We start from the raw sequence: 144,179 nt of genomic DNA, 5'->3' as shown, positions 1-144,179 counted from the left end.
GAAAACCATCAACTGGTATGAATCGCACCGAATAATGTACCTGGACTGCGTAGAGGAGTGGGTCACCACAATATATATAATAAGAAAACCATCAACTTGTATGATTCGCACCAATAATGTACCTGGACTGCGTAGAGGAGTGGGTCACCACAATATAAATTAAAAACCCTGAACTTGTATGATTCGCTCCAATAATGTACCTGTACTGCGTAGAGGAGTGGGTCACCACAATATAAATTAAAAACCCTGTACTTGTATGATTCGCACCAATAACGTACCTGGACTGCGTAGAGGAGTGGGTCACCACAATATATATAATAAGAAAACCATCAACTGGTATGAATCTCACCGAATAATGTACCTGGACTGCGTAGAGGAGTGGGTCACCACAATATTATTAAAAAACCCTACATAGGTCTGAATTCCACCCAAAAAGTTTATGGACTGCGTAGTGTAGTGTTCCCCACAATATTATTTAAAATTTTTGCAGCAACAGTCAACGTTGTTTAATATCTGATACACCTCTATCTGGACTGCATAGTGGAGTGGCCCCGGTACCCAATTTGGTACCGGGGCCACAATACCTCCTCCAAACATGGTACAGACCATTCGTCATTGAGATCCGATCAAGTATGTTAAAGACAGACAGGGTCGAAGTGTTATTGGTTGACTTTGTAAACCAAAAAACTGTCCCTGTTGCACATAGTCGTGCAATGAAGACTGACTTTTTCATTTAAAGGCACCATCTTTCAAGTGTAGTGTTTGTAAGTCATATTATACTTTTGGTAAAATTGGTTTATTTTGTTCCTCTTTATGGTAACTACTAATAGAATTAAAGTATTAAATAGAAGCGGCAGTTCCTCTTTATGGGAATTAGTAATAGAATTAAAGTATTAAATAGAATTAAAGTATTAAATAGAGTGGTATAGAGTGGTAGTGTGGTATAGAGTGGTCCCCACAATATAATAATAAAACCCTCAACTGGTCTGAATTCCACCAAACAAGTATCTGGACTGCGTAGTGGGGTGGCCCCGGTACCCAATTTGATACCGGGGCCACAATAAAATAAATACACCCTCAACTGGTCTGAATTCCACCAAACAAGTATCTGGACTGCGTAGTGGGGTGGCCCCGGTACCCAATTTGATACCGGGGCCACAAAACCTCCTCCAATTTTGTAGTGTTTATAACATCTTAACACTACACTAATTCTAGCACATCAAAACCTCTTGTTTTAAATAATGACAGGGCATTTAACTTTTGATTTAATTTATTGAATTTGTTGGCATTTTCTTTTACTTTTTGAACATGGCAAACGACTGTTGAATGGTCACATAATGCCAAAAAAAAGTTGCAAGATGGAATTGTCCTTGGGCCCTCCCACCCACCCTTATGTTGTTGAAATAGGACATGCACACTTTAACAAACCAATCATTTCAGCGACAGGGCCTACCAAACAACTGTGGCTGAAATGATTGGTTTGTTTGGGCCCCCACACCAATAAAACAATTCATCTCTCCCTGTACAAACTAAACAGGCTCTACTGAGGAAAGATGTCGTCCTCATCCTCAACCTCTGATTCCTCTCCCCCTACAGTGTGTACTTCCTCCTCCTCACACATTATCAATTTGTCCCCGCTGGACTCCACAACCACAGTCCCTCTGTACTGTCTGGAGGGCAGTGCTGTACTTCATTGAGTAATTGATTATTCATTTTTATAAACATCATTTTTTCAACGTTGTGAGGAAGCAACCTCCTTCGCCGCTCACTGACCAGGTTCCCCGTGCACTAAAAACTCTTTCCGAGTACACACTGGAGGGGGGACAACTCAGTTAAAAAATAGAGCCAGTTTGTACAGGGGCTTCCAAACTGCCTTTTGGAGTTCTAGCACGTCACTACCTCTAGTTAATTTAGATTGCAAGGCTTGTAAATATAAATACTTTGAAGATAAAAAAAAGCAGGCTGCACAGACTGTGGAGCTAGAAAGTGAAATTAAATGGGCCACGTTACTTTGGTGGCTATCTATGCCCCCCCCCCCCCCCGCCCTACACTTGTAGTTGAATATAAATAAAGCAGCCTGCATAGACTGTAGAACTAGAAATTCAAATATACAAAGAAATGGACAAAGGCAGTTTGGTATCTGTCTGCATCAGATCCCCTCTCCACTAGGAGTAAAACAGAAAACTTTTCAGCCGTTATATAATCTAGAATATAAATAGAAATTGAGAAAGGCAATTTGGTATCTGTCTGCATCATAATCATCAACATCCTCCTCAGCGCCAGCTACATCAATATCCTCCTCCCAGTGTACAACATTCACACCTTCATTAGCCAAATCTGTAACTGGACTATGGGTGATCCTTCCAGCATATGCAGAGGGCGTGCTGCAAATGCTGGATGGAGTCACCTCTTCCCGTACAGTGATGGGAAGGTCAGGGTTCACAACCAACAACACCCTTTGACTCGCCTTGGGGATTTGTGATGTCATCTGTTTAGAAGGCAGAGTTCTTTGCTGTTTTGTTGTTGTTGCTGACAGCATAACTCTCTTAAATTTTTTGCAGGGGGGGGGAGGAGGACTTAGATTCTTGGGTGAAGCTGGACCACTAGTCATGAACACGGGCCAGGGCCTAAGCCGTTCCTTGTCACTACGTGTCGTAAATGGCATATTGCCAACTTTACGTTTCTCCTCAGATGATTTTAAGTTTCTCTTTTTGCTATTTTTGGAGAACTTGGGCTTTTTGGATTTTACATGCCCTGTACTAGGAGATTGGGCATCAGGCTTGCCAGACGACGTTGATGGCATTTCATCATCTATGTCATGACTAGTGGCAGCAGCTTCAGCATTAGGAGGAAGTGGGTCTTGATCTTTGCCTACTTTATCCTCCAAATTTTGGTTTTCCATTATATGTAGCACAAGAGAGCGTACCCCTAAGCCACACACACTCGGCAAAGCCTTTAAAAATTATATGCGGCACAGGAGAGTAGCACTGGACTTATACTGCTGAATCAGTGAACTTTGTAATAGCAGTACCACTGGACTTATACACTGCTGAATCAGTGAACTTTGTAATAGCAGTACCACTGGACTTATACACTGCTGAATCAGGGAACTGTGTAATAGCAGTACCACTGGACTTATACACTGCTGAATCAGTGAACTTTGTAATAGCAGTACCACTGGACTTATACACTGCTGAATCAGGGAACTGTGTAATAGCAGTACCACTGGACTTATACACTGCTGAATCAGTGAACTTTGTAATAGCCGTACCACTGAACTTATACACTGCTGAATCAGTGAACTTTGTAATAGCAGTACCACTGGACTTTTACTGCTGAATGTGTGAACTTGGTAATATTGCAGTACCAATGGGCTTATATACTGCTGGATTGGCTTTGCAAATTTGGTTATAATTTTTTTTTTTTATTATTTTTTTATTATTATTTTTTTTTATAACTTTTTTTTTTAAAAAACTTGGGAATAATGGGGAAATAACTATGCCCTTAGAAGCACAGAGCACAGGACACAGCACCACTGGACTGAACAGGACACAGCACAGGACCCAGCAGCACTACTGAACTCAGCAGGACAGAGCACAGGACACAGCACCACTGGACTGATACCGCAGAATGTGTGAACTTTGTAATATTGCAGAACCACTGGACTTTTACTGCTGAATGTGTGAACTTGGTAATATTGCAGTACCAATGGGCTTATACTGCAGGATTGGTTGTACAAATTTTGTTGTAATTAAAAAAAAATGTAATTAGTTTTTTGTATTTTTTTTAAATAACTTTTTTTTATTTTTTGAAACACTTTGGAATATTGGGTAAATAACTATGCCCTTAGAAGCACAGAGCACAGGACACAGCACCACTGGACTGAACAGGACACAGCACAGGACCCAGCAGCACCACTGACCTCAGAAGGACAGAGCACAGGACACAGCACCACTGGACTGAGCACAGCACAGCACAGCACAGCACAGCACAGCACAGAACTTAACTGAACAGCACAGAATTTAACTGAACAGCACGAGATATAGCAGGACAGAGGACCACCTAACACACCCTCCCTCTACCCTGATCAATGCCCGAGTGAAGATGGCCGCGACTAGCGGGGAATTTATAGGATCCGAGTATCGCGAGATCCGACAACGGGATTATGAGTCAGAGCCTCAGTTTCAGATTTGAATTTGGCGCCAATACCCGGATCTGTCTCGGATCCGACTCGGATCGGCAACGTTCGGGTGGGCTCGGATTTCATAAATCCGAGTGCGCTCATCTCTAGTTGATTACATCAACAAAAACGAGAATTAAACATGATGATTGTTTAAAATTGTAGCAAATGGAAGGTAACACGTGCCAGAGCAGCGAATGCACAGCAGAAGTAAGTGTGGCGAAAAGTGCGCGCACAGCGGAAATGAGCGTACCGGAAGTGAGCGCTCCGGAAATGTGCTTTGCAAAGCGTGGAGAACTGAGCGCAAGCATGCCCCAGACAAATTCGGTTGGGGCAGAAAGTACAGCCAATACCAAAAATGTAAAAACTGTAACTCGTAACTTGTATGTTGTTTTAAGTAATGTTAAAAGTAATGTTTCAGGACAAAGAAAAGGAACGATCCCACCAGCAGGGGCAGCGGCTGAAAATGGTGAGAATAATGTAAAGGTTAACACAGGGGGAGACATCCATTGTACTGCAGCAGCAATTCCAGCAACTAGTTCAGAACATAGTGATTTGGTAGACTTACATTCTGTCTGCACAACAGCAGTTCCCAATGGGAAAGCGGACAGAGATGGTGACGTTCCCTTAAAACATGTAGCAAAGCATGATCCATGGACTAGGTCTGAAATATTTTCAATTTTGTCTGATTTCCCTGATCCTAGGAAAGATTTGACCAAATGTCAGAAGTTTATTAGATATTATGGTAATGTGTACGAGCCAACTAATAACGATTGGCGAGTATTATTGAGAGCATGTCTTACTCTCAATACTGACATACAAAAGTTCATTAAGGATTGTATGTTGGAGGAGGATAAATCCTTAACCGAGGATGATAATCAGGACAATATTAGATGTATAATCACACAGTTGGCCATATATTTTCCAGTGATAGTGGAATGGAAAAAGATTTTTTACCATCAAACAAAAAGATAGTGAGATTACAACTGACTATTTCATCAGGGCTATAGCAGCCATGACTATGTACACAGGGATACCAGATATAAGGGAGAATCCACATCATAGGGAGGTAGTTGTTGCAGTACTAATGGACGTTCTCCGGGAGGATCTAAGGACCTGGATACAAACCTCGTTTCCTAATTGGAGAGGTCTCACGGTAAATGCAATTAAAGAACATGCCGTAGAACATGATAAAAAAATATGTAGAAAGGAGAAAGCGCAGAGTAATAGGCTAAGGATGGTGGGTATCCAGGCTTTAGAAAGATTCCATTTAGAACCTCAGAATTATAAAAACCACTATAAGGGACGAAAGAAACAGAAAACTTTGAATTGTTTTAATTGCCTTGAGAAGGGACATGTGAGGAAAGATTGCAAACAAGATCTGAGAGCGAAAGCTAGGAAATTAGCATCAGGCAAGGCAAATGGTAATCTGTGGTAAGTATTAGTTTGCAGGTTTAGAAAGAAACTGTTTTAAAAGTAATAGTTTGTTGATTTTGCTTGCTTGTTTTATGTCGTCATGTTTGCTTTTCTAATCGCTGGCCGATGGTAAAGAATGGAAATGTTTGTTTCGTTTGCTGTTAGAAACACAATACGATCGCTTGGGCAATGCTTATTTGAAAACGATACAATTACTTTAATAGTTGGCATTTCTCAAGGCTCCGTTCTTGGCCCCCTGCTTTTCTACCTCTACACCTCTTCCCTAGATGTCCTCATCCACTCGTTTGGCCTCCAATACCCCCTCTATGCTGATGATACCCAAATCTATCTTTCATCGCCTGACCATCCCTTCTGTCTCGTGTCTCCTGTTGTTGCTCGGCCATCTCATCTTGGATGTCCCAATGCTTCCTTAAACTCAATATTTCCAACAAAGAGCTTATCGTCTTCCCCCCTTCCAGGACTTTCCCACCTTACCCCCTCTCTATTTCTGTTAATAACACTACCCTCATTTCTGTCCCTCAAGTCTGATGCCTCGGGATCATCCTTGATTCCTCCCTCTCCTTCAAGCCTCACATTCTGTTCCTCTCTAAATCCTGCTAATTCCACCTTCGGAATATATCCAAGATACGCCCCTTTCTCACCATGGAAGCTACGAAAACCCTTGTTCATTCGCTTGTAATCTCTCGCCTTACTCCTGTAACCTCCTTCTCTGTGCCTACCTGATTCTCACCTTGACCATCTTAAGTCTATCCTTAATGCTGCTGCCAGCCTCATTTTTCACTCCCGCCGCTCTATCTCTGCTGTCTCCCTCCAACAGTCACTACATTGGCTCCCCAAGGCATACAGAATTAAATTTAAACTCCTCACCCTCACCTTTAAAGCTCTTAATCAATTCTCCCCCCCTACATCTCCAATCTCATCTCTACCTACGCTCCTAGCCGTCCCCTCCACTCTGCCTGTGACCGCCGCCTCACTGCTTCACTGATCACCTCTTCTCACTCCCGTCTCTAGGACTTTGCCTGGGCTACTCCTCAGCTGTGGAACGATCTCCCACGTTCTATCAGGTTAGCATCTTCTCTCAAATGCTTCAGGCGTGTCCTTAAGACTCATTTCTTTATTCAAGTCTATCAGTCCTCCTCCTAACTCCCTTGTCCTGGCTCTGTGTATATATTTTTGTTTATTCTTTGTTCTTTCTGTATCATGTTGTGTCATGGCTCAATGTTTTCTGTATGTCATGTACGACGATGCTGACCCTTTGTGGCGCCTTATAAATTAAAGATAATAATAATAATACCATAAGTTATTTATAAGTGATCCAGTCACAGATGGACATTATGTCTGATAAATAGATGTCCCTAAATATTAGATACCTTCAACGTATAATGTAACCATGAAGACATGGTTGTCATCTCTGTAGATGAAACAAATGACTTCAGCTTGGGTGAAAGGCCTTTTCTGTGGGCCAGGCTGGTGCAATTCTGATTCAACCCTGTGTTGATTTAACTGATACAGTTCCTGTATGCTTTCCCTAAATGTCAAATACTAGTTAATTATACCTATGAAATCCCTTCAACCTGAAACACGACTAAGTAGGAGTGCCCATATTCTTTTTTGCTAATGTATGACTGGTCTTGATATTACCAATAGGAAGACTCCAAAACCATATTGATAGGTTAATTGGCTGCTGACAACATTAACTATGGGCAGTATGGTGGCGCAGTGGTTAGCACTTCTGCCTTACAGCACTGGGGTCATGAGTTCAATTCCCGACCATGGCCTTATCTGTAAGTAGTTTGTATGTTCTCCCCATGTTTGCATGGGTTTCCTCCGGGTGCTCCGGTTTCCTCCCACACCCCAAAAACATACTGGTAGGTTAATTGGCTACTAACAAAATTGACCCTAGTCTGTTTGTGTGTGTTAGGGAATTTAGACTGTAAGCCCCAATGGGGCAGGGACTGATGTGAGTGAGTTCTCTGTACAGCGCTGCAGAATCATCACCATTTATATAAATAAATGGTGATGATGATGATTATAGTGTGTGTGTTAGGGAATAGAGACTGCTAGCTACAATGGGACATGGACTGATGTGAATGACAGGTATACTATGTACAGCACTGCGCAAATGGTGGCACTATATAAATAAATGATGATGATCATTCCTACAGACATCTTTGCCAGATAAATCTGTATTTCCCATACATTGTACAGGTATTATTAAAAATGTATATTATTTATTTATATATAATTTAATAAATGATGATGGAATTATGAAAAACTCTATTGAATAGGTAAAATCCTTGACCTGTCTAAACACACTCCCAGCTGCCGTGACTTTGGGGTGTTTGTTATATGAGGTTGCACATGATTCCAGCCCGCAGTCTCTCTCCTCCTATCACTCAGGTTATAGACCTACTGAATCGCCCTCAAACAGCGCTCACACCCCCAGACACTTCAGGTTTGCCTATTGAATACGGGCAATAGGACCCCAATATACTGTCCCACACTGGCACACAGGCTTCTAGCTATCCACAGACTAGCAAGACCCCCACCAGCAAGTACAGGGTTAACTCTTCACAATTCCAGACTTTTACATAAATGTAAATGCAAGTATACACTAAGTTTGTTATTTAAATGTATCAACAAATCACACACTGGGTTATCTTGGTTGAGCTATTTCTTCTAACAGGCTAATGGATTCATTAAAGTATCAAGGATGCAACATATTAAATTATAGATTTAATATACAAAAGTTCAGGGCATTCAGATATAAAGAAAAATAATTAATGAACAACTGATATAAAACATACACAAACAAAACAGTTTAAAATAAAAGGGGTTACATTTAGATTAGCACTTACATGAATTGCATTCTGGCCAAGGGAATGTGGCTTGGAAGTTGAACAGCTTATCATTGTGAATTGATTTCCCAAAAAGTCTGACACCTGCCCCTTCCCAACACATGTCTTTTAAGCAAACTCAAATGGGATGGTTTTCACAGGGGCAGGGTAAATGCTAACAGGGGGGCAGGGATGTTCCCTAGGAGTCACTATAGCTTGCCCACAAATATTCCCAAAGTCTTGAACTTTCGGTAATTCTTCACAGACATAACTCCCCCTTTCAATAAACTGGTCATAATCTCCCGCACATTTAAATACCAAACATGATGGAATCATGACAATGTGACATACCTTTTCCAAAGATATGTGATTGTTCCCGGATACCGCCAGCACCTGTCATTCACAACCCTGGTGTGATTTCTGCTCCTCAGTATGGAGTTCCACACAGATTTCCCAAAATATGAAATTTGAAGACAGCTTCTTTGAAGTTCACATTTCTATATACTTGTATAGGCTTTCCTTGGCTGCAAGATTCTCACCTAGGCATATGGCTCTCTCTCTCTAATTCACACCTAATGGTTCTATGGTGTTTAAGATACCTATTGAAAAGAAGTAAATTAGGATGGGGAATACAGGATCAAACACAATGGATGTGATCTGCATAATTTAAGCAGGTTTCCTCACAAAAAGGTTTGCTCAACCTTATTACCTCCTACTGGGCTATTTGTTTCCTTTTTAAAAACATTTGGTCAAACATTTATCCGAATTGAAAATCAGGTTCACTCCTATGTATCAATGCAATATTTTATTTGGGCCCTGACATTCAATGTTGTATTGCACCATATCAGATGAAAATACAACATTGTTAAAATCAATTTGTATTCCTTTACAACTTTTAGTTAATAAAACCAGCAAAATAATAGTGTAACGTGACAGGCAATAGATACACAACAGTGATGATTAAAAATCACTGAATAAACTGATATTTTCAGTATGTTATTACTGTTCTTATTATTAATTGAGGTGTAGATTCAGTTAATCATTTCTTTACCGAAACTCACTCATATGTATGGTATCGGTATACTCCTTAGTGATATCCCTTTAACATATGGGATGGAAAAGAGACTTAATATATCTGTAAGATACCATTATGACTGGAGCAGTGTTTCCAGGCCTTGATTATCCAGTAGGCTGACTAGGCTGCAGCCTAGGGCGCAAGGCTTTTGGAAAGGGGTAATGGAAACATTTTTGGGTGTGCAAAATTGTGACAGAAAGAGGCATAGATAGAAATTAATTTTAAAATATAAAGAAAATAGTTGTTCTCCAAAGTAAAGAAAACATAAAAAGAAAAATGTAGTAAGGTTTTAATTTTGACGTAATCCCATGGTAAAGGATAAGCGAGTAGGAGAGACACAGATTGTGACAGGCGTAAGCATGACAACCCCCTTCTCCTTCACATCTTCACCCTCAGTAGTGCACATTCATGTCTCTGTTCTGTTATAGAGTTCTGATTTTAATGAAAACGAAAGGAGTGACTAAGTTTGCCATGAGCCTTTTAAAAAGCCAAGTGGAGGGGAGTTTCAAAAACACATGGATGTAAATATTTATGTGCCGGTTGATGAACAGGTTCCATTTTACCTACTATGTATTAAACTGGTGTGGAAGTTGAGGGGGCTCTACAAGTACTTTAGCCTAGAGCGGCCTGAACCCTTAATCAAGCTCTGAGTGTTTAGCTCTAATATACTATTTTCTCTTCTAATGTCTCGGCATTCTAAAGTCTTTAGCCTTCTCCTTATTTTTATGTACAGTTTCTCCATCTAAAGGAAATAATTCTGAGAAGGATAATGATATACTATAGAAATGCTTGTGCTACATGAGTGATACTTGGGGGCACATAGTGGATTTGTAGGGCAGCCTTTATACTAAATGGCAGGTATAATAAAGTCTATTGTTGTGTTATACTTAACACTAAATAGTTATTAGCGTATTATTTGCGTCACTGTAGATTGGGCAAGACGCTATGAAATTGAATTATTGTTTAACTGTGCATATATTCATCTATGCAGCACAAATCTCTGGCAGGCAAATAGGCGATGCAGTAGAAATTTATAGCCAGACACTGAGTAAACCCTTACCTTTCAGGATTTTGTAATAGCCACAAATAGTAGCCCCCCCATTTAAGAAGCTAAGGAGGAAGCTTTGGCAAATTTGCTAGCATCTGGAGTCTACTGCCATAGTAATCGAATAAGTGTCACACAACAAAACATAGTCCCCAAAATACCACTGCTTAAGGAGCATTACTTACAAATGCAATGTCAGAGATAGACAACTTTGGTCACAGAACATTATGGCTTATGGGCCTAACAAAATCCTTTTTTCACAGAAATGAATCTACACTGGTGACATAAAGCCAACCTAGCAAATAAAACAGGTCAACAATTATCATAGTCAAGTGCTTTTTAAGATGCCTGCTCAGATGTCTGCCCAGAGTGGTTGCTACTATATACTTCCATGTGCATAGCAGCCAGTTTCCTGATTACAAGCTAGGATAGCACAATGTTCAAAACCTGTAGGTGTACTGAATCACTGTACAAAATATAGATTTTGATGGTAGCTGAATGTAAATGAATTACAACATAGACATATGAAAAGCATTACTAATAGAAATAATAGAAAATAATAATGAAATAAGTTATGAAATAAATGACAGACCAGTTACTTAGACTATAATATATAATACTATAACTGGAGACCACTGTTTCAGGACATTTTTTTTGTCCTATTTCTGCCAGAACTGGACATGACCAGTATTGGAGTAATTATGTATTTTTCAGGTGTCAGAGTCTATTCATTCAAAGCAACAAAAATGCATTTTATTGCAGATCACATGTGGAACAAAAATAGCACTGGTATCTCTGTGGCTATTTCCCCATGCCACCTCAGCACTAGCAAGAGTCCCACCTATTTTCCCCAGTGTATATAATGGATGGTGTGGTATTGGATAGACAGACAAGAGAATGTGGGGAGGCAATTACTAAATGTGTATTCACTAACAATGGCTAGGGCAACCGATTCTACTAATAAACCCAGGGATAGTCACTTAGGAAAAGATGGCAAGCTTTCAGTCTTTGTTTAGCAAATATGCACAATTCTAAAAAGTGATGCTAAAAGATTGTGCAGCTTTGTATATAGAAGTAGTTGCATTTTTTTTTGATTATCAGTATATATAAAATATATGTACAATTCTATAAGTCAAACTGCAGTTCACAATTTTCTTGATTCTAGTGCTGTGGTCTGATATGTTGTAGCTATAGTTGGCTATCTGATCACACATGATCCCAACCCATTTCCATGGTAACCTACACAGCTCCAAGAGGAAAACGTATTATAATTAACACTAAGAAGTAATGTCATACAATGCAATTTCTAATGCCACAAAGATACAGTATATGTTATAGATATGAAAATGGAAGTGGTTTGGACAGTATTTGTCACTCTTCATATAGCAGTATCAGGAAGGCAGCACATTTAGTTAACTCCAAAGCATACTATTAGGTTAATTTACCTTAGTGTGTGTGTGTGTGTGTGTATGTTAGGGAATTCAGACTGTAAGCTCCAATGAGGGGAAAAAAGGAAGAATGCGCAAATGATAGCTAAATATATAAATGATGATAATTTAATGACAAAGCTAAATTGCTATATTAAAACAATTATACATTAGTATATATATATATATATAAATCACAATAAAACAACAAATTCCTAAGCCACATATGGAATACATATATAGTGTTGCAGTAGTCATCAGCTCAAAAATCGCATCCTTGATGTCATATCAAACAAAAAGTTTGTAACTTATTATAGTATAAATAACTCATTCAATATAATCAATTTTGTAGGACAAAGATGTAAAGATAATCAGCGGACAATAAATGCTCCTCAAGAGTAGAAAGTCTGAAAGTCTTTTCTAACTGAAGAGAACTTATATGTTCACCAACACATTAGAAAATATAAGCCTCATATAGTATTAGCTATAGATGATTGATCAGGACCATCTGCAAATGTATCAGAGAAATCTATGGAAGAAGAGGACTGGTCTTCAGATAGTGAAGAGGGAGAAAGGAAGGGCAGATATCTTTTAATTTAGATATAGTTGAATTATATACTGAAACAGATTAATAAAGTGATGGGGATTCAAGATTTACCAGCCAAGGCCACATTATAGGATGCCTTCTTTTAAGAGAGTCACCTCAAACACAGAGTGTCTTTTGTACATAATGTTATTAAAGGTCTTAATTGAGAAGAAAGGATTGAAAAAATGCACTCCTTTTCAGATAGTGAGGTGGCTAAAAGGAATTTTATTCTGAAATCGGATGCAGTGGCAGCTGATCTCAGCAAGAACTACCATGCTACTAGAGCATGGAATCCCCTTAAAAACTGCCTGGATAGGAAGATGGAAAAGTGCTTAATAGACTATATTTCTCTGCAGGAACTGCAGTTAAATCTGAAGTAGCAGCTGCCTCTGTTGCATGAGCTCTTAGGATTTGGATGGCAGCTTTGTATAAAGATAATCAGGACAAGATTAACAAAGAATTTTTATTAAGAAGTGTTATGAATCCCAGTGCATTCACGAAGAGCAACAGTAGTGTAAGGCAAAGTGTCTTTATTCAGATAAATATATTAACAAAGATAGCTCATATCCACGGATAACAGGTTCCAAAAGAGACTGTATAGTAAAATGGCAGGAACAAGTATAGGAAGTTTTGCCCCAGTCCAGAAGGCACAAGGCTGTCCAGGAAAGCAGACAGAGTCCAGGGATAAAGCAGTGATCAGGCAAACAAATCCAAATAGCCAGGCAGAGATCAAACAAATTAGTGAGGTCCAGAAGTCTGTCCAAAAGGTCAGGGCAACAGGCAAAACAGCGTGGTCCAAGGTACAGGCAAATGATTCGGGGTCTCAGGCAAGCAGGCAAGGTCCAAGGTACAGGCAGGGATCATACACAGAAGTTCAGTCCAGCAGGTATATATCAAATAGCACAGGAGCAGGTTAGCAGCAGCCAGGGACAAACTAATGAATTGCACAGAGCACAGCTAGAGGCAGGTACTAAAAGCAGTGCAACAGGTGCAGTTCTAATCATGCATAATGCAAGGAGATTAACTCCTTCAGGCACGTAGAAGAGTTCAGTAACAGAACAGCAGCACCTCTGGTGGTATGAGGCACTGCTGCTAGGTACAAACAACAGACAGAGTTGTAACATAGCCCCCATTTTAAGGAGCGGATTCCAGACGCTCCATACAAGCTCCCTTCAGGTATTCCTCCTCTACTTTTTCTTTTTATGGGATCTTCCTGAAGATCCAATTGGGCTCTTCTCCAAAGGAGTACAGAGAAGACCCAATTACTCAAAAACAAAAGAATTGGTAAGTTCGTCCACTAAGTCTCTTGTATCTTCAACGAATTCACTCTCAGAGCCTGAGTCCCAGCCAAGGGTCGGGATAGGACCTTTTATTCTATTAGAAGATGGCTTTATGCCCAAAAAGCCAGTCACCAAGGTTGGTGTTTGTTGTGACTGAAGTGGCAAAGCAAGGTTTTTCCCGTTCTTTCTAACCTTCTCCCTAGGTGACCTAGACTGTCTGATGGGACACATTCATAGAGGTTTTATGGACAAGTGCAGGAACTGACGCACAGGCTGGAATGGGCACAGAAAAATCGTGATCAGATGACTTGACTATGGATGGAGTGTACTTCTGACAAACAGCATTAACAAAGTCCATGGTATTATGAATAATGGGGTCATCGGAATTTAGTAATTAGAAGGCCCAAGTTTGTGGCTCCCCTCTAAAACACATAATGATTGAACCCACTTGGTTAAATTGGTCATCAAAATAATCTGGACATTCTTGAAACTGTTTCATGGAAAGTTTGAGTACTGTAACAAACTGTTTGATGTCTCCATCAAAAAAGACTGGAGGATGATCTGATAACTCAGAAGAGGCTTTTGGGCATTCAGGCTCAATAGCAGTCTCTGTAGAGTACCCAGCTTGTGCAGCAGTCTCTGAAGAGTCCTCAACTGAAACGGCAGAGCAGGAGTCCCCGACTTGGGACGGCAGAGCAGGAGTCCCCGACTGGGACGGCAAGTTGGGCACACTTGACGGGAAGCCCGGACTGGGCACAGCACACTGACTGGATAGCACTGTGAGATGCCTCAGAGCAGACAGCACTGTGAGATGCCTCAGAGCAGACAGCACTGTGAGATGCCTCAGAGCAGACAGCACCAAGTGGTAACTCAGGCTGAACCGCATGGACAGGCAACTCGGGCTGAACCGCATGGACAAACACAACTCGGGCTGAACCGCATGGACAGGCAACTCGGGCTGAACCGCATGGACAGGCAACTCGGGCTGAACCACATGGACAGGCAACTCGGGCTGAACCGCATGGACAGGCAACTCGGGCTGAACCGCATGGACAGGCAACTCGGGAGGGGACTGGAGGGACAGAGCCCTCTCTGGAACGGGCTGGAGGGACAGGGCCCTCTCTGGAACGGGCTGGAGGGACAGGGCCCTCTCTGGAACGGGCTGGAGGGACAGGGCCCTCTCTGGAACGGGCTGGAGGGACAGGGCCCTCTCTGGAACGGGCTGGAGGGACAGGGCCCTCTCTAGAACGGGCTGGAGGGACAGGGCCCTCTCTGGAACGGGCTGGAGGGGCAGCGCCCTCTCTGGAACGGGCTGGAGGGGCAGCGCCCTCTCTGGAGCAGACTGTTTGGGCAGTGCCCTCTCTGGAGCAGACTGTTTGGGCAGCGCCCCCTCTGGAGCAGACTGTAAGGGCAGCTCCCCCTCTGGAGAAGACTATAAGGGCAGCGCCCCCTCTGGAGCAGACTGTAAGGGCAGCGCCCCCTCTGGAGAAGACTGTAAGGGCAGCGCCCCCTCTGGAGCTGAAGACCCGGGAGTAGAGGCAGCGGCTGAAGACCCGGGAGTAGAGGCAGCGGCTGAAGACCCGGGAGTAGAGGCAGCGGCTGAAGACCCGGGAGTAGAGGCAGCGGCTGAAGACCCGGGAGTAGAGGCAGCGGCTGAAGACCTGGGAGTAGCAGCGGCTGAAGACCCGGGAGTAGCAGCGGCTGAAGACTCGGGAGTAGAGGCAGCAGACTCAGGACCGGACACAGCGGACTCTGGACCGCACACAGCGGCAGGAGACTCAGTGCTGGTGGTAGCTGGAACTGGCACCGCAGGACAGGCGGCAACTGGAACTGGCACCGCAGGACACGTAGCAACTGGAACTGGCACCGCAGGACAGGCGGCAACTGGAACTGGCAGATTAGGCTGAAGTAAAGCAACAGGAGGTGACGTGCAGAACAATCCAGGGTCTGGAGAGGAGCACACTGAAGGCTGCTCCATAGGATGTTGTGGTCTGCGGAGCGGACAGCTTTGTAAGAAATGTTCGCCACTGGCCCTGTAGAGGCATAGTTTACCAATCCTTCTGCGCCATCGTTCCTCCTCAGTGAGAGGGGGACGCAGGTAGCTTGGTCGTTTAGAATCCTTAATGGTAGGGACCGCTGGCATTACCATAGATGCAGCTCCAATGTCAGAAAAAGTTCTGGGAGGATTCTCTGCGGTCTGCATGCTTTCATTAAAGGAATTTGTTGCTTTAAAATCAGAACTAGTGTTGAAACCACTTATCACAGCAGCAGGAAGAGTTTTAAGCAGTTCTTGGAGTAAAGTGGATAGTTGTATGATTTGGCAACGGAGCTGAACAATGTCCATTTGCAGCATTTGTAATTGTGGATTTACAGACATGTCTAATAGCCAAACACAGAGTTCAATGCAAACACACAAGGAATTCCAGGACTAAGGCAGAGGGCGTGCAATCAGCAAGCCCAGATTGTATGGCAGTTCATCATGTTATGAAACCCAGTGCATTCACGAAGAGCAACAGTAGTGTAAGGCAAAGTGTCTTTATTCAGGTAAATATATTAACAAAGATAACTCATATCCACGGATAACAGGTTCCAAAAGAGACTGTATAGTAAAATGGCAGGAACAAGTATAAGAAGTTTTACCCCAGTCCAGAAAGCCCAAGGCTGTCCAGGAAAGCAGACAGAGTCCAGGAATAAAGCAGTGATCAGACAAACAAATCCAAATAGCCAGGCAGAGATCAAACAAATTAGTGAGGTCCAGAAGTCTGTCCAAAAGGTCAGGGCAACAGGCAAAATAGCATGGTCCAAGGTACAGGCAAATGATTTGGGTCTCAGGCAAGCAGGCAAGGTCCAAGGTACAGGCAGGGGTCATACACAGAAGTTCAGTCAAGCAGGTATATATCAAATAGCACAGGAGCAGGTTAGCAGCAGCCAGGAACAAACGGATGAACTGCACAGAGCACAGCTAGAGGCAGGTACTTAAAGCAGTGCAACAGGTGCAGTTCTAATCATGCATAATGCAAGGAGATTAACTCCTTCAGGCACGTAGAAGAGTTCAGTAACAGAACAGCAGCACCTCTGGTGGTATGAGGCACTGCTGCTAGGTACAAACAACAGACAGAGTTGTAACAAGAAGTATGGAAAATGTGTAGAAGGGTATTGATGTTCTATGTGAAGCTTCTCTAGAAAGATTAGTGTCGGCGTACACATCCACGTCATGCTGTGTTGCCGGGCTATTCATTCATTGCATTCACTACCACTCAGTTTGCAAAACAATCATGAATAAGAATATATCAGGCTGCTGATGATTTGCGGTGAAGATGTCGCGATGAGTCTTATTGGGGTTACCAGCATTGGGAATAAGAGTACCACCGCAGCAGTTGGCCACCCAGAGAAAAAGTTTATCTTCGATGGGGGTGGTCCAGTTCTGGTATTATTTCATACAGTGTTTATTTAATTCTTTTAGCTTCTTCACGGGTAGGTCACTCATTGTTGATGGTTGCCATGCCACAAGCCGCAAGTGAAGGCACCAAGAACAGATTAATACTGGCAACCAGCCAAGGATTGCTGAATAAGAAGCAGAGTTCTGGGTGAGTGCAATACTCATGCACTAATGAATATTAAGTGGTTTTGAGCCTGATAGAAGATTTTGTAGATCAAGAGATGAAGTTCTGCAGGTATGAGCCTGTCTCAATCGGAATCCATGGCACCATGTGGGAAACTATGTATAGCATAGTTAATGTAGGTTTTATATGCATTAGCAAAATGACCCTTCAGGGTGTGCCTACAATATATTATGTTAATGGGGAGTGCATTGCCACCAGGGAAGGTAAGGGGGTATGATGCTCGATATGAAAGGAGTTTGGAGAGAGAGCCACATCAGTGAGAATTTTGGATCAGGGTGTGGAATAATAGAGATAGATCTGTTCTGAGCTCTGTAAAAGAATCAATTGATGTGTCACAAGCAGAGAGAACAAGGTAGTGGTGCTGGCTGTTACGACTTTTGTATGTGGCTGCAGTACCTCAATTCCACCAGAGGTACTGCTGTTTTGCCCCTGAACTCTATACCTGGCCTGTAGGAGTTATCTCCTTACCTCATTATTACTGCACCTGTCTCACAGCTTTATGTACCTCCCTCAATCTGTGTTCTGTGCAGTTCATTGTTTATAACTGGCTGCTGCTTGTTTGCTGTTTATCCCTGTTCCAGATTTGCTTTGCTGTTGTCTAATCTCCTGTTGTGACCTCTGCCTGTCTACTGGACTCTGCTTGAACTCTTGTTGCCCTGACCTCTGCCTGGTCACTGGACTCAGCTAGTCTGTCTGCTTCCCTGGACTGCCTCGTGCCTCTGGCAATCTGAAATCCTGATCCCTGCCTCCTTAGTCTGGAGCCTCGTGCCTCCTGGCAATTGGGTAACTCAAAATACATCTTCCTGCATTTAAACTGTATTTGTCATTGCGTGGAACCTGTTGCTTCTGTGGACTATTCCTGCCATTCATCACACCTGTTCATATTTGTGTTTTGGAGCATACCTGTTTATTCTGATACCTGAAATCTGCATATTGCACGACCTGAATCCCTGTTCACATATTTTGCCTAAATAAAGATACTTGGTTTCTACACTTCTGTTGCCGCTTCCTGAATTTACTAGGAATCATAACATGATGAACTGCCAATACAATCTGCAAATGGACATTATTCAGCTCTGTTACCAAATCATACAGTTATCTACTTTACTTCAAGAACTGCTTAAAACCTTTCCCACTTCTGTGTTGAGCAGTTACAATGCAAATAATGATTCTAGAGCAACAAATTCAAATTGTTCTAAAGAAAGAATGCAGACCGCAGAAAATCCTCCCGGAACTTTTTCTGATTACAAGGACATTAATAATGCTGCCTCTTTGGTAGTGCTGGTAGTCTCTAGCATCAGGGATTCTAAACGCGCAAGCTATCTGCATCCCCATCTGATAGAGGAGGAGCGATGGGGCAGAAGGATTGGCAACTATGAGTCTACTGCACCAATAATGAACATTACTTACAAGACTGTCCATTTGGCAGACCACGACATCCTATAGAACAGCCTTCAGTGTGCTCCTCCCCAGACCCTGGATTTTTCTGCACTTCACCTCCTGTTGCTATATTACAACCTGATCTATTCTCTGGGATGGGGCCTAATCTGCCAGTTCTGACTGCCTATTCTGCGGTGCCAGTCCGAGTTGCCGCCTGTCCTGCAGTGCCAGCCCCAGTTGCCGAGTTGCCACACAGTACGGTTCAGCCTGAGTTGCCTTCTGGCCTTGTCCACTCAGAGGCTCCTCACAGTGCCGTCCGCTGAGAAGCTCCTCACTGTGCCGTCCGCTGAGAGCTCCTCACTGCGCCGTCCCAGTCAGGGACTTCTGCTCTGCCATCCCAGTCGGGGACTCTCCAGAGACTGCTGCCCAAGTTGGGGATTTCCCAGAATCTGCTGTTCAGCCAGAGCACCCAGAGGCCACTTCTGAATATTCAGACCCTCCTCCAGTCTACTTTGATGGAGACCTCAACTTTCTTTAGTCCTTCAACTCTGTATAAAACAATTTGAAGAATCTCCAGTATATTCCTCTGACCAATTTAACCAAGTGGGTACCATTATCATGAGTTTCAGAGGGGAGTCACAGACTTGGGCCTTCTCACTTCTTGATTCTGATGATCCCATTACCCACGACACCATGGACTTTGCGAATGCAATCTGCCAGAAATATTGTCCATCTACAGTCAAGTCATCTGATCACGGTTTCTCTGTGCCAGTTTCTGCACTTGTCCAAAAGTCCTCGATGAATGTGTCTTCCATCAGGCAGTCTCTGTCACCTGCAGAGAAAGATAACCAAGAGATCAAGGAGGAAGAAACCCTCGCTATTAAACTTCAGTCACAACAAACCTCAACCTTGGTGGCTGGCTTTATGGGCATATCACTATCTTGCGATGAAATAAAAGGCCCTATCCCGACCCTAGGATGGGACCCAGACTCTGAGAGTAAATTTATTTTGATTCTAGAGACTTAGTGGACGAATTGGCCAATTCTTCTGTTGCTCTTCAAGAATTGGGTCTTCTCTGTACTCTGTTGGAGAAGGAGATCCTGCAAAAAGAAAAATCGGAAGAAGAGTGAGTGCAGCTTGTGAAGAGCATCTGGCATCTGCTCCTTAAATGGGGGAGGGGGGTATGTTAGGACTCTGCCCATATTTTGTGCGACTGCAATAACTCAATTCCACCGGAGGTGCTGCTGTTTTGCCCCTGAACTTTATACCTGGCCTATAGGAGTTAATCTCACCTGATTAGTACTGCACCTGTCTCACAACTTCATGTACCTGCCTCAATCTGTGCAGTTCATTGTTTATACCTGGCTGCTGCTTGTTTCCTGTTTATCCCTGTTCCAGTTTTGCTTTGCTGCTGTCTAATCTCCTGTGGACCTCTGCCTGGCTACTGGATTCTGGTTGAACTCTTGTTGTCCTGACCTCTGCTTGGTCACTATACTCAGCTAATCTGTCTGCTTCCCTGGACTGACTCACGCCTCTGGCAATCTGGAATCCTGATCACTGCCTCCTTAGACTGGAGCCTTGTGCCTCCTGGCAATTGGGTAACTTAATATACTTGTTCCTGCATTTTAACTGTATTTGTCATTGCTTGGAACCTGTTGTTTATGTGGACTATTCCTGCCATTCATCACACCTGTTCATATTTGTGCACTGGAGTATACCTGTTTATTCTGATACCTGAAATCTGAATATTCCGCTACCTGAATCCTTGTTCGCCGTTTTTTGCCTAAATAAAGATACTTGGTTTCTATACTTCTGTTGCCGCTTCCTGAATTCGCTAGGAATCACTGGCATGGAGAGATAAAAACTAGAAAAATTCCAGAGATTGTGGTAGAGATCCAGAGAAAGATAAAACAAAGGATGAAGGTAGAATCAATATACACTAAATAGACAAGTATCCGGGTGATGCAGTGAAAAAATATGAATGAGTTGGAATTCTGGGTTGCAGGAGTGCGCTAATGGGAAGATGTAGGTAAATAAATGCTGCACTAAGCTATACTGCAAGAGTGAGAGAAGTCAAGTGGAGAGAGACAGTTCTGAATGCGATTGTCAGTTCTGGAGACAAGTGAACTTGTGTGTGCACCAGTAGATCTGATAATGGGGGGGTTACTACAGATGTTATTTGTACTAATAAGGCTAGGTACACACAGAAGAAATTTCCGGCCGACTTGTTATCTACGATGATTGTTCCTGAGACTGAAGGTCCGATCACGATTTATACACACTAGACAGATTTACCTTCAGATCTGTGCTCTTCATCTGGTCCTGTAGTCGTTTAGAGAAGAACAGTACAATAGTCACTCATTCACTCATTCCTGTCACACTGATTAAAACCGCCTTGTTATAGCTATCCACATGTCCTTACGAATTTTGTTTGCTTCTGTGACTCCGAAACGAAATATTCCGTCTCAGAACAAACAAAAAAACGATTCCATTTACAGCACTCTCTACATTTAGTCACCAGGACATGTTCGTTGCTGGCATCGGCTGAAATGATCATGACTCTGTAAACTCTATGGAGATCATGATCATGAGCGCACACACACTACATGATTGGCAGGTGATTGCAACAAGATTATTAAACAGTATGACCAACCAAATGAAACGACAAACGGCACTTTGGAACTATTGTCGTTCGTGTGAGTATACACACTAACACGATTTGTGGCTGAGCGGTTGTTTATAGGGTGATTGGTCTGATAATCAGCTGAAAAACCTCCAGTGTGTACCTAGCCTACGTCTGTGAACAATGCATATTGTGATGTGATTGAAGTTTTAAAGATATGATATTGTCACATACAGTCCATTCATTTCACCTGTGGTTTCTGTTCATTATATCACCTGCTGCAGTTTTTAAACCTACACGTGCAGTAACACCTGTTTGCTGACATAAGCCACAGGATTCTGTGGAGGGGAATACTGAGCTATAGCCAAACTATAGTAAACACATTCTAATTAGAGAGTTAAAGCAGCTTTGCTTTTGTGCATCTTACCAAGTTCATTTGAAACCTCATTATTTACAAGGGGTGTGCGGTGCAGGCTGTATTTGCATGCATGTGTGGGAATTTGGTAGGAAAGATTTAACAGCATTGTGTTCTCTGTTTAATATACTGAATCAACCACCTGCTGTGCAAGGTGCCACTGTTAGGAGCATTAAGACTGTCAAACAATGCAGGCTCAGTCATGTATGGAGATTTAATGCGTCACACACAGTAGACAATAAATGTGCCCAGGTATTGGCCAGTTTCAAAGCCATCATTGTCATGTAAATAAATATGAATAGGACACTTTAAAGTGAAATGTAGAAAAGGCTTACAGCAATTCACATTTGTAAACTTGCCTTCCCTCTCAGCCTAACTAAATAGAGCAATGAATTGATGCAAAGGGGTTAAAGGCTGTTTTATGCCAACCTAATGAGTGAGCTCAGCTGTGTCCATTTACTTTATGCAGTGGAAGACATGATGTCATCCGGTTCTTTAATCTGAGCCATCAAGGGCTTTTATTCCTCTTTAATTTCCTGTGGCCAGCAAAAACCTTGTTGGACAGTGGTCTGACTGAGCTTTCAGTGCAGTGGGCACCATTCCCTGGGTGTTTCAACAAAGATAGGCAAATGTTAGTGTAGCATCTGAACCACTGCCTGTGAAGCAATACATATTGCCAATGTTCCGTTACTATGGGTTAAGTAACGTCTCAGGGTAGTTTGTGTTTGTGGTAAGTCATGTACTTACAAAAGTATATGCTTTTAGGGGCTATTTGGTTACTTAAATATATTACCCTTACAAGATATGCAATTCAAAAGTTGCACTTATTATTAAATAAATTGGAACAGTGATTTCACCACATATGAGGACACTTATCTGTACAGTTTTTGTGGAAAGTGGAGTAAAAATATACAGTAGCTTATTTAGAAGTAACCTTATGTTTGTAAGATTATTTGAGCAGAACTGTCTTAACGGTCTGCTTCTTGTCACTATGTTATTTGTTTGAATCATGATCCCTTCAATTCCCACTGCTTAGTATATTGGCACTTTATTAAATAAACGGCAATATGTAACAAGTTTCATTTCTCCACATACCTGTATTCATCATCATGAGTGGCTCAAAACCAACAATATGTCACAATGGTAGACATTTCCCACTTGAATGTTCTTGTAGCTTAAACTTCCCGCATAAGGGATTTCAGAGTTTATTTAAGCGACAATGCACACTCCAGCACAGCATTATAATATACAGTGTACGTGTGTGTATAAAATATATATATATATATATATATATATATATATATATATATATGGTACTTAATTATGTACATCTGCAAATTAATGCACATATCTAATCAGCTAATTATGTGGCAGCAACTCAATGCTTAACTATGCACACATGATGATCAAGAGGTTCAGATGCAGCCAAAACTTATTTATCACATGGTGTTGCAAATATACAGAATTCCAGAGTACCAAGCTTTAAATTAATTATTGGTTTCTACAGTTTACAGTACATGTGTACAATCACTGTGAATCACGCAATTAATCCAAAATCACAGGAAGTAGGCACAAATTAATTAGAAGCGTTATTTTCAAGCAGGGAATGGGGGAGGGCACAGAAAGACCTGCTCTGAGGAACTTATCTTGGGCTTGGCGTCCAACAATTGCAATGGTCAGTTGGTCAGGTATTTCTTATTGATCAAATAGGTTTGTATAATAGCGGTCCCTGTGGAATGAGTATTGCATTGTTTTAAAATAAAAGTCACCTAATATATACAAAGGACATGCAATTTGCGTTTAAGCCTCAAGTCTCTCCATAAATATTACATAATATGTTAAGTGGGCATTAGACAAAACCTTACTAATTTTGTAGTTATTTGTGTAGAATAACATGCAAGGTATAACAAGTATACAATTTTTTTTTACCTTAGGCACTCCCTTTGGAATACATTGTAGTTATTTCAGGTGGCATATGGTCTATGCAGATGTTTTACTAAATATCTATAAAATTGGTAAAAACAAGACCAGTAAAAAGAATATATCTTCATTTTTGGGACGGAGTGCGTTATTCAAAAGGATCGATATTTTAAACAATGTTTATTAATAATCAATAGTATTCAAGTAATCTGCTAAACTACAAACATACTTAATATATAACTGTACAAATTCCTATATTAGAAATAGTGGGACAACTACCAGTAGTTGGTGAGCGTTCCTGGTTTCAAATACTGGCCCACCTTACCTGGGTGGGCAAGTGACAAGTGCACTAATGTATTGGTTTGTACACGTCCTTCTGTAACTTACTAAATACACAGCCGCATCTTTCTTGCTAGACCTCTGCTAGAATTCATCAAAATTGTACAAGTAACTGACATACGATTGACCAATGTTTTTTTAATTGGGGATTGTTGTTTATTTTTATTTGGCCTAAGATATGCTGCAGCTCGGCCATGTACCCTAATAAATCTATCGAGCTTTGCCTAGATCATATAATGACTTTGGTCAAACATCAATTCTTGCCAAAGAGATAAAGTATTCAGTAAAAGTTAAAGGAAGGTATATTTACTAAATATTGTGGGAGGACATGATTTGAGGTTATATGAGGTGGAAAACCTCACAAGGTATAATATACAGATTACCTAAAAAAATAATTTGGGAAAATGAATAATATTGTAAAATGTGTATTTGCTTTTCCAGGAACTCAAGACACAGCAAAATAGTAAATATTTTAAAAATAAGAACAGATCAAGACAATTTAGAGTTAAAAGTTTTATTCATTCAACATCTCACATTACAAATATTTAAAAATTATATGCATACTGGTATAAATAGTCATTTGCAAACTATTTAATAACATTAATTTTTCACTAGCACTTCAACAAATGAACTCTTTAAAAAAGGAACTTGTGTTATATAACTTAATTAGAGTAGAACATACAAAAATATGAACTTAAACGTGAAAATGACTTTAATAAAAAAATGAATTACCTTTATTTAAAATGCTATAATAAATACTACAACCTCCCCATACACAGTAAAAACTATGTGTAAATTCAGCCAAGTGGTACAATTAACTGACATACTTAAATAACTTTTTTTCCTTCTGATAAATGAGCAATACACTGGAAAAGAAGATAACATTAGGGATTAGTAAAAATTAGACACCCACTTGTTAATTATTTCACTTTCAAAAAAATATAACAAAAAGAATCTGATGAAAATTATAAAAACTAATTATGCTTTCAAATTTAAAAATATAAAAAATAAAACAGTTGAATACAATATTGTCCCAATTCTTACAATGTTATCAATCACAGTAGCTTTAAACTCTGAAATATCTGGAGAGGCGCGATTCTCAGAAAGCTTCAAGCTCCCCCAGGACACCAGAAGTTAAAAGAAGGTAACAAAATAACGCCAGTGACCAAAACCTCTTATATTCCATTTTTTTTAAAAAATAATCTCAGTTTTACATTAGTAGAAAGATTGATTTCTGATTCTTTTCTTTAGAAACACCAGCAAGAAAGAGGATTACTAGAACAGTAGAAAACGACATCTTTAAATGCCTGCAATTAAAAACAATGAAGAATTACACTGCAAAGATCTTTCAAAAGTCAGAAATAAGTATTGCACATAACAACTTGAAGTTCAACTCGCCACAAATCATTATCACATTCAAGTTTTAAATCACCTTTTTAACAGAAGGCTAAACTCTTCAAAACTATTTAAAAAAATAAAATAAATTAAAACAAAACAAAACAAAAAAAATAGGGTGAGATCATCAAGTCTTTCCAACAGCATTTATTATAAAATGCCAGTCATTCACTGCAAACGGTTTAACTTGCATTATGCCGAGGTCTGTGTATGGAGAAGTATATACTAGGCCAAAGCATTGGGCAGTGAGGGTTTTCATCACATTAACACAATTAGTAACGTGGTTTTGTTTTACAGTGCAGAAAATAACCACGTTAACACCCCAGGTTGTGATGCTTTAACTGCTTTTCAGCTGAAGGTACCAGCACTGCACTCACTGCTAATGAAGGCTCATTCAGAAGAAAGCAGGTTACAGAAAACCAAAAACTCTTGGCATGTGAAGACGAGGACTTAGGCTATATATCACATGCTTACTCCCAGCTAATAAAACGGAGGTGCCAACTATGGGCTGGAAAGGCGATCAATTATCTACTAGCATACATTATACTAAAGCCATGAATTCATACAATGGCAACTCTGAGTGCAGAGTGACTTCATGGTTCTTTATGTTCTGTAAATTAAAGTGTTACCAAGTCATCTGTAAACACGCTTTTCACACAATAACAACAAGTGAATATTAGTAGAATAACAATATTTGTCCTTATATTAGTCATGCATACTAACATTACACATCTGGAACCAGAAGGTATGGTTTTACTTCTTGAATTTTTTTCCACTTAAAATTAATTTTGTTTTCCAAAACTGCAGACATTTCTGCATTATAAACATCTAACATTAATTTTGTTAATATGTAAAATGGATAAACATTCACCAAAAAAATCTGCAATTATATATATATATATTTATTTTTTTCAATTCTTTAAAAAATGAAAAATATGAAGAAGCAGAATACATTTTCAGTTGTTACTTTACTTTTAAATTTCTATGCTACATTTTTTTTTTTTTTTCATTTTTCCAAGGGACTAAAGACGAGATTAATTTGTCAAGTTCATGCGGTTTCTATTTTTCACCTTTCAAAATTAGATCTAATATTTTTAAATGAAGTAGACACCAAATGTTTGGTGTGGGCTAGAATATTTATAGCCACATGCTTTTGTATCTCTGCAGGTTCTGAAGTAGCATTACCAGTGCACAACATCCATCATTCAAAATGTATGCAGAGCACTGAAATGTATAAAAAGCAGAATATAAGAAAATAAAAATTTATTAAAATTATTTATCTTAAAAAATGAAGTTATATGAAGATCTCTCCGTAATAAAAGTACAAAAAGCTACTCTTTGCAATATGAAAAATTGAGGTATTGCATAAAGAGATATCCCGCCAGTGAAAAGTGGGCCTAAATGCTCACTGCTGGAAACATAAGATATATAAAATTAGTGCATAACAAGTGTACAATATGTGCATGACAAAAATAAGTTAAGCTACAAAAACACTGTACCGAAAGTCAGCAGGTCATGTACAAAAGAGAAATAAAAAGAAAATATTCTTCAAAGCTAGCTTCCAAACAGTGGTCTATTTCTAGAGTTAACCTTTTCTCTGCTGTTGTTGGGGCTACAGCCATTTCCATTCAGTCTCACATTAGTTTACATCTTGGATGCAAATAAGTCTGCAATGCCGGATTTTGCTGTGCAAACTCTTCGCAGTGAAAAGGTTAAATCATTGCCACTGTTTACTGGTAGGAATGGCACTCTAGCACACCCCAAGCTACCTAACCTCAGTTTTAACAGATAAAAGGATTTAAATAAATGGTTTGGAGTTCTGAAAATCCATTAACTAGATGTACACAAGAGCACCCACTATAGAAATTATATTTTTCATTGCAGTACAGGGATTGATTTTACAAGCAGCTCCCTTACCTAGATTTCTTTAACCATCAGCAAATGTCTCTCTGTTGGTATTGATGCACATTAAAATACAAAAAACATGTGTGTTTAGTAATGTTAATGCTGAGGGGAAGGGAGGGACATTTTTTTTCCTGAAGGTCAAATACCCCAATGCTCTACTTTAAACTGGCTCTGATTGTGGAAGGTGACAAAGAAATACGATTATAACAGAGGTGCTTTTCAAGAGTTAAGCAGCAGCACTGAAGCAAGTCTTTGGTTTTCATAACCTATGATGGTGAAATAGCATTGTTAGAAGCAATGCACTTTAATCCATAAAAAGCGTTAACCAATTATGTCTGCAGTGTTTTATATAAACTGGTCAATCATTGGAGCCAGCACCTGCCTCTATATGCATACAGCTAGAATTAACTGTAAGCCTTTTGCAGTCATATTACTAGCTCCCATGACAATTTGAAATCTGCAAGTCATTGCCTTCAAAGCAGCTACTGCAAGAAAAAAAACAAAAACAAAAAAAAAACACATCACAAGAACCTATGCCAAACACTAATAAGTTACTTTGACAGCAAAAAAATGGCATATGTGCCTTGAGTATGCCCTTCAAACTCTGACTATTATGTTCACAAGTATAGCATGTAAAGTTAACCACTCTCCAACACATGGTAGGGGTGGGCATTTTGTAGAATGAACAAATATTTTTGAAGCACTAGGGCTCAAGCCTCAGTAATATTGCCATTTCCTAGTGAATTTAATGGCTCAACTCACAAAATGACTGCTTCTACAGTTTCCAGGTGACACTAAGCACTACTATATCATCTAAGTTTGCTTCCTCAAATTTTGTGTGCAGGTCCTAGTTTTCATTTACTTACATCACCCACCTATTTATCCAAATAACCACACATCTGTGCGATAGGTAGCAGCAAAATCATGTGCATTACATTCACAACATTGCAAAATTGATAAAATGGGTAATTCTGCTTAAATATGTAGGACAGCAATACAATTTGAAAAACAAAATATTAAACCTCAAATTCACTAACTGTATTTTTGTATTTTTATTAACTCGAATTCACTTGAAGACTGTTATACCCTGGGGCTGTCAAAGCTATATGTTGGCTTAGTTACTTGGCTCTTAAGGGGTTAAGGCATCAAAAGATTATTCAGTGGTATAAGCAGCTTAAAGTCTTCAGTGCCAAAAGGGCTTGAAACCTAGGCACTGAAACTTTCATAGTCAAACTCTGTCCAACCTGGTTTAGCATGTAAAGTGTTTAATATTTTAGAACAATTATGATATTCTATAATTCTACCATTTGCTGCTCACCTGCAATAAGCATAGTAGTGAAGAGATTTTAAAGCAACAATAAGAAATATTGCATTGAGTTCCAACCATCATGTGCAAAGCAGTTATGGACATTTTGCCAGATAACAGTACAGTACTATATTATTCTCCAAGCTTCCTGTTTACCCGAATGATACTCCGCAAGATAAGATTTCACTGCACTACGTATAGCCTAGTAGACAAGCAGACAATGCAGGTGTATAAAGTGACTTTATGCTAAGGGAAGCCCTTCTTTAGCCCTTTGCCTGCCAAAGGGCCCTAATACATCAGTATGATTTCATTTGGTAACTGGCATGTGCTGCTACTCTACTCTTAGACAGCAAAGGGGTTACATATGCAAAGAATGGGCTCCTCTGTTACAGTCCAGAATTCTAGACTGACTCACTACAAATGTCTATTTCCACACGTGAGGTATCGTTCAAGTGTTCGGTGTCAAAATGGAGAACAGAAGCTGGCACCTGATATAGGCTTAAGTAAATTAGGACTATAGATATATATTAGGCATCAAAAAATAAAAATCTATACATTTGTTCTTTCGGAGCAGAAATACCTGCCTTCTGTAATTTAACTTTATTTGAGCTTTGGTAGGAGGTTTTTTTTTTTTTGTTTGCTTTTTTTTTGTGGGGGGGGGGGGGGGGGTATAAGGGTTAAATGATATTGAGTATTCACTTTTTTTAATGTCACTGAAAAAAATAAATAAATAAGTGCACTCCCCTCAGTAGTAACTTCACTCAACATTTACATTCTTAAAGAGCTTAAATGCAAATAGCTCACTGTTAAAATACTTCAGAGCTCTAATGACATTTAGCCAGTTCTGTGGTTGTCTACAAAGAAAAAAATAAGCATATATATAGGTAAATATTAGAGGCATCAGCCATTGTTTTAACTTTCTAAAATGGTTAATTTACAACGCTGCACTAACTGTACTCATGCTGTGTGAGAGTGTGTGTGTGTATTTGTCGTGTGTGTGTGTGTGTGTGTGTGTGTGTGTGTGTGTGAGAGAGAGAGGGGGGGGGGGGGGTTTGCAATAGGGAATAGCTAACTTCTACTAAAGGTAAAAAATAAAATAAAAAATAATCCCCAATAAATAGGAAATAAAAAATCTCCCCTAGTAAAAAATAAGCTGTGTCAAACAGACCAATAGTGTTATTGTGGTTGCATGGTTACAGACAGTATTCTTCTGTTACTTTTCATTTAACAATAATTTAATAAAAAAAAATACTCTGGTTTCTTGCTTAGTTTTGTCATTTTAAGCTCTTCTTTGAGTCAAAATAAAAAAACATACATTAATAATAATAATAATAATAATATTAATTAAAATTGTTGCAGTCTCCCTGCTCCCTTGGTTTTCAATGAGGACAGCATGAAACTTGCATGCATCAGTGTGATATTGTTATGAACAAAAAAGGCGTTCCAATACAGTTCTCAATAACACAAGACTTTACAAAATACCTATGGTGTAGGTCATTCTTTCGTTATACTATTGTTAAAATACAGACTACAACAAGAGGACATGCTTTCCTAACGATGGTAGGAGGGAGGGAGGTTAAGAGAACAGAAGAGTGCACTTATTTGGATCCTTGGGAAGGAAGTTAAGCAAAGGGGAGCTCAATTCCAACGGAATGAAATATGCCTTGGGCGATCTCCTCCCTCCTTCACCAGCGGTTTGTGGAACTCCCGGCCAGCACGTGAGTGGATAGCAGCCCAGCAATATTCACAGTAATACTGCAGACAGGTAACGTTAGCACAGAAGAACGGAGCGAACTTGCCACTGCAGCGAGCTCCTTGACACTCATCGCACAGCTGGTCATCCAAGACATATGGCTTCACTTCCACCTGTTTGCACAAAATTAGAGAGCAATTAAAAGCGTAGCAACAGGGAATAAGGTATTTGTGTAATCATTTTATTCATGCTTAGTATTTATAATGCACTATTAAATTTGCAATTGCACCAGTAACAGATACTGGCACATGGCGTAGGGTTAAATATATTTGAACTAAACATAAAAAGAAACCACTTAAGATTGCAATTAATATCCAAGATCATCACACTAGGGAGCACAGAGACAGAGAGAGACAGAGATTTTGTACATTTTTTTTTTTTTTATTTCATTGTATTTTTGCATCTGAAAGCGAGAAACAGAATATTAAAACACACCGATAGTAATTGGAAATCTATTACAAAAATCAATGCAGGATAGAGCAGGTGGAGCATGTCCTGCACTTCAGCAGTCTTCAAGTCAGAATCACAGATGGTACCTCTGCAGCCTTTATGCTCTATAATCTATGTGCTTTCTTAATTATACAACTACTGTGAGACAATCTGCAGCACTTGCATCTTATGGCTCTTTAATCACTGAATGGGCTTCATAAATAGTAGAATGTGACGCAGTGTACTATGGATATGATATGGTTAAATAACCCTCATCCAGTATGCACACTGTGTACAACACGTACAACCACTCACCCGCTTATCAATTTCTCCATGCTGCAGTTGAACGAAGCGGGCGCTGATAGCAGCTATGTAACTCTGTTGATTGGAAAAGGCAACTCGCCCAGCTCCTTTCGGGTATTTTAGCTCAGGATCTGTGTCTATGCCAGCATAGCATACTCCTCCATATAGGCGGTCCATTATCATCGCTAACTCCACTGTAAAAAGTAAACACAAAATGCAGAAAACCCTGAATATATTTTATTTAATAATATACATAAATTGCCTAAAAGCTGAATTCATTACAAGGTCAATTTTCTTCTGCAGTAGTTATTGTAGAACAGCAATTAACAATTCAATAAAACTTGACAAAAATTATGGCTTGTGCATGTGGGACAACCAAACAGATTACGTGGAAGATCGTAATCCAGAAGATGGGATTGAAGGTGAAGTCTGTGCAATGTAATTGTATGATTACAGTAGTAAGGGGCCGATTCAATTCTGCCACGAATAACGTGGCGCTATCAGTATTACTGTTATTATGTTTAAAACTGCGCATAATTACCCTTAATATGGTAATTTCAACAATGGATTTTTACTCGCGCCTCCCAGGTTAAAATTACCGTATTAACGGTAATACTGTTAACGCCGCGTTATTCGCAGAATTGAATCGGCCCCTAACAATTCTATAACTTAACTACAAATGCACTGCAAATGTCACTCATGTCAGATAAAAAAATGTGGTATGTAAAATGTCCATTAATTTTTTGACTCAAAATCTGATTAAAAATGATTGAATTTAAAATGCTAGGATGAGTACATGCGTCTCTGAACTGTATACGGTATAGAAATGAAACCACTCGTGAAAATAAATAAAATATATATGTTTGAACAGCTTTAGACGTGAAACACTATCCAAATATGACACTATCCCCTCTCTAACTGACACAATTGCTACAGGGGTCTGGTGCCTGGGACCCTCGCTATTAGTGACAGATTCACAACGCGGGTGATTCAGTAATGGTCATATTGTCCTGCTGCAGGAGATGGAGTCTCAGTGCTCTTAACATATCTCACTATGTCCTTGTCTCCATAATGCTGACTGAGCTCTTTTTTAAAAAGTAAAAGGCCAGTGGCAAATTAAAACTACTACTATATCCCATACTTGCCAACTCTCCCGGAATGTCCGGGAGACTCCCGCATTTTGCGAGAGTCTCCCGGACTCCCGGGCGAGTGTGGCAATCTCCCGAATTCTGCCCACTTCACTAGGAAGTGCCCACTTCCTAGTGAAGTGGGCAGAATTAGATCCCAAACGCCGCGATTCCCGATGAATCGCGGCGTTTAGCCCCGCCCCCCGCTGTCAAATGACGCAATTTGCGTCATGACGTCACAGGGGGCGGGGCCGAAATGACGCGATTTTGGCCGCCCCGCCCCCTCACGCCCCCCTCCACTGGCTGGCTCCCGGAAGAGAGCTGAAGAAAGTAGGTAAGTATGCTATATCCTCTGTGGGTCACTTATTGATATACATTGCAATACTCATACATCAAATAATAGCAGTAAAAAGGTGCAAAGTTCACTGAAATATGTAACCAAAACCTCACTATCTCTTGCAAAAGTAAGCATGAATCAGAAAGATCTAGGGTAACACCGATGCCTTGGCCCAGTGCTACTGTCCAAAACATCCCTATAATAGGGAAAGATGTTGAACATAGGGGGGAAAAAAACCTTCCCAGAAATACATCTCCATTTAGTAAGTTCTTGAAACTGTTACATATATATCTCTTCATGTGAAATACTGGCCACATTTCGTAGATGATAAAACATTTTGTTACTTTGGGGAGCACCTGGCGATTCACCCATTGCATTCTAAGGGCAGTTTAACAATAAACTGCATAGCTTTGGCATCTACATTTACCAGTTTGGAGTGTAACCCTCTTTAAAGTTCCATAAAGCACATTAAAGCCTTCTGTCACAAGGTCCCATTGTTTTAAGAAATTAAATGGATCGATTTCCACTTTAAATTAATCATGGAACGTCAGAAATAAAATACTCTAATAAAATATTTAAAATGTGAAGTTCAATGCACGGCTATATATTTTCTCATCTGCGTTGTCTTTGTGACCCAGATGATTTATTGAAGCGCACATACAACCAGGATCCTGCATCTTTCTCTCCTCTCAGTGCGCAGTAAAGTTTCCCGTTCAAGAAACTGCTTAAATCAAAATAACAGGCTGAAAGTAAAGTATAAGTGACTAAATAGCTTTTTCTATGTGAAAAAATAAATCTATTTACATTAAACAATTATGTTCCACAGAAAAGTTAAAGCACTTGTACAACAAAAACATACCAGCCCGCAGAGGCCGTGGGACACCACCAACAAAAATAGTTTTCCGAGGATCAAGAGGCTGTGAGCCATCCATCACAAAGTCACTGTCACTGAGGTTCCAGGGCCGGATCTGAACCTGTGGAACAACATATTAAAGCTCCATAAATTGATAATTGAAGTCATTTTTGTAGCTGTAGTGAAAAAGGTTAAAAGTATTTACACACAAAAAGGCTATGATTTTCTGAACACCAAGAACCTAAAGTTTTACATGAACACAGATTTTCTACGTAAATTTTAACACTCTTCCCACTAGAAATCTTAAGTATGAATAATGTCTTCTACTCAGGTATATTTGAGTAAATTAAAATGTAGTCACATTTAATGCCTATGGCTAGACACATGCATTTGAATATTTATGTTCCTATAAAGTGATGACTAGTGTACTGTCCAGGTAGGACAAGATGTGACTTTAAGCCCTATAGTAGGGATTGCAAAACAAGAACAAAACAAGATTGTGCTCTGCTTGAATTTGGTGCCAGGTGAGCAGTTCAATCCTTGCAGTTACATGATTAATTCATCAGCAGCAGCTATTTATAGAATGTCACTAATTCTACAGCGCTGTATAGAGAACTCACATCAGTCCCTGCCCCATTGGACCTTAGTCTAAATTCTGTAACATACACATACAGAGACAGACTAAGGTCAATTTAATAGCAGTCAATTAAGCTACTAGTATGTTTTTGGACTAATTGTTAGCAACCAGTGAGGAAGAGCCTTAATTGAAAAGTACACCTCTCTCCATGCATTGAGTTTCCTGTGCCGTTGTGGTGGAAGGCCTATACACAAACACAAAATTAATTTTCACATGTAGTTGCTGGGAATCATTTTCTCCACCCAAGTACTATACAGTTTTTCAGGGCACATAGTGCTTGCTTTCCTCTCAGAAGATACTGCATGGTTAAAGCAGAGAAACAGAAGGAAGACTGCTTCAGACAGAGTTTACGGAATACTGTTGCCACATCTCATTGCCTGATTCCTGTACATTTGCTACAGGGGTGAAGTGCTGAATAGGTGGTGTATTACAAGGTGGCCTGGATATGTTTAATCATCCCAGCTTTATTATGTGGTGGAATTATTAGTCTTGAACTGTCAGCATCAATGGACCCCGATTGTGGGCTATTTATCTGGATCTTTTTTAGAGACTACATGTGTCATGGCAATTTTCAGGTGACAATAGACTTATCAGAATTATACATCTATCGTTGCAATATGGTGGACTGTATCTATCAATGGCATGTGCACACATGGAATTGAGAGCAAAAGTAGTTCATATCTACTGAATAAAATATTAGATAGAGAGATTCTATAACTTAGAGTTAACGTAATAAGCTTGTATTTAAAAGATTTAATATTGAATTATCTATGCAATAGTTTTCTTCATTGGTTCCATATAGTTGGGAACTTGGAAAGTAGCTTGTAACATTATTTTAAAACTGTGAATTGTTTTTTTTTTTTATTGTAGCTACATTTGGTGCCTGAATTTTTTCAGGGATGTTTTCTCTTCTGATGCTTCTATTACCATATTTCTTTTGGTGGCATATTGAAATACATACATTTTTTTCCTTTATGGGAGTCCAATACTGTCCTTAAATACTTTCATACAATTAGTTCAAGATATTTTTTTTCCTCCCATATATTTTCCCCCAATTTTTAATAGGATGTGTTTACAGTGAATACATAAACTTGCATGTCTATTCTCCAACAGTAGAGGGTCTTGTGCGGAAATCTACATGAATCTAATAAGAGACTTTCCCTCCTATGGTACAACATGGGGGTCATCATCATCAACATTTATTTATATAGCGCCAGCAGATTCTGTAGCGCTTTACAATTGGGAACAAACAGTAAAAAAACAATACTGGGTAATACATACATACAGAGAGATAAGAGGGCCCTGCTTGCAAGCTTAGAATCTATGGGACAATAGTTTGATACACAAGGTAAGCGCTACATCATACTGAATATTCGTCCAGCTAGAATGCAAAGGTTACAAAGTATTTAGTGGGCTGTATGATCAGTCACACAACTATGTTGCTCAGAGGGATGTTGTCTTGCGTTAGCTGTGTAGAGGGTGGTAATAGGGTAACCAAGGAAGATTAAGAAGGTGGTAGAGGAATATTATAAGCCTTTCTAAAGAGTTGGGTTTTAAGAGAACGCTTGAAGGTTTGAAGACTAGAGGAAAGTCTTACTGTGCAAGGAAGGGAATTCCATAAAATGGGTGCAGCCCGAAAAAAGTCCTGTAACCAGGAATGGGAGGAGGTGATGAGTGGAAGAGAGATGCAGATCTTGAGCAAGAACAGAGGTGTTGTGTTGGGAGATATTTTGAGACAAGTGAGGAGATGTATGTAGGTGCAATTTTGTTGATGACCTTGTATGCGAGTAGATGAATTTTATATTTGATTTGTTGAAAAACAGGCAACCAATGTAGAGAATGACAGATTGACTAAGCAGACTAAAAACAATTTGCAAGGAAAATCAATCTAGCCGCTGCGTGAAAAATAGATTGTAGGGGCTGGAGTCTGATTTTGAATAGACCAGTAAGGAAGGAATTTTAGTCGATTCGGGAGATGAGTGCATGAATTAAAGTTTTTGCAGTGTCTTACGTGAAAATATGTATGTATTCTGGAAATGTTATATTTAGATGTATGCAGCATGATGTTAATATAGAGTTGATGTGGGGAACAAAGGATAGTTGCGAGTCAAGGATTACACCTAGGCAGCGAGCTTGCAGGGTGGGATTTATGGTTATGTTGTCAACAGAAATAGAAATGTCAGGCAGGAAGCTTCTATTGTTGGGTGGAAATATTATTAATTCTGCTTTTGAAAGAATGAGTTTGAGTTGGCGAGAGGACATCCCAGATGAAATGGCAGTAAGACAGTCAGTAACGCAAGACAACACAGATGAGAGATCAGGAGAGGATAGATAAATTTGTCTATCATCCACATAGAGATAGTGAAATCCAAAGAAGCTTATTAGTTTTTCAAGAGAAGCAGTGTAGATAGAGAATAGCAGAGGACCTAGGACTGAGACTTGTGGTACTCCAAATGATAAAGGAAGCGGACGGAGGTTATTCCATAGAAATTAACACTGAAACAGCGATTAGATAGGTAGGATGAGAACCAGGATAGGACAATGTCTTGAAGACCTAGGGATTGTAGCATCTGTATGAGGAGAGAGTGGTCGATAGTGTTGAATGCAGCAGAGAGATCCAGGAGAATTAGAAGAGAGCAATCACCTTTAGTTTTAGCTGTGATCAGATCATGACAACCTTGATCAGTGCAGTCTGTGGACTGTTGAGAGCGAAAGCCTGATTGAAGAGTATCCAATAGGTTGTTTGCAGAAAGAAAACGTGTGAGGCGAGTGTAGGCAATTCTCTCAAGAAGTTTGGAAGGGCAGGGGAGCTGAGAGATGGGGCAGTAATTTGACAGAGAGTTTGGGTCAGAATTTAGTTTTTTTTTTAAAATAGGAGCAATCACTGCGTGCTTAAATAGTGATGGAAAGATACCAGTAGAGAGAAATAAATTACAGATTTTAGTTCGAAGAATGAGCACACGAGACAAGGACCTACCAATCTGTGAGGGTATGTCAGCAATAGAACAGGAGGTAGAGTAGAAGAATAAGAAGCGAGTATAAACTTCTTCATTTGTGGGATCAAATGAAAATAGAGTGTCAGAGGATGCTGGGAAGGAACTGAGCCGATTGCTAGTCAAGGAGATTATATTATTTCAATTCGGATCTTATCAATCTTGTCTTCGAAATAGGAAGCAAGATCCTGGGTACTGATGGTAGTTGGAGGGTTTGGGGTGGGAGGATTGAGAAGAAATTTAAATGTGTTATAAAGGCATTTGGGGTTAGAAGCCTAAACATAGATGAGAGATTGGAAGTATGCTTGTTTAGCAGTGTCCAGAGCATTTCGATAGCAGTGGTAGATAGCAGTATATGCACTGAAATCATTAGAGGTACAAGATTTACGCCAATGACGTTCAACTTTACGAGAAAGTTTTTGAAGATTTCGTGTTACTTTCGTGTGCCATGGTTGACAACGACATGAAAGGAAATAAAGAAAATTAATTTAGCAAACACTGGTATTCAGAAGGAAAATAGCAACAAAAGCGGGAATTAAAAGAATTATCTAGTTCTAATGTACTGTGCAATCAAAAGTAGCAGAGTAAAGATTCAGCACATGTAGATTATTTCTAGAGGTCTTCAATTGTAGTTCAATGTTTGTTCAACTGTCTTGTTTAACTGTATTTTCTAAACACTTTGTGAGAAAAACACTTAGGGCTAGATTTACTAAGCTGCGGGTTTGAAAAAGTGGGGATGTTGCCTATAGCAACCAATCAGATTCTAGCTGTCATTTTGTAGAAGGTACTAAATAAATGACAGCTAGAATCTGATTGGTTGCTATAGGCAACATCCCCACTTTTTCAAACCCGCCGCTCAGTAAATCTAGCCCTTAGTGTAGAAAACACACGTCAACCCCCATATACGATGTCTCCCCCAGGGTCACTACATGATCAGGAAATAGACCTCTGCATCATGTACACAGCACGTGGATTTAACTGCTAGGAATTCAATTACATGGCAGATGTAGTGAACCAAGGGTTGTCAGTGATAGCCATCCAGGTTTGCACTAGATCTATAACCAGATCTTATTAGAACCAAAATCTATATACTGTGATTGGTGAGCGGTAAAACCGGTTGCATTTAACTGCGCTATCGTGCTTTGCATGTAGCTCACCATTGGATAACAAAAAAAAAATCCAATTTAAAGTACTATTTTATAGGGTTAATAATACATGAAATGCATGTAGAGTGCCTAATAATCTGGTCCACAATACAATCAGGACTAGGAAAGTAACAAGGAGGCATGTGCTGGAGGAAAGCGTTGGTGGATTTTGCAGGACGGAATAGACTGCAACCCCAATGGCTAGCTTACATGTTCCAAACATTTTGGTAGACAAAGATGGGAAGCAAATTCAATTTCCTATGTTGTTCTTTAGAACACGGCCCGTGCATTATTACCATTACTACGGTAAGTTATACGTGAATTTTTGCTCTGGGCTCACAGAGCTGTGAGAAAAAAAAAGTTAAAGAAATTATCGTAGTAACGGTAACAATTTGTAGCAATTATCGTAGTCAACTCCGTTCGTTGTTCTAAAGAACGCAGGGAATTGAATCTGCCCCTAAGAGTTAACTTTGAACAACATGCTGGCATTACCATAAAGCGAAACACAATGACCGGTCATTCTCAGCGGTTATTGTGACGGTCTTATTTTTCTGTGTGTTGAGTAAAGCATTTTTGGAAATGAGAAATGTATTAATCTACAAAAAGTAGCACCATTACACAAAATTTTACTGCGCCTCTCTTTAAAACAAAGACTTTAGTCATTTGCTTAATTTTAATGGTAAACAATCACAGCACCTTCTGATTTAGATATGAACATATGGCATTGTATGCTACTGAAATTCAAATACAACAGAAACAGCCATTTTCACCACCTGCAGACAAAAGATAAAGGTCTAATGCTTTTCATATATATTACACAGCAGGTATTACTGCTAATAAGCTTATCACAACCAGAGCAGATTTTAAAAGCTGGCCTCATTCTAAAGCGGAGGAGCTTGTGAAGTGCACTTGAAGTTGTCAAGCAGAGTACAAGACAGGGCGTTCCAATGGGTTAAAGCTTTCAAGTTGTTATGTAAACACTGGAGGTGCTTCAATGAAGATTTCTTTTGTAAGCTTAGCCATTTAGGTGGTACTAGTACTTTAACTGACCATGCACAAATATCTACAAAGAGAAATTACAACATCTTATATAAAGATACTCACAGGCTTGTCTTTAATGGTAGGGCTTGACACACACAGGTAGAGCTTACTATCCTCTTCAATGCAAGCATCAATCAAAGCCTGCACAGAACTTTCGTCTTGGAATAGCAAGAATGCATATCCTGGATTCAAAATAAGAATATAGTTTAAAATCCAAGACAAGCTTAAATAATGGTCATAAAAAGGACTGAAGTTGAACCTTAAGATTAAATGAAAACCACCATCATCACAATAGTGTATTTAGGTATACATAGTGGCCTAGCCTATACTAGGTTTGTATCCCTTCCCTCTACACTGTACAAGTAAAATGTTCAAGGACAAAACAGTGTTTGTAATAAATTGCAAACCCACAGCACTGCAGTTATAGTATAACATAATTTGTGTTACCAGATTGCTGGAGACATTTTGCTCCATCTCCCCCAATTCTATAATTCTGTTTAACAGATTATGAAAGTATATATTAACAGCCTTTCGCAGCTGTGACGGATTCTTATACTGGATTTGTTATAGTAACGAAGATACCGTAGCGGGAAAGATCAGATGCAGTAAGTTTAATAAAAAACTATTGTAGGATTGAAGGAGAGGGTTTTCTCTTCTAATCAGCAACCAGCTATAAGGAAATAGTATTGGAAAGGAAGGGGATAAAATCATATCTGAAGTTAAAAATACAAATATTTTTATATTATTTCCCCAATCAAAAGGTTTTATGCAGGTAATAAAAATATTGGACACAAGGGTGGATATTGGTTTGTGTTGTATTTTAAACAGTAGATATTGTTCGGCTCCCAAATTGTACAAAGAGGGTAAAATTCCATTAATCTTGAACAGCATGGTACCTTATCAATAACACTACCCTACATGCAAAATATAACATTACCTACATCAAATTCATATAAATGCAGACATTCTATTTGAATTTGGTCATCAACTGTACAAAATGTAGTTCGCTATTACTGGTTATTTTACCAGTATTTAATGTCATCAATCAATCTTAATGTCATCAATCTGGTAACAATAGGGCATTTTAAAAGTCAATCTAAGATTAATATGATATTGATAGGTAGACTTGTCATCAATTTTTCCATGATGGATGAGGAGCAGAGTATAATATATATAAGCCTAGCAGCGTGTGTTAGTGTGTGTGTGGAAAAAACTATTTTCTCAGAAAGGGCTCATCCAATTGATCTGAAATTTGGTATACTGACATTTTTTGACAAAAAAAATTATAATCGTGAAGTCCGTTAACTTCCATCATCCCCCCTTCCCCCTGTGGGAGGGGTAGTAAAGGCTAAATTTACGAGTTGAGGGCTCAAACTCTTGACCGTGTGGGTATTTATTTACCAGAGCCTGTGTTTGGTCATGGACAATTGTATGTCGCATTTTCACGAGTACGGAGAAGCAGTGATGTGAAAGTGCAGGTTATGAATACTGCCCTTCAAGGAAGACTGATTGAGCACAGCGATAAGATGTTTAGCAGAAATGTTGTGTAGCGAGAGGTTTTAGAACAGTAAGACGATGGAGATTAAGGATGTGACGATGAGGATGAAGGATGAGGTGATGGAGAAGAATGACAAGGTGGTGACGTGTGGACAAAACAAAGTTAAAAAAAGGGGGCTTACGTTCGGAAGTAACGCTCTTCCCCTGAGGAGGCCTGGCCTAGCCCCAAATGCATGACAAGAACCTTTTTAACACCTTAAGTAGCTTGATTTGACTAGAATGCATGAGTATCATGTACGGGTTACCTTGTATGTAATATATGCTTTATACAATGAATACATCACATATAAATCAACATTTATTCAAATAATAGGACATCACCATTGTGTATTATGTAAATTACAATACCTTTGGGAGGAAAATAAGATTTGCTTTCTGCTTTGTGTGGCCAATCCACAATCAAAGGACCAAACCGACGAAAACTAGCAGTGATTTCATCTGAAATAATAACAGAAAATAGCAGACACATTAGTTAGTAAAATAACCTAGTAATATATTGTTTTCTGTCTAGCTTAATGTAAACATGTAAAATACCTATGGATGAAAAGAACCCCAGTATAGTGAAAATAGACACATCATGACTATTTTTAACGGCTGTGGCTCCTGAGATTAATCCAAACAGCACATATTCCCTGGCTTCTTAGTCTTATTTTAAGGACTTCTATATGCTACATAAATCTCATTATTACTTTTAGCAATGAAAACATTTAAATACTCACCAATATGACTATAAAGAACATGCAGAACCAAAATTAAATCTGCTACATACATACATACATACACACACACACACACACACAGTATATCAGAAAAAATTACCAGGTCTATATGCTAGGTAATTCCTATTTATTAGACACCAATCCCCAGAGTGTGAAAAGCAGCCCTGGTCTATGTCTAAGCACGGATTAAACAGCTTTAAATTAGTCTTAATAGCAAACTATTAAAAGCAATACAGAAGTACTGGCTGAGGAGAGGCAGAATGTGTCTCCTTGTCTCAGTATCCAAAAATGGCCGCCATCCATGCCAGAAAGCTGAGAAGGAGGGGGAGGAAGTTCCGCCTGCAGTCCAACTCCTAATATGGCTGCCACCATGAATCGCTGATCAGCGCATCTATTGTATGGCTGTCGGGTCTCTATGCACCATCGCAGGAATAAATGTGCCCAGGCTGCGTGTGCTGCTAGCGAACTACTCGCCTCTTAATGAGTGTGACCCCGCTGATCGTTTTCTACGGGGAGGGGGGGCATGCCGGCAGGTCTGTCGTGTCGGGGAAGGCTGATACAGCTTCACTCCTGCCAGACTAGCAACACATGAATGTGGCCGTCCTTGCACTACGGTGCCTCTAAATAAATGCTGCCTCTATGGCAGGCTTACATTAAGTCCCTCTGTTGCTCGTTAATCTAGGGGAAGGACAGGCAGCCAGCAATGGTGCGAGGAGTGAGTGAGCTCACGCTGCTGCTCCCTCCTCCGCAGGGACCCAGAGTGAAGGAAGCTGACAGGCTATTCAGTCCTCTGGGTTTGGAGATGGATCCCCGCCCTGCACCTGTAAAGGAAAGTAAAATAAAAACATGAGATTCTAAAACTAATTAAAGTATAGGCAGGAGCCTATACCTACGTAACCTATCTCCTAGGCACTTAGAAAAAAACTGAGGTATCTGCAGGAGAGGAAAGGCATAGTAGGGGAGGAGTGTGTACCTACTATACCCAAATGTCTCGCAGTGACAGGAAAGAGAAACTGGATTTTTTTTTGTGTGTGTGGGGGGGGGGGGGGGGGGGAGTATTCTGTATCTTTAAAATATATGCATTCATTCCATGATTATTTATAAATATATAAAATGCAAACGTAAACTAAATGTTCACCTAGCAAATACAGTTGTTTTGGTCTGGCCATCTATGTAATCTTGCTAGAAAAGCTTTCCAGTGTTGTGTCAGATGCTTGTGAGGTTCCAATACAGTCTGTCAGTGATATGTGGAAGTGCTATTTAGTGAATGCATGTAGAAATACTCAGGCGTGAAAACACACTAATGATATGGTTAGTGATACAGTACTTCATATGTAAAAGATTTGAGAATTTATTGGATGAAATCAGAGCATTTACAGGCATATTACATTTTTAACCTATACCAATTTGAAACTGTACCTTTTGATGAGCCATCTGACAAATAGCCACTCCATATCCATTACGTTCACAAACTCAACCATTTTCTTTAGTTATTTTTGCTGTCAGCAACGGTATGTGTGCATAAGTATCTATATAAATGCAGTGCATCCCTAATCCTAGGGACCTCCAACAATGACCATTGACAGCGTAAATATTAGGCTTTTTTTAATCTAACCACATTCATATAAATAAAAAATAAAAAAAAGAGGGAAAACGTACCTGTTTAAATTATTGCTTTGTTTTAAAAAAACAAAATAGAAAAGGGATAATTTACAAACTTTCACAATTGTGTGGAAACCCACTAAGTGAGGTCAAACAATGTATTTTTTGTATATGTCAATCCAGGGCAAAGAACTCAGACAACTTCAGTAGTTCCTCTACCAGATTCTATCAACTGTTACAAATAAAAAAAGTAGTTGCAACTTATATTTACTTATAATATTTCCACACCACCCACCTTAAAATCAATAAAAAACTGTAAACCTGTTTAGTACCAAAACTAATAAATAGAAGTAGGTCATAAAACTACAACAAAATAACAGATTTAAAGGAATTAATTTTCCTTTACTGTAGTAAGCCCTTGATCTGGCCAAAGTCAAGCAAGTGAAGGTAAGGGAAAATTGTGACAGTCAAGCTCCAATATAGAAAAGGAAAATTGTACAAAATTTTTTTTCCTGTATCGGCACATAGTGGTGGTCACCCATGGTATCTTCATAAACCGTTCAATAATAAAGATGGAAGATGATTGCCCATGCAGAAGAAAGAGTAGCAGGTAAAATTAATTGTGACATGAATGAACTTGCATGGAATAAAAGCCATAAGCTTTCTCAATACATGCGTATTTGCCATCGATATTAATCCTTCAGAAACCATTAAGCCTTTATTTTCCCATTGAGATGAACCAGGAAGGAACCCGATCTCTTGAAACCATGAGCATGTCGAAGTCATATAATTGTATGAACAAAAGTATATTGGTTAATATTGTTTTACCGTGCAATCGCGATCAGTATGCCACGCTACACGTGGCATGTCGCGATCACGCAGTAAAATACGCACGCACACTCTCACCATTCTTATTTAGTTATTAATATAATTCATATTTATATTAGTTCTATTCCACAGTTATTTATGAGCAGATAGTATTTCGTTTATTAGTTTATATATTATGATTATATGTACACTTTAGTGTTATTTGTGGTTCAGGTTACGGGAACTGTGTCATGTTTAGTGTCATTTTAATCCCCTATTCATCAGCAGTTGTCCGGTTTTTTCGCCGAAGAGATCGCACATTGCATACTCTAGTTAGTGATGTTAGGGAATAAATACTTAGGGGCATATTCAATTCCGATCCGATCCGCAGTAACGCGCGTTACCGCGGAAAATGCGTAGTACTGCCGGTAATACGGTACCGTATTACCGGCAGTACTACGCATTTTCCGCGGTAACGCGCGTTACTGCGGATCGGATCGGAATTGAATATGCCCCTAAGTATTTATTCCCTAACATCACTAACTAGAGTATGCAATGTGCGATCTCTTCGGCGAAAAAAACCGGACAACTGCTGATGAATAGGGGATTAAAATGACACTAAACATGACACAGTTCCCGTAACCTGAACCACAAATAACACTAAAGTGTACATATAATCATAATATATAAACTAATAATAAACTAAATACTATCTGCTCATAAATAACTGTGGAATAGAACAAAAATCCACGTTATTGCGGTACCGCGGATTAGGTTCGAGGCCGTTCCGGCGCGATCCCGCGGAACGGGATCGGAATTGAATATGCCCCTATAAGTGATACTGACTATAAAATGCTAATAGACTAGTTGAAAACTGGAAACTTGGTGGAAAAAAAGTCGGAGCACAACCCCTGGAGAGATGACCCCCACCTTTGGATATTTTGGTTTGAACTGGCCTATGACCTGCAGCACCTTCCTGATACCTGGACCAATAGAAGCAAGCCACACCATCTGCATTGTTTTCACTGTAACACTGAGTGTATATAATACAGCTCTAACTGGTACCAAGGCAGTCATTCTCTGACCACAGTATTCTGGAGTGAAGTACTGTTCGCTGATACCAGTGGGAGCACAGCTAGCGCAAGTGAGCGCAGCGGTATGTATGCATCTTTTGGTATTGGCTGTACTGTATTATAATTATGTATTGAACTGCTAAATATTGCATCTGCTAAAATAAATTACTTTCTGCTCTGGAAACACAAATCGCTTATGCAATGCTTATTTGAAAACGATAGCATTACTTTAATAAGCATTTTCCATGAGCATTTTCACTAGAGCTACTTGTAATAAATCCATCAAAAGAACTTAAAAAAAAATATAAGATGAGTGGGGTATATTCCTGTGCAATTCAGTTATGCAAAGATCTCTTCTATAATTTATTTTGCTTTGAACTCGGCATCAATGAAATTCTAGGTAATAATGTCTGGTAATTAGTATCTAGTACCAACCAATGCTGGGTTGTGCAAACCAAGACTTTAGTCTGTACCCTACTTGGGGGCTTTTGGGCATTGTGTATATAACGGAAACTTGTTATTGTCTTCTCTAGCACTTCTCTAGAGGAAAGGATTTCTCTTGCTGACTTAACCTATGTCATCTTCTGACAAGATAACTCATCATATCTTTTAGGATGAAAACTGCCATTTCCTCAGTAAAAAACACATAAGGTTACAAGTTTTTAAATAAAAACTATCCAACTTGGCCCAAATATAGCTCACCCTGAAAGAGTAACTGACAAAAGGTTGGTTTTGTTATGTGTCATCGTTGTGTCATCAGCAAGCAAATGTTTAGGCCACAGACTTCCACTGCAGACAGGGGCACCAATTTAGTGACAATCTTAAACCCTTCATGGCAGCCTTATAATTTAGACCCTCAGTAAAATCATCTTGGTCAATAATATATGTTGCAGAGAGCTGATTCCACATCACATCTCCAAAAAAGTATTCAATCTAGCAAGCAACAGGGTAGGAATTGCAGGACAACATGCTTTTCTAGACACTATATAAGTTCTATGAAGCACAACAGTTAGTCTCCTTACAGTTGGAAAGTGCCTCCTTTATCAGCAGGTAATATCTTTCTTTCAACACGTATAATCAATGCATCTATCTTTCTAAGATTAGCACAGTGTTTTAATAGCTCCTCTTTCAAGGATTGCAAGCTATCCATTCCATTGGTTTAAAACAAATTGAGTAGGCAGTTGTCAGAATGGTAGCTGGTAAGACAGTTGTAGACACACAATACAAGTATTTTTGAGGTAAAGCGGATAAGAGATGGAGTGGAACAAGGAAGTAGGATCAAGATTGGGTTTTTCAAAAATGGGTGAGACAAGAGCATATTTGATGAGGAGACATTACCAGTGGAGAGGGATAAGTTGAAGAGATGGGCAAGGTGGAAGAAGGCGATGGAGGAGAGGAATCTAGGGAGCTGCGAGGGGATGGGATCCAGGGGGCAGGTTGAGAGGTAAGAGAACAAAAGAAGAGAATGGACTTCTTAGCCCGTGGTAGAGAAGAAGGAGCACATAGGATAGTGGCTGGAGGGCAGGGGTGGCAGAAGAGTGGTGAGAGGAGGAGATTTAGTCTCTGATGGAATCAATTTTGGAGGTGAAAAAGAAGTCAAATTCAGTGACAATGAGGGACAAGGGGAGGTGTGGGATGGCAGAGCAGGGACCTGAAAGTGGCAAAGAGTTGACGGAGTTTGGAAGACAGAGGAATTGAGAGACTTGAAGAACAATTGCTTGACTGAGGGCGCAGCTGTTTGAGGAGCGGATGAACTTGAATTGAAGGAAGTCTGCCAGGGGTGTGAAATTTCCTCCAGGAGCATTCAGTAGTGTGTGAGCATTTTTGAAAGAATCTGGTAAGTTTCAAGTGCCATAGCTGCGGTTTGGAGTGTTGGAGGCAAATAGAGGTGGTGGGGCCAGCAGACTTGAGGGCTAGAAGTGAGGGTGGTGGTTGTAGTGGGAGGCAACCTGGTTGGGACAGGCCAGGGTGGTTATAGGGGAGAGAGGAGAGTTTCAAGTGAGAAGAAGACAGCATGGTCAAGGGTATCAAGATTACGCCTAGTAAGGAAGGGTTAGGGAGAGGCAAAGGAAATGAGGAGTGTGTGAAGGAGAGAAATGGTGGTCAGAAAGTGGTAATGGAAAGTTGGAAAGTCAGAAAGAGCACAGACATGGGAGAAGACTAGTTCAGGGGAGTGACCAAGACAGTGGGCGGATGAGAATATCCACTGCGATGGTTAAAAGGAGGAAGAAAGAAAGGACAAGAAGTTTGATGGATGCCAGGTCAGAGGGGTTATCAATGGGAATGTTAAAGTCACCCTGGATGATGTAGGGGAGGTCTGAAGAGAGGTAGTGGGGGATCCAGTTACTTGGGTGTTTAATCTCAATCTCTGTGGATAAGGTGGATAAATCCAAACAATCCTGACAATTGAACTTTGAGGTAAAGTGCAAATTTTTCAGAGAACATGCATTTATTTCTTCTTTGGGACCTGTTAATATCTACGTTGTCAAGTGGACGATCTCTTGGAAGTTCCGACAACACAGCCAATGTGTTACAAATGTTATAATACAAATGCACTGTTCGGAGATCATTAAGAGTTGGACACCAATTTATTTTTGTGTAAGATATGATTTTCTGTACTGCATATGCAGTAGTGATAATTAGAGACACCCAAACAAGGATATTTTTTCGTTCAGGCTCTGTATGGTCCTGGTCATGTGTATTTATTCAAAGCTTATGCACCCATTTTAGTTACTCTCTAACAAGATACTTTGATTGTCACATGCAGTTAAACAAAACATAAGTGAATGACGATTTCAAAATTAATGGAGACAAGAAAAAGATTTCAGGAAATTCATGCTAATATAGATATAAGAATTTTAAACATGTAACCAGCCTGCCATGTAAACGTCACAAAATAGAACAAGTGGCTCAACTCCTAGAATCCAGATAAACATATTATCTGTGTGTTTTCTCAACATTTTTACTGCCTTCACATTAAATCATTAAACAGTTTGTTTTCATGTAAACCATTGTTCCAGAACCCATTAACAAGAAAATAGGTGCTGTAATCTATAGCAAACTAGCAGATTATTTCATTTTCTGAATCCAGTTTAAGGTGTACATTTCTCCTTTCTATTGGTTCCAATGACAATTTGCTTTTTCCACCCGTGGTGGGTACCACCAGCATATTTTGGATGCTGCCTACTTTGTTCACTTCTGTTCACTGTAAGTGAATGCAAGAGGGTAAATGGATTGTCCTCCATTGAAACACCCGAATACAGATGCAAGTGCTGGTTACATCCCTCATGTAAAATGTGATCCTGACCGACATGTGGGGTCACTGGCATTTTCTTCATGCCAGTGGGTAACCACCCTAAGGCTTGTAACTTGGTAATGGTATAGCAATATGACACTTCTAAATTTGCAAACATAGTCAGAAGAAAATGATCCATACTCCAAACGGGAAATTAGAAAATGCATTGACCACCCGTTACCCGTTTTTCCTTCTCCCCATTTGAAGTATGGGTTAAGCTTCAAATGCAGTCTGCAAATACACTCTCATCCATTTCTGCAGAATGTAAATGTTATTGCCATAATAATATATCAAATCTCAAAAGTGACATTAAGATTAATTGTAATAGCCTGGTTAAACAACAAAAATTGAAGGCTGTTTTAAACAGGCTTCTTTGTCCTGTGGTCTTCTTTGCCAGCTTGTCTGCTTTCTCTCTCTCTCTCTCTCTCTCTCAAGATATGTGAATGCCATTAAACCAAGCAAATTGGATTTTAAAATCGCTAGATACATTAATGAAGCCTTTTCTTGCTATTTCGTCTAACCTGCTAATCAAGTAATACATATGTAGTCTTTGGTAACACACACAAAAGACATTCTAACGTATGCGTTTCCAAGGAGGTGGTGGGTGTGATGTTAGTTTTGCTTCACCATGGGGAAAAAAATAGATTTGAAAAGAAGCCGCTCTATACATAATCAACCTAACAATCACTGAATAGTGTTTAATTGCCAACCCTGTACAACAGACGCAGCAAAAAAAACAAAAACAAAAAAAAAAAACACCGGAATAATTTTTGTAATCATGTTATTAGAAACTTGCAACACCAAACATTTAAGGCTAGTCATCGTATATGAAAAAGTGTGTGTATATAAAATACTACTGTATGTGTGTTATATTGTGGGTTAATTATCAAAATAGCAAGTTATAATAATCACATAGCATGCTATCACATTATGTGAAAACACACAAAGTTTTGTTATTAATAAACATTTTCCTGCTTGTCATGGGAGAAGGAAAAGAAATGCATTAGATCTGCACAAGTGGGGAAAGTATGAAAAATAGTGTGCAATTATTTGGAAAATTTAAGACAACTGGTGCAAAAGACAAATATGGCATTGCCGTGGCAACTAGATTCTAAATGTAATAAAAGAAAGCACCTTACAAAGAAAATAATCCATATGAAATTAAATGGGAGTACAGTTGGCCTGTTTTATTTTAGAATGTAGATCTAATGAATATGTTCATGAAAGTGAACCCCAACAGCTTCTATTATTGTAAATGTATAAAAACAGCTATTTCCAAAATACACTTAGTATTTACACTCCTAACGTTGGGGGCGCTCACCTTCATCTATATCAGGGGGCAGACCACCCACAAACACTTTTCGGGAATATCGCTCCACTCGTTCACCATTCTGATGTGGAAAGCAGTGAGGAGATCCCAAACCGCTGTGCAGGGTTTGATCGCTTCGACCATCATCCAAGAAACCATCTTCCATTGGAAATAGAGAGGATTGGCCTAGAAAAAGGAAGTAAAAAGGATATTTAACATTAAGGTAAGAAAATAAGTATGCAGCTAAAATAGCACATACATGGACTTAAAATGCAACAGAAAAAGATAAAAACCATTTAAGTTTGAGAGACAAACTCAGATTCTACATTTAATCAGGCTGGGGCTCCAGAGCAAAGAGTAGAAGCAGAATATTCTGACACTCATAAAATATCCCGGAGTAGTGATGCTTGAGCATCATGCCATTTCATGGGATTGAGGGCTGAGGAACACAATGTATTGGTAAAATTTAGGGATAGAGGGACAGGGGTAGGAGTGGGAAAGTATGTAGTGCTTTCTAAAAAGTAATGAATATGCCCATCTATGTGAAAATTTATTTTAACTTCGTATTTCACATAAACCACCATGCCTCTCTGCAATTGATAAGATACATCATGCTAATTGCTCTGGGGGTTTAAAAACCAGTACTCATAGGTTGGGTCCAGATTGTACATGTTGCACATACAGTATTGTAAATGTGTAAATATAGAATAACTTTAAATATGAAAAGGTAAGAATTAAATACATTCTCTAATCAATTACCAAACACCACAACCCTCTATTTGGCAGCTAATTGGCCAAAAAGTTTTAAAAAAAAAAAAAGCCAGCAAGAAAAGGGGACAAATAGAGTCCCTAGTGTCTATGCTCTTTAGGTCTGTTAATTTCTATGTTGAATGCAACGTCTATATACACGGTCTACATTTTAAGATAGGCTTGCTCTCCTTGCTAAGCAGAATAAAATTCAGGAGTGATTAAACTTCTACATATATAGACTAGGAGTCGGCGCTTAAAAAAACTCATCTTGCACCCAAAATCAGTTACCTATAATGGCTCATCAACACTGATCAGCCACAACATTAAACCCACCTAATATTGTGTAGGTCCCTCTTGTACCACCAAAACAGCTCTGACCTGCTGAGGCATGGACTCTACAAGACCTCTGAAGATGTCCTGTGGTATCTGGCACCAAAATTATAGCAGATGATCCTTTAAGTTGCAAAGTGGAGCCTCCATAGCTCAGACTTGTTTCTCCAGCACATCACACAGATGCTCAATTGCATTGAGATCTGGGGAATTTGGAAGGTAAATCAACACCATGAAGTCTTTATCATGTTCCTCAAACCAATCCTGAACAATTTCTGCAGTGTGGCAGGGCGCATTATCCTGCTGAAAGAGGCCACTGCCATCAGGGAATACCATTGCAGTGAAGGAGTGTACTTGGTCTGCAACAATATTTAGGTATGTGGTATGTGTCAAAAGAATTACATGAATGCCAAGACCCAAGGTTTCCCTACAGAACATTGGCCAGAGCATCACACTGCCTCCACCGGCTTGCCGTCTTCCCATAGTGCATCCTGGTGTCATCCACATGATGTTAAAAAAACAAAAAACGTGATTCATCAGACCAGGTCACCTACTTTCATTGTTTCATGGTCCAGTTCTGGAGCTCAAATGCCCATTGTAGGCACTTTTTATGGTGAACAGGGGTCAGCATGGGCACTCTGACTGGTCTGCAGGTTGCACAGCAAGCTGCAATGCACTGTGTGTTCTGCAACTTTCTATCATAGCCAGCACTAATTTTTCAGCAATTTGTGCTACTGTTGGGTTGGACCAGACAGACTAGCCTTCACTCCACACGTGCATCAATGAGCCTTGGGCATTGATTACTACCAATTAATCAAGCAAAACATATAAGAGGTCTAAGAGGAAGTGATGGACAATATTTTGAGATATACCAAGGGGTGATTGTGTTGGGGAGTTTGCAGCTGAGGAAGAGGAAGAGGAAGTAGTAGTAGTAGTAGTAGTAGTAGTACTACTACTAGCGGTGGTTTAGCGTTCATTAGGAAAAATCAGCCAGAAAAAATTCATTATGGACACCCACTGACTCAGATTTTCTTGAAACTTGCTACACTTGATACTACCACATATCTATATTGATGTAATGAATAATTCATTTCTGTGTTGCGTACACAAATGCTACGTCATGCTCCAAATCATCACACAAGACACAAACTTATGATGAACAGGTCATCAGACTGCGGAACATGAGCGTAGATTAAAGCTGGGCGCAGTGTAAAACTATTGTTCGTTCAAGGATACCCTTGAACTTCCTCCTGAATCAAGTAAGAACAGTTTTCACAAAAGTCCAGGAGAACAATAGCTGTATCAAGTTCAAGGTTGGCCTTCATTTATTTTAGAAAGTTTGATTGTGCCTTAGCAGTAAATGAATGAGGGACAAATTTTTCTATTTTCCCCGATCAAAGATTCTAAATATTCATCAATTGTTGCAGTGCATCTCACCATCTCTGTTCTGTCAGTAGATTTTGAGAATGCCGACAGCTACTATTGTTTCAGAAATTACAGAAAAGCAATCAAGAGAGGCAAGTGGGCCTTATAGGGGTAAATTTTATGAGGAAATTAATGGTGGTGTTTAAAGTTTCAAAAGGGAAACACCTGGTGTGCAAATTATAACTAATTATTTTTTGTTTTTAAAAGAGAAAATTTTAATTAAACATTAAAAACTCATAAAGGCAATCAAAATCCCGTTATTTTTCTAAAAAGGGACGTTAACTACTCTGCCCTTAGGTTGATAACGCTTATTGAACACAAGAAAAATAAATAAATATATATAAAAATTTGATCTTTGTGAAATTGCATCTTCACTAAAATAAAAATATAATTGTGCAGAAGCACTCAGAAAATAATTCTCTGTATAACTGATTGTTCCACACAAAACCCAATCCTGCATGTAAAATACTGTGTGGCATATAGGACGGAGTTGAGTTTGCAAGAATTCAGAGAAAGTCATACTTTGCAGAAATCTCAGCTTGGATAGATATAGCAGGTAACTTGCTTAATACTAACACAGACATTATCAGAGTCTTATGCAAATAGGACTATACTAATGGGATCAGAGGGCAAATATTTACAAACCATAGGATCAAACTTAGTTTAAGGTTTAAAAAAAATAGAAGGGACAAAAAGAAAGCTATATTACATGCATTAATAAAAGAATACATGCTGGGAATGGAGAAAGACACCAGAATGATATACTGCTCAGAAAATCACAGTTCAAAATGAGTGATAAAATCAAGTGATATGAGAAAATTAAGAAAAACAACCAACTCTAGGGAAACAGGCAGAGAAAAAAAAAAGTATATTTATATAACATTATGGTCCGGAAGAGGTTTTATTAATAAAAGAGTGAATTGTATTCATTAAACAACAACATTGTGGAAAAGTTACAGTAAACTTGAAAAGGAATCAAAATTAGAGACTGGCTCAGGTTAGCTGGCTGTAATTATCCTTTTCAAATCAAGAATATATGTACATAAGTCTCTGATCTTCAGTCTCATGTGTGTTCTTATACACGAGACCGATCTTCTGGCAGCTCCACAGAGCAGCATATTATGGACCTTGACATGATCAGGTTGCCAATCACTGCTGTGGAAGTTCACAGTGCAACTATTGGGGTGTGAGATATTCATCATTAATTTATTTTGCTGGGAAATGGTTGGGCTATTTATTTGATAATGAGGAATTTAATTTAATACATTTATGGTGAGGTGATAGGAATATTAATTTAATGCTGGAATGATGTGGGGACTCCTAATTGAATGTGGGGCTTAGTTTAAAGAGGAGGGCTATTTGCTAAATAATTCGCATTCCTGTTTAACAAAGATAGAAACAAGTCTAAAAGTACTGCACTCCTGCCACCACACTTCATAATTCCAACAATGACTTATAGATAAGACCATAGATTTTAAGCGAGCAAGGCCTTCTTTGTCTGTCTTACCAAGTATTGTTGTATTACAGCGTTTGTCCCCAATTGTAAAGCGTTAGGTAATTTGCTAGCGCACATATATATATATATATATATATATATACACACACACACACACACACACACACACAATGATAATTTGCTACTACTCTTCTATTGTCCTTAACCAGCAGAAGACCTGTAATAAAATGGAAGGAAACAGAACAAGAGATCGCAACTAGTATGGTATATTATACTCCTATCTTAAGTACTTTGTAAAGTTGAAAAAAAGATGTTCATCTGTAATAAAATATCTTAGACGGTTACTTCTTCTCCTTTGCTGCAGAACAGAACACAGTCACATAAACCCCACAAATTATTTAATGTTTGGGAGGAAATAATATTTATATCTAAAAAATAAGCCTATTACCGACGGGGCAGGTTGGGGAAAAAATAGGTCTATTTATTTAATAGGAATGCTATTAATTTAAGGTCAGGACTGGATAGGGAAAATAGATCTATTTTTAAAATGTGAATGCCATTAAATTATTGTTGGGGCTGGTTAGAGGGAGGCCTAGAGTCATTGCTAGGCATTCCATATCTCATATCCTTTTCCTCCCAAACAGGATCCCAACATTCCAGGTTCCAGACAAGCAGCTACTGAGCTAAAGACACCAGCAGCAACAAGTAGTGAAAGCTGCGAGAACAGTAGGAGAGAGCAGGACAGTCTGGATGGGTACATTGAGAATCAGATAATGGTGGTATGTGGACGGCAGTTAGAGTAAACTGTACAATGGCTCAGATCTTTGCCCAAGCTCTGAAATTTTCATATTCTCACAAATGAAAAGCATTGGATATTTCTGAATACATCACAGTAGCGCAGAGGATCGACTTCACACCTATAACAGGACTGTTATAGGGTCTACTGAGCTACCATCTCTGCTCAGCTACTGGAGCCTCTGATCTCAACTGTTTTAATATCTGAACTGTTCAGCTGCTCACTGAGCTCAATTGTGATTGCTGCTGCCATCTCTGTTTGGCTGCAGGACCCTTTGCACCCAATGGTCTGTATCTTAGACCTCCTAGTGTTAGAGCTGCAGAAACCACCTACACTATTAACGCCAGTCAGGGGGCAGTTAAGTATCCTTCACTTCCTCCATTGCCCTGCACAATATGGATCAATTGTTCCTATACACTCTCTTGTTACCTAGCCAATACACATTCATCCACATCTCTCAATCATGCACCTATTCAACTTATCAGATTCTTTCTCCTATTCACTTTCACAATACTTCTCTCCAAACTCCTCTCTCTATCATCTTATTACCCCCCTCCCACCCCTATTTATTGTTTCCCCTTTACTACTTCCCTCCTTGCTACTCCGAACCTACCAGCCTACATAAACACAAATATGCCTCATTACTCACACTAATGCACCTTCCAACCATCCCAATCTCCACTCAGCCACACTTGCTCTTCTTGTTTCAGCTGTGCCCTCTTACACAAAGTGTAAGCTCTCTAATGAACAGGTCCGCCATACCCTGTGTTTTCATATCTGTATTTATTTTGTTTTACCTTGTATGTTCCTGTTTCGTATATGTGCCATTTTACCTACTGTATGGCGCTGCAGAGCACTGTGGCTCCTTACAAATCTACAACAACAGTCCTGATACAGTTCCTACTTTGGTAGACTGTCCCACTCAGTTGGGGCAGTTGTGCAGTGTGAAGCAGGACATACCTCCCATCTCGTGAAGGGGAGCTCTAAAAACACACTACTGCAAACAGCATTGCCTGTGTACTTGTAGGGGATGGAAAGAGTTAGAATAGTACTGTTTAAAATGATAGTTACACCTTTTGTATACTGGCCATGTCCACTAGGGTGGTGAGAAACCCCACCACCAGAAGCCCTGTGTTTGTCCCGAGTGCCACTTAATAGAACCACCATGTGCACTTTATGAGAGATGGCTCTTAGTGCACCACTACTCTGCTGGATTACTGCTCACAAATAAGGAGCTATATGCACACTAAAGTCACCGTCTTGTGTTGGGAAAGGTCTGTCACACACCACACTGTCACTCAAATCAAGTTTATCAACTAGCTAACAGCCTTCTGCATTCAGTAAGATGTGAAGGGCTTTGTCCTGTGTTATTAACAGGATATATTTACTCTTTTTAAGTGAGGATTGTTCTAATTATTTTCTACATATACTCAAAAGAACTTATAAAGCACACATTTGCTTATAAAGAACCTAATTTATCTGTATATTTCCATTGAAGTTCAAATATCCTTAGAAAATATGTATGTAGGCAATAAGAGTGTTGTACTATGCTGTCTTTGCCCGACATGTCAGATTAGTTCTACTTATGGGTGCATCATGATATAATTAGTAATAACAATTTACAAACAATTGTACGTCTGTCAATAGATATAAAAAAAAAAAAAAAAAAAAAAAAGGATGTCCAGTGTCCATGGGAAACATATCACCCACTTTACAGCTATCTTAAATATATTCAGCATATTTTTGATATTACTAGCAGCTTGTGTTAGAAACTATATGCAGCAGTTTAACCCCTTCAGTGTTAAGGGTGAGTAAATTTCAGAGTACACATATACTACTAAAGTGCTATAGATAAGCCCCACTCATCCTTGGCACACAATGTTAAAATAATAAAAACAATCATGCTTACCAGTCCCCTTAAAAGAGTGTGGCCTGTGGTAGTGACAGCACTTTATTACATCACCATGTTGGCACTCAGCCACTGCACTACAGAAAGAGCCTGTAGCCCTGAGAAGTTATTGTTTGGCGATCACCAGAAAAACCACCCTACAGTGCAGAAAGCATTAAGAGGTTATAACGTCCAGGTTTCTAACATATTGGCTCAAAAAACGCAGGGGTCCTTTCATGCAAAAGTGTGACAGGGAGCGGTATAGACTGAAGTTCATTAAATACCCTGGCCGTAATGCTTTCTCTGGATGCAGAGAAGGCCTTTGACTGAATTACCTGGAAACTCTTCGGAAAATTCAGATTTTTTGCAACTTTTTCATGGTATCGAGGCTTTATATTCTAATCCCTCTGCTAGGGTTTCGTTGATAGAGTGCTCCCTTCCCCGATGTCGATCACCAACAGCACTTGTCAGGGATGCCCTCTTTCCCCTCCCCTGATCTTTGCCCTTGTGATCGAGCCCCTGACGGCTAAAATTCACTCCTCCCCGGATATCGAAGGTGTCACAGTTGGCTCTAACAAATATAAAACTTAATTTATTCGCAGGTGACATCCTCCTTACACCAACTTCCACACCACATTTCATTACCAAACCTGTTTGCTACCCTCACTATTTACAGTTCCATCTCTGGTTACAATATATACCTCTCTAAGACTGAATAACTCACTCTCCATGTGCCACCCCCAACTTAAAAGCAGGTTTAACTACTCCTGGCGACAGTCCAAATTAAAATATTTAGGCGTTTTTATTACTTCCAGTTATGACTTTATATGCAGAAAACTTTCCCACTATAAATCAAAACAATTAAGATGGATCTGCTCAGGTGGCAAAAACTAATCATCTCCTGGCTGGGTAGGATAGACTTTCCCAATGCAGGTGCCTAGGTCCACCTTAATCCAACTACAATGCTGGTTCTCTCAGTTCGTGTGGAAGCATAGACCTCCATGTCACTAGTTTTTCCACTCTGTGAAGGGCGACGTATAGAGGTGGCAGGGTCTCTCCAAACATCCGTTTGTATTATATTGCTACCCACTTGAGCCAAGCTGGGGCGTGGTTTACAAAAAGCCAGGGTCCTCGGTGGATTGATCTGGAGTCCTCCTGCTGCAGCACCCCGTCCTTGAGTTCAACATTAGGGGTATCCATGGGCAACAGGTCTCTCTTATTGAGATCTCACCCAGTTGTCTTCTTCACCTGTCACATATGGGACTACTGCAAGATCCACTTTGAGACCACCTTGACCATTTCCCTATACAGCTTCTCTGAAACAATCCCTCCCTTACCCCGTTATGCAATGCCTCTTTCAATTTAAGGTACAGCAGGAGAAGGATATCAAGGCTGTGAGGGATGTTTTGGACGAGGACCAATGCATTTCATTGATGCTGCGGAGAAATTTGACTTCCCTACTATTAGCCCATTCGCTTACCTCCAGGTGAGACACTATCTCGACTTCCTTCCTAAGCTAGATATCGAGTCCTCACACTCCCCTGGAGTCTCTATGTGTACAATCTACTTTGCAGAGAGGAACGATCTCTATTTTATATAATATTCTCACCTCCACCAAGCAACCCGACACCCTCATCCATGAACTCGTCTAATGGAAGGCTGACCTGGGCAGACCGCCAGATAAGGATACTTGGGCGACAATTAAAAAGAGGGTCTCTAAGACTTCCATATCATCCCTGGTCAAGGAAAATGCCTATAAAATGTATTACCGCTGGTACATGGTTCCTACCCGGCTGAAAAAAATCTACGGGTTCACTTCAACTTGTGTTGGAGGTGCTGTGGGGAACAGAGTTCGTTCCTCCACATCAGGTGGTCTTGCCCAGGGATAGCTCCCTTCTGGGGTGACGTGGCCACTTAGTGATTAGTGATGTCACCACCGTAAATGTCTCTTAGGTGCCCATGGTCTTTTCTCCTTGGTTCCCCTATTGAGGTCCTGGACAAATACTCAGAGAAACTGGCTGTTCAGATTCTCCTTTGCAGCCAGATGTCTGGTTGCGAAACATTGGAAATCTATAGTCCCCCCTTCTATAAAGCAGTTTCTTAATAAAATTGTCCATGGAAAGAATTTCAGCATATCTCAAAAAGACGACTCATTAATTATCCCAAATTTGGGGATACTAGTTCATTTACAAGTCTCACTGGCCCCAACCTACAACACGACCCAAATCAGATATCAGCTCTCTTTCTGTGAACTGTGCTGTCTAAGTTGAACGCCGCATATTGCTCCACTTTGTTTGTCCTCCGGTCGCCGAGAGTCCCGGGCTTGGTCTCAACCCCCCCTTTTTTTCCCCTCATTCCCCTCTTACCTTTCTTTCTTTCTCACTACCATATACAATGTCACACTCTTTCACATCTATAAGGCATTTCACTGGCACACTGTTCAATAATCCTTCTACCTATTTACAATGTGTAAACGCCCCACCTGGGTTGGTTCTTGATTTTCCGGTTTAATATTTATGATGTGGACAGCATGATTGCTCAGTGGTTAGCACTTCTGTCTCACAGCACTGGGGTCATGACTTCAATTCCCGACCATGGCCTTATCTGTGTGAAGATTGTATGTTCTCCCCGTGATTGCGTGGGTTTCCTACGGGTGCTCCAGTTTCCTCCCACACTCCAAAAACATACTGGTAGGTTAATTGGCTGCTATCAAATTGACCCTAGTCTGTGTGTGTATGTTAGGGAATTTAGACTGTAAGCTCCAATGGGGTAGGGACTGATGTGAGTGAGGTCTCTGTACAGCGCTGCGGAATTAGTGGCGCTATATAAAAAAATGGTGATGATGATGATGATGTAACTTATCAATGCCCTCTTGGTACAATATCAGATATCCGTTTATTGTGTGACAAAAATTTACAAATAAAACATGAAAGATTAAATGTAGTAAGGTTTTTCTGTAGACTTATTTCTATGGTGAAGGCTGAAAACAATGAGTTATCCTCGGGATAAATGAGGAGGAAAGACAAGGGCAGCAATAGGCACAGATGCAACAGCCTCCTCCACATTTACGCATTCACCCTCAGTAGCACTCTCATGTCTTTGCTTCCCTACGCTGTTTTAATTTTCATAAACACTGTAACAAAGATAGTCATTACCCATTTAAAAGGCCTACTGAAACAGAGTTTTGAACGCATGCACATGGAAACATTGGTGATATGTGGGGGGAGTGAAGGAAGCTTGATTTTTAAATAAAGGACGTTTGTTTTTTTACTTTAGCCTGCAGTGGAAAGCAAGAAGGAGTTACAAGTATATTAGCCAAAAAAGGCTTGACCCCTTAATCAAGGTCTCTCCATACTATTTCTATACATTTTATGCTTTTCATTCAAGGCAGTGCAAAAGAGTAAAAAAGTAAAAATGAAACCATTATCGTTTTCAAGTGCATAATTTTATTATGAAAATCAATGAATAGAATCCTGCATTTTGCTGTTTTTGAAACATGGGAAGAGGCCGAAGCATTAACCAGTAAGCTGCTTTTAGTTCACTTTCTTGCAATTTCAATCAAAAGCCCCACCCACTTGTTTCTCCATTTTAGGTAGATTTTAATTGTCATGTCAGGAGGTATAAACAAATTAATGCCATTTTCTGGAAATTCAAGGTATAGTTAGTGTGGCTAAACAAATGGCTGATATTGATGTTGGCATGTCACCATACCAAAAGTGCAAAGGATGAAAAAAGCTTCATCAACAAAGGGATTAAACTGTCCCAGGGTGTTAACACAGAAACAAGGAAGCGATTGATGTGCTAGCAGGAGAAAGTTCTCTTCAAATGCAAGGGTCTCTGCCCTGGGAGCCATAAAGTTCTTATAGTTGGGGGGGAGGTGCCATGGTAGCTAAATTATGTCATTATTCAATGTTAAAAGGATAGTCCCAGCTAAAATATATTATGGAGGTCCTGCATATAAAGAATAAAAGAAAAATACAAAGTTAAAAATAAGGTTTAAAGAGCAAGGGAAACAGAGTATGAGTTTTAAACTTCATCCAAATGTATGTGGCAAGACTAGCCATATCCTCAGGATTCACCCACACATTATCCCACATCCTTGCAATTTTAGTATACAGTACACAAGGATACAAAAAAATTACCTTGCATACATAATTGGTACAAGGTTCAAACTCTTGTTTTTATTCTACAAAAACATGTGTATCACATAAACACAGCTTTAGCAACAGGGATACTCAGACAATTTAACTTATTGTTGAAATGAATCAGACCTAAGGTTGCAGCTAAATTAAGACCAATATACATACACACATTATATATATATATATATATATATATATATATATATATATATATATATATATATATATATATATATATATATATTATATATACACACACACACACACACAGACTTTCAAGCACTGCAGTGACGGCCAGAGAGGGGAGTGCAGTTGGCACTGGTAGTGAAAGCAGGACTAAAGGATGAAACTCCTGCCCGGTGGATTAAAATGAATGCAGCTGCTGAAAGCAAGGCCAGTCCAAATGAAAGCTGTTTACAACACATCACCATAATAGCAGCTTGAACAGTGAGGATGGCCTGGGTCTGCCAGTGCAGGTAGCTCTCTCCCCCAGTCTGTCAGAACTGCCAAAGCTGCAGCTGCATTCCAGCATCAGTAGTGGTTCTGCAGGTGGAGACTCACAGCACTGGGGTCATGGTTCCATTCCCGATCATGGCCTTATCTATGTGGAGTTTTTATGTTTTCCCCGTGTTGCATGGGTTTCCTCTGGGTGCTCCGGTTTCCTCCCACACTCCATAAACATACTAGTAGGTTAACTGGCTACTATTAAATTGACCCTGGTCTCTTTTTGGGTCATGATTTCCCTAGTGGCAACACAGAATCAAACGACATAAATCATCTTGCTAGTAAACACAGTTTTACTAGATGACAGTTTTGGAAACTGATCTGGTACTCATCACGGACATTATAAACATTATTAAAATGGATGCAAAAGCAGAAATATTACCTCTCCTTCGCCCATATGTCCTTGCTGCGTGTCAGAAAAAGAAAAGAACCTTTCAGACAATGTTATCATGATAAGAAAATCTAATTATATCCTTTGTACAATATCTCATTTACTTGGTTCTCAGAAATGACTGCTTTGCAATGATTCATTTATAACACTAGGTGCACATGTTATTCTTGTCATTGGATCGCTCTATCATATAGATAGATTTTTTTTATTTTTTTTAAAAACTAAGCTTTAAATACAGACATACATATAATTCATGCAAACTGGCAAAAACAAAAAAAGGGAGGGGAGAGAAAGCATACATTTGTTTGTACAATATAACAAAGGGAGAACAGACAGCTGTAGGTACGGAAATGTTTCATCAGTCACAAATGAGATTTGGGTATTGGAAAATACTAATTTTAATTGTGAATATGCATGCATTATATGTGCCCTTAGATAGACTACTCATACTTTTTTATGTACATTAAGTAAAAAGAAAATCTGAGCAGAGTTTTGTCTGTAAGACACAAAGCACTAGACACAAGTGTTATGTATGTAGCTGGCACTACCATGGGGTTAGAATTGTAACGCCAATTATACAATGTATTGTGCAATTGCAATTTTATAGAAGTCAAACAGAGCTAAATATACTCACACCCCCAACCAGCCACCTTCCTAAATCTCTATGCATCTCCCTGCTGCAGTTCATCTTGGGCTAAAAGCATTTGAAATTTTTTCTAAAACAATTGTTTAATATCCAATAGTACCTAGTTATTTCCAATATTATTTTGTCATTCATTATTGTGAAAAAGAAAGCACATCATCTTTTAAAACTGTGCTTTTATATATTAGTTTGTATATATCAGGACATAATTATCATAAATCTGTCTCACTACAATAAATCTATTATGTCACAAATTACTTGTAACAGGTTCGATTTTGTCATTGTGTATCAAAAAAATAAATCAACAAATATGGCATGTGTGAAGAACTAGTATATCGTTAGGCTAGGTACACACTGAAGAATTTTCTGACCCAACATGCTATCGACAACGATTTTACTAACGACTGATGATCCAATCACTCTGGCGATTCATGCGTACACACGGACACGATTTACCTTCAGATCTGAGCTATTCATCTGGTCCTCTAGTCGTTTAGAGAATGATAGCACAATAGTCACTCATACATTAATTCCTGTCACACGGATTAAAACTGCCTTGCTATAGCTATCCACGTCTTTCCAAATTTCAACAGCTTCTGTGACTTTGAAACAAAATTTTCAGTCTCCGAACAAACAATTCCATCTACAGCACTCTACATTTAAGTCACGGGAATATGTTTATTGCTGGTAACGGCTGAAAAGACCATGACTTTGTAAACTTTGAGATTGTGATCGTGAGTACACACACACACACACACACTACGTGATCAGATGGTGATTGGAACGAGATTATTAAATAGTACAACCAACCAATGAAACAACAATCGGCACTTTGGAACAATTGTCGTTCATCGTGTAAGTATACACACTAACACAATATGTGGTAGTTTATCGGTGGATTGGCCCGATAATCGGCTGAAAAACCTCCACGGTGTACCTAGCCTTACTGTAGATATAAAAAAAAAGTTAATCTGATCCAAGGGCTGCTAATCAAGGACATTTCATTGTTTGCACATTGGGAAGTGTTACCACCCCTATATACAAGTTGGTCAGTTTGGTCTGGAGCATTCAGGTTAGTGTTGACACCATGCCAAGGAGAAAGGCCATCTGCAATGATCTCCAAAAAACTTGTTGCTGTTCATTTGTCTGGAAAGGCTTTGAAAGATATTCCCAAACAATTTGAAGACTATCATTATTATACAGTAACAAACTATTACTTATATATTAATTACAAACAGAGAACATTGAAGACAGTTGCCAAGAAGTAGGTGTCCCAGCAAACACACCCAAGATCAAAATGTATGATGCGCCAAGAAAATGGGTCACTGCTCAGTGTGTGAGGGTGGGGCTCTGAGATGAACCAATTCGCATCAGCAACAACTGACTCCAGGCGTGCAATTAAACAGTGAACCAACAATTACCTAATGCAGGACAGCATACAAGGTGGTTTATGGAAATGTGCTTTCTGTGCACACCTTTCATTACATAACAGCGAAAACAAAAAATGCCATGTTTCCTTAAAAACCTAGAAACCACAAAAGCTTCACTTTTGTCTTCATACTGATATGTCTAAAAATACAATTGTTTCTAATATACTCAAATCATTTTACCATTTCTTCTGCTGCAACTTAGGGTCCATATGCAACTACGAATTTCAACACATTTGTATTGTGTACATAGCCGGATTAAGGGGGGGGCACAGGGGGCACGTGCCCCGGGCCCCCCTCTCTCCAAGGGCCCCCCGCTGCCGCATGAACTTTCCTGCTGTTTTTAACTGACAGCAACCGCTCCGGGCCCCCCTCTCTCCGCGGCTTCCCCCCGTCGCCCATATGACCTAACCTGCCCCTGCAGTCAGTTGCTGTCTGACAGCTCTGCCCATGATTTTTTTTTTTGCGGCTGCGGCGCGGTGGGGGGGGGGGGGGTCGGGGGGTTTGTGGGCGGGTTCTGGGCTGCTCCTCCTCGTTGGTGGGGGGAGCAGGGTAGCAAAAAAAAAAAGAGAGATTTACTCACCTGATCGCGGGCGCGCCGGCGTCCCTCCTTCCTCTCTGCTCTGTTAACACTGAATGACAGGCGTGACGTCATCAAGTCACGCCTGTCATTCAGTGAGGAGCAGCGCGGAGAGGAAGCAAGAAGAGAGAAGACAGAAGAGAGGAGAAGAAAAGAAAAGCTAATAGAAAGGTAAGTGAAAAAAGGGAATTAAGCAGAAAGGCAAACTATGAGGAAAAAGGAGATGAGAGAGGCACTATGAGGAAAAAGGAGATGAGAGAGGCACTATGAGGAAAAAGGAGATGAGAGAGGCACTATGAGGAAAAAGGAGATGAGAGAGGCACTATGAGGAAAAAGGAGATGAGAGAGGCACAGTAAGGAATAAGGGGAGAGAGGCACAGTAAGGAATAAGGGGAGAGAGGCACAGTAAGAAAAAGAGGAGTGAGACACAGTAAGAAAAAGAGGAGTGAGACACAGTAAGGAAAAGGGGGAGAGAGGCACAGTAAGGAATAAGGGGAGAGAGGCACAGTAAGGAATAAGGGGAGAGAGGCACAGTAAGGAAAAGGGGGAGAGAGGCGCAGTAAGGAAAAGGGGAGAGAGGCGCAGTAAGGAAAAGGGGGAGAGAGGCACAGTAAGGAAAAAGGGGAGAGAGGCACAGTAAGGAAAAAGGGGAGAGAGGCACAGTAAGGAAAAGGGGGAGAGAGGCACAGTAAGGAAAAGGGGGAGAGAGGCACAGTAAGGAAAAGGGGGAGAGAGGCACAGTAAGGAAAAAGGGGAGAGAGGCACAGTAAGGAAAAGAGGAGAGAGGCACATTAAGGAAAAGGGGGAGAGAGGCACAGTAAGGAAAAAGGGGAGAGAGGCACAGTAAGGAAAAGGAGGGGAGGCACATTAAGAAAAAGGGGGGGGAGAGGCACAGTAAGGAAAAAGGGGGGGGCACAGCATGAGAAAAAAGGGGGGAGAGGCACAGATTGAGGAAAAATGGGGAAACAGGTACAGTATGAGGAAAAAGTGTGGGAGAGAGGCACAGTATATAGAAAAAGGGGGGAGAGAGTCACAATAGTGGGGACTATTAATTTAAGATGGGGTAGTTTGGGGGTGAGTTTGGGGAGAATGAGGTCTCTATTAAATGTGCCTATGAATTATTAATGGCAGTGGCAGGTTCGAGAAATAGGTATATTTCTGAAATGCAAATACTATTAATTTATTGCTGGGGCTGTTTGTAGGGAGGGAAATAGGTTTATTTATTAAATATGAATATTATTATTTTAATGTTGGGGCTAGAGGAAGGCTTAATTATTAATCATGGGTGGTATTGATTTAACGCCGGGGCTGGCTGTAATTTTCTAAATGTCCCCATTTTTTTTCCAAATAGGTCCTCCAACATTCCAGGATCCAGACAAGCCGCAACTAAGGAAACCTGCAGCACAGGTGGTGAAAGTGAGAAGAACAGGTAGGAGAGAGCAGCAGAGTCTGTGAAACGTTGTTATTCTAGTGGGACAATCCTAATTTTTGGTGACTGTTCAATGGTGTACACAATGCAGGTCTTTTTGTCTGTAGGAGGGTGCATCAACACACCCATTAGCAATTTTGAATAAATATTGAATAAAATTGTAGTATATATATATATATATATAAAATGTATTAGTCAAAATTGGCGTTATGTTATCAATGTTTATTTATTTTTTTATGAAATAAGGTTTTATTGGGTTTAGAAAACACAGACAGGTTATAAATGCAAATCAAACACAATGGCATGGTAGGCTATTGACAATGAAAGACTGACATCATGGCACCAGGCCACAATATGCTTGAAGACCCTGAAAAGGGATACGCCAAACCATACATATAGCTGTTGAGCACCTCCTGACATGAAGCACGCATACAAAGACAAGGGGAAAAAAGGGGAAAAGGTAACCATTGGGGGGGGGGGGGAGCAAAAATCCTCATTAAAGACCTCAGTTTAAAGCAATGTTTATTTTTTATGTTAGTTTTAATGTGCGGTATCATTACTAGTTTTAATGTGTGGTGTCAATACCAATTTTAATGTGGTGTTTTGATGATTGTTTTAATGTACAGTATTTTAGTTTGTGGAAACAATGATTTTTCTTATGCAGACAACCTAGGCGAGCCCTCTGGGAGAGCTGTAAGTGTCATACTGTGGGCTGTAGGTGATGTAATGCAGGATGTGTCACTATGCCCTTAATTTTAGATCTTAGGGGCCCCCCCTATCTTAAGTGCCCTGGGCCCCCCAAAGCCTTAATCCAGCTCTGATTGTGTAATGCAGTGGTTCCCAAACTTTTGCAGTTCGCGGCACCCTTAGAGTCTCCAAATTTTTTCAAGGCACTCCTCCAAAATAATTATTGAGCAGTCCTGTTTTAGAAGTAGTTGGGTCAAAAAATTGTAATAAGTATTTAGGTCAGGACAGAAATACTTATTTAGTTGTATGCAAAAATGCCCCCTCTGCATCCAGACACTCTGCCCCCTCTGCATCCAGACACACTGCCCTCTCTCACACTGCCCCCTCTGCCCTCTGTCACGCTGTCCCCCCTCCTCTGCCCTCTGTCACGCTGTCCCCCCTCCTCTGCCCTCTGTCACGCTGTCCCCCCTCCTCTGCCCTCTCTCACGCTGTCCCCCCTCCTCTGCCCCTCTCACCCTGTCCCCCCTCCACTGCCCCTCTCACGCTGTCCCCCCTCCACTGCCCCTCTCACGCTGTCCCCCCTCCACTGCCCCTCTGTCTGCCACGCTGTCACACTCCCTCTCACTCCTCTGCCGCGAGCCAGCCATAGAAAAAACCAAAGAGCACATAAACTTACCAATCCGCGCGGCGCCGGGACCCAGCAGCCTCCTCTCTCCCACAGCTATCACTGAATATCAACGTCAGCGACAGCTGCGGGAGAGGGGAGTCTGCTGGGTCCCGGCGCCGCGCGGATTGGTAAGTTTGTGCTCTTTGGTTTTTTCTATGGCTGGCTCGCGGCACCCCAGTGACAGCACCGCGGCACCCCTGGGAGCCGCGGCACACACTTTGGGAACCGCCGGTGTAATGTATTAAAACATGGGCAGCTGAAAACATTTACAATGCACTTTGAACAGATTTAATTTGGTAAAACACAATCCGTTGCGGTGTATGAACACTATTATTAGTGATTTTATTTTTTTTAGATTTTTTTTTTCCAATTTGGGTTTCGTGCGTTTATTATGCAAAAGAAAAAATCCATGTAAACTGGATGGAAATTTAGGCACTTAATTTCTGGTTTGAAATTGTTGTAAAAACAGGTTAGAGTGTACTATAAATTATACCCCATTCATACTGCACCAAAATCTCGGGTTTTTGCCGGGGCGAGCTCAAACGACCCGGGTCTTGGTGCAGTATGAATGGTACAAGTCAAAAATCCCAGGTCTAAAAACCCGGGTCTTCAACCCGGGATTTATCGAGGGGTAATTCCCGGGTCGCCTGCACTATGAATGGTGCAGCCCGGGTTTTTCAACCCGGGTTGCACAGAAAACAAGCTGATTGGCTGTCTGCCTGTCTCTGGAGGATGATGTCATCGTTGGCAGCCCGTGGAAGAAAAAAAAAACCAGTCACCTTTCAATGACAGCACCATTTTTCAGCCAATGAAAACTGCTCTGGTGATGACTCCCACAAATTGCCAGGGCACAGACTTGTGCAGTATGAATGGGGTCAACCCGGGAAATTCCCGGGTCCGAGGTGCAGTATGAATGGTGTTTCTGAGCTGGGACGCTCCGAGCCCCGGCAAAAACCCGGCTTGAAAAACCCGGGATATTGCCGGGGCTGCAGTATGAAAGCGGTATTAGTAGTCTACAACCTGAGAAGGGGTTTTCCCACTTCAAATAACCTCCGTACTAAATTCTCTTTCCTTCCTAATAGCAGTACTTTGGTGAGTTTCCGTTCTCTGGCACTGCCAGCATTTACTCAAGTTCTCAGGCTTAAGCAATGTCCTGACACTCACGTACAGCTGGGTCCTCTGCCTTCCACACTGCTTGTGTCTTTCTGTAGCACCACAGTAGCTCTAATGCTACACACACACACACTATTTACAATGCGTTTAACTCAAGTAAAATGCATAGAAAACGCACTGCGCTTACATATGCATTCATTATGTTTTTTAAAAAAATGAGCATGAGACAAAACATGAAGTTGCCACCTTGTTCATGCCACATACACATGAAAATGCTTCTTAACCACATCTCATTGTAAATGCAATGGGATGAAATTGCTAAAAATGAAAAACATTGTTTTCAATGTCCTCATATCCACTAGTGATGATAGTCATCATATTCAGCAGCATTGCATTTTTTCTGAACACTGGCTGCTCCATTCAATACAAGTAACAAAATAAATTGCCTCCCGAATTCAAGTAACCCAACCACGTGTCCAACATGCTTACCATGCAATTTCACTGGTGTTTTAACTTATATTTTTAAACTCCTGCCCTTAAGCCCATAGGAGAAAACAGAGGCTTTGCTAGGCCCTTTCATCAGGGGGCAAGGTTCTGATTCGAAAAAACAAACTGATTTGTAGCAACATATTTGATCAATTTAAACTACTGCCGGACTGCAACATCACTTGTAAATTTATTTATATGGTTGTGGAGCTGGTACCCACATACTTACAGAAACACCTGATGCTAAAAGCAAATGATTTAGCAACATATTCCTCCTTTTCTGCTATACTGTATAGTAAATGTATATAAACAGGCTAGGTCACAATGTTGTTATGAAGGCTTAATACCGACTTGAAGTCTAAGACACTAAAAAGACTACCAAAAGTCAATCCCACTGCTATGTCAGAATAAGGCACATTATACACTCCTGACAGCATGTTGAAGCAAGACATAAAAAATATTACGGAGCACAAAAAATCCAAATATAGAAGCTGCCCAGCTTTTAAAACCCATTAAAGTAAACTCTGATCATACGACAAAATATTACAGTTTAGAGTGGGTTTTGGGACAAATCTTTTGCAATATAGATCTCTAGTACACTAAACACCAATTAAACAGAAGTTGGTGAAATGATCACTATTACAAGCTGAAAATAACTGCCAGACAATTAAATTCCTGGGTTTTGTCTATTCTGCCTGGAAGTCATGTGAAAAGCAGTTTTTTTGTCTTCTGTCCTAAGAACATCACTTCTATGTGACAACTGACATTTATCATATCAAATGGCTGTTTTTTCATTTTTATGTAAATGGTTTTCAAACAGGCTCATAGTGTACAACATATGGGTCACACATTTCATACTAAGCAGATTAGTGGAAAACTGGAAGTGAATGATTGTCAGGGGGAAATATTTGCAAGCTTTGCCCAAATATGATGCACACAGCATAAGGGCAGAAGACAATTATGGCTGTCTACAGGTAAATTATTTTATAATGGATATTGTAGAATCTTTTTTTTCAGTGTTCATAATATATAGGGAATTCACTGTTTTAGTTTTGAAAATTGCTTTGTAAGAGCAACATTAAAAAACTCAAATGCTTTGTGGACTGTAGAACTGAAATTAATGCACTGCAACTGTGGAAATGACTTGACATGTAATTGAATAAATACGAAAAAAAATGTAAAAATGTTAGAGCAGTCTTTGGTACCAGAATCAAATGCGATATGTAATAAAAACAAGAGCCACACTTCCAAATTCTTTAATTAATGGAACAAAATAACTAATACAATTAGATGCAATGTGAAAGCATTAATTCCAATATTAATTGTGTAAAAACACTTACACAACATATCTGAAACAGCATGTAAATTTGTAAGCTCACTCGCAACAAGAAATGTTATCCAGTACTGTTTTTAGCTTGGTCCCATAAAATCGACTTAATATAAAATACCTTGTGTTTCTGTACTTTGTTAAAACTGCAGAATAGGAGGGATAAAATAAGATTAGAGCTCACGCTATGAAGGTGTTGTCTAATAGGGGTGTGTATGTGTGTGAACCTACTGCATAGAGGACTTTGTGTATCACACTAATCTGACATCCTATCTTTGTTATTTCTGTAGGGAGAGGGTGCATGTTCTTGCATCCAATAAAAAGTAAAAAAGACCAGAATCCATGTAAAAGGGTTTGAAAAAGGTAACAATCATAGCTAGAACTCAACTCCTATCGCTACAAAGCCAGTGGGGTATATAATTATGATTGTAGACTTCTAAGACATTACAGTGCTCCACAGCACCGGCTAGTGTGGAAAACTGAAATAAATGCAGACATGAAAACAAAGGATAGGGATGGCCCTGCTGAAAGAGGAGCGAGTGGGCTCAGAGTGGAGATTGTGAGGGTGTATTAATGTGGGTAGCATAGGTGGGAGTATAGTAATCTCTAATAAAGAGATGGCCTTCAGAAAGTGTTTAAAGATATAGAGGCTGTAGGAGAGTCAGATTGTACATGGTAGGAAATTCCATAAGTGGGTAGCAGCAAGCAGGAAATGGTTACCGGAGCGACGCAAGGCAACATGTCAGATGTAGATCTAATAGAGCAAAACGGAGAGTATTTTGACATGAGTTTTGAGATGTGTGAAGGGGTGGTGTTGGCGAGTACTTTGTTAAAGGGGGTGAGTAATCTGAATTGGATTGTGGAAAATACAGAGAGCTAGTGTAGGGATTTCCAAAGTGGTGCAACAAATATAGCGATGAGAGAGGAAGATCATTCTCGCTGCAGCATTTAGGATGGACTGAAGAGGGGATATATGGGTGAGGGAATGCCAGATAGGAGGTAGCGCACTTGTCAAGTCGGAAAATGATAAATATAAAATATTGCATAACCCACCCAAGCATCATATAGCCTCTTTACTCCCCCCTTAACACCATCTTCATTGGATATAAAACTTATTGCCACAGCCACACATGAGACTTTCCCTCACATTTCTGAGGTTTGTTACAAATCTGTATTCTTATGGATGTTTTTCTGCACTACAGTGCAGTATTTGGATTTTATGCAAACCGTGTCTAATTCACAAAGTGTGTACTTTTCTATACTTATACAAACACTTTATTAAAAAACTTTAATTTGTTAAAACAAAATACAGATTGTATTTAACCAGCAGTGTTCTTTAAAAAAAGATGCTTTGACAGTTAAACGAGTTAACAGGTTCCAAGTTCCATGGTCAGCTGTCTGAAATTGTGCAAGACGTCTGTTGTGAAATAAAACTGTGAAGTGTGCAAGCATACCAATGTAGGGCCATGTCATGTTACCCGAAATAATAAAGTGTCAGGAATGTTTGCAAAGCATTCCTTAGCAGTAAAAATATGGCAAGTCAATAAATGCACCTTTTGGCTATAATTAGACATAAAAAAAAAACGCAAACAAAACCATAAGGTCATTGTAGGCTTACCTCTACTAATTATTAGATTCCTTATTCACATTAATGGATACTGATCATGATAAGATTAAATAAAAGGCTATACAGTTACAAGTGTACGCAAGATACTATGGCCCAAGGTAAGTAACTGCACTAAATAATCTAATGTCATTAATCCCATACTGTCTGGTGGTCAGTAAAGAATGTGCAATTGATCCGACTCTATTTCGGTGGGAACATTTTTATTATACTTTCTACTTCAGTTAGTCTCAAATGTAGCCCAAATATAAGAAGTATAGCTCTCCTGATGATAGTGATATTAAATAGGTGTTCATTACTAAAGGTCCAAATAAGATAAAGGTCCTGAACTAAATATATACATTTATTTATTTGCATTTTTCATCTTGATAGTTTAAGAATATTAACATTGTTTACATCAGTGGGGTCTATCATACAACTAGCACAAACATGTTTGCAGCCACTGCAAAAATATAAGACATAATATGATTAGCAGAATTGCTTGTTAACAAAGCATCCCTCAGACATGGGATCACCCTTGTTTTGCTCAATAACAGTATGAAATCCTTCTAAGCACGAAAATATTGTCACACCAAGTGGAATGATCTGCATCTCAACAGTCTCCAATGTAAAAAGTTTGTTTTGTCATAGGATTTGACCTGTGAGCATGTACATTAAACTCTAAGTATGTCCTACTCCATAATTACAATCAGCAATGTGTTAAATTAGAGGTATGCAGAATGTAAGGTGTGGCAGGGAAAGAGGCTTATGCATTGGCCCATTAACTACCTAATCCTTGCATCCAGCTGTTTCAGGAGCAAAAGGGGAGGTTTGCAATCATTGTAGAGCAATATTATAAAAAAATAAAAATGTGTATTATATATATACATACACATATATATATACACATACACACATATATATATATATATACATACATACACATACATATACACACACACACACATTTTTATTTTCACTTTTATTGTGTGTTCTTTAAGCTGTTCTACTGATATATACACATACACACTTCTTTGATATTCCGTACGAGTATAGTATGCATAAGATCCCATATATTCCACACAGAGTGGTAACAAAAAGCAGTATGACTTTACAATGTGTGGTCCAGGTCCATAAACTTTATTAATATTAAAATACAGCATACCGCATAATGAATCTCTCAATGGTGCTTATTCAGTTATGTGTGCAACCAATCATTGAGGCTGTACAGCAGTGTGAAACAGGTAACAATTTTATAAACAAAATCAGTAGAACAGCTTAAAGAACACACAATAAACGTGAAAACAAACTTAGTAAGTAATTAGTAATTTCCCATTGAGTCCGAACAACAAGTTATTGACTGTGCATGTGTACCAGTAATGTGATCTGATCTACGCCTTTAAAATAAACATTATATAAACTTAAAAACAACCCAAATCAAAATAACAAAAACAAAAAATAAGCAGATCCAAAAGTTAATGGAAGTATACTGCTACAGAAATACACCCCGAGTTGTGAAAGACCAGCAACAGCAGAACTTGGGAGGGGCATGGATAAAATGGCATTTCGCACTAATTAGAAAGAATGTCCACATACTTTTGGCAATGGAGAGAGTGGGTATGATCATGTGCGTGTCTCAAGTGGATTGATCATGATATCTGATTTTGAACCAATTGCAATAGAACAAAAAACGAAATTGCATAAAACAAAGTCACATAAAAAAAACAAAAAAAAACTAGGCCGGGCATTTTTGGCTTCTGATTCTCTCTCTGTGTGTATGTATATGTATATGTATATTATATATATATATATATATATATATATATATATATATATATATATATATATATATATATATATATATATATACACACATATACATATACATATACATATACACACACACACACACACACACTTGTGCTTGTTTCTTTAATATATTGCGTTAGTAGTAAGGGCTGATTCACAACTATCAAAAGATACTGCAATTTTCAGCTGGTTTAAAAATCGGATTCATTATTTTTTTATGCTCTTGCATTCTAAAATGTTAATGTGTCTGAAGATTCAAGCTCTTCAGCTCTACAATGTTAGATGTTCTTACATTTTTTGCTGTTGCATTTTGTTGTTGGTACATGTGGACACGGATATCCAGCACTGATACATGTATGCGCTGCAGCAGTTAACTTATTCCAGAGTTTACACATTTGAGAAGGAAGCAGGTCTTGCTTCTACCTGAGGTACCTAGTTTACTAACTACTTTATCTTACCGATTCCAGATCCATTGTTGTTTGAAGCTGTAATAAAATTATATAAAGTATCTTGGAACATTGTTGTACAAAAATAAAGCTAAGCTGAGCATTATCTCAGGAGAATAATGAAAAACGTGAATGGGTAAGTCCTTAATCGTTTTATTCCATCCACCATGGGTATCTGAAAACCTAGGAGCAGATTCATTTTCTGTTGAGCTCCAGGGACATCAAAATGGATGTGCACTTTAATATTGGCTTGGCATCCAAATAGTGTCCTTTTTAAAATGTGTTGGGAAGAGTCTCATTACTCAATACTCTAAGTTCCTAGTTGCATGTACAGCACTTCATTCATATATACATTTCTGCCACTGTTACATCAGTCCTCTCTCTTCATACCAGTTAACTAATCAAGGGATAAAAGTGCTGTTAGTAACTTGTTGACTTACAGACATAGTTCTGGTAATTGCCATTGTTGAAAATATCTTTGATCTGATGGTATATCAAATGAAGTATATTTGTCACTAATGTTGCAAATATTAAGTTCTAAATTATAAGAAACTGAATGTATGCTAAACAGTAAGTGGTGAGTAATTAGTCTGGCATTTAAGAAAAAATGTAACAATCTGTCTTTTGATAATTTAACATTCCAACACATTGTGGAATATTTGGCGATTTGATTAAAAGTAATGCACAAAATAAATTTTACCTAGCGGTAACCTCTTGTGGGATCCATAGGATCATTGTTAAATTTATGCAATTTTTTTTTTTTATGCAACTCTTGTTAGTTATTATAATGAGGCCACTTAATCATAATAACAAATCTAATGTCTGGTCAAAATTCCAATGATTTTCACAGTGATGTTACACTCACTTTAATCTATCAATCTTAACACAAACAAGTTTGATAGCAACTTGAAGTCAGAAGTTAAATGATTTGAACTGGCTTAATGTAAACAAAGGATTTCATTGTATTCTTTTGCACAATTGAGGTTTAAAGATCGAATAACAAACTTGTTTCTAAAGCTGGGTACACACTACAGAAATTTCGACCAACTTTTTATGCCGAGCGATTTGACATGCGGTTGATGTTCCGATTGCTCGGTCCATGGACTGCATACACACTAGTCTTGTTTAGGATGATAAAGGGAAGAACGGACGTCCCTTAAGCGACTTTTTACAGCCATGTTGTCGTGAACAATGATTTTAATTTCGTACACACTGCAGCGACATTTGCGGGAAATGTAACGAGATACCAAAGACATTAGCATAAAGGGGCAGAGCTTTCACAATAGTTAACTCCCAAAACAGCATAAAAACAGAAGGCTACAGTGTCTCTTCTTTCATTCCTATTTGTAAACCTACAATGGCTACAGAAGTACAAGAACAAGCAACTGCACTTCTCCGGCTTGCTGTGGCAAGAAGACTGCTGGTACGGAACCAAAGAGAAAGAAGGAGAAAGAATAGATCTTGTTGGAGCAAAGACTGGTTCAAGAGGAGAGACACGTTCTCTCATATGCCCCTGCTACAGGAGATACGGGACAACAACCCAGATGATTTCAAGAATTTTCTTCGTATGAATGACCCACGTGCTTTATACACGTGTAACGGTCTGCTGCCAGACAGGTGCAATACACATCTATACACAACACAAGTCTGATGTGCGGATACCACACCACGTGGTATTAGGATTGACATAAAAAATTAACATACACTGGTATACGTAATTTAGCGCTACATGACACCTGGCGCTTGAAAAATGCTGACGCAAAAGACTTTACACATTACTCTGCCCCACACAGTAGTTACTCCCGTATAGACATGATCTTTGTCTCATTCCCTCACTCAAACAATATTAGATGCAGGAATCTCCACGCTTCATTGGACAGACCATGCTGGAGTTTTTATCACTTTTGATTTAATAAAGTTAGCCCCGCGTTCGCAACGATGGCGTCTTGGCGACTCCCTTTTGTTGGCACAATCAGCCCAACAAAAAATTAAAGATGCTATTAAAGAATATTTTGATCTAAACACTTCAGAGCATATTACCCCGGGCATTTTGTGGGAAGCCCATAAGGATACCATTTGTGGTAGACTGATTAGCAAATCCTCCACAGCCAGAAAATTAGCATCCCAAGAAATTATTTCCTTTGAGATCAAGTTAACCTCCCTCCTTGCTCAGCACAAAGCTCATCCTTCCTCGACATTACACACACAAATTTCTGCAGTAAGAGGCCAGCTAAACGCAATTCTCTCTCGTAAAGCAGCTAACACTCCCAAAAAGTTAAATCAGCTATACTACGAAAAGGCAAACAAAGCTGATTCAATGCTCGCCAACAAACTCCGGCAGAAAAAATCTCGAGGACAGATTGCAACACTTAAAAAGTCTCCTAACTCGCAGCCTATGTATGACCCGGTGCAAATTGCTCAAGAATTTCATGATTATTACAAAGCACTTTACAATCTCCCCAAGACTTCGTCCTCTGTTGAATCTCTTGACACAGAAATTACATCTTTTCTATCATCACTCACTCTACCTCATCTTTCGGACGCCGATACCACTTTCTTGAATGCGGACATCACCCAAATAGAAACAGCAATAAAAGCTATGAAATCGTCATCAGCTCCAGGCCCGGACGGATTCACAGCGCAATATTATAAAAAATTTGCTAGAGACCTTGCCCCACACATGACAGATTTTTATAACAACATCTTAAAAGGTTCACCTTTTAATGAGGCGACGACCTTGGCCACTATCGTTGTTATACCAAAACCAGATAAGGATCCTACCTGCTGTCCCAGTTATAGAGCTATATCTTAACTAAACGTGGACCAGAAAAACCATTGCCATGTCTAGGGTTCTGGGGTCAATGGGTTTTTCTGGTAATTTTTTAGACGGCCTATTAGCTTTGTATCAGTCCCCTAGAGCAACGGTAGTGGCCAATGGAGTCGCTTCCCCCCATTTTCAATTTCTAACGGAACGCAGCAGGGATGCCCACTTTCGCCTTTAATCTTTGCCCTGTTAATTGAACCATTAGCGGCAAAGATCCGATCTAACGGGGCGATACATGGAGTTAAAACAGGGAAATCCGAACACAATATCATTACACGCCGACGACGTTCTTTTGACTCTCTCGGATCCCGCTTTTTCCCTCCCCCTCCCCCCCTTCTCGCAGACATCAAAACCTACAGTTACATTTCGGGATACAAAATCAATCCACAAAAAACAGAAACTCTTGATTTCTATCTCACAGATAGCATGAGATCTTCTCTTACGCAAAAATTCCCCTTTAAATGGCACCAAAAAAAGATAAAATATTTGGGTATTTATATAACTAAACAATATAATCAGCTTTTCGAAGCCAATTACCCAAAACTACTATCCCAAATTAAATCTGAATTGATACGTCCTATCCAGGAAATTAGATTTTTACTCCCAGTCAAAATGAATATTTTGCCCAGGTTACTATATCTTTTTCAAGCCCTTCCCATACGTATCCCCCTGTATGTATTCAAATTCCTACAACACTACACTTCACAATTTATTTGGGGTAGGAAACGCCCAAGAGTCCGGCTTCTTGCCCTACAAAGATCAACACCGGATAGTGGTTTGGGGGTCCCCAACTTTAGAAACTATTTTTTGGCAGCGCAACTTGCCTAATGTATTTTGTGGAATTCCTCAGGTTCTTCCAGAGTTTGGGTCTCGATTGAGGCTGAGAGCCTGGGTATTTCTTCCGCCTCCTCTCTCCTGTGGCTCCCTCGCACTAAACGTCCTGGTCCTCTATTTATCACCCAATTGTATCGCATTCACTTTCAATTTGGGACCGTGCAAACATAAAGTTTAATCTCGCCCCGGCTCCTAGTCCTATCATCCCTCTCTTTGACAACCCAGATTTTCCACCAGGTCGTATAGCTTCATCCTTCGAATTTTGGAAAAGGAATGATGTTTATTATCTTAATGATATCACTACAGATGCTTCTTTTCCCTCATTCGCAGACATGAAAACCAAATTTAATATTCCAAACACCTTTTTTCAATACCTAAAACTAAGAAATTTTCACTCCACCACTATATTAACTTTGAGAATCAGGCTGCTGACTTTATGCGAGTCACTTTTTCTCCGGCGATTCTCTACAAATGGCCTTATATCTCAGTTATACTGACTCAGACATTCAAGATTCCCATGAGCGGGCCTGGGAGGAGGACTTAGGAGGCCCCTTGGATAGAGAAGATTGGGATGAAATAAAGTCTAACACAGCCTCTAGCTCAATCTGCGTGAAGCTGAAAGAAAACGCCTATAAGCTTCTTTATCGATGGTACTTGGTCCCAACCAAATTACAAAAAAATCTTTCCGGACACATCCAGCTCATGTTGGAGAGGATGTTCGTTGGAAGGGTCCTTCCTTCATATCTGGTGGCAGTGCCCCAAGCTTGCCCCATTCTGGTTGGAAGTAAGGAACTTCGCGTCTCAGATTCTGCAGATTGACATCCCAATCTCTCCCAGATTTCTCCTTCTCCCACTTGGAACTCCATCCGCTACCACACATCAAGCAAAAATGTTCCGCCATATAGTTTCTGCAGCGCTGTGTCAAATTGCCACTAATTGGAAACAGTCCACCGTGCCCACTTTGCAGGCTATTATCAACAGAGTCTGGCACTCATACAAAATGGAGTTTATGACATGCACACTGCGTAATACTTCTAAATCTTTTAACAAAATTTTTTCAAGTTCAAACTCCTTTTGCCATATGACTCCTCTACAACACTCCACTTGGTATCCTTCCTCGATCCTTCACCACCTTCCCTCCCGTGCCTTCCCCTTCTTTCTTTCCTTTCTCCTGCCTTGCCCCTCTTTCTTCAACTGGCGGTTTTGCCACACCACCCCCCTAGTCTATTTGGTCTATTTCTCTCTGACCAACTTCTCTTTTCTCCGTTTCCTCTTTCTCCTCTCCCTACAGTTAAAATTTGGTCAATATCATGATTCTGTTTTGTATGATATACACTAAATGTATAGGTCTGTGAACTTGTTTGACTTGATTGTTATGGATATCATCTTGGACTGATGCTTATTTAAAAAAAAAAAAATTAACATACACACGCCCCCCAGGTCGAGGAAGTATCGGAGGATTGTCGTGGATCGGTCGGAGGTTTATACACATTACACAGCGGAAACGAGATTGGAACGAAAATATTAAATGGTACGACCAACCAAATGAGGCGACAATCGTCCATTTGGGCAGACTTTCGACCATCGTGTCACTGCACACACTGACTCGAGTTTTGAACGAGCGGTCGTATGTCGGCTGTTTTAGCCGATTATTGGACGAAAACAGTGTAGTGTGTATCCAGCTTAAGACCTTTGTAAACTATAAACACCAAAGTTAATTGGTATGTAAACAGAAAATAAAGTGGACTGATCAGCACTACACAAACTCAAAAAGTTTTCACATAATGCATAATCAGGATTGAGTGTTTGGAGTCATCTTGTGGGCGGAAATCAAATGTTCATAAGTAATTAACAACATATTTCAGGCCAATATTATAAAGGTTCCTGTGGAATTTGTCATGGTATGCCTCCTACATTCGTACAACCTGGACCTCCTTATTCTGATTCAAAACGTCACTGGTCAGAATAAAATGTTAGCTCCCTAACACATAAGATAGGCCCAAAGTCATTGATCCTTCTATTCATATTAACTATAGCACTAACAACAGTGACTGAACAATTTACAAACCATCTGTTTTGTGTGAGAGCTGAAGTATCAAATCATTGAGCAATTTGGCAACATGCACGAGTGTCAAAAGCCAGGATGTACAAACATTTTAAAGCCTTGCACTTCTAGGTCAAGTGAAGACCTCACAAATGCAGCAATGATAATCTTCATTTCAGCTGAATCAGATCTTGAGTCAGTATATTTTTGAGTTTATACACAATTGATCAATTTGGCCAATTGGATCAACCAAAATGACACCATGGGATGACATTTAATAAACCTTCTAAAAAGGAAAAAGTGGAAGTGTTGCCCATAACAACAAATCAGATTCTAGTTATCATTTATCTAGTATATTATAGAAAATGATAACCAGAATCTGATTATTTGATATGGGCAACACTTCCACTTTTCCTTTTTAGAAAGTGTAATAAACAGTGGGCACGGTTAGTCTAATAAAAATAGACAGCCACGTTCACTGTGCCGTGTAACATTGTATTCCCACATATAATTCTGATTTTAATATTGAGCAATGTTCAGGGGCAGCCTCTCAGTCACAACTCAACTAGAGCAAAGTGCAACACCCTGGCCATTAGTCTGTAGTAAATGTCTCATGATGATGTAATAATCTCAAAACTTTTTAAGAATCAAGAGCAAATGTTAGTAACCTTCACTGGATATTGTCAGGGATTAACACATATACCAAGCAAGGCTTTTTAGAGCCAATAAAAAGGAAATTGTTTGATCTGACCAATCATTTTCTTCTGTTTGCTTGTAAATAGAGAAGAATTGGTATACAACTATTGAAGTCAACAGGCAGAATACATTTTGTGGCGAGTACCTTTTATTTTCTCAAATTCTTTACATTGCATGTAAACATGTTTATTTCCTTCATCATTGGAAAAGTCTCTCACATTTCACGTGTGGTTTAAATGTTTTTTGGTGTGCTGTTTTTCCAAAAGTAATCTGTGCAAATGTGTATAGTTTTTCATCATATTTGTTATGTTTTATAACTTTACCAGCAATAGCCAATACAATACTTTCTGGCTATTGCTGTACACCATTGTGTACTTGGCGTAAACTCCAAAGACAACATTTCACAGTGCAAATCACTAATATATAACACATAACTGGCTTGCTCGACTACTTTGCAGAAAGACATTCAACTTCCACCCTTGAAATACATTTATTGCAGCCTTAGATTCACCGCTACCAAACTATGCCTAATTTCCAGGTGCAGTGCAAGGCTTTGTCCTTCTGTTTTTATTGACAGATTGACCAGTACAACTCTTACTATTTTATATTTTTTATGCAATTTTCAGTAATTCGTAAATAATTTTCTCTTGGCTTTATTAGAATTACAAGAAGAGGAACATTTCAAAAGGAAAATAATAACAAAGTGCAGCACACATAATTATAAGGATTGTAGAACAGTGATGTTCCTGTGGGCAGAACCTGGTATCACATGCAAAGATTCACCTGTTTAACAGAAAAGCGGCCCAGGAAATGCTATAATGTTGGCAAGCATGCAAATTTAAAAGCATAATTTTGTCTGTCGTAGTCTATAGGACTATGAGCTGCTTGTATAATAGTTATTTTAATAAAATATGTAGAGTTTTGAATCTGATATTCACTACTTAAGATACTTTATTTTTTTTTTTAAGAGGACTGAAAGAACTCAATAAAAAAAATGTACAAATCTACATTTTATTTTTTTTAAATAGCAAATAAAACCCAACAACATATCCCACAGCCACCCAGCAACATATTTTATGTCTGGCTGATAAGTAAGATGCATCGATAACATTGAATTAGCTATGTTTGTTACATTAGCACCCAAAAAAAAAAATCTATATAATTATGCTAGCGAAACAAACCAGAAAAAAAACACATTTTTTCAGGTTTCTTAATTAAAAGACAGTACAACCGCAGGTTTCTGACCGTACACTAAAAACTGTCCCATATTACAAATGGAAAGCCAAGCTCAGCTATGGGATAAACATCTAAATTCCAGCTGTCACAACAATTTGCAAACACCTTTAACTCCTCATATGAAGTTTGGTCCTTTTCATCTAAAGCAGAAAAATAAATATTCCAGCAACGCCTTACTTCATCCCTTTTGAAAAAAATATGAAGAAGAAAATACAGATGATAAACAAAGGGTAGAATGTGTGGAGCAGGATAGAGGCATTAATGAGAATCAGTGAAGAAAAATGAAAGTGGAATGTAGAAGCTGGTATGCCAAGGTGCATACACTTCCAGATGCTTTTTAGACTCCCACGCCAGTGAGTATGTGTGGCACCCAGCAAGATATTTATACTCTTCTAGATCATCCACACTCTGTAAAAAGCACTGCTGGTTTCAAGACACACCCATACATTTCATAAAAGAAAATAAAAGTACTTACATTGCATGCTGTATACACCTAGATTGTTTTGCACACACAGGGAAGGGGATTAAATATTTTATCAGTATCAATCAACCCTTCTCCTTATAAAAAAAACCCCTAAAAACAAAGACACAGATATATTTTCTACTTCATGCCTGCAAAGACTCATTATCGGTACAAATTGCCTGTTACATTTAATTAAAAGTTCAAGAAAAGGTGTCATGAAACAAGTTACCTTTCAGTGAATCATTTTCTGCTCTCATTATGTCAATCAGGGAGCTTTCCAGTGAATGCATGTCAAATGTTCTAGTTCGGTCCTGCAAGAGAATATAAATTCAAGTAAGTAAAAGAAATATGTGAAAACTACACATAAAACATAATTCCAGAAATTAGGACATAAAAAAAGATTTATTTTTTTTGTTATTATGCAACAAAGTTAGTTTGTATTATAGGTTTTAATAATAAAAAAAAAAGAAAAACATTTTTTCTTTCAAAAGTCAACACAATGGATGCTACCCCACAAGACCATGTTGATAATATCCACTATCTCTGGATGAATAGAGTATTATGGATGTGACAGATGTAATTGTAGTAATAGTCATGTGCTAGATCTAATATTGAACTAAAATACACAAGTGATGCTAATATGTGTATAAACAGTGTTCATTATAAAAAGAAAAGCGCACAGCTTACTATAAACTATTAAACATATTTAAGGGTTTCCCACATCCAGACCTTAGGGAGCCCTAACAGTGCAGGATTTCCAAGTCACAATTGGGTGGTTTACATGGTGTCAGTCAGTAATGATACACCTGTGCTCCAGCAAGGAGATATGGAAAACATGCACTTTAAGGCACCATCAGGATTGGATTTGGGAAACCCTGCCACAATTTAAGTAGCTGCAGGGATCTGTGACCTACATAAAAGCACTGGGTCTAAAACCTTGTTTTTTTATATGGTCAATGACTTCTAATAGTCTAATAGGGATAATGCACACCCTAATGTAGATAGATATTAGAAGCCACAGAGGAATTATGTGACCATACAAAAGCAGGAGTTTACATGCACATTTTTTTATACTGATCACAGAAGTCCAAGAAACTCACCAATGACCTTATAATATACTATTTACTTTACAGATATATTATTTAAAATTAAAACATAAATTAACATCACTTGTGTATTGAAGCCATAATAATTTACAGTAGGAGGTACAAGAGATCATCCCTGACACTTTACAAAACATTTGGACTCCTCCAGATCATTATGCATGAGACTGATAATCTACCAGATAAAAAAAAAAAAAAACAACACAATAGAAACCCACTTTTGGTGCAGGTTCCTATAGAAGCAGCGGTGGGTCAGACCAGTGGTGCTCCCTGCATTTAGCAACAAAGCATTTTGCTCTAAAATACTTTAATCCACTGGAAAAGTAGAATTCATGTCCCCCGCAATGAAAGAGATTTTGAGTGACAGGTGAGCTGGGTTATTTGAGTGGTCCAGGCTGAGAAGGGATTGGAATGCCAGAATGCTTTGCAGCAGGGATGATGGAGAAGAGAGGGGAAAAAAGTGAGGCAGAGAAGGAAGGAAATACTAGAGAAAATTACATAAAGTGGGAAAATGGTAGATATTCAATAGTACTACAGCCTCTTTCCACACACTGGGTAAAAGTATATATATATACACACACACACACACACATACACTTGTAGTCTGTGGATAGTGTAAAAGAGGTGTAAAATTAAAAAGTTTACTTGTATATTATAGCCCTATATAACACTATACACAAGATAGAAATCTATATGAGAAATTCAATTCATCGCAAGTACACGTAGGAGCACACTTCCAGCTATTATACCTAAAACATTGCTGATTTTTGCTTGCACCTCAGGAGGTTTTAGATGTTTTCGGTACCAAACATCCCGCTAGGCTCCTACAAGACCTTGTGCCTTGAATTCTCCCCCCCCCCTATATACGGATACAGAGCCTCTCAAAATATACTGACCCTATATAAATGTTAATATAGAACTATCCAGCAAAATCTGCACCTTGACAAATAATGTTGCAATTTATTTATTTATTTGCATGCATGCTGAGAAAATACCTACCTTTTGCATATACCACATACTGTAAATTTGTCTGCACATTGTAAGCCCTCCCCCTTGCAGCGCAATATGGTTTGGCCAAGGAACAAAATCCCACATGGTAGCTGCATTTACTCCTAACTGTAAATGAGAACCATAACATCATGTTCTTATGATGGGAGTACTCCTTTAAAAACTTTCAGAGCAGTAATATTACTCCACATGTAGGAAAAAAAAAATGTAGTGTGACCACTGAGTGTTTGGGGTGAAAGAGTGATACACAAAACAAGCATTATAGAAAAGAAACAGTATTACATGGTATGTAGCGATTATACAAAACATTTGGATTTAAACAAACAAAAAAAAAAAATAGATGGCTTTCTTGCATTTCCCTTAACGATACCGATGTAAGTAAGAGACTAAATCAGCAATAATATTCCAGATATTTATGTGTTATTCAAAACGCCACTATAAACTACATTTTAAAGAGACGAGATAACTTTGGAAGGTGCCACAGAGCAACAACAGAAACTCATAAGAACTGATCACTTTCACAATGACAAATGGAACTGACAGAAGAACGCTTATCACTTATCTTACAACAGTGGTTTTTCTTGAAAGAGGCTGGAAAAACTCAGCATCCTTCGCCTGCTGCATGACACAAGAGCATCAGTCCTTGATGGTTAGTGCAAACTAACTAATAAATCATAAAGAAGCTGTCTGAGCCACTAAACACATTTTAAAGTTTAAATTATATATATATATATATATATATATATATATATATATATATATATATATATATTAGCAATATGTCATTCATTCTCTGATTACAAACTCTTTTTAAAGACAATTACAATTTATATACTGTAAGTTACAAAATTCATATAATGCTATACAAGTTTGTGTAAGAATGATTAACAGACTATTCCATACATTAATTCTTGACGTCTGTTAGCAAAAAATTAGCATTTTTTTTTTTCATTTATCAGAACAGTTGACATACCTCTCCCAGACCTGCCTTAACCTGTTGTGAAAACATTGGATTCACTTCCAGGTAAAACTGAATATGAAATAACATATCATCAAAATTTATTTATATAGCGCCAGCAAATTCCGTAGCGCTTTACAATTGGGAACAAACATTAATAAAACAATACTGGGTAATACATACAGACAGAGAGGTAAGAGAACCCTGCTCGCAAGCTTACAACCTATGGGACAATGGGAGTTTGAAACACAAGGACATGTGCTACATCATATTGCACACTGGACCAGCTAGAAAGCAAAGGTAAAAGTATTGAGTGGGCTGTGTGTGTGCCAATGTTGGTCAGAAGGTTGTTGTCTTGTGTTAGCTGTGTAGAGGGTGGTAATAGGAGAGATTAAGATGGTGGTTGAGGAATATCATAAGCTTGTCTGAAGAGGTGGGTTTTCAGAGAACGCTTGAAGGTTTGGAGACTAGAGGAAAGTCTTACTGTGCGAGGGAGGGAATTCCACAAAGTCCCGTGTTGGGAGATATTTTGAGACAAGTGAGGAAATGCATGTCTGTGCAATTTTATTGACGGCCTTGTATGTTAGTAGAAGAATACCAATGTAGAAACTGACCGAGTGGCTCAGCAGAGGAAGAACGGTTTGCAAGGAAAATCAGTCTAGCCACTGCGTGTATAATAGATTGTAGGGGTTCAGGTCTGACTTTGGGAAGACCAGTAAGGAGGGAATTGCAATAGTTGATGGGGGAGATGAGTGCATGAATTAAGGTTTTTGCGGTGTTTTGTGTGAGATATGTGCGTATTCTGGAAATGTTCTTTAGGTGTATGTAACATGATTTAGATATGGAGTTGATGTGGGGTATAAATGATAGTTGTGAGTCAAGGATTACACCTAGGCAGCGAGCTTACTGGGTGGAATTTATGGTCATGTTATCAACAGAAATAGAAATGTCAGGCAGGCAGCTTATGTTTTTGGGTGGGAAGATTATTAATTATTAATATTAAGTCAGCAGCATTACCACCTACTCACTAATTTTGCTCCTTCCAGAGTCCCAAGAACTGCTTCATGCATCCGGCTTTCCCAGCGATCACTCATTTCTGTAATATGGGACTTATGGGGTAGATTCAATTTCATGCGTTGCTCTTTAGAACAATGTGGGGTGCGCATTATTACCATTACTACAGTAATTTTACAACAATATTGCTTGCGGTGAGAAAAACAAGAGCGAGAACGAGAGTGCACGCGATAATCAGAATGTGAGAAAGCACGCAGGAGAACAGCACAGAAATATTCTAATTTCATTCTGCTATAGCAATGTGACAAAACATGTTTTCTAACAGGCAAAGCTGCAATGTGGAAAGTTACATTTCAGGAAACCCAGACTCACATTCAAACTGTCTATTAAGCACGTGCACAAATACAATAAAGGTATTGATACTGTCAGCTTGTGACTAGGAGTCAAATACATAAGTTCTGTACTGTATCAACCAAAATAAACACAGCATGTTGGTAAATAATGGATTTCGCAAGCTGCGGCTAGTGATTGTTGTTTAAAGATGGGACAGGAAGAAGCAGCGGAGCTTGTAAATGAGGTTTCTGGGCCACCAGAATTCCCCTGCCAAGCAGCATGCATGAAGTTGCAGCATGCATGAAGTTCATGCTTTAGCAAATTAGAAACTTCAGATACATCCCAAAATGGCCACACCAGTAATTTAGTCAGGTCCAAACTATAGGGTTGATCCCTTGAGTCCATGATTTTCATCTTTACTAACACTATTTGTTATATTTCTAGCACTGACACCTTTCTACAAGCAATCTCTAGAGGAGTTTTTCACTGTACTATTTAGTGTTCATACTGCTTGTAAAACATGCTCCCATCACCCATCAGTTTTGGGAGCCACCTTGATATTTAAGAGGGTTGTCTGATTTTTGTTTTCTTCAAGCCTTCCTCATCTTTCAGAATAATATATGTTATTCTAAAGACACCAGTAAAATAAATACCTTGTAAGTCAAAGTTGGCATGTAATATTTACCAGTGTTCTTAACGGAAAATTTTGGCCAGCCAAGTAGGGGCAGTTGTAATACATTGCAATAATAATGAAAAATGTTGGAAGTTATTAATCACACCTGCCAAGACAGGACAGACTGGTGGCCAGTGGTCTAATACACACTGCTAGCTGTAGTGCTCACATAGTGCCTTTTCTAAAAAGATGGTTTGTTCTATTATAATAGGACACTGTTGGGCTCCAAGAGCCTGGTGGAAAGTAAACACAGCTGGGTGGAGCACCCGGGAAATAGGTGTTGGGGAGAACACTGGTGTTGATTACTCTTCATTGCTGTAGGGTCCTGAGTGCAAGATGTTATACTTACAGCAATGGAGCTCATTGGTTCAAGATACCCTACACATTCCTGCTGGAAATAACAGATGATATGCTATAATATAATTGCATATTATTACATGGAATCATATTATATAGCTCATTATAATCCGTTATAATTAGCAAGAGAGTGCATGGGAGCCAGAACCCAGTAACTCTGAAATGCTGCAAGTCTCTTAGGGGAAGATGGTGGGGGGAAAGCAGAACTATCAGCAGCAGCAGTCAGCTCTGGTCTAGTTACATGTAGCTAGTAAATAATTTTCTCTACAGGACAGCTGATAACATCTAAAAATAAATTGTTCTTTTAAAAGTTCAAGCCAAATAAATGACTTAAATTTTCAAGGAGAGGAGATATCCCATAAAAGTGTTAAACAAAGCTTTTGAAGAAGTGTGTGGGTTGATGACAGAGTCGTTATCATCTTTGTATTCTAGAAAGACCATTAGTAACTAATAATGACATAAGTGAGGTAAATAATCAGGATTGATTCAATGAAGCCTTTACCTCCAAATAGGAAGCCCCAGGATATTGTCAAGATCATAAAAAAAAAATAAAAAAAAAATTCTGAGACAGAAATCCACTTTTAGAACTTTTGACCGCTGCACCAAAAATAGTTTTTAGAGGGGTAGTAAGACTAAAATGATGATGAATATTTATATAGTAATATAATGAATTGGATACCCGGGAAACCAGATGGGCGATGTGGAGGTGCAAGAATGGAGAGGGTTTAAAGCAGCAACAATTTGGGGAGGAGAAGGATATAAGATATTATGTTGACAGGTGGTCTTTTGGATCCATCATCTTAATACTTTTAGCCACATAGGTCTAAAACTCAATACCATCTTTTCTTAACATGTAGTATTATTGGCTGTCTTTGCCTGTATGAAGTTATGAAAGATATACAAAAAAAAAAATTATCTACAATATAAAAATAAAAATAGCTCAGTAAGCTTGCCATCATGAAATGTGTTCCATCAGAAGGCTGGGTTCGAACACCTGAGTTTGATGTGATTTTGCTTTTCTTATTGTTAATCAATAATTTTCTTTGATATATTTATAGATTGCATAGAGATGTGATAATCATACAGTGCAGAGATGGGGGTAATTGACTTTAAAGGTCCACATACTCAACCATTTGTTGATATGTGATGATTCAGAGAAATTCGAGAATTTATATTGTGCCTTTTGGGAATCTTACAGGCTTATCACTGGTTTGTAGAAATATTGATTGTACTGCCTTGCAATAATTATGTATCACTTATTGTTTTATAAACAGGATGGTCCATAAGTGTGAAAACATCCTTTCAAATGAAAATGAGTAAGGAAATATAAATCCAGTGTGTACATATATGATTTGGGTGTGGTGGAAAACGTTTTAGGTTTGGTTTGTGGCCAGTATGGCAGACATCTTGAAGTCCGCAAGGAAGTTTTTAAATGTGAGTTATGTGACATATCAAATAGATGCAGAATTTCAGAAGAAAAACAAGGGTGTTCTTTGTTTTAACATAACTTTATTCATTCTCAATTTTTAACTGATTTTTCTTTTGCAGGTAGTGACATTAATGACAATGGCTCTAACAAACAGAATATGTTGATATTGTCTTGATATCTGGAGAACGAAGCTATAGAAAATTATTTCAACCAACGTCAACCAAATAGGCCACCCATTTCTGTCCCTTTAACAAGCAGTTTAGATGTATTTTACCTGAATAATAAAAGTGAAAAAGTGTCTGAATGCATCAAATAGGTTCACACATTTTTTTCAATCACAAAAAGAAAACTCAGGACATAACTACACAATAAGTGATACTGAAGAATTTTATATATATATATATATATATATATATATATATATATATATATATATATATATATATATATATATATATATATATATGCGCAGAACTCACTTGTGTTTTGATGACGTGCACCATTTTTAAAACCAATGCACTTTTTATGCACTAGAAAAGAACTTAAGAATGCCAAAGAAATTGGTAATCCTTGCATTAAAACTAAATGAAAAATGCAATAACCAGGATTGTTTTATTGGCTTATATGTATACAAACAACCAAAATGGAGTTTTTAATAGTTTACATTAATATTTAGTTATATATAGGATAAAAAAAAAAAGTATAAAGGATTTCTGGCTAAATGCTGCTGAAATTTAGAAGTTCAAAAACACACGTAACTTAATGTGCAAAACAGCAGGAAACACTTGCTCTGAAACAACATTTACTTGTACCTTGTGCAGGTCAAGTGATTTTACTTTAATTTTGTGCACATAAATGAATGGAATTTGATAGTTTTATAATCAACGTAGCAGGGGCGGGCTGGGCATAGGCCCCCCGGGGCGCTCAGAATCACCGATGTTAGGGCCGGCCGCCCCCCCCCCCCCCCCCCCAGATTCAAAATCGCTGTTTTTTTCCGGCGGCCGCATCACATGACAGCATGCGGCCGCGTCATTGATGACGCGGCCGCATCCTGTATCATGTGATGTGGCCGCCTGTGCGTCCCCCGGGCTGAAATTGCCAGCCCGCGCCTGCAACAGAGTAAAGAGAAGTGGCAGTATGGCCCTCCAGCCTTATATCCATCTATAATCACAAAGACGTGAAGAATGTAGTTCCCAACGCTTATTAGAATGGTGGCAAAAAGTGACCACGCACACAACCTTCCCAGATGTGGTTATGGATGCTCATTGGGGACAGATCTCTTCTATATCTGAGCAGGGCTGCACTATCCTCCCCCCTTCGAACACTAAATAACTAGGAAAATGTGCAAGTCTGCACACTTTGCATGCATGAGCTCTGCTCTTACAGCCTCTCTGTATGCATCTGTCCCCCCTCAACTGACAGGACAAGTGGCAGAGGAAAGAAATTAATCTTGCACTTAAATATACTGAAATAACTAACTTTGCTGATATACAGAAGAACAAATTTACAACACTCAACATCTACTTTAATACGTGTTATAGACAACACATATAATCAGTGTTTATGAGATAAATCTCAATAAATAACTTTTGATAGATAGTAAATATTGCAGCCAAGCTCCAGGCTGCAGAAATGGGTGTTTGTTCAGAGCATACACAAATAATAACAGACATCTTGAACATAAAGAAACAAGTCCAGACAATACTTAAAATTTTAGATTTCATTAAATCAGGCAATAACTGAATACCTTTTTAAGCTAGTCAGTTCAAACCACTGACACTAAGCAGATGAGTGGTGGAACATGCATTCATTACCTCTGAAGATCAAGGGGTATATTTACTGAACTGTGGGTTTGAAAAAGTGGAGATTTTGCCTATAGCAACCAGATTCTAGCCATCAATTATTTAATACATTCTACAAAATGATTACTAGAATAAGATTGGTTGCTATAGGCAACATCTCCACTTCTTCAAACCCACAGTTTAGTAAATATACCCCCAAGACTGTTTGATACACTCTGCTAGAATATGTAATAAATGGTTAGACACACCTTACTGAGTACATTTGGGAAATAGATGCTTTTGAGGCTTATTCCCCCCCCCCCCCCCAAACGCAAAGTTTACAAATGGGAGAGAGAAGTTTATGCAGCTATGCAGAGGCAGAACTAGCGAGCTGTGGGCCCCGATGTAGGGAAATGTGGAGGAGGGTACCGGGACCCACAGCTTGCCAGTTATCCAGAGCAGCAGGCTCATTATCCCCATGGGCCCCGATGCACCGCACCTGCAGCAACAAAGGTAGTTCCGCCACTGTGGCTATGTCGATATCAAATTGGTCATGGAAACTCATTCCAGCTGTGCATCTGCTTACCTGACACCTTTTCAGACTGTATATGACAGGACCTATTAAAAACTGCCATATGAAGGATTGGACCAATTTGTTCAAGAAATAGCTTATTTTACCCTTTGCTACACACCCAAGCATGATTTAATTTTAAAAACTATACTTTATGTGCATTAAAATGCATCTCTAGAAGTGATAAAAATGTTTAGCTTTTGCAATTATAATTTAGATGTGTACAACTCCTCCTCTTGTCCTGATGACATCTGATACAAGTCAAAAAAAGAAGGAACCTGTTGCTTTGACATCACTGGGCCTGTCGTGTGCACAAATCAACTCATTCACTCTGTGAATTTCTGTAAAGCAAGTCTACCTAGCCGTCAGTCACTGGCTGCTTGTTTACTTGGAGGTGCAGCTCCTTGCACATGTGGCAACCCGCTGCAGGAGTGAAAGGGCACTACACCTATAATATTTAGCTCCGCAATAGCCTGTGTTACATAATGTCAAATAGTGTTCTTACTTTCTCTTTAACAATGTACTACTGCAAATCTTGCGCAGGTAATATTCAAAGTAAAAGTACACAGGTTGTATTGCAACAACACTTTGTCCACAAATAAAATGTGTTTTGATGTGGTTAATTAAGTAATACAGATGGTGTCAATTAACCCTGAAATCTGAGCATTTTCTCTATTTGGGTGACCACAAGAAATACTGTATTTAAGAGAAAACTGAGAAACAAGCTAGGACAAACAATTGCAGAGGTCTACAGGGCAGGAATGTTGCAAACTTCAAGGGGCCTTTTACATAAAAACAATCAAAGGGCAACGATTATGCCTTAAATTAGAAATGTAAAAAACACATTAATCATTGTAATACATTTTTTGCCCCACAGAAATGAGACATCAATTTGAAGTTGTTCTGCTGGTTCACGTGAACAGGAACGAAATTAACACTTATCCCCTGCATCATAACACCAATATCTTAATTAAGAACACTATAATTGCAGTGACACTGTCAAATATCAGGAGATTAGTAGTATGATGCTTCTGGAGTAAAGGCCTATCGTCTTGGCATTTAGAGGGTTTATTTTATATAAACTACAAAGCATTGTTTAAAAGGGCACTCTAACATAAGGGGTTTTTTTTCTGCAGTAATTATATTATGGGCCAGTAGGTATGTGGGGAAAAAAAACAGTGACTCATATTATAACATAGCAATTTACGTCTTGCATTTTAGCATGTATAGTGAGGGGAGTGCAGATGATTTTAACTAATTTTAGAGATGTCTGAAGCACTAACATTTATACAAATTATAGTATTGTAGCACTCTCATCTTACAATAAACACAGCACTGGCAGATGTAAAATTGTCCATGAGTAGGAGGTCCTAGGAGGGTGGAGTGTAGGACAACCAGGAGGAAGGTTTGATTAACCAGAGAAATAAGTGCTTATTTTTTCTTTCCAGAAAATATTGAGTGTAATGGAAGTTGCTCAAATGGCAAGAACTGCCTCCTGTGGCTGACATATTACAAAACATACGGGTAAAGCTTAAGAGTACAAAATGACTAAATATATACCTGCTTTTTAGAAATTGTAGAGACACTATATAAAAATATGCCTTTAACACCAATCATAGCATGGGGACATTTAGTTTGTGAATTTTACACAATTCCTCCCTTAAAGTTCATCAACTTATTTTTATGAAAAAATAAAGAAAAAAAAAAACTAAGTTTAGAGCAATGCAATAACTGTTAGACCAGCAGTGGGCAACAGATGGCCTACCCAGTTGGCTATTCCCAATCCTATCAGAACAGGAGCAGCTGATTTCCATGTCATGTGACCCCTCTGCACAGTGGAGAGGGGTCATGCTGCAAACCCTGAGGAAGAGGAAGTGCACCGATACATTTACCCCATAATGTTTTTTTTTTTAATGTTCCTCTTGGCTTGGCACTTAACTGAGGGACCAACTGCTATGGTTATATTAAAGTAATCTGAATTAGAGCATCCATATTAAATGGACAATGCTGTTGATGTTTAATTAATAACGGGAGAAAAGTAACCATATACCAAAGGCTTGGTTTCATAGTGTAAAAAGAGATGATGTTTCAGCACTCTCTGAACTAAATATAGCCATGACTGGTCAACAGAACAAGGTTATACTGAAACCCTTAAAAAGCTACCCCCGAAAGGAAAAAAATAAAATAAATAGAAAAAGTAGTACAGCAGCTGCCTTGGATACCAGCAGTTAACAGCATTCTCATAGGAAGTCATTGGAAATTGTTTCTGATCATCAATGACAATACAGACAATTAAAAACTCCATACACAATTACAGTACTGTAAGCTAGTTAATGGGAAAAACAAAAAAGACAATACCACAAAATGATTGGGACAGGTGTTTGTGCAATTTAGCAACAAGTTTTCCCAATAATTAATTTACTTCTGAGTGTGCAAAAGTTCTCAAAGGGACGAGGAACAAAATTAAAACATTATTCCCCCCCAAAAAAAATTACGTTAGGACATACAATTCATATTCTAGCAATAATGACCTAAAAATAGCATGATTTATTCTTTCACATCCAACTAAAAAACATACACATTATATATATATATATATATATACACACATACACACATCAATTAATTTATAGCTGCAGTACCTGTAGTTAAGTGATAAACAATTAAGACATAACTGTTCATTGTTTTCAGACAGGTGGCTGCTGTGGTCTGGAGGCATTCTCTTTCATATAGGTAGTATTTATATTTAAAATAAAATAATTAAAAAAACACTGGAAATCAAACAATTATATGAGTGTTTCCTAGGCTAGCTGTGATAAATGTAAAATGAGTAATGCTTACTGCTTTAGAAAAGCTTTTAGACCTAAAAACATGAATTAAAAAAAAAAAAATTGTTTCTAGTTTTCATTTTTTTAATTACATTACCTTCATCCTTACGTTATCCTGTACATATATTTTAGTTTTGGAAATAGAAAGCAGCACTTATCTGTATTTAAAAGACCTCAGGCTATGGTCCATTGCCAGGACCTGATGTGATATCTGCATTGCACTGCCTAAGCCTATCATCAAACTGCACAATTGCTGAGCAATAGGCAAGTATTGTAGCTCTGCTGCAATATTTCAAGGTCACGCATTACGCAACCACTGGTATTAGCAGTGATAGCTAGTAAATAGGAATCTAGCCTAAATCACAAAATAAGAAACTGGCATGCAAAAATAACTATTTAACAGTCAAGAGATCACTGTGCTCTTCAGATGGAATCAGGAGAAGCCGTCCATTTAGTCAAATGCAGGTACAGTATATAATGTTGCATATCTTCTACCTTCTGCTGGAGGCCTTTAACTGCCATTTGAATCCTTGAAACACTCACTTAACAATATATAAGCTGTAACAGTATAAGTGGTGAATGTGATATTAACTTCATCTTAAATGGTATGTATTCACATTTATTAAGATGTAAAACTATGCACAATTCTATTTGAAAATGGATGAAACCCCTACTGATTCAAGCACATAATATATTATGCTACATTTCAGTGATTGATATACTCAAGATTATAAATATATTGGAACAAAACAAGGGGAACACAGTTAAAAAAAATCCCACCTCACATTCCCTTATACTTAATTCTGTAATTTCCAGACACACACACAAACACATACAATACATATATCCTCACCGCAAAAGGAAATATGTTGTCTGCTCTGTTCAAGCTGTCTTCCATCCAAGATTTTTGTGCAAAGGCAGAGTTGGGCCTGGCATATTTCTGCAACTGGATGTGGTTATTTCCAAAATTCTTCTTTAGGGGCGAAATGGAATTCAAGGGTGTTATTCCGCCATTGAGTCCTCTACGGTGGTCCCTACCTTGGGACCCACCCCAGCCTCCATATCCACTACCACCTGGGCTCCATGAAGAAGATGGTGTAGGTGATGGGCTTTGGTAGCTGCTCCATGGAGAGGGAGGTTTATTGAGATTATTGGCCAAATGGGGCAATTGGTTAAAAGCAGCATTTCTGTGAGGGAAAGGGGGTGGATGCGGACTTGCAGGAGACCTCCTTTGCTGTTGGTGTTGGTTATGATGATGTTGAAAATGAGGATGGTGGGGGTGATGTTGTGACATGGGTCCAATCTGTGGAGAAAAGCTACCTCCAAAACCAGGGCTCACATGGTGAGGGAAATTTTGGAACAGCAGAGCGCCATTATTTGCTGAAGCAGCAGTGACCCCTCCCTGATGAAAAAAACTTGCATCTTCATTGATAATAGTGTTAGAAGAAGGGGCAATAGCAGCTGACCAGTTGCTAAAGCCTGTAAGTGGGGATGCAGAGGAAGTCAGGGTTTGATTTGAAGACCCAAGCCCTGATGCCTCTTGGTAATCAAACCCTGTCAACACAGGAGATTCTATTCTTATTTTCTCCTTGCCATTTTCTGAAGAGCTGTCTCCTTGATTTTCTTCTGATTTCACTTTCTCAGAGTCAGGTAGAATTCCTGCTTCCTGGCTTTGGCTAGGGGAAAGCTGCTGTTTTTCTAAAGACTCTTGCTGTTCCTGTTGTTGAGATTTGGATTTCTCTGACCCCAGAATCTCATCCTGAATGTTATGGGCAGCTGGAGCAGGAAAAAGCCAAGCTGATCCAGCATTGCTGCCATTGGCAGCGGTGTTATTTATAAAAGCAGCAGGGCTCTGGGATGCGTTTTGATGATGGTGTGGAGGCTGCAGATGTGGATGAAACCTGACTGGAAAAGCGGATTTATTCCCAGTGTTATTTTGCACCAGCACTCCAAACCCGTAATCCCCCATTACAGATTCAGAACAAAAATATTTTTCTCTGGTTGAGGCCAAATTGTGCTTAATGTATATAGGACTCTTCGGATTCAAATTTTTTCCTGAACACCTTTCACCAAAATATAATAATGGTGTTAATGTAAATTCCTTTAATGAAAAAAAAGAAAGAAAAAGAAATCTGCACCTTCTAATGATATTCCTTTTCAGACATTTACTGCAGACTAGCGTGCCTCCTTTAGCAAGTGAAGGAGGAAATAATGGGTGGAATATACCAAAATATTCTTTGGTTTAGTGAAACTGGGTTGTGCCTGGACTGCTTTCTGCCTCACTCCCAGCTTCAATCCATTAAATGCAGCACAGAGATCAATGGGGATTTTTCTGTCATTGAGAGGCTTTTTCTTTCACTCTGCTAAAAGGTATCAAGGCAGAATATAAGGGGGCTGAATGAGATCTTCTCCTCTTCGCTGCAGCTGGTTGTATGTCCTCCTCAACACCCTGGCTCGCCCATCATTCAAAGAAAAAAAAAGAGACAGAGAGAGGAAAGTAAGATGACGTCTCATTTTTTTCCTCTTTAGAATGAACCAAAATCCTAATACACCCAACATATGCATGCGTACCAGATTAAATCCTAATGATCAATAAACTACAGACAATCCACACAGCAACACATGATAAAATCAGATGTCTATGAGCAATAATTACCTCATGAAGCCAGCATCTCAGTGACAGCAGCTGTTTTTCTCCGGCTATTTCGCCTGGTGCTGCACTGCTGCCTCGTAGTATATTTATACTGAGGAGATAATGTTCTGTCCCTAGCGCAGGAGCTCGGCCCCCAGTCTCAGTGACATTACAGCATATGGTTGGCTCGTCACTGCGGCGGCTGCTCTGGTCCCCCGCCCCGGTGACAGCCCGGCCCCGGTGTGTCAGAAATGAGGGAAGTGCGGCGTGTGACTGCTTGCTCTACGTGTGTGTCAGGTGAGAGGAGGAAGGAGGAGGGGGGGGTCTCTGTGTCGGTGTCACAGGGGGAGGAGGGGGTCCTTGCGTCGGACTCCGGGAGCGGGGGAGGGGAAAATAGGAACCCTCTATGTGTCTGTCTCTCTCCAGGCTCTGTCCGACTCCGCTGCTCCTCCCCGTCTTTCTAGTCAGGACCCAGCACAGAGAGCAATGACAACCAGCTGGAGCGAGAGGCGCTTCCGGTTCGCGTAGTGGGGAGACACGGCCCTGCCCCTCTCCCCAGCCGCAGCCAATGCAGTGTCGGGGGCGGAAACCGGAGGGCGGAGCCACAGCCAAGGTTACCCAGCCGCCGCTGACTAGTGCCGCACAGGCCACGCCCCAGAAGGTCAAAAGAGGATGAAGCAGGTGACGCTAAAATAAATGGTGCCGCTTAAGCTGACAGTAGATGTAATGTTTTACTCCTCCCATGAAGGTCATCCTTCGTAACGCCGCCCATTAAGGTCACTGCTGGAGGGATGTGTTCAGTAAAGTGCCTCTAACGAGGTCAGCCAAAGGAGGTTTGGGTGTTGTCTGTTGGTGACACTTAGGCAGGATATGTACATTATGCTGTCGCTGTATTTTTAGTAAATATAAACCAGTATCATTGTACTGCTGGATGGGTATCATATGTCTTATATGTACTTGAATAGACCAAATTGCAGAACCAAATGCATGTTTTATTATATTGCTATACATCACCTCTTTTATCCCATAAATTGTAAATTTATGAGCAGAGCCTTCTTACCTCTCTGTCTGTCTTTATTACCCAGTATTGTTTTATTACTGTTTTCCAAAATTGTAAAGCGCAATTTGTTGACGCTATATAAATAAGATGTTGATAAAATTCATTGTTAGTCTACATATTAGCAGACTAAGAAGATAGTTGGGATACCTTATCTGTGTAAATAAAAATTATTATTTCTGTTTTCCTTGCTATTGTAATTATGCAAATGCTGCTGTCTCGTATTGTAAGATTCAGTGTACTGAAACATAAAATGGTTCCTAACTGAAACCGAGAGGTCTAGATCAGCTGATGTATTGTATTCCTCGCTGATGTATTCCTCAACAGTGTAGGTCATTACTGTGGTAACTATAAACATTATATAATGGTGTAATCCTGACAATGTTCCTGGCGTTTAACATAAGAAGTGTAGTTTCTGTTAGCAAGCTTAACATAATAGCACATGCAATTGTTAAAGAAAAAAAAATGCACCAATCATTGTTTATCACATACATAATGTATACATGTACAGTGAGCCGTTTAAATTTCATTGTTCTTTTATAAACCCCTTAACCATTCAATGGGAACCTGAAACAACGACAGGTAACATTCAGCAAAAAAACATGGGTCGATAAAAATCTAACATTGTAGTGACACTGCTACACTACACTAAAGCTTACCAAACACTTACATAATCATCATCACATTTATTTATATAGCGCCAGCAGATTCAGTAGCGTTTTACAATTGGGAACAAACAGCAATAAAACAATACTGGGTAATACATACATATAGAGAGATAAGAGGGCCCTGTTTGCAAGATTACAGTCTATGGGACAATGGTTTGATACACAAGGGTAAGTGCTACATCATACTGAATATTTCTCCAGCTAGAATTCAAAGGTTACAAAGTATTTAGTGGGCTGTATGATCAGTCACACAACTATGTTGGTCAGAGGGATGTTGTCTTGCGTTAGCTGTGTAGATGGTGGCAATAGGGTAACCTAGGGAGATTAAGAGGGTGGTAGTGGAATATTATAAGCTTGCCTGAAGAGGTGGGTTTTCAGAAAAAGCTTGAAGGTTTGAAGACTAGAGGAAAGTCTTGTGGTGCAAGGGAGGGAATTCCATAAAGTGGGTGCAGCCTGAAAAAAGTCCTGCAACCGAGAATGGGAGGAAGTGATGAGAGTGGAAGAGAGACGCAGATCTTGATACATTTCAGACTTTTTAGCTTTGTGTATCGCTTACTTACAAACTTTCTATTTTCACTTTTGGAATGTGTCAGTAAAATATGGTATTCGAGAAATGTTTATTAAATAGTCAGTAAAAACATTTAAAACTAAAACAGTCTTACGAGAGCTGCACCTTTATACAGCAAAAATAAGTGAACTTTTTTCCGCTGCATATTTACGAAGAAACAAGCACTGAAAATATTTGGTTATTCAAGATACACACCTTTTAAATTGAGATTATTTAGTAACCAACACCCTGTTGTATGTGAAACTCTTCAAAGAGCAGATATTAGACATTTAATATACCAGCTTTTCTGTGAACTCCTTAATATAGTTTCAGTTCTAGGAAACAAATTACAATGCTCAAAAAGATTGCTTAATATTGTTAAGGTCTTCATGCACCACTGAGCAAAGCTCCACATTCTGTTTTATTATACATGTGACTACTTATATTGTAACCCTATGCACCCACATTCTACTACAGTGTCCAGAGTTTTCTTTACTTTACTTTTCTTTCTTTACTGCAGCAGGAACAAGCATGGAACCTGCATTTATCAGAATGTTTTATTTAGAAGATATAGTGATCATTTATTTCTAAATGTGATTACTTACTTTAGCAAGTATTCTGCAAAATCTTAGGGCTTTGCAACCTGTCCTGTATTTAATATTTCAAAATGTTCCCAAATGTTTTTAAATGCAATCATTATAGCTGTACAAATCGATTATTTTTACTTTGTACAGTTTAATAATTTATAAAGCATTTAATCAATTATTTGTTTTCCTTGCAAACATATTTTGGGAAATTTTCACCCAGGCTTGTTTTCTATTTCACAACACACTACCATTTTGGGTAAAGCTATGTTGAACATTTTGTAGCTGCTACATAGCTTGTTATAAGACAGATCTCCAGAATTTAGTTGCATTGTAAAATCATTCAACTTGGTTTGATTCACTGTGACTATATGTCCCAACATCACTTTGGTTCCCTTCAGTGAAACAGCAAAATGCCAGCTGCAGCTTTTATGTACATTTTATACAAAAATGCTTGTCTTTCATTGAAGATTTGTTGCATGGAGCTGCTTTTATATGTTATACTCATTGATGCCAAAGTTTTGCCAGATAACATTGATTCGGAGGCAAATCACAACAGGAAACAAAGTTTTCCATATGGTTTACTCAGTAAAAAACAATTATATAAAATGTATATGTTTAATAGCTGTATCAGCAGTAATGTGATCAGCAAGGTATATTGTACCCTATCTGTATTTGCCACACATCATAAGGTAGAGCTTTAAAACTAAGAGTACATTTTTCTTCCTGGACCTTATAGCAACGTCAGACTTTGTATAAAGTATATTTACTTGGTATAGTTACATCCTGATCAATTAGCTGGTTACAAGAATGTCAGACCCATGTATATGCATTCTACCAACTTTAGAAACCATTGTTTTTTGCATCACTACACAGAAAAAGTGCCGGTCGATATGGTGACACTTGAAAAACTTTTGTAAAATGAATTTAAAAATGCCAGTGGGTATGAGCTTCTAGGCATGGATCCACCTGGATTACTTATCCCAGATTCCCACCGCCAAATAAACAAAGAAACATTAAAAGGGATGTGTCACTAGAGTTGATGCTGAAGTTCAAAGGAACTTATTCATTTTCTAAGAGAAGAGGTATAGATAAAAGAAGAGCAGAGGGCTTAAGACAAAGCCTTCTGGTACTCCTGTAGATAGAGTAAAAAGAGATGCGGTAGACCCAGAGAACCAAACACTGAAGGAGTGGTTTGATAAGTAGGATGAGAGCCAGGATAGGACAATGTCCTGAACACACAGGGAAGGAATGGCCAACCAGACAGAGAATAAAAGGTAAAAAATATCTATAGATACTGCAAAGAGCCATGTATCTCAGACCTCCCCATACACACCCTTACATTCCCATCAGACCCCCCCACATTATATGCCCATCAGGCCTCCCCACATGCCCGTTAGACCTCCTCCCACATGCCCATCAGAAGCAACAGATTGTGTGAAGAAAGAAAAGATGTAGATTTGGAACAAGGGTCACAGTACTGCACTTGATTTTGTTTTCCACCTAAATTCCTTCAATTTTAATTTATAATTTAAATTCACTCATCACTGCACAATAAAACTCCTGATACACTCCTGGAACTTGAGCGTTGTTCTGGACATATTCAAATCGAAGTGGGTCTCAAAATTAATTTTGAATTGAATTTGGGTGTAAGTACTTGTCTTACGAAGACAGACAGAACAGACTATGTTTTTTTTTACATTCAATTCATAAATCAAGATGCTTCCAATGCATACAGTGCATTTTTATCTTACTTGTGTACACATATTATGTGCTAGCCAGTGGCACGTATTTGTGTAGTTTGTAAAACAAAGACTATCATTTGGCACTTTAATCTGCCCTGAAGCTGATCCAAGCATACTTCTGATAAACACAGGACTTGAAATTGCCGCATCTGCATCGGAATGCCCTTAGCACGTCCCTATTGTACATTGCTTACATTAGTCTACCCCTTCCTTCCCCCATTTTGCCCCCCAAATCATAGACTGTTATAAGTGTCATTTGCATTTGGACATTAATTGAATGCAATTGCATTCGTTGGTATAAGGTTCATTTCTGAGCACGCGCAGAGCTAGGCACAAGATACATTATGCAATTGGCGATATGTCCAAACATGAATCAGGCCCAATATATCTAAACAGTTACAAATCAAAGTTTATACAGGCATATTTCAAAGGTCCATCAAGGTGACCCAAGAGGTTTGAAACTTATAGGAGTAGGACAAATTAAGGTGTACTAGACTCTACATCCAGATGGTCTTAATGAAACAAATATATTCAGCAATATTGTTTGCTATTGAACTTCGCAATAGCATGTTCTAAACTGAATATAATCTTTTTTGTCTTTATTCAATTTTTCTCCTGCATGTTAGATTTCTATGCTATGTTTGTAGTTATCATAAACTATAATTGATATACTAAGTGGGTTAAGTTTTGATCAGGATTATGTACCAAGTGCAAATGACATTTACTACAGCCTACGACTTGAGGGGCATGGATTTATTCTTGCTGTCAGACCTCTGCTGATATTTTTATTTTCATTTGTCATATCCAAGTGATTAATACATCTCAGACTTATACAGGTATACAGATTATATTTTACATTTTAACTTTTTAAAAACTTATTATATATAGTGTAACTATTTTTATTGTTTATTAGTTTTTAATCAGTTCATCTCAGGTTTGATTGGTACTCTCACCTGGTTGCCTTTTACTGTGTTCTATTCTCACAGTTGAGAAAATTGCATCGACGCGCTCTCAGACCTTGAGGTCATGAGTCAGGGACTCCTCCATCTTTCTCTACAGTGAATTATCCTTCTAAGACCCTTCCTGTGCAAGGACACAAGGTTAATAATATACAGTAAGATAGAACAAATTCCCTCTACTTCAAGGAAAATATCTTTTTCTTATTAACCATTTTTAAGCAGGTGTAGATGCAAGGTTATATTACAATCAGGATAATATATGAAATATAAATGAATAATCCTAGTTATTCTAGATATTTACAATTTGGGATGAATAAATACATTAACAAATAAGACATTTATATAAGATCAGAATACATTTGAAGATAAAAATTCTTACTTGTATTTCAGTTTTATATAATAAGTATATACTTGTGAGAAAAGATTAACATAAATTGTCTTCGAAAGAAAGCTTAAATTAAGTAGCGAGTTGATACTATTAATTACGTGTTCTCGCCCATACTTATTTATTGCAACATTGGCGTGCACAGACACCCCCTGATGCACAGCAGAATTTCTACGCCGCAGCTGCTTCACAAAATGGAGCTGCTGCGCATGTCCGGCCGCAGCAGCTCCTCACATGTTCCGATGTGGAACTGAAGACATATGGTGTGTGCTGATAGGTGAGTCACACATAGAAAAAAAGAGCTGTCTACATGTGTTTGTATGAATATAAATGTTTAATGGTAATGTGCACAATATAAACTGGGGGCACTACTGTGTGGCATAATATAAACTGGTGTGTTATGCACGTTTTGTCGCTATCCAATAACGATTGTCGAATCTCGATTTGTGTTTCCAACGCACAAAGATTTATTATCCAAAAGTAGTAGAGTAATTCAAGCGAAATAAAATAAGTACAGCCGTTACTTATCGCAGGCGCTCTGGATCCAGTGAACAGTCATTCAGGTCTGAAGTCTGTGGTCAATGTGACTGAACACTAGTTGAGAGCTACTGCTTATATGCAAACAGAAATACAGTAAAACAATGCAGATTGTTTGGCTTGCTTCTATTGGTCCAGGCTTCAGGAAGGTCCAGGGGGTTGCAGATCATAGGCCAGTTCAAACCAAAATATCCAAAGGTAGGGTTCATCTCTCCAGGGGATGTGCTCCGACTTTTCCGCCAAGAATCCAGTCTCAACTAGTCTATTAGCATTTTATAGTCAGTATTACTTTAAACATTTATTCCGTAACATCACTAGAGTATGCAATGTGCGATCTCTTCGGCAAAGGAACCGGACAACTGCTGATGAATAGGGGATTAAAATGATACTAGACATGACACATTTCCTTTAACCTGTACCATATGTTTTACTAACATGCATATAACTTATAATATTAAACATAAATACTACTATATTTTGACATAAATCACTATGTGTTGCAACTACAATTTATGTGTCCTAATTACAAATGTGTGTGTTTGTGCAAATGTGTATAAAAGTGTAAGAACTGTTATTGCCACGTGTTGCGGCTGGATACGCCCTTCCACACCGTAGCGTGCTCAACGCATCTTTTCAGACAAAGACAACCAAATTTGCTCGATATTAATTGAAATGACTTTATCCAATTTGCTGACTTCAACAGGTGGCACTACTGTGAGGCATAATATGAATTGGGGAGAAACTACTGTATGGCATAATATGAACTGGGGGTACTTCTATTTGGCATAATATGAACTTGGAGCACTACTCTGTGGCATACTATGAATAGGGGGTACTAGTGTGTGGCATAATATGAACTTGGGCACTACTGTGTAGCATAATATTAACTGGAGGCACTACTTTGTGGCATAATATGAATTGGGGCACACTTTTGTTTGGCTGTATATGAATTGGGGGCACTTCTGTTTACCATAAAATGAATTGGGGGCACTACTGTGTGGCATTATATGAATTGGGGCACACTATTGTTTAGCAAAATATGAAGTGGGGGCACTACTGTGTGGCATAAAATGAACCAGGGGCACTACTGTGTGGCTTTATATGAGCTGGGGGCAATACCGTGTGGTATAATATGAACTGAAGGGCACTGGCGTGTAGCATAATATGAACAGGGAGCTCTAATGTAGAATAATATGAACTGGGTGCACTACTGTGTGGCATAATTAAAACTGGGAGGCACTACTATGTGGCATAATATGATCTGTGGGTACTTCTAGACACCCCCTTTTGTTGGTGCTGGACACATCCCTCTGTTGGCGAACTGTGGTGCAGGGTATGCCTAATGATATGTACTGTGCATGCCTTTGTATTGGAACAACTTAGGATGACTTTAACTTTGAAAATGTCCTTATTGGTAGCATTATAATAAAGAAAACCTGCCCTTATATATAGACATTTATTGGCAGTAGTTTAATCATTAAAAACTCTCAGCTCAGCAGAGGTCAAGTATAGCTCCACACTTATTAATTACAAGCAAGGTCACCCGGTGTTGCGTGGGTCCGATTTGAAATGTGTAGCAGTTTTTATATATTAGCAAGTTATTTGGTAAATGACCAAAAATGCTAATTAAAAAATAAGAATTTTTGCTTTGTCATGTTGTCATATATTGTGGCAAGGTTTCCTTACAGCAGTCAAACAATTGTTTACAGCAAAAAATTATGTTTTAAATTTTTGTTCCTCTGTCGCATTGTTGCTGTGTGGTCTAATAGCTTACTTTTTGGATACTAAATAACTATGTAAGACTTGGTAGCTTTACGTTGAGAGCTGTGGAAGATATTCACCATTTTATAAATATAAAGATAAATTAAATATCAAGTTGGATTTGGAATTTCCATTTTACCAGCTCGAAGATTAGTGGTGGTCATCCCTCCATGTATGTTCTCTAGCATCAGTGCTGCAACATAAACAACGCAGGACTCCTGTCATGGGTCACACACGGCTGTAACTCAGACGATCCCTGGTGTGGTTAATTATTAACCTGTGTTACTTCTGGAGCTTATTATTTGTCTGTGACATTTTGGTTCCTATTTTCTTGCCCAGAGAAAGACTGTTATATTATAAATAGCAGTTTCATTTTTTCGATATTGAAGATCCCAAGTGTGGGTAATTATTGAACTGTGTTATTTTTGGAGATTATTATCATCTTGGAACACTTTAGTTCCTAATTTCATGCCTGTTACAATACCGGTTTCACCCTATCTGCTGCACTTGATATAGAATTAGTTTTAGCCTACAATCCCCACTTTCCCCACTTATCTGATGAGCAGTTGATTATAATATTTATTGTTTGTGAATTTAGAGGTGTGTTGATCTTCTACCAGTTGATTTTAATTCAACCATTTAGAATTTACCCAGCAGATCTGGACATATAGTAAGTGAAATTTGTCTTACTTTTTTTTTTCAATAATATTTTTTTTTTATTTCATGGTATAAAAGAAAAGAAAACATAAAAATGTAGGAAAGAGGGTTGGAGAGGGGGAGGGGGAGGGGAAAAAGGTGGTAGTGCACATACAATACAGTAAAATTTACAGCATACAAGATATCACAATATACAAGTTTGTAGCGCACTCCCTTGAGTTGGCAAGGCTGACTTTACGTTTTTTAAAACATATAACAGTATGTTCCAGGGCAACGTTTTTCATGTAGCTGTGCTGTGGTACTTGGTTACCTGCAAAAGGAGAAGACAAATCAGGAGCCACAGTTTGAGAGTGGAATGAAGAAAAAACTGGAAAGTGACAGCCCAGGTGTGACATCTATACTGTGCAGGAGAGGCATTGAACTGAGGTAAGTGGATGAGTCTGGAGTTAGCACATACTTGCCAACTTTTTTAAACTTGTTTCCGGGAGATCCCAGGCAAGGGGGCGTGGTTGGAGAGCTGGAGCGCTGTGAATTGCATCATTTTGGCCACCACGAATCGCGTCATTTGGACAGTAAGATGCCGTTTGCGGGATATTTGCCTGCTCTCCTGGGAGTCCGGGACACCTACCCGAATTTCGGGAGTTTCCCGGACATTCCGGGAGAGTTGGCAAGTATGAGTTATCAAGCATGAAGTTTAAAGTGTAAACTATATGATAAGACTACTGCTGAATTTACTTAACTAAACTCATGATTGTCTAGGTTGCTTATTTTTCAAAGTGCACAAAGAAAAAATAAAATGATCTGCCCTGCCTCAGTAGATGCATTTTATAGTGTGAATCCTCTCTCTATACATGCTAGTAGATTGTAAACTTGCGAACAGGGCCTTCTTACCTCTTTGTCTGTATTACCCAGTATTATTTATTACTGTGTTTGTCTCCAATTGTAAAGCGCTACAGAATTTGCAGGTGCTATATAAATAAATGATGATGATGATAATGGGCTTTACAGTAACACACTCTTAACCTGCACTTACAGATATTAGCTCCCTGTGGTATTTGGTGTTTTGTCACATCTTGCTTTGCTCACTGATCCAGCTTTCTGCTATCTTCTAGCTATACCTGTCAAAACGGATCCCTTACCCTGTTCAAAAGACAGATTTGGTTGTATGATCTGACTCTCACAAAGTAACTGCAGATACAGGACATTATATACACAACCACACCCAAAAACACTACTACAGGGAGGATGTCCCATATCTGTCCATAGCCCATGAATCTTTACAGCAAATTTCTTTGAGAAGCCCTGCTGGGAAATCACTGTTTCCTTATGCTAACTTTGAGGCCAATTCCATCAGTGCTCGCACATCTGACCCCTTCTGGTTTGTAAGCTGATGTCAGTGGAGAGTGGGATTGCAATGCAGCAAGAATTTCTGATGTGGTTCTTCAGTAGTATATTAATAGACTCACATAGGAAAGCATGAGGCTGTTTTAAAACCTGTGTATATTCAGTTCTGTCCCTCACACTTTATGCCATTATGTATTGATTTTTAAAATTGTTGGTTATCCTGTGCCATTAGCGTTATAAATAAGTTCTTCTACATTATACCATGCATCAGGATATTCTGTATTCATTTTACTGATGAGTATACATACAAATTAAGCAGGTTACAGTAGCAAATATTGCTTTTGTGCCCATATGTTATTGTAACACTAGGGAATAATTGTTACTGAACCTATTTTATTCATTAATTTATTTTCGTTCCTCAACCTGACATAATGCACCATAAATAGAAGAGTGAATCCTTAAGAGACTGGGTTTATTATCATTTTTGGATTGATTCTCCTGGCTGCTTCTTTCTGTTTGGAATACAAATAAATTTACACTGTTTTCCATAATAAATATGGGGACCCAAACTCCCTTCTACAAATAGTTCATCAGTTCCCCTTAAGGATTAGCTGCCATTGGTCATTTTTTTTAAGCATGTACATTGCTGGTGAACTTTTCTTATTATCTGTGACACAACATGTCACCAATTTACCACTGCATAATATCAAATAGGGTATTTATAAACAAACATGAATAAAATGATTTACTAGTAAATAGTTTTTTTAACAGGGCGTCTCAGAGCTTTTGTTTGTGAACATTTCAGTTTGTATGTACAATTGAAAAATATGGCATTACCTTTAGTGTCAGTTATATCTGGGACCTCACTAGTTAAAATATCAGCCTGCCTCCAAAATCTTCAGACTGGGCACACTGCAAATAAACAGAAACCAAAATAAATATTTGATGAGCCCAGTCATCATTCAAAAGGACACCCTTTCCTGGATCTGCCTGTTCATTGGTAAAGGCGAGCTGTGCCACCTGCTCACAACCTATTTTTGTTCCCCATTAGGTCAGCAAAGAGATCAGTTTATTAAGCAATTGGGGGAGGGTCAACAACTGCATGTATATTATACATGATGGGTGACATTCCATAGACACTACAGCAAGCTGCCAGATCTGTTGTGTATCTGTTAAATCTTCTTGTTTATTGTTTAGATTTTTTTTTGTAATAAATAGAAAGCTTTTCTATGGAAATGTGTGCCCTTTACTTAGTCTATAGATATGTCAATTGTCATAGAGGTTACTATTTCTTTTTTAGGAACTGACTTTGGCTTGTTTATTAAAGTCATCTCCCAAAGGTGCAGGGAGAACATTGTGTGGTAGCAATACATTGAGATACTCTGTTCACACAGCATGCTAAACAATAACTTATAAATACACAGCACAATACATTTTGTGCTTTACAGTTTTATCATAGTCAATATGCACCTGTGTTAATTGGTTCTGCTGCAATCCTGAACATTGAGATTTATGTTAAACACTATCTCCGCTCACACATAGAAGTGTAAGATAAAGAAACAGCAGGAATATTCTTTCATACAGAAATGCATAATGTATATTTTCTATCTTGTAGAATTCAGTGCCCTTTTTTGCATTCATTCTGATTGTTTTTAAACTGTGGATTTATATTGCAACAAGGAAGGAAAGAAGGCAAAGAACAAAAAGGAAAGCAAACACTTTAAGGGGATAATAAAATTTTGCACGTAAACATTATGTTCCAATACCCACAATTTCCCCACCTTAGTGAAGACAAGAAGTCATCTGTAATGTCCTTTAGGGGGAAACCAAACGTAACAATCGAAAAATAAAATGAAATAAAGGCTAACAGATAAATCTACCTTAGCCTAAAGCAAAGATAGTGTAGTATAGTAACTGATTCACTATGTATAACATGTTTGGACTTACTGGTCCACTTCCTGCTTTGTGCAACATATTTTTACCAATTTTCGATAAGGACTCAAAAAACTATTTTACTTTTTGCACTAAAATGTTTCTTAATTCCAATACACATTGTTTGTTTTAATTTAGGATCATTTCAGCAGCAGTCTCTAACATTGTTGTAAATCTTCAGTCTTTTTATCCTTATGGCACCTGTTACAACTTATTCTAACAATGTAAATCTCTTCCGCAGGATCCCATCTTGGTAGATTTGTGTGAAATTCTGGAAATGTATGTAAGATACATTACAACATACACATCTGGGGGTAAATGTATCAAGCTGAGAGTTTTCCGGCGGGTTTGAAAAGTGTATATGTTGCCTATAGCAACCAATCAGATTCTAGCTATCATTTTGTAGAATGTACTAAATAAATGATAGGTAGAATCTGGTTTTTCAAAACCGCCGGAAAACTCTCAGCTTGATACATTTACCCCCTGGTTTGTTCAGATTGAAGACAGACTACCAACTGATTTGGACATCTACATTTGATTGCATTGCATTGATTGTCACCAATACAAGTGGTTTTTTTTCCATTAATTTGGTAAAAAAATAATCAGAATGAAATATAAGATTGTGATGTATGTCATCAGCTTTAAAAAGCAAAAAATACCTCCTAACATTTAAGAACGCAAAATCAGGACAAAATAAAACCCCACTCATAATCCGCTGAATTCCACATCAATATCAGCTACACCCACCCAATCCAAGCCAAATTTCATATAAGTAAAGCCCACAGTTCAGTAGGCCCTGCAGCATTCTAGGTTGCAAAATACGGGCCATCTCATTAAAATCGAGACAATTGGGAGCTATGGGCAAAAGAAAAAAAACTTAAATATCTGGAAATTACTTATTTGCCCCATAATTGTTTACATTTAAAACGATGAACTATAAGTATATAAAACAATTTAATTACTGGCTTGTTAATATTAATGTTGCATACAGAGATTTATTCAGAATTTCACCACTACATTGTGTCGTTGACCCTATCCTTGGTTTAAAATAACAAACAGCTTCAAGCCACACCACAGCAGTTGCCATTTGCCTAAATATAGATAGAGGTTTTAAAATAGTAACATCTATTCTGTGTAGACTGGAGGGAGATAAAAAAATGTGACAGTTCTGCTTCTCAGACAAAAACACTGGAGCTATGCTCCTGAATCACATCATGATTAATTGCTGTTCCTACAATTTCTGTGAGTTCAGTTTCCCATTTGATAGTGTCTGCAGCAAGAACACTGTCACGTGAGACCTGTGTTTAACTCTTTGACTAAAGATATTTAGAAGGCAGGAATTGTTTAGTATGTTTGTACTTTGAATATTAGTATTTAGTAAGCACATTTTTGACTATGGTTCCCAGAGAGACATACTGTCTCTGTAAAAGGTCACAAACCTTAAAATACAAACTGATCTAATATGAGAAGGCATATTATAATATGCTGTCAGTGACTATTACTGATATCCAGAAGCAGAGGCGGAACTAGGGAGCTGTGGGCCCTGGTGCAGGGAGGAGGAGACTGGGGTTTCTGGCCCTCTGCATCTGCCATGAAGCAGGCCCCATTATCGCCATGGGCCCCGGTGCACGGTACCTGGCGCACCACTGATAGTTCCGCCACTGCTCCGCACCAGTTGATAAATTGCCAGACTTCTTTTCCACTAACCAGCATATACACATTGAGATATACCACTTATGTTCTAAAACTGCAAGTGTTCTGGATAATATACTACTCACACGTTTTTTTTATATCTTATATCAAGAAAGCCTTTCATGTGCTTTTCTTTTAAATGATTGTTTTTCTTTAGCCAAGGGTAATGTAGCACAGTATTATGACAAAGGTACTAGACTCTATACATTTTTTCATATAACTCAATTTCATTTACAAAATGTATTCTACAGTAAATGGCATTCAGCTGGAATTTATATGAGCAATAACACAACTGAGTATTATGTACTGTGATCCATGATTTCCTTGGTATTGAACACCCGTTTGTGGGGATGGTCACAGACTGTATTTTTACAATGCTGTGAGGGGCATTACCAGACAACATCTCACAGACCTTTCTCTAAATAGAGACTACAGTCATGGATAAAAGTTTTGAGAACGAAAGAAAAATTGGTTTTTCACAAAGTTTGCTGCTCCATTGTTTTTAGACCTTTTTGCCAGATGTTGCTATGGTATATTGAAGTAAAATTACAAGCATTTCATAAGTGTAAAAGGCTTTTATCGACAATTAAATTAAGTTTATGCAAAGAGTCAATATTTACAGTGTTGACCCTTCTTTTTGAAGACCTCTGCAATTCACCCTGGTATGCTGTCAATCAACTTCTGGGCCACATGCTGACTGTTGACCGCCCATTCTTGCGTAATCAATGCTTGGAGTTTGTCAGAATTTGTGAGTTTTTGTTTGGCCACCTGCCACTTGAGGATTGACCATAAGTTCTCAATGGAATTAGGGTCTAGGGAGTTTCCTGGCCATGGACCCAAAATGTTGATGTTTTGATCCCCGAGCCACTTAGTTATCAGTTCTGGCTTATGGCAAGGTGCTCCATCATGCTGGAAAAGGCATTGTACGTCACCAAACTGTTCTTGGATGCTTGGGAGAAGTTGCTCTTGGAGGATGATTTGGTACCATTCTTTATTCATGGCTGGGTTCTTAGGCAAAAATGTGAGTGAGCCCACTCCCTTGGCTGAGAAGCAGCCCCACACATGAAGGGTCTCAGGATGCTTTACTGTTGGCCTGACACAGGACTGATGGTAGCACTCACCTTTCCTTCTCCACACAAGCGTGTGCCCCAAACAATCTGAAAGGGGATTCATCAGAGAAAATGACTTTACCCCAGTCTTCAGCAGTCCAATCCCTATACCTTTTGCAAAATATCAGTCCCTGATGTTTTTCCTGGAGAGAAGTGGCTTCTTTGCTGACCTTCTTGACACCAAGCCATCCTCCAAAAATCTTCGCATCACTGTGCGTGCAAATGCACTCACAGCTGTCTGCTGACAATCCTGAGCAAGCTCTGCACTGGTGGTGCTTCGATCCCGCTGCTGAATTAACTTTAGGAGACAGTACTGGCGCTTGCTGAACTTTCTTGGGTGCCCTAAAGCCTTTTTCACACCTATTGAACCTCTCTCCCTGAAGTTCTTGATGATCCGATAAATGGTTGATTTAGGTGCAATCTTATTAGCAGCAATATCCTTGCCCTTGCCCTTTTTGTGCAAAGCAATGATAACTGCACATGTTTCCTTGCAGGTAACCATTGTTAACAACCATGGTTAACAGAGTAAGAACAATGATTTCAAGCACCACCCTCCTTTTAAAGCTTCCAGTCTGTAATTCTAACTCAATCAGCATGACAGAGTGATCTCCAGCCTTGTCCTCATCAACACTCTCATCTGTGTTAGCGAGAGAACCACTGACCTGATTTCAGCTGGTCCTTTTGTGGCAGGGCTGAAATGCAGTGGAAATTTTGTTTTTGGGATAAAGTTCATTGTCATGGCAAATAGGGACTTCAAAATTATTTGCAATACATGACATTCTGCAGTATATGCAAATTGCCATCATAAAAACTGAGGCAGCAGACTTGTGAAACATAATATTTGTGTCATTCTCAAAACTTTTGGCCATGACTGTACATTGCAAAAGCATATACTGTCTACATATGTCAACATATACACACACTAAACATATGGCGATATCTAACTGTTTTTAATATTATTATTTGTATGTATTGTTGAAAATCAAAATGGGTGGAAGCAGTGATGTATATGTTTGCCAACTACATTGCAAGGTGTATGCCCACTGTGCGGTCCTTGGAAGTGCCAACAGAAACCCAATCTGCACCTAGTTTAGCAGATTTGCAGAAATAGGTGAAATGTGTACAGTGGAAAGAATGATACAACACTTTAAGTTCAATCTACTATCACTTCAGATCCACCTCCAACATTCATTTAAACATTTCAGTTTATCTCCTAAAATGCTCCTCTGATTTTGCATCATTTATGTATCAAATTAATTGTGAGTGTCACGACTAGTATAGCGTACCTGCTATCGTTGGCACTACTCGGAGGAAGGTGCGGAGTCTAACGTGCCCCTGGTGTTCACCAGGGACCCCCGCAAGGAGGTATGGACTTAGCTGCAGGAAACACGCAGGTCGCGGTCCTTCCACGAGTCAGATAGCGAAGCACGAGAGGAATGTCAGACAGGCAGGTTCGGCAACGGTGCGGGCAATGCAGGTACACAAGGAGAATCCGAACGGGGTTTGAATCAAGCCGGGTAGATAACGTTCTGACAGCGAGGTACAAAAGGGAGATCCAAAAGGGGTAGTCAAGGCAATCCGGGTCACAATGGTCACAGGCAAACGGCAATAAACTGGAGGAAGGCAAGGGTCAGGAAACAGATAAACACAGGAACACTGGAACGCTGGAGGACAGGAAAGGACCTGAAACTCTGGCACAGGAGGTGAGGTCAGAGGGACTTAAATAGTGCTGCTAGCCAATGCCCTCAGCACTAGTAGTGCTGTCATAGCTGTAGCGCCGTAGCGCTAGTCATCCTGCAGCGCCGTAGCGCTCTCTTCATGCAGCGTCCCGTTGCCTAGCAACGGGGACGCTTCTAGATCTGAGCTGGCCGGGCGGAAGGGGAAGTTACGCGTCTGGTTGCTAGGCAACCAGACGCTCTGTGTGGACGGGCGGGCGGCCTCCGAGCGGCGCCTGACAGTGAGTGACTGCCTTTTTTACATATGTCCCTTTTGTGTGTTTCATTGTTTCTCTTATATTGTCAAAGTCCCCTTAGACATGCACTTCTCTGCGTAATTTGAAGGTATGACATACATTACATTGAAAATATAGGATGAGACCCAATTTCTGCCATCTCAGAGGTTGTTGAAAGATCGAGGGGGACATTTATTAATGTGCATATGCATATCATCTCTTATTTCAATTATAAGGATTGATAATTTGCGGACATTTATTAAAAAACTTTCCTGGGACATCCCATCCAATAGGTGGCTGTCCCGACATAGATTTTCCTTAGCTAACAACAAGTTCTGACCCGGAGTCTTAACTGCATAGCCTTCCTGCTCCAAAGATCCCTCTCCTGCGATGCTTTCCCCAGAGGGTGCAACAGCTAATGCCATATTCAGATGTTAGCCATCGGGGTCAAGCTTCGAGAAGCTAGGCTTTTTGGAGCTTGTTAAATTTGCAACCTCGCATTGAAAATTATGGAGACTGCGGATTACGCCAGACATATATCACATACACTTCCAGCCATGTTTTTAGCCTGTACTGGTGTATATGCGCCTGTATCCTTTCTGCATTTGTTAGCAATTGTGCAAATACGGCCTTACAGTACTCGCCCTATGTTAGAATCTCCCCTACCCTCCCTTTGTCTAGCCTCTTCAGGCGCGATCAGACGTAAGTGCCAGAATCAGGGAAATCTGCGTATGCGTGTAGCCACTTTATCACACAAGATAAACTGGCACAGTACTTACTCAGCATCAGGCCCTGTGCAACAACAGGCCTTTTTCAATGTAATCGATAATATATAAGCAAGACATTTAATTTTTTACATATATTTATTGAAGATATCAATACATGGAGAACAAGAAATATAATAAGATTGTGCTGAAGTGGCAGTAAGCTGATTTTCTATTGATTTATTAGTTAGCATATCATGAAAAGCATTAAAAAAAAAAGCTGCCAGTAAGAGATTATAGCCTATGGAAAATGATAGTGATGCACAGGTTTAAATTTAGTAACTAATAAAAGTGCTACCTCATTTTGTAGTGTGCCTTACTAGATATCTAAGGAGCAAGACTGAAGCATAAAGCTGGTGTAAGACTAGCATTTCTGGTACAAACACAATTGAAAGGTTTGTGCCATTAAATGAGCTTGTGATAGTATGGGAACACAGCATTTTGATTGGCTTGATAAACACGGCATTCAGGAGCACTAGTGTAACATCAAGTTTAGTAGACAGAGGAAATGGTTTCCAACAAATGCTTTGACTACTATAAATAATAAAAACATGCATTGGTCAAAGATAAATCACTGAAAAAATAAAAATATTATAAACTACTACTATAAATACAATATGATGTGTCACAAATAATATTAACTATTTCACAAGTCTTTTATTGTTGGCACGATCCTGAGAAAATAAAATAAACCACATCATAAAGTTTTTTTTTCTTTTTAATCGTCCTGTTGTTTCTGCTATATAAGAAGTCTCTTTGCATTGACCTCAACCTAAGAGGGCCCTGCTAGGTTTACCATCTTTTGTTATATCTCAAACCTATTAATAATTTACAAATGCAAACAGGAAGGTTTATTTCAAGCTCCCCCTCTTCGAGTGTGTATTGAGTACAACAGTTGTAGCTGCCTCAGAGCAAATGTGCTTTTCAGTTTTTCCCCATGTTAGGAAATAGACTCATTACTGGAGAGAGAACACACACACATTGCTAGCTCACGGATGGAGGGAAGCAGGTTTGTGCAGAGCAGCTGGGGCCCAGAGCCAGAAATCCCATTAAAATAAGCCCTGCTATTTCCAGCCCTACACAGAGCTTTGCAGCATGATTACATTCGTCTATCTCATTCAAAAACAGAAAGCAGTCTGTATGCTCTATGAACTGACTTAATGTTCTCTCCTCCTAACTCAGAGCAACCTCATTAATGTGACAATCAGTAGTGTCTTTAATTTCCATTATGGTGCATATCTTGTGAGTATGTTAGGGCTTCAATGCCTACCTACAGCCTAGTGTACTATACATTTAATGTGCACCCCCATAGAACTCAATTATATAATACGTAATGGTTATTACAGCTACAGGCAGATAATTGGGAAAAGCATAAGTGTATTAGCCCATTCACTTTTATTGCCATTTTTACCACCATCTTAATTTCCCTAGATTACCATCCTCTACACTGCTAGCGCAAGACAACAACCCTCTGACCAACATTGCAATACACACAGCCCGCTCAATACTTTTACCTTTGCGTTCTAGCTGGTCCATTGTGCAATATGATGTAGCACATGCCCTTGTGTTTCTAACTCCCATTGTCCTATAGATTGTAAGCTTGCGAGCAGGGTTCTCTTACCTCTCTGTCTGTATGTATTACCCAGTATTGTCTTATCAATGTTTGTTCCCAATTGTAAAGTGCTACAGAATTTGCTGGCGCTATATAAATAAATGTTGATGATGTTGATGATTTTGGAGCCCAGGCATCGGAGCGTTTTCTAGGTTTTGCAGATGCATGATAAGCACATTTTGAGCACTGGATTTGATTAAGGTCCATGTGTATGAGGCCTTAGTCATTTGTAGATTTACACTTCTGGTATAAATGAAAGTGTTATTTGTTAACACTGAATGTTGTAACTAGTCGTTTTTAATGGATTCTATTCTGTTAATTTATACAAACCTTATTGTAGAGAACCTGTATAAATATGGCCTCACACTCATTCAAGTGCATTCAGTGTTTATTGGCAAATAAATATAATATGCATCAGGAACAGAGTTGCATTACTGTGAGTACAGAAAAATGCTTGTTTTTAAATGCATTGGGTACTCTGTGATTTGCATATAAAGGGGGTGGACTATGAATTCTTGTGGTTGCCATGGAGGTCAATGATCTTTATGGCCCCTCTGTTCTCAGCCAGGGTTATTATCAGTAAGTTTATTGACCACCATTAGATTTACTAACTTTCAGTGAATGTGTGGTCACATTTGCACCAGTAAGAAAATCTCACATGCTCACTTCTCTGCTCTTATAGATGCTGCTAATACTTTCGGAGACATTTTCATATAACATTTGTTCATGCATATTTCTCACATTCATAGCGAGGTGCAGGGACAAGCATTAAAAATGCCTGCCACCAGAGCTGGATTAAGGCTCTAGGGGGACCAGGGCACTTAAGCTGGGGGGCCCCTAATGTTATATGGTTATCATTTTAGAATAATTCTAGACAAATACACAGGCAATACTGTGTGTACTACTGTTAGATGCACACAGCTCTGCCTTCACAAGCAGTACGACGTAAATCGGGACATACCTCCCAACTGTCCTTGCAGTTGGACAAAATCCTGACTAATTGAGACAGTCACCCAAATTCAGGACTGCCCCACCAGATTCAGGACAGTTGGCAGATTGTCCTGCTCTCTCCTACCTGTTCTTGTCTCTTTCACCACCTGTGGCTGCTGGTGTCTTTAGCTGCTGCTTGTCTGGATCCTGGAATGTTGAGGGCCCTATTTGGAAAAAAAATATGTACATGTAATTTAGAAAACTACAACCACCCCCAGCATTACATCAATAGCACCCACATTTAATAATGAGGCCCCAACATTAAAATATATTAAAGTATTCGCAATTGAAAAATAGATATTTTCTCTCCAACTAGCCGTGACATTAAATTAATAGCATATACACAATTAACTAATACACCTATTTCACTCCACCCAGCCCCAGCATTATATTAATAGTACTCACAATTTATAAATTAACCTATTTCCCTCCCTCCAAACAGCCCAGTAATAAATTAATAATATTTACATTTACTAAATCTAACCATTTCCCACAACCATCCCCAGCATTAAATAATTCATATTCACATTTAATAAATAGCCCTCCTTTTCCTCAAACTTATTCCCCACCCACGGTCCACCATTAAATTAATAGGTCACCTCTCGTTACATTAAGAAAAACCCCACTCCCCTTACCTCATTTCATAAAGAACCCCCCTTTCCCTTTTACAGGGCTGAATTAAGGTTTTTCTTAGGGCCCCAAGATGACTAACTTGTGAGGGCTTTTGTCAATAAAATTGCTTGCAGTCAGATAAAGTCATGTCAGAGACACCCACCTCGGCCTGCCAACTGCTCACAGTGGGTGTCTACAGGAGAGTGACTGACAATCTGCAGCAGCGCAAGGGGCAGAGGGGCATCTGCCCCCCGGGCCGGTCCTCTAGAGGGCTATCTTGGGCTGGGTCACTGGGCCACCTGCATTTTTTTTCCCTTTAAAATAGGCTGCTGAGTCGAGTCTTGCACCCTGGGCTGATATTTGCCAGCCCTCCCCTGAGCAGAGCTGAAGTACTCATTCAGCCACCCACTCAGCTCTCCACCACACTTTAACAGTGTAAGTTTGTATTCCCTACAAGTTCTACATACAAACAAGAACCCAATCAGTTTTTATCTTTTTAAGGGTGACTAGAACAGGGGCTGCAGAACCAGAGTGAGACTAGCATTGGTTCGTGCCTCACTGGTGCACCAGATAGGGGAAATGGACAGCAGTGGGCAAAATTTGTAGTGCGCCCTGGTGTGCCCGATTGCCCCGATATATTTTTTATAAATTGCAAAATGAATTTCCACATTTCTATTAGCAAAATTGATCTTGATATGCAGAAATGAAAATGTGTGATATTTTGTATCACTGTCCCTACAATTTAAAATAATGACCTATTGTTTGTTTTTTCCAATTGACAAAATTTTCTTTTTAGGTCTGCTGAAAATCCTGGAGGGTAAATCCTTTTTTTTGGACACAAGAAATTCAGAAATGAAGATGATTTATAGAGATTCGAAACTGGACTGCGCATTTCACTTATTGCTGTCATTATGTCATAAATCACCATTACAAAAATTAATTGAAAAAGATGCTGCTTGATGAAACACTGGTGCTTTAAGGGCTTAGAGGTCATTTTTCCTGGGACAACCGTTGGATGAACGCTTAGAAATTTGTCTTCCTCATTAAAAATGAGTAAACAACGAGTTAATATTGGTAATTAATTGGACATTGTGGTCTTGAAACAATTGACAGATGTAGAGAAATTTTCTACTAACTTCATCTTAAAGGAATTAATCCCAACTGTCATTTAAATGCAAGCAGCCAAAGCATTGTTATCAGGCAATGAACAATTATAGTTCACCCTATCTTTATTGTTAGCCCACCCACTTGATTTACATGTAAATTTATAGTCATCATCAGTAATAATATAGCACATATAACACCACTAAACTTCATATTACATGATGTACCACACAAATAAGGAGGATGAGTATGGTTGTGATCCCATTTCCAAGTTCACATTTCTATTCTAAACAAATCATGTGTACACTCTAAAATATTATTAGTAAATAAAAATATTTTGTATCACTGCCCCTGCAGTTCCTCTTGTGTATAAATATAATGGAGTGTGTGTAAGGTACACTGAGCACTTTCAGCAATGTGCCAAATTACAGATTGACATTTGTAAACATCATCATGGCGATGGGGGTATTTTACAGGAACTGAAAAAAACGCTGTTTGTACAATGTGAAAGTGCCATTGTTACCATGTGACATCAATATGGTGTTTTTTCCTGTAACCAATATCCCAACTTTCTGAAGCAGGAAAAAGAGACACATTTAGGCACTGAAAACGTTTCACATGTAAGCCCCACTCCTCTATATGCCTACAGCCCTCATCCCTCGTAATACTGTGCTATATAAATACTTGAGAAAAAAGGGCCACGTAAATGATGCAAGCAATGCACATATAAAATTAATAAATAATTGTTATCTGTCTCCTTGGAGTCTCCTTTGTCATTATATTACCTAGATCCTTCCCGTTAACCCCTTTATTGAGTCTCTATTAGGTCTCCTCTAGAGTATACCCTTTCCCCCAAATTGATTCTCCATCAGACCATCATTACCCTGAATTGATTCTCCAGCATATCATCATACCCCTACCCCCCCAAATGATTTTCCCCTTAGATCATAAGAACCCTGAACTGATTATCTTCTACGTCATGGCTGTCCCTCTTTTGAATTGATCTCCCCAAAATTAATCTCCTCTAGACCATTTCTCCTGCAATAATCCTCCCTATACTATGGACTTCCTGTAAGGATTGTCAACAATATAATTTCCTGTCTGAAATTATTTTGTTCCATATCATAGCCCCACATCCAGATCATGTGTTCCCATAAAAAATTACTTACCTGCACACTAGTGCTGACCGCTGTTAAATGATTGGAGCAGGAAAAACCTGTCACTGCCCTTCGAAGGCACAAAATGCATGTGGTAGTATAGGAAAAGGCTTGTGATCTATTTTATAGTTAAAGTGATGAAGGGGTTGGTGCAGGCCCTGATTAAGGTTTCAGGTCACCCTAGACTAATATGCTCTTAGCACCCCCTCACCTTGCATGCCAGGCTAATGCGAGGTAAAAATAACCTTAATTTAAAATTGTGTTTTATGTTCCTGTGTTTTCGAAACACAGCTCTGCTTGGCTTTTTAAAAGTGTGATGGCAATCTTTGTCACTCATTTCGTTTTCATTAAAAATTAGAACTGTGTAGCACAATAAAGGCATGAACAACGCTACTATTTTGGTATAATAGGCAGCGGTTCGAGGGTCCCCTAACTCTTGATTTATACATATGTTCTCTGTACCTTTTTCTGCTATATCCTTGGCTGGTCCATGATTTACTAGGGGTCCAATTCTTGTTCATTACCCCGGCTCCAACTGCCCAGGGGGATCAGGGAGAGCCTCAGCACTTTTCACTATAAGTCTAATAAGTTATGGAAGAGATCATGCTAGTTTTTGCATGCCTTCTCCTTACAGAGGCACTGGCCTTGTGCTGACCACCTGGGGGAAGGTTTCACTAGTGTAGACAACCTCATGCTCATAATCTGCTTGTTATAGTAGAAACCAGCCCAGGCTGTCTAGTGCTGGGGCTAGTAGGGGATTTGGGGAACACATTGCCCATCATTTACTTTTTTCATATTTTACATTGTGCACTGTGTATGGGACTAGTTTTTAAATCATATATCTACCCTACTTTGAACAGTGCTGGTTCTGTGCAACGAGTACTCACTATCACTGGAACACCATTGTTCTACCATTATCTCCTCTGAAGCCTAGGCTGTCATTGCTTACCCTCTTTTGTAAACATGGATGAACCTTTATCTTAGTAAGTACCTACATATGTAAAGAAATACCTGTTTATATTTACACATGTTTACTAAATGCTCCCTTTTCATTTTGGTATTTAGTATTACAATTAACTGGTATATTCATAGGCTAAGTATCCCTGGGGATAAAGTACCAAGCAATGACAAATTCTGTCAAGCAGGAATGTGTCCTTGGAAACTGAATTTATTTCTTAGATATTATCTCTTAAAAAACAGCTAACATAATTATCTTGTCTGTGAAATGCGTTTAAAACTCCACTTTGCCCAGTTCTATGTGAAACAGGACAAACATTGCACTCAATCAATGAATTTCTACAAATTCCAGTCTAACTGACATAAGCATTCTTATTTCAAATGTTCCATTGCGGTTCACATGAACCAAATGATGAAGTTCACTGAATGTAAAATGTAACAAGTACAAAAGCATTTAACACTCCAAGGAGACTGTCTGCATGAAATGATCACTTCACCCATTGTTGCTAACTTTATCAATAATTTACATTTCCTATTCAGATGTCTGCAATAAAATAATATTGATTTTTGTCTACTCTGTATCTAGGTTGCGTAATCATAAACTGTATCAATAATTTAAATTCCCAGTTCACAATTGTATGAAAATGGTCATCTAATGACATCTGAATGCTCTTTGTTTGTATAAGATATATATGAACTCCTGGATTATAACAACCTCATGTATAAAACTCCCATTGTCCCATAGATTGTAAGTTTGAGAGCAGGACCTTCTTACCTCTATGTCTGTATTACCAGTATTATTATTATTATTATTATTATTACTGTGTTTGTTCCCAACTGTAAAGCGATACAGAATTTGTTGGCGCTGTATAAATAAATGATGATGATGATGATTATTATTATAATTTGTGTGCTAAAGGGAGATGTGTCCTTGGAAGCTTATTGTTAACATACAGCTCATTATGCTTTCAACAATTACTTCAATTATCTCTAAATGCTCAGGTCTGCAGTAAAGCAAAATGTCTGCCCACAACTATCAGCTTCCCTGAAAAAATCAGTTATCCCTTTTACATGTTTTATTTCTTGGTATAACAAAATAACAACATAACTCCCAACTATTGGGGTTGGCTAGAGCTTCAGAAGCACTAGACATGCCCCTGAGGGGATATGGAACTCCCTCAATCATCATCATCAGTCCTTGTCCCATTGGATCTTACAGTCTAAATTCCCTAACACACACAGATAGATAGAGAGACTAGGGTCCATTTAATCTGAGAAATTAACCTATCAGTATGGTTTTGGAGTGTGGGAGGAAACCTGAGCACCCGGAGGAAACCAATGCAAACACGGGGAGAACATACAAACTCCACAGAGCTAAAGTCATGGTTGGGAATCAAACTCATGACCCCAGTGCTGTGAGGCAGAGGTGCTAACCACTGAGTAACCATGCAGACCAATGTGCTATGACTACAGCTCCAGCTTGAGTCATCCATGCCCCCTTTTCAGGTAGTGTCTTGATTTGCAAAGGGGAAATGTTTGGAGTTATGAAATAATGTATATAAGAATTTATATTTTATAAATATATTAATATACATTATAATCAACATGTATTGCATTATATGGCATATATGCTACTTTCATTGTTAACCAATATTAACAATGCAACTGTGTTGTTCATCTTAGCTTTGTCTAAAATAAGCATTGCTTAGTCTATATGTAATAATATTTGCTGTCAATGAACAAGTAATTTTGTAAAAAAGCGCTCTGTGTAGTATTTTTTAATTCAGCACACAGTCATGCATTTGTGTGGACCTTGATATTTTTGTGATCTCTTTCTGGGCCACTAAGAGGATTTTGAGACCCTGGTACAGCACCTTCTTGAGGTCCCCTCCATATATACTAAGGGTCAAGTGCGAAGTGGTTGAGCACCGTCAAATGTAGGGGTATGGCCACATCCTTATTTATACACAGCACACACCTCTTGGTGGCACTGCATAGCTCCCAACTTTCTTGCCTGATCAAGACAACACTGGCTCGGTCAGGATGGCAGGACAGAGCTTCAAATCTGCACTGTCCCAGTGAAATCTGGACATTTGGGAGGTACGCAATAACTTAAACATATAAACAATTCAGTAAAACATGCATATCAGACTATTTGATGGTTGAATTATCAGCATCTCTCTGGGTCAAAAAAGGGGTCGATAAACTGAAAATATATCCACATAATAGAAAGTGAATCATTTTATCACCAAAGACATACCATGCTATAAAATGTTTCCAGTCATGGCAATTTGAGGGTTTTTTTCAGGATTAGCTACTCTATACCAAAGATGTGAGTGGGAAAAATCGTAACAATGTCTATATTATTCCTTGTAATTTGTTTCTAATAGTAATCATAGCCACACATGAATACTAACAAACATGCAGAATGGAAATCAGCCCTACATTTCAATTTCATTTAAATGACACTGAAAAATACGAAAATCATAATTACATAGCTGTATACAAACAATTGTGAAGGAATAATGTAAGTCATTATCACAAGTAATGCTTCCTCCAAAAATGCTCCCGTTCCGCCGAACGTCACTGGAGAAAATCCCGCTCCCTGGCTGACTTCCTCCACTTTAAATTCATCCTTTCATCCTACAGCTCTGCCCTCTCACTCGCTAAACAATCATTCTTTAAATCCCTCATCTCTTCCCAGTCCTCTAACCCCCGCCGCCTCTTTGCCACCTTCAGCACTCTCCTGGCCCCCTCCCCTCCCCCCCCTCCCTCCTCCCTGACTGACTCTGATTTCGCCTCGTTCTTCTCTAAAATCGAGGCCATCCGACTTGAAATCTTCTCCGCCACTCTCTCTTCCACCCCTCCCACTCTTCTGTCCTCCCCCCCCAACCACCTTCCCCTCCACTCCTTCCGTCCCACCACCGGCGAGGAAGTCCACTCTCTCATTTCATCCTCCCCCCCACTACCTGTCCCCTGGATCCCATCCCCTCCCACCTTCTTCGCTCCCTTTCCCCCACCACCTGCTCCCACCTCGCTCACCTCTTTAATCTCTCCCTCTCCACTGGCATCTTCCCCTCCTCCTTCAAGCATGCTCTCGTATCCCCCATTCTTAAGAAACCTAATCTCGACCCCACTTCTCTCTCGAACTATCGTCCCATATCTCTTCTCCCTTTTGCCTCCAAAATTCTCGAGAGGCTCGTCTGCAGCCGTCTCACCTCCTACCTTTCTGAATACTCCCTCCTTGATCCTCTCTAGTCTGGTTTCCGCCCCCTCCACTCCACTGAAACTGCCCTGGCTAAAGTCACCAATGACCTCCTCTCTGCAAAAGCCAGGGGCCACTTCTCCCTTCTCATACTCCTTGACCTCTCTGCAGCCTTTGACACTGTTGACCACCCCCTCCTCCTTCACACCCTCCAGTCTTTCGGCCTCTCCGGCCCAGTCCTGTCCTGGTTCACCTCTTACCTTACTCACCGTTCCTTCTCTGTCACCACCTCTGGGTCTCTCTCCCCCCCATCCACCCTTCCAGTCGGGGTCCCTCAGGGCTCTGTTCTGGGACCCTTACTCTTCTCTCTATACACCTCCTCCCTGGGTGAACTCATCAGCTCCTTCGGCTTCAGCTACCACCTTTACGCTGACGACACTCAACTATACCTCTCCTCTCCTGATCTCTCTCCCTCCCTCCTCTCTAGGGTGTCCGCCTGCCTCTCTGCCATCTCCTCCTGGATGTCCTCTCGATTCCTCAAACTTAACCTTGCCAAAACTGAGCTCATAGTTTTTCCTCCCTCTCATACCCCATCCCCTTCTGACCTCTCCATCACTGTCGACAACACCTCTATCTCCCCTGTCCCCCAACTTCGCTGCCTTGGTGTCATCCTCGACTCCTCTCTCTCCTTTGGCCCCCACATCCTCTCTCTTGCTAAATCCTGCCGCTTCCAGCTCTGCAACATCACTCGCATCCGGCCCTTCCTCTCCCAAGATGCCACCAAATGCCTTATCCACTCTCTGATCATCTCCCGCCTGGACTACTGCAACCTCCTCCTCACTGGCCTCCCCCACTCTCATCTCGATCCCCTTCGATCCGTCCTTAACGCTGCAGCTAGGCTTATTTTCCTCTCTCGCCGCTCCTCTTTTGTCTCCCCCTCTACCTAGCCCTTCACTGGCTCCCATTCCCCTTCAGAATCCTCTTTAAGCTCCTCACACTCACCTACAAGGCCCTCGCCAACTCCACTGTGCCCTACATCTCCACCCTCCTCTCTATTCATGCTCCATCCCGCCTTCTCCGTTCTGCCTCTGACCGTCGCCTCTCTTCCCCCTTATAACCTCCTCCCACGCGCGTATCCAAGACTTCGCCCACGCTGCCCCCCTCCACTGGAACAAGCTCCCTCCCTCCATCAGAACTTCCCCTAATCTGTCCAGTTTCAAACGGGCCCTAAAAACCCACCTTTTTCTTAAAGCCTTTCTGTCTCCCACTTAACTTCCTACCTTATCTTCTGTCTCTGTCCCCCTACTCTCCCTCTCTCCCCTGCGTTTCTCTGTCTGTCCACCCCTCCCCTTAGATTGTACGCTCCTCTGAGCAGGGCCATCTCTCCTCCTGTTTCCACCACTTCTAACTCTGCTCTCCAGCTACTTAGCCCTCCTCCTCGAGGGTCCTCCACCCCACGTCCACTCTCGCTCCCTCCTCCCCCCTGGGGGTCTCCCTGTCTTCCGCGCCCTCCTTCTTGGGCCCCGTCGTTTGCGGATCCTCCCTCCCCCTTCCCCGCCCTCTCTAGCTGTGCATTGAGCTTACTGAGTTGCTGTGTTTACTGTACTGTGCTGTCTCCCATTGTATTGTAATTTTGTTTGTCTCTGTACGGCGCTGCGGATGCCTTGTGGCGCCTTATAAATAAATATTAATAATAATAATAATAAAAAGTATAGACCTATTATTGACCTTTTAGTTCGTAGTGGGTCAAACATACCTGATTGCATTTGACAAGTGGATTGAAGAACTTTGATGTATATTACATCTACATGCAATCAGGTGAACTGAGAAACCACTTTTGTAGTATCGGTCCACTATATAATAATGAACTGCGGTGAATCTTCAGTTGAGCTGTGGTTTGAAAAATATGCAGTTTACAGTTTATTTTCCGTAATGGTATTAGCCAAACACAACCCATCCATCTACCGATCTTTCCATGACAGAAACATGAAGATAATTTTTTGTAATGTAATGTTGGGGCCAATAGATTGCATTGTGATGTACCTTTTCAAAACCATAGAATCCTGGATGTGTATATAATGTAAATCACACACTGTGACTCTCCTCCCCTTTTCAGGACTTCATTCTCCCTTGCTCTCTCAGTTTCTGCCTGTCTGACACTCCAAATATCCACCTATTGAGGCCAGTCTACTATATACCAGAGTTGTCAATCATAATCTGATAACTCAATACCTACTCCAAAGGGATACACTCCAAAAATCACAAGCATTACTTTTCCTTTCTAAGTTTGCTACACACTGGTATAAGGCTAAAAATTAGACATCTTGCTCATAATTGATGAAATGATTTCCTTTGTTGTAGGAGGGTGTAGATTCTGAGTACTGATTCAGAACATGACCGACAGCTGTTACACTGACTTATCTCAATAGACAGACAAGGTCCAAAAGAGGAAGTGACTAGTGATTCCTGAAAAGGGTGTGGGAAATACCGCAAGTGTTACATACATTATATACACAAAATATAATAAGGGGCTAAAAGACACATACCATAATTTGGCCCAAAATTATAATAATTGATTTTTATTTTTTGAGATATAACTACTTTAAGATATGATGGGATTATGGATGGCTAATTTTTATTTTTATTTTACAACCCCTATAATTTGCATCCCAACATTATAAGTGTTTGCACATCAGCTGGAGATCTCACCATATTAAATTAAATAAATTAATTTAGCACTTCTAGTAAGGTATTCCAGTGCTTTTTATTCCAGTTTTAAATTGTAGCATAAAATATAAACAACAACTATCCTAATGTTATAGTTGCACTACTTAAACAATAAATGGTTCCAGCTTAGTTTTATATAACAGGATAAAATATAAAAAGTAGGCAAACTCACAGTAATACATATTTAAAAAATTGGATGCTAAAATACGAAGAAATAACCTTTTCATTTGTGAGGTACGTGAATTTAAAGTTAAATTTTTATCAATGCACACAAATTTGTGGTAATACTTAAAAACCAACCAAAATAGGACAACATTTAAACACACGCATCATAAATATGGTAAGAAAAATGGTTGCTGATGCTTTTATCGTGAGACCATCCTCTTTCAACCTTTGTAAATAAAATAAAATTAAATGCTGATTGGCTTTTTAAACAATCATTTACTCTATACATGGCAGAGAGTTTTCAAATACAACAAGTACGCTAAAGAGCGGAGAGAATAATATAAATTAGAAGAATCAGGGGCAAATGCAGGATTTGTAGAGAGGGGTTTCCATGCCACGCCCAGTGGGCGTGGCCAGAATGCTTTGGGGGCGTGGCTATAATTTTAGACAGTGCTTGGCTGCTCTCCAACTCTTCCTATCCCCATCATATACATGGGCAATGCTGCGTGCACTACTGGTAGGGGCACACAGCTCTCCCTTTTCGTGCAGAGCCGTGTGAAACGAGACATACCTCCCAACTGTCCCTACAATCAGGACAAAGTCCTGATTGAGTGTGTCAGAACAGCTGACAGACTGTCCTGCTCTCTCCTACCTGTTCTTGATGCTTTCAATACGAATAATTGTGGAATCACCATCAAACTAGGCATGGTAAGAAAACATTAATAAAAATTACTGTTAATTTCATGCTGTTTGTTTTATCATTCCCTTGATAAAATGATAAGAAAGAAACCCTTTTTGGTTCATGTTAGTTAATGATTGTATTTAATTAATGATTGTATATGATGCCACAATTGGATTATGTTTTTTTGTTTCTTATTAAAGTATGTCAGAAGTAACATACAAGTTTTGCAGAATGCTGCATATACTTTAAGGCATTTACAATAACAATCAATTAAACAGTTTTTACACATTTCAACAAGGTTGAGGTCCACAAATGGGTTTTATTATAGTTAAATTGTTTAACTATATAATTTGTTCACATAGCCTGGTGATTTGCTGTGAGGGAAACACCGCCCAAATCTAATGATTGGCAAAATGAGAATTTATCATAGCAATAATATATATTTTACTTCCGGTGTTGGGAGTTGTGTATATATATATATATATATATATATATACACTGTATTTAAGCAGTGTTGGACTGAGGCATGAAGGGCAACTGAGGTGCAGCAACAGGGGATGTCTGACTGAAGGGGGGAGATATGTGTCGGTAGGGCCAGCGTCAGCAGGTGATCAATGTGACAGTGGGGACGAGGAGTGTGGCAGATGGGGTACTTGGAAGCAGTAAAGGTGACACATCAGTCCTCACAGTATATTAATCCATTGCATACACACACCAGCACCACAGTATATAAACACTCTAACGATTGATGTCTTAACCTCAAACCATCACACATCAAACATATGTATAAAAAACGAAGAACATGGTAATAATAAATGACAGACAATGATTTACTTTTGGAAAAACTGGAGGTCACAGCATTATTAATTGCTGCATAGAAATTGGTTGATCAGCTAAAACGCCAACACTAGCAATAAATGAAGGAGGGCACATCCATACCCTCCAGTGCCCCCCCCTACTTCAGCTCAGTCAGGACCCCATGTAAAGGCAAGCCCTGGTTCCCCCTGGCAAGGCAAAAGTAGCACATAGCCACTTTAATTAAGAGGGCAGCGTTCTGTGGCCCAAATCCTTTGAAAACCTGCGCCACCAATGTAATGGTTGCTGACCACTCTGTACTGCCTAGCTGTGGCCTTATCTGAAAATAGAACACGTTAGACAGAGGAACAATACTCATGGTAGGGACACCAACTGAACCATGACAGCAACTGATACAGGGAAGGGTGGGCGGGAAGGGTGGGTGGAAAATCCAAAAGAAAGAGGGAGAAAATGAAAGTAAAAAGGAATATATGTAATTGCTTGTAGTAGCTCTCCCAAGGAGGAGCTGGGCTTGACTGAAATTGTAAACTCCTGCATGGGATGGCGGGCTGGAACACAATAACCCAATTTTCAGGGCTTATATCATTCAGCCTTTGGACTTCATTTCTTTTTAACACTTTACTTACACATATACACACACACACACACACACACACACACACACCAGTCCCCGCAGTATGTTAACCCTTTACATACAGACCAGCACCACCTGGGGCGCTGGGTCGGGTGGGAGGAGGGGGGGGGGGGCGCAGTGCTGGTTAAGTAAAAAAAAAATCCTTTTTTTTGTGGCCGATTCAACCTGTCCCCCCCCCCGAAATTCCTACCATATGGGGTCCGCCCCTGTGTATGGAGTCCACCTATGACTCCATACACAGTCAGTGACAGGCTCAGCTCCAATAAGCAGGAGGCAGCTAACAGCTAATCAGAAGCTGTCAGCTGCCGCACTGCTAGAAGGCTGAAGCACCGGAGCGTTGCACTGGGCACAAGAGGACCAGTTCGGCAGTCCTCAAGGTGAGTTAAAGTCAAAAGCAGGCTGCAGGGGCATCATTATTATTAATTGTTCATGTGGGAGGGATCATGACTCAGGGTGAGGGAGAGTAGGCTGTGAGGGCATCCTTATTATTGTCTATTGAAGGGGGGGAGATCATGACTCAGGGGGGATAGGCTGCAGGGCAATGTTATTATTGTCTATGTGGGGGGGGGGATCATGACTCAGGGGGAGGGGGGAATAGGCTGCGGGGCATCATTATTATTAATTGTCTATGTGGGGGGGAGGAATTATGACTCGGGGAGGGGGAATAGGCTGCAGGGGCAGCATTATTATTAATTGTCTATGTGGGGGGAGGGAATCATGACTCGGGAGGGGGAATAGGCTGCGGGGGCATCATTATTATTTTATGTCTATGAGGGGGGAAGATCATGACACAAGTTGGGGTGGAAAATAGACTACAGGGGCAACAATATTATTAATTGTCTAGGAGGGGGGAGATCATTACTCAGGGGTGGGGGGGAATCATGACTCAGGAGTGGGGGGGGGGGGATAGGCTGCAGGGCCATCAAAATTATTAATTGGCTAAGGGGGGGGGGGTTAATTACCTGACCTTCAGGGTTTGGTAGATGTCAGTATATGACTATAAATAATTTTCATATATTTTATTGCCTATATGTGCCTCTACTAGGGGGTTGTTTTATTTTGTCACAATGGAGTGTTGTGTTTGAATCATTCAGGGTTAGTTAAAATTTTGCATTATAATAACATTTTTGCACATTTTCAATACAGGACCCCAAGGTTGCAGAAACCAACTGACAACAACGCTTCAAGAACAAGCAAGAGAGAAAATCAGGTAGTCTACGCTGCAACATCAGGTAAGAGAGAACGGCACTATTTGTCTATCTTTGAATATGTAATTTGAATGTGTTGGCAGAGATTCATTAAGGAAAGTCAAAAAAATTAGTAAGTTTTCTCCTGGTCAAAACTATGTTACAATGCAAGGGATGCATATAAGTTAAATACTGGCTGTTTTTTCATGTAGCACACGAATACTTGTTAGCTTTATGTTTACACAGCAATTTAAAGTTGATCTAGGACATGCCCTACCCTAACTATAAACCTGTCCCCACATTTTAATTTACATCCCCCACCAATGCAACATGGTTTTGCCCATGTGCAAAGTTACAAGTTTTTTGGGATTTCCTCTCCTTATGAATCAGGGCCTGTGTGTTTTTATGTATTAATTCATATTTTACAATCTTGTGCATATATATATATATATATATATATATATATATTACGCATACACACACACACAGTGGTAAAGTGGGCTGATAGGCTGTGGTATTCCATACCTCCACTTCTACTGCCTTAATTGTAAAACTGTTCTAAGTTTCCACTTTGAACACTGTGTATACATATAGAACTATCGGTATTGGTTGGGGAGGGAGGCATGCGCTCGCGGGGGGGGGGGGGGGGAAATGGGCAACCGGTGTGTTAGCCTGGGGCGGCTGGAACCCTTAATCAGGCCCTGACCACAATATATTAATTAATAGACACAAAGTATATTAATCATCACTTTTACCTTGCCTGTAGAATGGTGTAGGAGACTCCCCTGTCTGTTAACTGTAAGTCTGTGCCGGTCCTGAGGAAGGGGAGTGAAGGGAGGAGGGAAGGGAGATAGAGGGAGGGAAGAGGTGGTACCTACAATGTGGTGTCTTGTCCCACCGTGGCTCTTCAACCACCATGAAGAGCAGAAGGTACCTAGGCTGTGTAGTTCTTCCCCCTCATAGCTAAACAAGAAAGAGGAGGAAAGTCCCCCTCTCTTTCAGGCCTGCTCAGGCAGTCATTTTTCTCTATTCCAACTCATTTAATGAGTGATGTTTATATTACAGGCACCGGTTACTCACCACATGTAAGTTCAGTTCCAAAGTAAAGGAGAATCAGCTATATGAAATCTAATCATAACCAATAATTTTGTCTTGTTTAAGGATTTCCGTATGGAATAAGTTAACAAAATTTTTCTGCTTTATATGTTTTATTTTACTGCAAACCAAGTAAATACATATGTGAACAGCAAAATATTTTGTAATTGCAACATTTCCTGTAAGAAATTTTGCATTACTAGAAAAAAATGCGTTTTTTAGCCACAATTGTACATTTTGCCATAATATGTAAAATTGACTTATCTTATTAACAAGTCTTCTGAGTACTGTGGCCACACATATTGCTGTTAAGTATATGGGCCTGATTCATTAAGAAAAGTAAGGCAAAAAAAGGAGTACGTTTTCTCCTGGACAAACCATGTTACAATGCAAAGGGTACAAATTAGTTTATTATTTTGCACATAAGATAAATGCTGACTGTTTTTTCATATAGCACACAAATACTTGATAACTTTATTTTTACACTAAAATTTAAAGTTGATCTAGGACATGCCCTAACCCAACTATGAATCTGCCATCACATATTAAATTTACATGTGTTGTGTAAATATATTTATCTCTTTTTTGATGTTTATTTTGTGGACTTATTTGGGAAACACCAGCCATGATTTTTACCCCCAGCTGAATTAAGTTCAATATTATAGTCTCTGTATTGGTTAAAAGCAATACAGTGATTGAACACCAAGGAGTTACTCTGTCTAGATCATTTTTACTTAAAACTAGTGCATACAGCGTCAAGCCACCTCCCTGATGATGTCTGAGTGATTATTACTTGGCGCACTACAAGTTCTACTACTGGTTCTACCTGACATCTTTTAAGCGTCTCCACCAGGGGCGGATCTACATTTTGTTAGTGGGGGTGAATTATTCCCCGTCTCTATTTTTACTTCTATCAGTGGCCAACCTGCAGTCGCACACTATGTGCAGGTCCGTGTCAGCAGACACAGGCAGGCAGAGTGTGCTGCACAGCCACTTTGATTGTGTTTAAAACATAATCAGAACAGCTGGGCAGGATTGTCTGTCTGCCAACACAGACCTGCACATAGTGTGTGGCCACAGACAGCACGCACCTGCTAGGGATGGGCAGTTGCCCCGATGACCCCATCCTGGTTCTGCCACTGGTCTCTGCATGTGTTTGCTAGCACTTTATAAGTAATTGATGATGATGATGATGATTGAATGGTTTATTTTCTAAAACATGGAGGATGAGTAAAAACATGGCAGGATAAAACCAATTTGCTACTCATTTTTCCTTACTGGGGTATTTTGGTTGCAAACAGATGGATATGGGCTGCAATTCATATAAACTTTTCTGCAGTTGGAGAAACTTAACCTCCCATGCTGTTTTATGAGTTGGGAAATTCAATAAAAGAGATCTTCACGGGACATGGTTGACAGAATCACTAGGTGGAGTTGAGCATTGCAGGAGCTGAGTCTGGTTAACCTCTTGTTGATCAACTCGGCGAGTCAGGTGCTGCAGGAGCTCACTAGCAGAGAGATCACCGGTGCCTTCGGCATTTGACATGGCCAGAGTATACTGTCAGAATCACTAGGTGGAATTGATGAAACCTGCCAGCAGTTGGCGCTACTGAGTACTGATGCGCGGAGTCTAACACGCCCCTGGTTTTCACCAGGAACCCCCGCAAGGAGGTATGGACTTCGCTGCAAGGAACATGCAGGTCACAGCCCTCAGTATCAGTCAGCTGGCGAGGTAACAATTGAGGCAGAGGTGACAGCCCACCAGGAGGCAAAATGGAAGAGTAGTCAGCAAGCCGGGTCAAAACCAGAGGAACGGATATAGCCAAATCAGAAGCAGGAGAATGGTCAGGAAGCCGGGTCAATACCAAATATCACTCTAAGCCAGAATCAGGAACCAAAGGAGAAGTCAGGAACAAGCCGGGGTCAGAATCCAAATAACAGCAACACAGGAACAAACGCTGGAGCAAGGCTGAAAACCAAATACTCTGGCACTAGACATGTGTCTAAAATGAAAGTGAAATTATGATGTCTTGTATTATTTTGCGTCCTAAAAATCCTCTTGCCACCGACGTACCTATGCATAAAGAACAGAGGAAAACATGAGGAACATTTTATGCTGAGTAAAATCACTGGAAGGAAAAAAAAAGACAGGAATCAGACAAGGATGAAAATCTGTATTTTGCAAGACATATTTCTTTTATTTTACCTTCTTTCTTCACCATTTGCCATTTGGAACCTGTCCTAGCCTTGGGAGGGTGCTGTCTAGATTCTGTGCATGGAGGAGAGCAGAGCATTTTATAAAGTTTACATTTATATACTTTTTAAAATTTTGGTATTTACATTTTGACAGTAGAGAACACAAGACATACATGAAAGAGGGACATACAAGATACACAAAACAATTGCAGACATTAAAACAAAGGGTACTGAGGGCCATGCTCATGAGACAGTTTGCAATCTAATTGGAAGAGGTCACAACTGATGCAAGAAAAGTGAGTGTCACTGAGAATAGAGATAGGAACAATTGTGAGGGTGTTCTAGTGGGGATAGTATGGGTGGGTGAAGGGTAGGCTATAATACAGAAATTAATTTTCAGAGAGTATTTAAAGATTTGAAGGTTGTGGGACAAGATGATGGGACATGGTAGGGAACTTCATTAGTGGGTAGCAGGAGAAGTCTTTTAGGCGGGAATGAGAGGTCATTATGACAGATGAGTTGATTATCAGCTCAAAGGTAGATCTAAGATGGTGAGACATTGATAAAGTCTTCTCATGGCTTTGTAAAGTGACAGGCTTCTCCTTCAGCAAGGTCTTTCTGACTTACATCTATCCTATTAATGAAAAAATATTGATCTGTCATCTAGATGCTAGCACTAAGACATGTATATTCCATTATTATAATATAGAATTTCTTCCTGTATTGCAAGTTTGGCCCTCATTAGAACCATTGAGGTCCACATTTTATCTTACCTATATCGCCCATCTCTGTTTTATGTCATTTTAAAGTATTTTTTGAGAATGACTCCAAAAAGAATTTGCTTTGGAGAGGAGTTGTGCTCTATATTATTCACCTCATGTGCCTGTAACACACATTAAACAAAGTGTAGCCGTTAGGTCCTTGTAGTCCTAAAAAGGGAATTACCCTTCTTAAAATCTCCCCTTTTCCACATTGTGCTTTTTGTTTTAATCTTTCTCATCAGCGACTTTATGCTACACAGTCATAATTCTGTTACGTTTAATCAAATATCAACAGATTGTTGTAATTGAAATGTATTTACTTTAATGAACAATACACTGTTTTATTTCAGTATTATGACTAAAGAATAAAAAGCAGAAAATAAAATGATTTGGCAGTGCAGAGGCCTCTTCTGAACACAGTGGGAGCATGTGCCGGACTGTATATGCTCAGAAGGGGCCCCTACTCTGCACTTTTTAGAGCAGAGTGGGGGCCCGGGAGGCAAGAACAGCATGGCCATACTCATATTACGCACTGCTCAAACCGTGGTGAGGCTCCCATAATTTTGACACACCCTCATGCTTCTTTTTTCCAAATAAGTTATAGGAATCTAGTCCAACTTGTTATGTTGATTTCGGTTCAAAAGCAGTTTAAATGGTGAGAAAATAAGTATTGCGAGCTAAAGATTTCATATGGAAAATAAAAGTACTGTCCTAAGAAAACTGGGACTCATATATGCAAAGCAGTTCACAGAGCATAAAGTGAGGAAAAGTGGTGGTAGCACTTATAGATCTCCATTCAGTTCTGCATTGGCTCTGGGCTGCTTTCATCATCAAAGGTAATCTGTTACAGATTAACCAAGAGTGACTACAATCACATGCTGTTTTTATAAGATGAAAAGGTCTAGAATATTGTTAGTTGTTAATCAGTAAATCGATCTGACCTGCAGAATGGTTTGTGAGCTTTTCCTTCCTGCCTGCTGCCGCCACCATATTTGAAATGTTAAAATCAGGCTTGTTCAACTTCTTTTCTACCTGGTACTTACTGCATAAATGAACTTGTAGTTATTTAAATGATCTGCTTGGCTGGGCTGAAGCAATAGTCTTGTGTTACAATCTCTTTAATACTGCAGAATGTTTATTCCAGAAGATGACTGACTTCATTTAGAAGACACTATACTGTTGTTGTAGCATGCAGTAAATGCAAAGCAACATCTTAAAAAGCAAAATCGGGACAAACTAAACCCTGCCCATGATCCAGCCAAATTATCCACGATCAAGCCAGAACATGACTCCGATCTGCTCAAATGCTCAAACCCATCCCAGATTCATTCCACGATGCTGACAATCCCACAAAGCTGCATCTACTTTCTGATAGGTCACACACTTTGGCAAATTGACTATATATTTATTTATATGTTGTCTGCTCAGATGTATGTTCAATTTATACTTCTGTGTATGTGACAGATTAGCTTTAATAAAATGTATTATAATAAGGCATTGTTCTACAATTACATTCAGGGTTTTATTTATTGTTTTTAAAAAAATTATGAAACTGTTCTTCTATATAATCTGGGATTTGCAGTAACACTTCACTGTATATTCACTGTATAATTTTTACTGTTATCTTTAAATCAGTTTTGAAATTAAAGCAGCAACATATATATGTTATGTAAATTAATATCTTGGGTTCCACTATCCAGCTGGATTTTATATATGTTGTGTGGAAACGACGCCCATCGGTAGACCGACACAGAGCCATTATTTTTTCGTTCCTTTTTGTTCCCCAGGACTGACCAGTTGCTATGAAGATTTATATTGGCTGGTTCATTACCTGCCACACAGCAAGTACATATGAGGGAAAGGCAACATCTTACCGAAAGAGCATCTCATGGGTAGAATCTCATCTTCACAGTGGTTACTCGGCCTGAACCAATCACCCTGTTATAGATCCCTCTACTTGTTTCCCATTGTTCTTCTCTAGTCTTTAAGAGATAATTTGAGGCCTGACTCTGCATGGTATCCTCAAGAGAATGACATCTGTGGGTGGTAGGAGGAAGTGACATGATAAGGGACCCACCAACCAGGACCCTGCACCACTCCCCTGGGTGGTCACCGTCATCTTGGGAATTTGGTGGGTTTAAAAGGAGGTTACACAAACCATGATCTTCATATTAGAATTTGGCTTAGGGGTGATTCTCTGCCAAGGGATGTTGTGGATATTTTTCATCACTATTCCTGTGTAATTGCCCTTCAACTCCTGTGTGATCTTGTGCATTTCTGTTCCTGTTTGGAATTACTTCATCATTATTTCTGTGCGGTATTGCTCCTCAGCTCCTATGTGGACTTGTGCATCTCCGTTCCTATGTGGGATCATTTTTATTATTCCCTGTGTGTGATTATTGTGTGGAACTTTACCCCAATCAAGGACTCGCTCTATCTTGACTATTACCCGTATATTGTCACTTCACAGAATTTATCCGATACTGTGTATTATTGATCTGTGTGCACGGTGCAAGAATAAATCATCCATTTAATTTCATCTGCTTGGTGTCTGGGTGATTAAAAGAACCCTTTATCTTCACATAAGTATATGATTGTTTCCAGATCACAAGCTCAAGTGAATACTCTTATTTTTGGTCCATTTTATTTTATTCTTCAAAGGTATGTATCAACCTGCCATTTCCTAATCTAAGAAGAGCTTTTTTCTCTACAGATATCTGTTCATGCGAGTATTTACTAAGAATAAGCAAAGCTATGGAAAAAAACTGTGGAACCTTAATTGTCCAAATGGCATACAATGTTTTTTTGGACACATTAGCTGTCCACCCTATTGAACAAAGGCATAGATATCAAGTTGCAGATGCACCCTTATAATTTCAATTGTTGCCTACTTTTCCTATGTTGTGATCTTAGAAGTGATATACATTAATGGGATATATCAGTCAAAAGTCACCAGAAATAAACCTAATGGGACTAATGCGAAATTGGACCCGTTTGTGTAGTGTAAAATACCCACATCCAGTGGTGAGATTCACCAGAACCGATACCTAATTTTAGGTTTGGTTCGGCAAACCGGTGACTACAGGCTAGAGTCTACAGTCCACCCATTGCGTTGTTGGGGGGAGCAGGCTTCTTGAAAAAAAAAAACCTCACCTCTGCAGCGATGGCAATTCCTCCTCCCTGCTCCGTCTGCACTGAATGTCGGGCGTGACGTCATCACGTCACGCCCGACATTCAGTGAGGAGCGGCGCAGAGGGCAGTCGGTGGCAAGCAAGAAAACAGAAGACAAGAAGAAAAGAAAAGAGAAGGAAGAAGCCGATAGAAAAGATAAGTGAAGGAACTGAGCAAGGGGGAGCAAAGGAAGGCAGCATGGCAGACTGTGAAAGGGGAGCAAAGGAAGGCAGAATGGCAGACTGTGAAAGGGGAGCAAAGGAAGGCAGAGTGGCAGACTGTGAAAGGGGAGCAAAGGAAGGCAGCATGGCAGACTGTGGAAGGGGAGCAAAGGAAAGCAGCATGGCAGACTGTGAAAGGGGAGCAAAGGAAGGCAGCATGGCAGACTGAAAGGGGAGTGCAAGGAAGGCAGCTTGGCAGAGTGTGAAAGGGGAGCAAAGGAAGGCAGCATGGCTGAGTGTGAAAGGGGAGCAAAGAAAGGGTGCATGGCACAGTGTGAAGGGGGGAGCAAAGAAAGGCTGCATGGCAGAGTGTGATGAAGAGGGCCATTACTGTGGCATACTGTGAACTGGGGGAATTACTCTGGCATAATAAGAACTGGGGGCATTACTGTGGCATATTATGAACTGGGGCATTACTGTGGCATAATACGAACTGGGGGCATTACTGTGGCATAATATGAACTGTGGGCATTACTGTGGCATGATATGAACTGAGGGCATTAAACTGGCATAATATGAACTGGGAGCATTACTCTGGCATAATATGAACTGGGGGCATTACTGTGGCCTAATATGAACTGGGGGCATTACTGTGGCATAATATGAACTGGGGGCATTACTGTGGCATAATATGAACTGGGGGCATTACTGTGGCATGATATGAACTGGGGGCATTACCGAATTGGATTACAAATATGGGCCTCCTCCTGGGCTGAAGATAAGAAGACTGCAAGCAAAAAGGGGGCCCTTCGGGCCAAGAAGAACAGAAGATATTTACAAGGAGTAACATTTGGAATTACAATTTATTTTGGACTTTTCAAGCAGGACATTTGGAGTTACAATTTATTTGCGACATTTCAAGCAGGACACTTGGAATTACAATTTATTTGGAACATTTCAAGCAGGGACTATTGGTATTACAAATTGGGACATGGTTTACAAGCATTTTTGGATTAAAAGCTGCTGGTGAAAGAAGAAGAAATCTGATTGGTAAGTATATTGGGGTTTTCTTATTTTTAATAAAAGTATGTGGTATGAATGAAGGTGTTTCCTGTATTTATTGGGGTTTTATTATTATTAATAAAAGTATGTGGGTGTAGTGGTGTAGTGGTTTTGGAAACATTTTGTTTTGCGGTACTATAGGTCGCAGCCAGCCATGGATGTTAGGGCATATTGGCACTGGTTTTCCAAGTGCCAGCATGCCCTGGTATGCTGGTGCTTGTAGTTATACAAGCATCAGCATGTCCACACTGGTTATGGCAGCCCGGGCTGGTTGGGACTTGTAGTTCCACAAAACAAACTGGCGCTTGTTCGTTATTTTTACATAATTTTTGCATTCATTACCCTACACCCACTGCCCAGGGGTGTAGGTAGAGCCCTAGTGCTTTTAGCACTGGGCTGGGTGTCCCTACATGCGGGGCCCGCTTGTTTTTTTGGGCAGACCCCACTTCCTAGGGAATTCAGCCCAGCGCTGAACAGCCTGGGGTTGGTTGTCATTATGGCAGGGGGACCCCTGCCATGTGTTCCCCTGCTATAGTGACACCCATCCCAGCCTGGTTTGCCTAGTGCTGGTTATGTGAAAATCGGGGGGACCCCACGCAAATATTTCCCCGATTTTCATGCAACCAGCAGTAGGCTGGCAGCACTAGGGTTAATAGTGATCATACGCTTTTTTTTTTTTTTAACTTTTTATTTATTTTTAAACTTTTGACAACTGACGGAGCTCCGGCTCTATAGGCAGACAGTGTAACAGTTATGTGTTTACTAATTACGCAGCTAGGAAACACAGGAGAGTTAGCTAAACACGGGAGTGTTTGACATCACAGCAAATCGCCAGAGATGACCAGCGATTTTTAAGATCACAGTAAATATCGCAGTTTAATACATCTGGCAACTTGGGGACTAAAATCTTTGCTGCGATTTTAAAACCTTGATACCTTGATACATTTACCCCCTGGTCTCTCTCCAGCTCTTCACTTTGTTCTTTCCTCAGAGAGGTCACTCAAAGCAATAATGTCATAACTCACTATTCCTTTTAAAATCAGAAAATTTAATTCCTCAGGAATTGTGTGCAAAATATTTTGTTAGTTATTTAGTTAACACCTTGATATCTAATACCTTGGGTTAAGTCTTGAATTTTGGATACTATAGATTTCAAGTTGCTATTAATAATTCATCTATTACGCTTGCCCACTGTTGTGTTTCGTCTACCTGAAAGATTAATAAAAACTGAAAGTTGGGAAAGGAAGTGACACAACTATGTTAACTGCATCCTGGATTGATATAATATTAAACCGACTGTCTGCACAACCATAAATACTCCTATTTGATACTGCACATATCATAGCTGAAAACCTTCAGGATTCCAAAGAACAAAATAAACCAATATATTGATTCATTCTACCAGAGCTTTAGGTCTCAGATTCTACCACCCCTCCTCTGAATGAAGTACCTGCACTCATACAGGCCCTGTTCAAGCCGAGCTGATGATTCTGATCATCTAAAGATAAACTGAAAGATCTTCTTCAGGATTTTGAACAATCTATTGCTGAGGAGATCGGGATTTAAGAGAGACATAAGAACATATATTAGCTAAATCAGTATAAAGTTAGCCAACCTGGAAGACAAAACTGATGCAATGGTAGGTGAACATATATGCTTTAATGAGCGCCTTACTTTCTGGAGAAGGTAGCTGATCTAAAGGATTGACAAGAAAATGCAGAGAACAGGTGCCGACATAATAACATAAGACTGAAGAATTCCCTGGAGCTACAGACCATTAGAACCTTCAAATGCATCTTTAGCAATTATTCCTTAAAATTTGCCCAGATGGTGTATTATACCCAGCTCTCATGAATAGAGTGCACAGAGGACTTATTTCATGAGCAGGCAGTGCTTTAAAATGTTATCATTCGCCTACAATGTTTTAAAGAGAAGAAAGTGACAGATGCCAGAAATATATGTGCATTATCCTATTTCAAGACTCCTCTTTAAACCTATAACAAGATATCGCACCTACCACATTACCTAAACAAGCCCGTTTGAGAACAGTTACCTTAGGATTTTGCCAAGAAGACATTTCCAACAATTGGTGGTTCTCCTTTTGCTTAATTGTCTTTCACATTAGTGTCTAAAGATCTCTCTGTTGTCTTAAATTGTATTCTGAGTGTTGGGCTTGCTTGCATTCTCTGTACTTGAACAAATACCATCTCTGTCTCTCCACAGCAGCTAACATCTTCACAAAATTTCCTGAGGGAGGGACACCACCAGAGAACTGGGGCTCCTTAATGAATAAAGCTGCAGTTTGACAGCCTCAAATACACTTTTATAACAGGTAATATCTTTCTTACTGTTTACGGGAGAGACATGTGACTTCATTATGACTTCATCATGACCTCCTAGGGAATGTCTATACACAGAACACAAATCTATACCGGATACGAGCACTTTATGCACACCATAGGACTGAATGTAGAGACTGACTATTGCTTGGACACTGTGGGAATGATTAAAACACAAGGCTCCGTGTATGACCTGAGTGTTGTTTGTCATGACTGACCTCAATTATGTTGACTATGTTATATATTTATGATAGTATTCATTAATACCATCCTTCCAATACATCTATTGGCCTCTTAGTTTGAATACTTTATAGTCAGTAGCACATGCAGGTAGTCAGAGCTACACATAAGCATTCCCACCTTTCTATATCATATACGTATTAATAGACTGGAGTTAAAAAGGTTTGTAGCAGGCACTAATGAGTACATAGTGAGGAGATTGGTCAATTCCATTTATATGTTTTTTATCTTTGTAGGTGCAGAAAACACAGAGCAGCAGCTATAAAACAATCAGGAATATGGAAACAGAAACAAAGTAATCAAGAACATGGCAAACAGATACCTTATATGATGCTAGGAGTTTGGATATCCAAGGCCTAGTTAAATACACAGTAGCCTAGTGGTTAGCACTTCTGCCTCACAGCGCTGGGGTCATGAGTTCAATTCCCGACCATGGCCTTATCTGTGTGGAGTTTGTATGTTCTCCCTGTGTTTGTGTGGGTTTCCTCCGGGTGCTCCGGTTTCCTCCCACACTCCAAAAACATACTGGTAGGTTAATTGGCTGCTATCAAAAATTGACCCTAGTCTCTCTCTCTCTGTCTGTCTGTGTGTGTCTATATTAGGGAATTTAGACTGTAAGCTCCAATGGAGCAGGGACTGATGTGAGTCTATACAGCGCTGCGGAATTAGTGGCGCTATATAAATAAATGATGATGATGATGATGATGATGATACACTAGGACTGGCAGAGGTTTAGCAGAGGTTCGACACAATACACATCTTCCTCCTTGTAGACCAATTTAGTCTGGACTGTTAGGCCTTATAAAGGACTTAATCCTGCCCAGTTATGTGAGGAAGCGATATCACACTCTATGAGGAATTAACCTCTTGCTCACATGTGGAAGATCTTCACTCTGCCAAAGTCATGTATTTCATCCTTCGACAAGAACCCTGCTTCATGATCTGGCTTGAGTAGGTGAGATTTACTGAGGAATATTGAACAAGTTTATAAATAATTTCAAAATATATGTGTCTTCTTTCTCAATCAGGTTTTCATTTGGTTACTCAAGAGTAATAATATTCCATAGGATATGGCCACTGCAGTTGAAACTATGATACAAATGTCCGGGATCACATGGACTGCACAAGCTACATACCTATATGTTTCAATACAGACACAAAACTATTGGTAAAAATGGTGGCTGTAAGATTAAATATATTCCTTCACAGCTCATCCACTGAGCTCAGGTTGGTTTTGTGTCACATAGAAATGCTGCTAACAACAAATAGATTGGCTGATTTAATTCATGAAACCTTAAACCTCCACAACTCCCATAATATGGTCCTTTCTTTAGATGCTGAAAAGGCTTTTTATTGGGTGCAGTGGAAATGGATGCTTCTGACATGGCATTAGTTTAAATGTTGTTTCACAGTTCAGCCTATGGGTCTCTGCTATATATACCACCCCTGCAACTAAAATAAAAAAAATAGTTAAACTCTTTCCTATTACAAAGGGTACTTTTTCCCTTTTGCTTTTTGCTTGCTCCATCGATCCCTGGGCTAAACATATAGGATGAAACCCTAAAATCTCAGGCATCACGTTTAGCTATATGAAATATAAAGATTTTTCTATTTGCATATGTTGTGATGCTGACTCTTACTTGTGTTTGTGTGTGTTATTTATATATGGGAAAATACAGAGGCTAGAGTTGGTCCATACCATACAATACTATTTACATGATTTGTAGAAATAAATACACAATACATTATACAAAAGCAGTGAGAGTAACTAAGATAGTTACTGTCATTCAATGTGACTATCACATGGGACATTTTAGAAGCTCATGACTGCCTTTGGATGCAATTTTGTGTGAATTGGTCCTCTAGAGTAAATAGCTTAATTAGAAGCTTGCTGAAGCAGAAACTCCATGACTATAACAGTACACAATAAGGGATTGTCTGTATCCAGGATGGCTGATAGGTAACACAATGCAATCACTCACTTAGCCTAAGAAATAACAGTGGCACAAAAAAAGGGGAAATTTAATCTGTTTTTATGAAAGTGTCACTTTGGATGGCTGAACACTCGATGTGCAACCAGATAGCCGTGATGCTGTATTTCATCTATGTCTCTCCAGTCTCACTGGACTGGGGCCTGTAAGGAAACTGCTAAATTATGGATCACAGGCCCACTTAACATGAGCATCTCTGACAAACAATGAGCTAGTTGTCTTCCACTCAGCAGATCCCTCCCTTCCACTGATCAGCAGAGTCGCTAATTTAGATGAGTCATCTTTTACAGCAACACCACTTCTGCACAGCACGCCTGACTGAAACAGACATAAAAACTGCAAAATGAAAGAAGATAATCTTTCATGTTAGGGTGTGATCCTTTTCTCCCAGCAGCTGCTCACAGCTACTGTGTCTATACATAATTAAGATATATTATATTATAATTATTGTATACATTTCAGAAACAAGTGTTTGGCAGCCTGTAGCATTTCCCAGTTTATTATGAGAACTATTACAATGATAAACATGGGAAAATTCTATTACAATTACTAGGTTAGTACACCCACTGGAATGGGAAGCAAAACACATGCAGTGTTTTCTTGTCATTGAAATGTTACAGCCCAAGGGCAATAATTGGCTAAAATAGCTGTATAAGAAGTAGTTTGTAATGCCGCATTCAGTAACAATGATGTTATATAGACATGTCACTTTTATAACAATACTCTACTTTTTTTAATATTTGCTTATACTTATTACATGTCTATATCATTTTAATTAAAATTCTTTTGTGTTGTTTGGTAGGAAAAAATTGTCACCAGAATCAGCTAGTTTTAATTTAATTTCTTTACATTAAGGAAATACTTGTAGTAGAGCACAAATCATGTAGTCTGTTTTTGTTAGAAAAGGATTTTGTGGTTCCCCTACCTATCTAACTTGTGTCAGGTGATTCTTTGAGTGACTAATAGCTGCTATTGTTTGCCAAGTACTTGTATTTAAAAGCTATGTGCAGGTAAGTCAGTTAAAAAGCAGGGCAATGATCATGTCATGATAACATTCATACTGAATTGAAGCCTATATTTAGCGTAGAACTGTCTAGAATGGAAAGACTTTGGCATGAGCTGGTCAGCTTAACATGTATTGCAATATGTGGAACTAACGACTCATGTTTTTAATACAGAAACCAGTG

The 144,179-nt window shown here is 39.5% G+C and overlaps 1 protein-coding gene and 2 long non-coding RNA genes across 5 annotated transcripts; 1 reads left to right on the top strand and 2 right to left on the bottom strand.

Moving 5' to 3' along the window:
• Positions 1-24,700: 24,700 nt before the first annotated feature.
• Positions 24,701-96,686, bottom strand: CPEB4 (cytoplasmic polyadenylation element binding protein 4). 3 transcript variants are annotated; one of them, XM_075209639.1, is made up of 10 exons: positions 96,461-96,686; positions 94,658-96,253; positions 81,979-82,060; positions 61,427-61,450; positions 49,766-49,939; positions 41,297-41,386; positions 39,455-39,573; positions 33,582-33,696; positions 31,271-31,452; positions 24,701-30,639 (listed from the first exon to the last, which is right to left on the bottom strand). In XM_075209639.1, exons 2-10 carry the CDS (start codon positions 95,771-95,773, stop codon positions 30,412-30,414), a joined length of 2,130 nt encoding a protein of 709 aa, XP_075065740.1. In that variant the 5' UTR covers positions 95,774-96,253; positions 96,461-96,686; the 3' UTR covers positions 24,701-30,411. The 3 variants fall into 3 exon arrangements, with proteins under 3 accessions (XP_075065740.1, XP_075065741.1, XP_075065742.1); XM_075209640.1 differs by lacking the exon at positions 61,427-61,450; XM_075209641.1 differs by lacking the exon at positions 94,658-96,253.
• LOC142152718 (uncharacterized) lies at positions 96,661-118,446 on the top strand. Its single transcript, XR_012691383.1, has 3 exons — positions 96,661-96,733; positions 96,863-97,117; positions 118,139-118,446. It is a non-coding gene; the product is annotated as an uncharacterized LOC142152718 (long non-coding RNA).
• LOC142150113 (uncharacterized) lies at positions 102,821-104,885 on the bottom strand. Its single transcript, XR_012691016.1, has 2 exons — positions 104,819-104,885; positions 102,821-103,280 (listed from the first exon to the last, which is right to left on the bottom strand). It is a non-coding gene; the product is annotated as an uncharacterized LOC142150113 (long non-coding RNA).
• Positions 118,447-144,179: the final 25,733 nt, after the last annotated feature.

This window comes from Mixophyes fleayi, chromosome 4 (genome assembly GCF_038048845.1).
Source record: "Mixophyes fleayi isolate aMixFle1 chromosome 4, aMixFle1.hap1, whole genome shotgun sequence".
In the NCBI taxonomy this organism is placed as follows: domain Eukaryota; kingdom Metazoa; phylum Chordata; class Amphibia; order Anura; family Limnodynastidae; genus Mixophyes; species Mixophyes fleayi.
The sequence above is the reverse complement of the archived record's forward strand: the minus strand, read 5'-3'. Positions and strand labels throughout refer to the sequence as shown.

Bases quoted from the DNA above. Each gene is read 5' to 3' on its own strand.
- CPEB4 (XM_075209639.1), bottom strand. From the start codon at position 95,773: ATGGGGGATTACGGGTTTGGAGTGCTGGTGCAAAATAACACTGGGAAT. The intron at 39,574-41,296 runs GTATTGTAATTT...TTTTGAATCCAG, and splicing joins ATCTTATTTTCCTCCCAAAG to GATATGCATTCTTGCTATTC. The intron at 30,640-31,270 runs GTGAGTGGTTGT...TTGTGCAAACAG, and splicing joins ATGGAGAAATTGATAAGCGG to GTGGAAGTGAAGCCATATGT.